The 144,179-nt window shown below is 38.7% G+C and overlaps 4 protein-coding genes across 6 annotated transcripts; 3 read left to right on the top strand and 1 right to left on the bottom strand.

The window, feature by feature from the left end:
• The first annotated feature begins 22,003 nt into the window (after positions 1–22,003).
• Positions 22,004–28,568, top strand: LOC311304115 (sialidase-3-like). Its single transcript, XM_084430975.1, has 3 exons — positions 22,004–22,084; positions 26,370–26,633; positions 26,804–28,568. The coding sequence occupies exons 2-3, from the start codon at positions 26,385–26,387 to the stop codon at positions 27,677–27,679; spliced, it is 1,125 nt and encodes a 374-aa protein (XP_084287101.1). The 5' UTR covers positions 22,004–22,084; positions 26,370–26,384; the 3' UTR covers positions 27,680–28,568.
• Positions 28,569–51,678: 23,110 nt separating this feature from the next.
• Positions 51,679–133,551, top strand: LOC311303516 (zinc-binding protein A33-like). 2 transcript variants are annotated; one of them, XM_084430038.1, is made up of 6 exons: positions 51,679–52,107; positions 52,687–52,782; positions 105,260–105,490; positions 105,608–105,630; positions 105,712–105,830; positions 132,832–133,551. In XM_084430038.1, the coding sequence occupies exons 1-6, from the start codon at positions 51,712–51,714 to the stop codon at positions 133,374–133,376; spliced, it is 1,410 nt and encodes a 469-aa protein (XP_084286164.1). In that variant the 5' UTR covers positions 51,679–51,711; the 3' UTR covers positions 133,377–133,551. The 2 variants fall into 2 exon arrangements, with proteins under 2 accessions (XP_084286164.1, XP_084286165.1); XM_084430039.1 differs by lacking the exons at positions 51,679–52,107; positions 52,687–52,782 and adding exons at positions 92,286–92,648; positions 105,052–105,147.
• Positions 116,572–119,528, top strand: LOC311303531 (uncharacterized protein). The gene is made up of 3 exons (XM_084430060.1): positions 116,572–116,609; positions 118,209–118,305; positions 118,458–119,528. Exons 1-3 carry the CDS (start codon positions 116,583–116,585, stop codon positions 118,637–118,639), a joined length of 306 nt encoding a protein of 101 aa, XP_084286186.1. The 5' UTR covers positions 116,572–116,582; the 3' UTR covers positions 118,640–119,528.
• On the bottom strand, positions 119,683–132,814 carry LOC311303502 (uncharacterized protein). Of its 2 annotated transcripts, XM_084430023.1 has the most exons (3): positions 123,251–132,814; positions 121,442–123,127; positions 119,683–120,705 (listed from the first exon to the last, which is right to left on the bottom strand). In XM_084430023.1, the coding sequence occupies exons 2-3, from the start codon at positions 121,857–121,859 to the stop codon at positions 119,705–119,707; spliced, it is 1,419 nt and encodes a 472-aa protein (XP_084286149.1). In that variant the 5' UTR covers positions 121,860–123,127; positions 123,251–132,814; the 3' UTR covers positions 119,683–119,704. The 2 variants fall into 2 exon arrangements, with proteins under 2 accessions (XP_084286149.1, XP_084286148.1); XM_084430022.1 differs by having other exon boundaries at positions 121,442–132,814.
• Positions 133,552–144,179: the final 10,628 nt, after the last annotated feature.

Raw genomic sequence — 144,179 nt, 5'->3', positions numbered from 1 at the left:
TTTTCTGTTAAAAGAGAAATAATTATGGTGGTAAATGTAAATGTATTTCCCCGAGGCGGGAACCTTGAGTAAGATAAGACTCAGTGTTGTAAAAGAATCAATAGAAAAGAACGAGGGAAAACAGAATGGTTGTTGTGTGTGTGTTAAACGTGTGTAAAGGATCTTTATGTGTGGCTGATGAAACTTTGAGCAAAGCTATGACTGATGATTTGAGCAGTGTTGTGAATGATGAGCATATGAGATTGTACAAAAGTAGCCTACAGGGTTTTCTGAAATGCTAACTTATCCGTTACTAGTCAGAAAGGGTTGTTGAAGTTTGTTCATGAGTGTAAAACTGTGAACGGACAGTGAATTGTTGGATGGGAAAGAAGCAGATAAAAGAGAACAGAGTCGATGCAGAAGGAACTGACATGTAGGGAACGATAGAGTTCATGGAACTATTTATGAACGCCTGATTAAGTCAAATTAAGTTGAAATGGTACGAAAAGTGAGTTTTAGATGGAAATGGGGCGTTGAGTATGATTAACAGAGATTGGCATGATATAAGGATAAGGAATGTTTCATTAAGTAAAACGATTGTCTTTTGAACCTAAAGGGTCCAGCTATGCTGGGAGTACAGCAACAGCGCTTGCTTGTTCAAACCAGCTTCTGAATGTTAAATGTATACTTGTTTTGTAATCAGTGTTGTTGATGATAATATCAAATTAGAAAATGTCCAGAGATTGGATATTTTGTTGATATTAAGCCATTTAAGGAAATATATTGTTTTATAAAGGAAATTATGGGTTGGAGATAATTTCCCCAGACACGTGTGACTAAAGTTAATCAGAAACTTTGTGAAACCCGTTTAGAATATTTAGATTTTCCGTGTCGCTTATGAAAATTAATGTTCTGCCAATAATGACGATGTGAATGCTTTATTGTATTAATGTTATGAAAACAAGGGTATTGAAGAATAGATTGCCATATTTTTGTAACAAGAGTTGAAGGTGCAAGTGGCTAGGATAGCTGTCTGTGTCATTTAGAGACTGAGAACAAGATTTAAGGAATCTTGTGATTTCTGTGGAACAGTAGAGATAAGTGGGACTGAATAATGATAATATTAAGTTGAATCTGCATACTAATCATTTGAATAAGCTATCAAACCAGTGTTAATGAAATTAATGACATGCTAAATTTCTTTATACTGTATGAAGAGTAACTGAATAGTCCTGATACAAAAGAGAGCAAATGCTGTAAGCAGCTCTGCTCTGAAGCTCTCAGTTTAAAGAGATTTGCAGATTATGTTTTTGTAAAAGTTTGATTCTGATTGGAAAGATAAATAGTAACTTAATTGGCTCCAAACAAAGAAAGTGCCAAACTAACACAAATTTAAAGAAAAGTCTGTGTTAATATGAGTTAGAAAGTAGATCAGTGTTAATATGATGAAGATTGTGATTCGGCTATTGTAATTGAATTTGCAGCTGGGACAGTGGGGGAAAATGCAGAGAACTTATCAGTGGCTCTGTTTGCATTTCCTGAATAGGAACGCTCTGCTTCAGGGGCGTAAAGTAGGGTGGAGATGTTAGAAAGATCACAGTGATTGTAGGTAGAATAACAGAGAGTGTTTTACTGCGGTCAGCGAGGTCATTCAGTGACTGTAAAATGACAACTGTATGACTGTAAAAGTAAATGAAGGAGAAAAGAAAGTTGATAGATGGAACTTTTGAAAGTTGTTAAGAAGATTGAAAGATATTAAGTGTAAGGAATTCCTTTTGAAAGGAAAAGAACTATAAAAAGTACCGGTGGACGTAAAATTACAGATGAGCTAAATGAGTTGCAAAATATTTTAAAAGTACCGATCACTAAAAGGATGATTGTGTTTTGAATGAAACGCTTTGATAAGGTTTTAGATGATATAGAGAGACAAATCTAACGAATGATTTATAGTGATAATCATAAAATGTATGACAAGCAGAGAGCGCAGCCTCAAAAGTTAGTATGAACCATAGAAGCAGATTGATAAACTCCTAGAGAAAACATTGAAGTTGGGTATTAAATTATGGTAATTGAAAATAAAATTGAAATGAAATTTGAAACGTTATTAAGAACTAGAATAATTATTATTCCTTTAAGATAAAATAAACAGAAGCAGTGTTACAGGATTAACAGTTGCTAAATGTAAAATGTGTAAAAGGCATTTGATTAAACAAAGGCTTGTTAATGTTGATTTTAAAAGATAAGATTGTGATTTGGCCAAAACAGGTTTGCTTATCTGAATCTGGCATGTGCTGTGACTGAAACTGCCACAGTTTCAGTGCAACAGAGACTCATTCTGAGTGGATATTTGTAATGTCTAAATTACAATACATGTAATTTATGGAAAAGATGCCTTAAGATGGGCTACAGTTAAAGAAAAGATGGCAGATAAAGTCTGAAGTTAAAGGTTTATGAGAATGCAGTGTACCAGTCCTGATGCCTCAAGAGTCTCTCTCTCATTCAATGCCAGCTGAAAGCTGTTGTCTGAGGCTGTGTAAAGCACAGTGTTTCAGTAGAACAGATTCATAGATGCGGAAGAGCTAAAACAAATCATGCTACAGGCAGTTCAGATTTGACAAATTTAGAGGACAATTTGTAAATGTTTTAAAAGTAAAACTGAATGATTTTAAAGAAGTCTTTAAAATAATAATGCAGACCTTAAATGATAGAAGTGACATTTTTGACTAGTTTATTTTAGGACCGCTTCTTTGTCTGATTTTAGCCTCCACCATAAAACAGGGCCGATGGCTCCGGCTACAGAAGTAACAGTACACTGAATGTACGATTGTGATCTAAATTCACTGACTATAATCTAAGCAGGTTGCTACCTTTAAGATGATTAATGAATTTAAGTGATTAAATACTGTTGTAATTAATCTGTCTCCCTATGTTTAACACTATTAGGCAGTCCGAATGGCTCTGATGACTCTTGAATGTGCCTTTTCCTAAGCTCCAGAAAACAACAGATTATGTTGAAGAAAACGGTCACAGATTTTGTAATGGGGAAAAGCGGTTACCAGTGTGTACGAGTGATTACTTCAACGACGGGTACGATCTTTTAGGCCAAAAGGACAACCTAAGACAGAAGGGTCACGCAAAAACACTGGGCATTTCCTGATGGAGGTGTTTTTATGTGAGATGGATATGAGAGTGGCGCTGATTGACTGAGTGGCGACCAGCATCAGCAGATCATTGAGAGGCGAGATGAGCTGTGAGAAGTTACGGCCGTCTGACCCAGAAAATGTGAGTTCCTCTATATACCACTCACCAGAAACCGCGTTGATTGAATGGCTTGTTTTTCTGACAAGTGTCTGCAACTATGCCAGGGGACAACACCCTGAAGAAAAGACAATTATAGGTTAAGAGCTGATCTGAATGGGCATTCAGGAGCCAGCAGAGACCATTGAACTAGTGGTTATCTGTTGTGGAGACAGCTTAAAAAAAAAAAAAAAAAAAAAAAGTTGTAATGTTAGTTGCCTGATGGGCAAGGAAACCACAGAGATTTTTGTCGATGCTGAACTAATGTGTCAGTTCTGACTCCTGTAGATCATTTAGACATGACAAAGGACCACTATAAGACATGGTGGTGGCTAAAGATGACTCAAGAGAATTTTCTGGAAAACAAAGGTTAGGTAAATTGAGTATTTAAACTAAAGATAACCTTAGAAAAGATCATAGAACGATTGAATATGACTATGATTATTTTAGTTACAGTCCTAGGAGGCTGTTGAAAAGATTATTTGCTTATAGTGAGAGAGAAAGAGACTGCTTGGGATGGTACTCTGTCTGTCTTTCTGTTATCAGTCAGCCAAAGAAAGCTGGAGCAAAATAAGATAATGAACCAAAACAATCCAGCTGACTTTTCTAAAATCAGATGAATAATGAACAGACATGCTTTGAAACTGGTTAAGAGGCCATAAAAACATTAGATAAAAGATACAGGAAAATGTAAGGTTAAAATGTCATTTAAAATTTAAATCTTTTTAGAGAAAAGATATGAATAAGAAATATGAGCAGTTCATAGTCAGGGATGAGTGTGAATGCTAATTCATGTTTGTACAGTATGTGTTAGTTTAGGACAACTATTCTGTCTGAATAGTGTGTATAAAGATGAGATCTCGTGCATCAAGAGGAGGATGATAACAGTTGCCAAATATGGTTTAAAGCCATCACACAGGTGGGAAGATAAATGTTGGAAGGACATTGGGTTTAATTGGGTAAAAACCCTGCAAGAAGCCATTCTTCCCCCTAACAAAATTGCTGTGTCCATTGTTTGTATTTTTAAGTGTGCTAATAAAAAGAATTGTTTCGACAGGAAACGCCAGGGCAAGATGCGACAACACAGCAGACAAAAGAAAACTATGTGACAATAACCTCAGCATTTGTTTTTCTTTACAGAAGATGCAGACTTTTGCGCACATGGCATGAGTAAAGTGAAGAAACCATGCCTAACCCTGTGCAATGCCTACCTTAAAAAATTTATTTTACAGGATGTCAGGATGGATTGAACCACACAGAACTGATTCTGTATTGTTTTGTTAACATGAGCAACGTGGGTTGAATGTTTTTTTCAGGGGACAAGGACCCTGAGTGCTATTCAATGAGCAAAAATTATCTGGTGATATGTTTCAGGTTGAAAATTTCACAGGTCACACCAAAGAGACGACAAGACACGCGCTCACTAACAAAATCACTTAAGGTCTGCCTTCACAGGTGACAGCAGACAGTAAACGACTCATTCCAGTGGGGGTGCGATCGTGATCTAAGGGAAAATCTTGGAAGGATCTGGGTCCAAGCATCTCACCTTAAACTATACCAACCAACATCAGCAACCCCATACGCCACAACGAAGAATAAAGTGGAAGATCAAGGATATGCGCTAGAACATACCTCTCCTGCCAACGTTGGAAAAAGACCATTTCAACAGCACACAAAGTGTCATATTGGTGAAGATGGAACGTCCATGAGGCAACGAGATGATCAACATATCTGGAGAAAATGTTGACCAATTAATGGTTGAAGAAAAGTTTTGCGATTTTATTTGATTGAATCAAATTAGGGCTTAGTATTGATATACATGAAGGGTATAACTGTTCTTGAATTAAGACTTGAATTAATTCTATTCTTAAAGATTTAATAGTATAATGGGTTTGATTAGAAAACAGAAATGAATTTTTATTATTTTATTGGTTATCAGAGAATGATAAACAGGGGGGAGATGTTAATGAAAAATTCATTGTTCTTGTGTCCATTCATTTAAAACTTGTTGATTTCATTTGAGTGTGTGTAAAAGCATTTCTAACAGCTGAATTGGGGGTAGGAAAGAGCAGATGTAATAAACCAGATAGCCCGGGGAGATAACAAACACCTAGGCACGAGAAAGAATCTTAGTCGAAGAATACAGGATGTCATATAGTAGGGTCCCAGGCCCCCTCCTGAGGAAAGCAGGAGGTCATTTAGATTGTAAATGAAGGCCTTTTGGCTTCTCAGGGACAAAGAACAGCATGACCTGCCCAGGGGGGGGGGTAGAACCAGTCCATACTAGATGTCTTTAAGGAAATTTACAGAGACTGGGAAAGGAGGAGTCAAGAATGTCAGAAACCTGTATAAAATGTCTCAGTTTTATTATGTCAGTAGGCTTTCTGTTTCACATCTGGGTGGCTGCGGTTGCGAAAAGATTCCTCAAAGAATAAAAAGCCTTTTCTTCTTTATTACAATTTTGCCTTTTGAGTGTTCCTTAACCCTGTGATGCTGTTTTTCCCAGTGAGATAAAAATTGCTATTACAATCACCATCACCTTTATAGCTGTAAAACAAACAAACAACTGTGAGCATGTTTATTACACAAAATAACAACTGCTTTTCAATCATTAAAAGTAACATTGGCCAGATGCAAAGCCATACAGACACATAATGTTTGTATAGACTATGTAAAACCAGAATATGTAAACAGAATTATACTAATATCTGAAAGAAAGGGAATAAGTGTACTTGCTTTTGAGTTGTTCTCAAAACTGAACGACACTGTCACATTCACCATCTGTCATCATTGTCTTCGTCTTCACTACAGTTCCCAGAATCCTCCTTGTTTCCACACCTGTACTCACTCCCTTCATTACCTACCTGTTCGTCATCATCATCATCATCATCATCATCAGCATCACCTGTCTTGTGTTCATCTGTCTGTGTATTTAAGTTCCTTCTGTTCACTCATCACTTGTCGGTCAATGTTAATGTTTATGTCAGTGTTTATCTTGCTCTGAGCACACGCTCCCTGTTGTGTGTATTCGTTGATAATTAAGAATTAAAACCAGTTTCTTCATCTTCGTGTTCGCCTCCTACTTCATCCTTCCAGAAGCCTGACAGATTGACCGACCTAAAAACAAAATGGATGAACACTTCAATTTCATCCTTGTGGCCCAGGAGAACCACGACATCCTGGATTTCTCCCGGAAGTTTTTTCAACTTGCCCTCACAAGTTCTTTGGAGGATGAAACCCTCAGCACACTATTCCTGATCGGGGCTACTTTCCATCGTCCCCTCAACCTCCCAGACACCACTGGACTTTCCTGGAAAGAGAAGGTAATCCGGTGTCTGGAGAGTGTTGCGCCCGGGTCAGGAATGTCACCCAACCCTGCACTTCACGCCAGTCCAGCCGAGTCCGCACTTCACGTCAAATCTGCTGAGACCAAAGCAGTATGCGTCGTACCCGCCGCCCCTGAGACTGTGAGTGTCATGCCCGCCGCGTCTGGGACAGCAAGCGTCATGCCTGCCAGGTCTGGGTCTCTTCACATCAGGCCTGACACCAGATCGGTTTTTCACAGACTGCTATCGAGCCTGGCAGATCCTCCGCTGATGTCCGTGCGATCTGCCAAGATGTCAGAGTTCGTCCAGCCGTCGCCTGCCCACCAGAGCCTTCACCGCTGGTCCCGTCCAGCACAGAGCCTTCACTGCTGGTCCCGTCCAGCACAGAGCCCTCTTCGCCGCTGGTCCCGTCCAGCACAGAGCTCTCTTCGCCGCTGGTCCCGTCCAGCACAGAGCTCTCTTCGCCGCTGGTCCCGTCCAGCACAGAGCCTTCTTCGCCGCTGGTCCCGTCCAGCTCAGAGCCTTCTTCGCCGCTGGTCCCGTCCAGCACAGAGCCTTCTTCGCCGCTGGTCCCGTCCAGCACAGAGCCTTCTTCGCCGCTGGTCCCGTCCAGCACCGAGCCCTCATCGCTGGATCTGCCCAGCACCGAGCCCTCATCGCTGGATCTGCCCAGCACCGAGCCCTCATCGCTGGATCTGCCCAGCACCGAGCCCTCATCGCTGGATCTGCCCAGCACCGAGCCCTCATCGCTGGATCTGCCCAGCACCGAGCCCTCATCGCTGGATCTGCCCAGCACCGAGCTCTCATCGCTGGATCTGCCAAAGGACTCCGTCCTGGCCACTCGAGGGGCCACGGCCACCCGAAGGGTCCTCTCCGCCGTGGCCACCTGAAGGGTCCTCACCGCCGTGGCCACCTGAAGGGTCCTCACCGCCGTGGCCACCTGAAGGGTCTTCTCCGCCGTGGCCACCCGAAGGGTCCTCACCGCCGTGGCCACCCGAAGGGTCCGTACCGCCATGGCCACCCGAAGGGTCCGCACCGCCATGGCCACCCGAAGGGTCCTCACCGCCATGGCCACCCGAAGGGTCCTCACCGCCATGGCCACCCGAAGGGTCCGCACCGCCATGGTCTCCTGATCAGCCTGTTCCACCATGGTCCCCTGTTCTGTCTGCACCGTTGTGATCACCTCCTCCTCTGTCTGTCTGTTATGTCTGCACCGTCGTGATCACCTCCTCCTCTGTCTGTCCTGCCACCATCCTGGAGTCCGTACTTTTGAACCTGTTTCACCTTCCCATCACGGACTCCAGGATGCCCACCCCCCCTCCCGTATGCTGCCTTCTTTGGCGCGGGACGCGCCTTGCGGGAGGGGGGAGTAATGTCACATTCACCATCTGTCATCGTCTGTCTTCATCTTCACTACAGTTCCCAGAATCCTCCTTGTTTCCACACCTGTACTCACTCCCTTCATTACCCACCTCATCATCAGCATCACCTGTCTTGTGTTCATCTGTCTGTGTATTTAAGTTCCTTCTGTTCACTCATCACTTGTTGGTCAATGTTAATGTTTATGTCAGTGTTTATCTTGCTCTGAGCACACGCTCCCTGTTGTGTGTATTTGTTGATAATTAAGAATTAAAACCAGTTTCTTCATCTTCGTGTTCGCCTTCTACTTCATCCTTCCAGAAGCCTGACAGACACCTGTCGCGTGCCCTCCCAGTGCGAGTTGCAGGTGAGGCTGAGAGTGATGCTACCACATTCCTATAAAAATAATAATATTAATATTAATAAAGGTTGAACAAAGTACTATGCCAGCACATGCATAACTGATGGACAGTCAGCATGTTGATAAAACACCATCAGGTCTAACATCTGTAAAATAGTGGATAAATATGTACTTACTCTTTCTGATTTCTGTCTATGTTGCTGCGTGCCCTCTTAGTGCGAGTTGCAGAACCTACATCATTCCTTTCAAAAAAAGTTGAAAACTATTATTATCATATTTTAGAGTACTATTCAAATGCACAACTGATGGGCATTAGCATGCTGATAAGATAACACAAAGAAAAAATATGTAACATTATCAACCAACCTCCAAAAATAAATAAAGTCATACAGGCTCATATTGTAATAAGTATATAAACAAAATTGAACGAACATGTAAATATGTACTTACTCTTTCTGATGTTCGACTGTGTTGCTGCGCGCCCTCCGAGTTGCAGATGAAGGTGATGCAGCTACATTCCTTTTTTTTTAAAAGTTGAAAACTATTATAACATAAATATTTCAAAGTATATTACCATTAGTCTATATCAGAGGTCTTCATTCCTGCTCCTGGAGAGCCACTGTCCTGCAGAGTTTAGTTCCAACCTGTTTCAGCACACCTGCCTTTGAATACTCAAGTGATTCTGAAGAGCTTGATGAGCTGATTCAGGTGTGTTTAATTAGGGTTGGAACTAAACTCTGCAGGACAGTGGCTCTCCAGGAGCAGGAATGAAGACCTCTGGTCTATATGAATAACTGATGCGAATAATTGTAGACACGTGCTGTAGGTATATATTGCGTGTCAATGGGCCATTACGGAGATAGCACAACGCAAACATTAGAAACATTAACACATTAACACATTTGCAATTCATCAGCTGGGCATATTTACACATTTCAGCACACATTTGCAATAGATATTTGCAAGCACTCTTCGTTGATGATAATGAGGCAGCATAAACACTAGTCAAAATAAATGCTATGCTGTATAAAGTCTTCTGAAGGCACGCGCCGAAACGCGTTTGTCCAAATAAGTTTATTTATGCATGAAGCCTCTCTCCTACTTTATACAGCAAAATCATTATTTCATTTTATTTCGTTTATGTTGATTATATGAAAAGAGAAAAGCATGAGTAAGATCATGCGCAATCGCGAGACAAATGGAGTGGGCAGACAAGATTTTGACCATTTCATTAAGTTTATTTTTTGTATAAAGCCTTTCTTTAAAGTGAATTTCGTTTTGTATTAATTGTATCTTAATTTTAATCGTTGTTTCATCAACCAATTGCCTGTATTTAATACATAAGAATTAAAAATAGCAGGCAATAAAGCTCCGTGTCGGCATGTGAACTGGAGCTCGCCTCATAAATGAACCCAAACTCATAAGCTTTGCCTAAAATACCAGAGAAATATATAGAAAGCTCGAAATGTGTTATTTTAAACAAAACTATTAAAAACGAAAGAAAACAGACTGCATGGAGCCTCTCTCCTACTTTATACAGCATAGCCTAGACCATTTAAATATAAATTACTCTGAATGACAAGTATGGAAATGGTCCAACCAGTAAAATATGTAGCCTACGTTTATATAAAATAGCTTGTCAACTGATGCAAGTAAATTTAAAAAGACTTACTCCTCCGAAATATTATCCACGGCTGGATCAAGTCGCTCTTCAAAATACAAACGTTCGTCGTCAGAATCCCGCTCTTCTTCTGAGGAAAAAGTGAACTCTTCATCACTATCCAGGACTAGCTGAAGGGCTTCCTCACCAGTAAATCGTGTCATCTTCCAACGGCGCAGGAAAGTGAATGAATGAAACTTGCTGGTTTGAAGGCATTTCAGGGGGCGTTTACCTTATTTTGCATAGATCACCTCAGCACATTAGCTTATGAATAGCACGCTCTGCGAGTGGGTGTGAACTCATTACAGATAATTAGATGAGACGGGAGAAACTGTACTTCTCTTTAGTTTCATACAGATTACATTGCAGGAGAATATTTGTTTTGAATGTGAATTGTTTTATTTAAAAGTAGAAATTTAAAGCTTTCTTTAGATGCATGTTTCATGGTTGTGTGATAAGTATTAGCTGAGTTTCAGTTCATTTTCCAGACTTGTTTCAGAAAGATTTTTGCGGAGACAGAGTGAGCAAGGTTTTGATGTTAATGTGAGTGTACACACAAAAAAGAAGACCCTCTATAGTTTATAATCATGTATTTATTTTATTTATATGACCATAAATGACGGATTTTTTTAAGTTTATGTTGCTGCTATGTGAAAAAAATCCAGCAAAACGCGCCGGCGCGTTTGCCGACCTCAGAGGGTTAATGAATAATTACACAGGAACAAACGAGTAACGCATTATTAACATTCTAGTAACTACTATTAACTAACAAGAAACTCTGATTAACAAATTAGTAAGTAATAGCGCTCAGATGAATGTAGTAGTTCACTATTAGCTAATCAAGAACTACTATTTTTTTCATACCTCCCAGAGAACTACTATCTACAGGTTCATAATTAACATGAATAATGCATAATTTATAATAAAAGGTAATGGTAACGCACTAGTAATGACTCAAGTATTACTACATCATTCTAAAGGAACTACTAATTATTTGGATCAGTATTCTAAAGTGAAAAACATAACAACTACCTAATATTGACTGAAGTCATTGTAAGCTTTTGAGATTTTTGTAAGCTTTTGAATAGTAATTCCTTCCAATGGATTTGTTAACACTTTAGTCATTACTAGTGTGTTCCCATGATGTTCACTTTAGAATACTGATCCAAATTATTATTAGTTCATTTAGAAGGATGTAGTAACACTTGATTAATTAGTTACCATTACATTATTATATATTATGCATTATTAATATTAATTATGAACCTGTATATAGTAGTTCTTAGTAGTCTTCAGTGAGGTATGAAAAATAGTAGTTACTGATTAGCTAATAGTGAACTACCACATTCGACTGAATGCTATTACTTACTAATTCGTTATTCAGAGTTTCTTGTTAGTTAATAGTAGTTACTGCAATGTTAATAGTGTGTTACTTATTTGTTCCTGTGTAGTTATTCATTAATGAAGGAACAGTATTCTAAAGTGTTACCGCATGTTATTATATCCATATTGGCATTTCCTGAATCGTCATAAGTGAATCACTTCTATGAATCTCACTTGTGGACTTTCTGTGTGAGGTATGAATCAGTGTGTACTGGGCTTCCAGTATGAATGAAACAGAATTGACATGAGAGTGTTTAGCGCTCCATATCGCTATCATCTCCCCATTTTGGGTAAAAATAGAAAAATAATACTAAAGTACTTTGTAACGTAGTTACTTGAGTAGTTTTTAAGCAAACTACTTATTTACTCTTACTTGAGTCATATTATTTTTCAGTACTTCTACTTGTACTCAAGTAAATTATTACTTAAGTAGCAATACTTTTACTTAAGTGCAATTATTTAGTACTCTTTCCACCACTGATTAATTCATCTGTCTCACCTGTGCCCTGTTAATCACCTCATTTAGTTAGCTCGTTTGTTTTGCCCCAGCTGTGTCATATTTCCTTGATCTGTTTCCTTGTGTATTTAAGCCCTGTGTGTTCCTTCAGTCTTTGTCGGTCGTTGAAGTGTCAAGGTCAGTGTTGAATGTAATTGTATTCCTGAGTTTCTGAAGTTCCTAAGTTCCTGAGTATTCCTGTAATCTGAGTTGGTGAATAAACCAGAGGTATTGAAATCCTGTCTCCTCGTCTTCAACCTGCATTACCCTGACAGAACGACCGACCTTCAAAAAACAGTAAAAGCTCCAACCCTGTCCCTTCGGCATTTCATTTCATTGTCATTTATTTATTTATTTCAAGCAAATAGTGTGACAACAGAAAGAATACACAATAATAATAATAATAATAATAACTTATACACTTATGCTTGAAATGGAGTGGGGAGAAGTAAAACTTATTGAACCCCACCCCAGTCTGTCAAAGAATTTATACAAACAAAATAGCTGCTTCCTTCTTCAATTATCTCAAAGAAAAAAATAATAAAAATAAAATAATAGTAATAATAATACCTCATTAAGAAACAGTATTATAGTTGCATATGTGCAAAACCACACATACATACTATACATATTCATAATATACATATTTTACCTCAGGTAACAATGATTATCAAATGCCAACAATGGTAGACGGAATACCACAAGGGTACATAACAATGACGAACAGCTACCAACAATGGTAGATGGAATACCACAAGGGTAAATAACAACTAATCCAACACTCCACACAACATTGATACAATCAAACCTCATTATCATTGTAATGGGACCAGACCTTTTGTTTGTAAAGCCGTTTGAAAAGGTGAATGCTTGGACATTGCTTTAATTCAAGCCCCAAATTATTCCACAAAGTAACCCCACATACAGACATAGAAAAACTCCTCCTGGTGGAACCCGCCATTGGGACCACAAAGTTCCCAAATCCTCTCAAACTGTACGACTGCTCTTTATGAGAAAACATATTTTGAATGTTCACAGGTAATAAATAGTGATACGCTTTAAACATGAACTGTGCATTATATAATTTTACAAGATCCTGCATTTTTAATAACTTTGATTTAAGAAAGAGAGGATTTGTGTGCTCAAAATAGGCGGCCTTGTGTATAATTCGTACAGCCCTTTTCTGTAGCAAAAAAAGTGACTGTATTACATTTTTGTAATTATTGCCCCATACCTCTACACAATAGGTTAGATATGGCTGTATTAAAGAACAATACAAGGTATGGAGTGCATCATGATCAAGTATATGTTTAACTCTACTAATTATAGCAAGGCTTTTGGAGACTTTAGTAGTTATATGTCTGATGTGGGCATTCAAACTTAACTTATGGTCTATCGTTACACCTAAAAAAAAATATTTCCTGAACATTTTCAATGTGTACTCCATCTATCTCAACCAGTTTCTGTGAATCGGCTTGATACTTTCCAAAAAACATCACTTTAGATTTATCTAGGTTTAAGGATAATTCGTTTTTTTAATTTACTTAATTCTTTATTTACAACGTTGATTGTCATGATTCTGCCATCTAGTCCTTGTCATTCTTTAATTCTTGAGGCAGGATCATGACAGACCCATGTTTTGTGTACAAGCACATGGCCATTTGTTTGGGCCATGTGCTTGTGTTGTCTCGTTCTCTTGCCCCGCCCCCTTGTTATCCTCGTTTTGTCATTATTGCTTTACCTGTGTCACCTGGGGCCTGTACCATGAAGCCGGATTAGGTGGCTAGCCGGCTATGTTTCAGTTTAGTTTCCGCCAACCCTGGGTTTTAGGTACTATGAAAGTAGCTCGGCTTTAATCGGTGTTCGTCGCCATGGTATCTTACGCTGCACGGCTAACCTGCTCCGGGATTCGAGATCTCAGACTGAAGTTTGACCAATCAGCTGAGAGCAAAGAAACATATAGGTGACGTAACTTATTCCAAGTGTTTGTTGCAATGACTTCACCTTTTCTTCCAAATCCGGTGGACATCTCAGCGCAAATTGTTAGACGAGCACTTTGTAAAGAAAGAGTTTTTAGCCTGACAAAATCCCCTTGCCTTTCCTGATAGTTACTTGTATGAAAGATACAGCTTTTCCGCGGAAGGAATGTCTTATCTTTGCGAACTTCTTGAGCCGCACATAAATAATTTAACACGTCGAATTCATTACTGTACCGCAAATGGTATTGCGTTTGTGTTTTTTTGCAAGTGGTACATACTTGCACGGTGGGTGATGCACAGAAGCTGGGGGAAAACACGGTTTGTCGAACCATTCGCAAGATGGTCCTTGCTCTGCAGGAGTACATGAATAGTTTCATTAATAGTGTTCCCCGGACATTTATCGACTATGTCCATAAAAGAGGGCTTTTATAAAATTGCCGGTAAGATATATTGATAGGGTGACATCACATGAACACTTTTTTTCTTCAAAATGCACATTTCACAAATGTACTATACAATATAATACATGTTAAGAATTATTTTAAATCTTTATTATTATTATTATTTTTATTATTATTATTTATTATATATATTTTATATATATATATATATATATATATTTTATATATATATAATATATATATTATTTTATATATTATTTATTATTATATTATTATTATTAATCTTATGATAGTCTATTGCTCCAGTCTCCACTGCTCTAAGAGAACATGAGGCAGATGTTAATAGGAAATCCTATCACTTCAGGTAGAGATGTGAATTTGTGAGATGATTATTTTCTGTGAGATGAATCTTTAAATTAGTAACATTAACAGATATAAAAATGATCTACTAAACATTTCATCTGCAGATGACTTGTGGTCATGAACGTATGATCACAAGTTTGGATGCTAAATGGCCTGGCTCCAGTGCTTGACTCACGAATTTTCCATGAGTCTGTGTTGTGTCAGCGCTTTGAGGAAAGCAAGTTAAATTTGGTACAGTACAAAACAGTTAATTTGAACTGAGATAGAAAAACCTACACAATAACCCTCTGACCTCAGACAGGGCCACAGCACCGCTTCAATGTGGCCCTCAGTAAAACCAGAGTGAAGATCGAGATGACCTTTGGCATCCTAAAGGCACGTTTCAACTGTGTTCAGTGCTTAAGAGTCACCAGAGCGGGCATCAGAGATAGTGGCTGCATGCATGTGGCATTCTGCACATTATAGCCACCAGTAGAACAGAGCGAGAACCACCACAAAACCAGCTTCTCCCCGATGAAACTGACCCGATCACACTTGACCACTCAGCTGGTGCAGATGTAGATGCAATCACCATACAATATTACACTTAATAAAAGCACATTGAAACTGCAGATAAGTCTCAAACTGTTTTATTGGTTTTGTGGGATGAGAGGGAGAAAGAGAGCAAGAGAAAGTTTCATTAATAAATATTCATACTAAAGTGTTACTTGGTTAAATAAGTTCACATACTGAGATCAGTTTTATTCAGCTGTTTGATCTCCATTTTTTTTTTCTCAGCTCACAGTCAGCTCCTAGTGAACAGTCTAGTTCAAGACTCCTTTAGTGTGCAGTCTAGTTCAAGACTCCTTTAGTGTGCAGTCTAGTTCAAGACTCCTTTAGTGTGCAGTCTAGTTCAAGTCTCCTTTAGTGTGCAGTCTAGTTCAAGTCTCCTTTAGTGTGCAGTCTAGTTCAAGTCTCCTTTAGTGTGCAGTCTAGTTCAAGTCTCCTTTAGTGTGCAGTCTAGTTCAAGTCTCCTTTAGTGAACAGTCTAGTCCAAGACTCCTTTAGTGTGCAGTCTAGTGCAAGACTCCTTTAGTGAACAGTCTAGTTCAAGTCTCCTTTAGTGTGCAGTCTAGTTCAAGTCTCCTATAGTGTGCAGTCTAGTTCAAGTCTCCTTTAGTGAACAGTCTAGTTCAAGTCTCCTTTAGTGTGCAGTCTAGTTCAAGTCTCCTTTAGTGTGCAGTCTAGTTCAAGTCTCCTTTAGTGTGCAGTCTAGTTCAAGTCTCCTTTAGTGAACAGTCTAGTTCAAGACTCCTTTAGTGAACAGTCTAGTTCAAGACTCCTTTAGTGTGCAGTCTAGTTCAAGACTCCTTTAGTGTGCAGTCTAGTTCAAGACTCCTTTAGTGTGCAGTCTAGTTCAAGTCTCCTTTAGTGTGCAGTCTAGTTCAAGTCTCCTATAGTGTGCAGTCTAGTTCAAGTCTCCTTTAGTGAACAGTCTAGTTCAAGACTCCTTTAGTGTGCAGTCTAGTTCAAGACTCCTTTAGTGTGCAGTCTAGTTCAAGTCTCCTTTAGTGAACAGTCTAGTTCAAGACTCCTTTAGTGTGCAGTCTAGTTCAAGACTCCTTTAGTGTGCAGTCTAGTTCAAGTCTCCTTTAGTGTGCAGTCTAGTTCAAGTCTCCTATAGTGTGCAGTCTAGTTCAAGTCTCCTTTAGTGAACAGTCTAGTTCAAGTCTCCTTTAGTGTGCAGTCTAGTTCAAGTCTCCTTTAGTGTGCAGTCTAGTTCAAGTCTCCTTTAGTGTGCAGTCTAGTTCAAGTCTCCTTTAGTGAACAGTCTAGTTCAAGACTCCTTTAGTGTGCAGTCTAGTTCAAGTCTCCTTTAGTGAACAGTCTAGTTCAAGACTCCTTTAGTGTGCAGTCTAGTTCAAGTCTCATTTTGTACAGGGCCCTGACTGAGTCTGTTTCCACCTGAAACATAATTCCACCACAAACATGATCATTACAAGTTTTCTGGAGGCTCATCAAATCACAAAAAGTTCCTTGCCTTCCTACAAACACAGGACTGACTGTAATTTATGTCAAGGGATTTAAATCCTTACACATTTCTTCTGAAGGCCATTGAGGTAGAGGCCTCAGTTTCTGGGGCAGGTTGTGTAAAATCCTACAATAAAAGAGATGTGTAAGGGCCAGTCCCTTTTTTAATGCCACACATTCAAATGTTTGCCATAATAAAAAGCCCAGTGCATTCACATCAGCAACTGTCTGAGAACACACAGACAGAGTGTCTTCATTTCCTCCACCCTAATAAATAAAAATAGGCCAATGTAAAGCATAACTGTTGTAAAGCAGGTTATGTTTCTGGTGTTCTGTCTGCTGCATACTGACCTCTGTGTGGGAGACTGTGTGTGTGTGTGTGTGTGCTGGCTTCAACAGGGACACATTTCTCTCTACTGCAGAACATACAGTCAGCCATATTTACAAATTAAAAGTAGTAATGTATTGCACACGTACCCAGTGTTACTTACTTAAAGGAGCCAGCACCGGGGTCAGATTGTACAGCACCTCTAATCCCATCCATAATCGGCCGCCCCTTATTGCCTACTCAGAGCCAACTCCTCCGCCAGTGTATTCTGGTTTTCTGAATTTAACTCTTTATTTCTGTTTGCTGCAAACAAGTGTTTGTGATCAAATGTTCACAGAAGTAATAAAAGGTTGTGGTAAATACTCACCACTTTGAATTATTATTTTTATATTTTGTCTTTATCTGCTGCCAAGAACATTTGGAGTTGGGGTTGCATTTAAAAATCAAGGAATATTAATCTTTCTTAGTACATACATGTACATTTTTTATATATTATACAAATAGGCTATAGGGTATAGTAAACATATAGGCTACACATACATATACATAATTTTACATAAATATAGAACGTATTTGTTTAACTTACACATTAACAATCAGCAATCTTTCTCCAACAGTCTTCTCTTGCTTTGGCACAGAGACCGTATTGTTTCGAGCTTGAAATACATATTTAAATTCATCGTAATTCTGAATAATTATCTCTTGCTCCTCCGCGGAAAAATATAACGCTCTCGCTCTACTACCCGCGATTGGTTGTTCAGTGTCGACGTCACTCTTTTATGTGCACGCGCGCGTGGAGTAATCATAGCTTGAGGATCAAAGCCCGAGTTGACAGAGAAAGTTGATGAGCTGCATCATGGTACCAATAAAGCCTGATCGCAACGGTTTGGATTTGTCAACTCAAAACCAATCCTGTAACCCCGAGTTTGTTCAGCTACCTTCATGGTACAGGCCCCTGTTGTTATCATTAGTCTCCCTATTTAATCCCCTTGTGTTTGCTGTCTTGTGCCGGTTCATTGTTTACCTGTTACTTGCTACATGCTATCATTCATTGTGAGACTTTGTTTGTCTCTGTGAGTACCCTGTCAAGAGTGTCGTCAAGAGAAAGTTCTGTTTCTGTATTAGCTATTTGTTTGTAGTCAAGTTATGTCAAGTCCTAGTTTAGTTTAGTCATTTGTTGTCCTGTCTTGTTTTGCCCCCTCGTGGGCTTTGTTTTCCCTATTATTTGCATATAATAAACCGTGTGCTGTGACTACTGTCTGCGATTGGGTTCATTCCCTTCGTCTACCTTCATCCTCATAACAGTTGATAAGTCGCTCCAAACTGTCGTCACTATAGAAAATGTTTGTATCATCAGCAAACAATACACATTTCACCAATTGAGAAACATTAAAAATATCATTAATATACAAATTAAATAATTTGGGGCCCAGTACTGACCCCTGGGGGACACCACAAGCAATGTCAAGACATTCAGAAGAGAGCTCACCCATTTGGACATACTGTACTCTGTCGCTCAAATAACTTTTCACCCATTTCCCAGCCACCCCCCGTATCCCATATCGTTCTAATTTCTTAAGTAGTATATCATGGTTGATGGTATCAAACGCTTTTTTGAGATCAATAAAAATTCCTATTGCATGTTTTGTAGTTGTTAATGCCTTCGATATTTCTTCTGTGGCACCAATTATGGCCATTGAAGTGGATTTATTGGGTCTGAACCCATATTGTCCTTCATTAATTAGCTTATGCTTATGTATGAAGTTTTCTAACCGTTTGTCAAAAACCTTTTCAAAAATTTTTGAAAATTGAGGAAGGAGTGAAATGGGTCTGTAATTAGTGAAGTAATTCCTATTTCCATTTTTGAACAAGGGTATGATCTTAGCAATTTTCATTTTTCCTGGCACACAGACGGTTTTAAGCGACAGGTTACAGATATGTGTTAGAGGCTTTATGATACTTTTAATTGTCTTTTTTATTAGTGCCATATTGATTGAATGACAGTCTGTAGATAACTTGTTATTTGATTTTTGAACAATATTCATTATTTCACACTCACTGACAGAAGAGAGGAAAATAGTATGGTCGTTTCTTTCAGAGTTAAGCTCCAATTCTTGGTTTGGAATATTGGCTGCTAAATCAGGGCCAACATTTACAAAAAAATTATTGAAATCATTGACTAGTTTATTCATGTCATAGTTTTCTCCATTAGAGTCAACAAAATATTCCGGATAATCAGATTTATTAAATCCTTGCTTAATGATACTATTTAATACTGCCCAGGTTCTTTTTATGTTAGATTTATTAGCAAGTAATAGGTTTTCATAATATTGTTTTTTCGCCATTCTCATTATAGCTGTCAATTTATTTTTGTACAGCTTGTATCTATCCTCAGCTTCTTTGGTTTTTGATTTAACACATTTTTTATAAAGGTTATTTTTCTTCTAACATGCATTCTGCAGGCCTTTGGAAATCCAAGGGCATTTTGTATTTTTTTTTTTTTTTCGGTTTACTAAATACTCTGATGGGACAGTGCTTGTTGTACAAGGAAGTAAATATTTCTATACATTTATTGTAAGCCACATCAGTCTGCATCTCTCCATAAATAGTGTTCCAATCTTGTGACCTTAATTCTTCATTAAACCCATTAATAGCTTCCTCAGTTCGTACTCGTCTATAATTCACATTGCAGGTTATATTACGTTTACAAACATTACAGTCATATATAGTAAAGACTGGTAAGTGGTCGGTGATGTCACAGATCAATAGACCATTAACAGTATTATTTAAAAGGTTGTTGGTAAAGATGTTATCAATTAAGGTTGTGCTGTGAGAGGTGATCCTACTGGGCTTTGTGATTGATGGAAATAAGGACATACTATACATTCTATCAACAAATTCAGGTTTGTGTTTGTTTGAGTTCAAAAGGTCAATATTGAAATCCCCACATACAAATAAGGGCTTATTTATAACTTAGGAAAACAATTTAACCATCCATTCATTGAATAAGTCTACACTTGATCCAGGTGACCTATAGACACAGCTTATGATAATATTCTTTTGCTTTTCATTTTTTAGTTCGATAGTTACACATTCCATTCCATTATCAAGTGCTATTGACAAACTATTTACTATTGACTAATGTATTGTTTTGTGGACGTACAGTGCTACGCCACCACCTGTTTTGTTTTGTCTATTGATATAGTTGAGGTCATAGTCATTTATTGCAAAGTTGATTCCTTTGTCATCATTAAACCAAGTTTCAGATATTGCTATGACACTTAAAAGGATGAACAAATGACTAAATAGTCACGTATTTCATTGTAATTGGAGTACATACTTCGACTGTTGAAATGGATAATAGACAGTTTACCCTTTGTAATCAAGTTAGTATTATACTGTGCATTAGTATAATACTTGCAATTAATATTAGCAGAAGAAAGAAAATTGTTATCCAGGTCAATGTCTGTCTCTGTGTCATGATTATTGTATTCTGTATATCTAAACATATTCAGGTCCAGCAGTTAGAGTTCATGGATTCTCTGCAATAGTTCAGTATTATTGTCCTTTGGATTGGACATACAGTATAGTTATCATAGTTCAACTGTAAGTCAGAAGTTACCTTGATGTATTCACGTCGGCATATGCGTTGACTCTTTACATTCACTGATACTTGTCCAGTTCCTCCAAATGTCTCACGGTGAGAATCTTGGCTTCCTCCGCTGAGCCATTCAACTTTATAAAGATTTTGCAGTTGTTTACCCATGTGTTTTGGATTTTATGTTGTTTCTTGAGGTCTCTTGCTTTCCAGGCTATTTCGGCGTTCTTCTTTGTCAAGTGTTCGTTCAAGTAGACATTTGTTCCTTTGAGTTTGCGTCCTTGCTTCAACAATGCTGTTTTATTCTTCCTATTGACAAATCGGATGATGACTACGGGCTTGGTGTTGCTCTTCCTGGGTAGAGGGTGGCATGCTTCGATGTGGTCCAAGTTTAGCTCCACTCCTTTACTTTGGAGAAAGCTTTCCACCTGTTGCTCCAACGAGCCGTGATCTGTTCGAATTCACGGACAAGTTCTGTTTGCTGGTGGCGGACAGTACCCTGGGAGACAACACCATCATAGGGAGTTACAAGATCGCGGTCCAGTACATCGACCCATGACCGTTACCTGACGTCACTGGGATGGACTGGAGGGATGCGATCCCCACATGTTGGGATAGCTTTATCCCCACTTGGGCTATCTCCAATCTCAAGTCTGCCTGTCTCTCCAGCCCAGCTAAACCCAGGCATCCAGTCAGCCCAACCAGGCCTGGAAAGGAAACGGTCCATCACAGCTCCGGACCCGTAGCTGAGATCACCTGGCCTAGGTCACGGAAGCTGGTGTCGAATAGCGCTGATCTGGCGTCGAAAATGTTTGATCCAGCCATTATGTCTGTCTGTGGGGCCCGCAAGTGTGCTGCTTTTGCCAAACCCGTGCATTGTGCCTACCCAGTCGAGCTAGAGCCAAAGCTCGAGCCCGAGCCTGAGCCAGATCCAGATCCAGAGCCAGTCGCCTGCCCAGCTGATCCAAAGCCCAACGCCTGCACAGCCGACCCAGAGCCATCATTCGCTGCAGCGCCCCCTCGCTCTCGTAAACGGAGGAGGAAGAGGACTTCCTGCATTCCCCAAATTCTGGAGGCCACCCCTGAGCAGTCTGCTCTTCATGTCTGTTCTGTTGAGGTTGAAGAGGCTACCCTTTCCCTGTATGTTGCTGCTATTATGTGTGTCTGGGCCGCACATGCCATGTCATCAGAAAAACTGCAATTGCTGTGAGATTGTTTGCTGTTGTGTGCAACTCCAGGAGATATTCAAGGATAGGCTGAATCACTTGTTGCGTGTGTGTGCGAACAACCAATATTTACTTTATTCTTATCATATTTCCCATAAACTCAGGGACCTGTTCCATGGCAAACATTCGGGGCTAGATTTAAATAATTAGTAACTAACTAATTAGTTACTAATTCGCCCCTGGTTGATATATGATAATAAATACAGGATGCTCAGCATGTTTTGGTCAGACCTGAGTAGAGGCTCTAGTGTTTGTGGTGACACAACCCTGCTGTGAGAATCATTTGCTGCTGCTGCTGCTGCAGGAAACATCATTTCTGTGAGTATTGCTTCTTATAGTCTAATGGAGAATTATCAACAAGGACCGAAACCATGGAAGTAACCCATATAGGTTATGGTAAACAACAATTTAAGTACAAATTAGATAATAACTAACAATATAAAAAGTTTGTTGACAACCTTTAAGTTGGCTTGAAAAAGCCTAGCCAGAAAGTTAAGTAGTTTTAAAGTTTGAAGGTTTTCAGTTTGAAATAGTTTAAGTTTTAGTTTGTAGTTTTAAAATATAGATAAATAGATTTATTTTAGAGTTTGAGTTTATGAGTTTAAGTTTGATTTTGAGTTTATGAATTTAAAGTTTATGAGTTTGGAGTTTGAGTTTACTATAGTTTAGAGTTTGAGCTTATGAGTTTAGAGTTTATGAGTTTATTAGTTTGAGTTTGAATAAGTCTTAATGGCTTATAAATAATATATAGAATGGAAGTTTAATTGAGCCTAAAGGTGATAATACACTTGGCAACTTTTTGAGCAATATTACTGGGCAATGTTGCCATTAACGGGGAATCAGATGAGACACAGGGCCCATGACCGATCTAAAATAGCCAGATAGAAATTTGTTGCCCATTCTCAACGGGAAAGTGCCGAAGCAATAATCGCTCGGCAACATTTTGCCCAGCAACATCGCTCTAAAAGTTGCCCTGTGTATCATCACCTTAATGGGCTTCAGGGAGTTTAGATTTGAATTTTTGACAGTGTGAGTTTGAAAAGTCTGAACATTCCGTCAATGTAAGTCTATTGGAGTTTTTCCGAGTTTTGGTTATTGTTTTTTAGGAAAACTGCAAGTTGGTTAGAACACAGTTCTACAGTTAGAAAAGATATAGCCCCTTAAGAATTTTTTTTTTCAAGTGTGCTATTATACTTCTTTTAAACTAAAAACAAGAAAGTACTTTCAGTCTACTTTTTATACTTCTCAGAAATATACTTAAAATTGCACTTATGTATACTTGTACTGACAGAAAGGTCTAAGTTTATTTAGCCTACATGTCCCTATATTTTGCTCGAAATATACTTAAAAGTATAAGTATTCTAAGAAGACTATACTTGGCATGTAGTTGTGTTTAATCTTTTGATTGAGATTAGCCTATTAAATAAAAACAATTCACATAGTTTTACATACAAACTTACATTGTTTGAAAATATTGATTTATAAAGTAAACAGATATGTTCCTAATTCTCTAAAAAGAGTATCTGAATTTTTGAGTAGGCTAGTCCACTGGTAGTGTACTTTGGAATTTACTTTGAAATTTCAGGCTATCAGTGTTTTCACTGTTATGCGGTTGGGGCCGCTATTACACATCTTCTGAAAGAGTAAAGAATCTCCGGATCAAAACACAGGAGAAGAAGAAGCTGAAACAAGTGATAGAAGATTGTTCACACAAATGTAAAATAATGTTATCATCAACATTAAACAGCATATAAATCAAAACTGCCTAATGTTACCGAATGAAATGTCAACCCAGGACGAGCTAAAGGACTGTGAAGCTTCGAGGGTGTTGATGGACTCGATCTACTGCATCTATTTTGATCATCGTTCTGAATCCCATCCGGACGAAGTCTTTGACTAAAATGCAATTTTCTCAGCTTTTATAACGGTCATCAGCCAGTGGCCATATCGACTGTCCACTAAAAATCAGTGGTAAAACGTGAGGAAATGCTAGATTTGCCATAGCTGGCAAAGTTAAAGTATAATAAAATACACTGACACCTTATTTTTGTTCTTTCAAAAGTAACTGAATGCCCTGCTACATATATTAGCCTACAGTAATCGTAATTGTATTCAAAACATATTAATGCATGTGTATAATTATGTTATTATAAAATATATATGTTTGTTACACTATAACTATAACTATATACATATACACTAAATGCATATATTTGAAAATAATACATTTTCCGCTTAAAAAAAAAAAGCGTTCCGTACATAACCTAGATCTATGCGCCCCCTGAGTTTATGGTTTCATGACCCTTTAAAGAAAACGTACAAGGATACTTGCAGTATAAAACTATTAAACTAGTTGTTTACTGAGAGTATACTACAAAGTGCGCTTTCATAAACTAAAAAAAGTAGGCCTACTACTAGTATAAAAATAGCAAACTACTAATATACTTATAAGTTAACTTGTAGTTCAGATGCTGTACAAATGAGAAATGTAGTTGTGAAATAGTAGTAAACACAAAGTTTACAGTACTTTTGAGTACACTTAAACGTATACTTTTTATACTAAAAGTGAGCCAATTTAGCCCCAAGCAGTATTAAAATAGAACACTTGCAAGTTTACTACTAGTACATTGACATTAGTATACTTACTACATGAAGTATACATTAAAATATACTTTAACATTACTTAAGTATACTTCATAAAATGAACTTGAAGTATACTTCTTTTTGGTAAGGGGCACACTACGTCACACAAACAGTCTGAAAAAAAATTAGGGAAATGTTCTTAATATTTTTTATACAACGATACATTTCTTAATAAAATATACACAATATTTTTAATGAAAAGGACAAGACCCATGATTCCTTTTTTTTTTTCTTTTTTCTTTTTTACAGTGTAAGCCAGTTGCTAGACTTTGCTAGTGAGAGATATTTGAGGAATAAAGCTACTAATTTTCCCAGTTCAACAGACAAGGCTTAAGCTAGTCCCAGACTAAAATGCATGTTTGAGCTGTTTAAACTGAAAGCAACTTGCACTGACATATCTTTATGTGTATAAAAGCTACTTAAATGTCATAATTGTCACCTTGGCCCAAGATGTGTTTGATCAATTTTGACAAATTCCAATGTTTCTCTATGGCGCTGAAACCTAAAGATGTCTGAGTTCTGGTCCCTGTACAATTGATACTCAACTGCCATTGGCTCATCTGCGTTTGAGGGGAGGGGCTTACCAATAGGTCAATTGAACTAAGGCCTAATACTGACTTAAAGGGATAGTTCACCCAAAAATGAAAATTCTGCCAGTAATTACTCACCCTCATGTTGTTCCAAGCCCATAAGATTTTCGTTCATCTTCGGAACACAAATTAAGATATGTATGATGAAATCTGAGAGCTGGATCACTCCTCCATAGACTTCTATGTAATCGATATCTTCCATCCCATTAAAGTTAGAAAAGACATCATTAAAATAGTCCAAGTGACTACAGTGGCTCAACCTAAGTTCACGTAGTGTAACTGCGCAGCGCTTCTGTATTGTACGTCACACGCATCACACACATGACCAGCGTCGGCCAATAGTGAGCCTACATGGTGACGTAGAACCCAGAAGCGCTGCGCTGTTACACTACTACCCCTTTTCCACCAAAAAAGAACTGGTTCGGAACTGGTGCTGGTTCAAAGTTGGTTCAACTTGCGAACCTTCTCAGAACCTGTTTGTTTTTCCACTGACTAGAGAGCCCAGCGAACGACGTCGTTACATCACTGTGCACGTTGCCATACGTCCTCGTCATACGAGAACCATACCGCAAACAAACAGTTTGTCTCCTCCACCGACCACTGTTTCGCTTTAGAATCTATCTTTCTTCAATCATTCTTTCCACTAGCTAGCGCTGTGTTTTTAGCAATGGCGGTCACAACCTTTCCCGTCGAGTTGTTGGTCACAATAACCCAGACGAAAGCATGACGTGGGAAAAGAACGGTTCTAGTCCAGCAAAGAGTTGGTGCCGCTTTGGAACCAATTTTCCTGGCCGAGAACCGGTTCTTTGGCTGTCGTAACACAAAGAACTGGTTCGCGAGTAGGCACCGGCTCCGAACCGGCACCAGCACTGCCTTGGTGGAAAAGGGGTATACGTGAACTCACTCAGGCCCAAGCAGAAGAAAATGAATAGTGGAATAAAGTCATTATTTTTGTTTGTTTTTTTGTGCACAAAAAGTATTCTTGTCACTTGATAAACTTTAGGTTGAGCCACTGTAGTCACTTGGACTATTTTAACGATGTCTTTTCTAACTTTAATGGGATGGGGTCGGAACAACATGAGGGTGAGTAATTACTGACAGAATTCTTTTTGGATGAACTAACCCTTTAATCTAGGCCCTGTCTGTGAAACCAAGCCTAAAAGGGTTATTGTATAAAAGTTTTGACCCCCTCAATGAAAGTCCATAGGACTTTTATCAAGCCAACATAATTCTGAGAAAAGGTCTAAAATCATTCTGATTTGATTTGAGTTGGTATCTCAAGCAATGTAATTCATACATTCATAAACGTTGCTGAAGTGCACAGTGATACTCTTACTAATACTTCTACTATTTATTATTTCTGTTTATAGGGCTAGAATTTTACAATGGGTAACAATACATCTTCAAACAGCGATTCAGTTCCACTCGACAACACAACAACAGCAACAACATTATTTGCACAGGAGGCAAAAGTTAATAAAAAGCAGGTGACGTACAGAATTCCAGCTCTCATCTATATCAGTAAAGAACAAACCTACCTTGCCTTCGCTGAAAAGCGGACAACTCCTGACGACGCTGATGCAGAAGTGCTTGTGATGAGAAGAGGGTTGTGGAAGAATGACAAGAATGTTGAGGTACTAGACATGTTTATTTAATATTATGATTATTATATTATATTAATTACTAATAAACATGTAATATTTTTCATAACTGACAATTTTCTTCACAACTGAACTATTTCATAGATTCTTTACACAGTTTATTAAAGGTATGAACAGTCATGATGTTTTGGTTTTTATTTCAGTGGGAAAGTGGTCATCTGGTGCTCAATTCAGGTCTTCTACTCAACCACCGCAGCATGAATCCATGTCCGGTCTATGAGAAAGATTCTGATACGCTCTTCCTGTTTTTTATTTGTGTTCCCTTTGGTGTCTCTGAATCTGATCAAATAAAAGCAAAAAAGAACCAGGCACAACTTTGTTACATAACCAGTAAGGACACTGGCAGAAACTGGAGTGATGTTACGAACTTGAAAGATGTGATCAGTGAAAAGGAGAAAAACTGGGCCACCTTTGCTGTTGGACCAGGACATGGTGTTCAAATGGAGAACGGAAGACTGATTATCCCAGCATATGCCTATTATTTTGATTCCAAAAGGTGTTGGTCCTCCCCCGTATCACATGCATTTGCATTCTACAGCGATGATAAAGGAAGCACTTGGAACGTAGGAAACCAAATGGAAGATCTGGTGTCTAATGAGTGTCAGATGGCTGAGATAGACGACACACTGTACTGCAATGCTCGAAGTACATCCGGCCTCAGAGTCGAGGCTCAAAGCAGGAGTGGTGGAAAAACTTTTAACAAGCCTACACCTGCACAGCTGATAGAGACTGGTAATGGTTGCCAAGGCAGTGTGCTGAAAATTCTTTCCTCTGATCAGAGTACATGGCTGCTCTATTCTCATCCATCTGATAAAAACAAGAGAAAGGATCTCACAATCTATGTGAATAAATCACCGTTGGATCCCATGCAATGGGAACCCATGCAGTGCATCAATAAAGGTCCAAGTGGATACTCAGATCTGGCAGAGTGTGAGGATCAAAAGTACATTGCCTGTCTCTTTGAATGTGGTCAGAACAGTGAAATTGAAAAGATAGCCTTCAACCTTTCCAATATCTAAGGTCATGTTGCAAAAATTGTTGTCTTTTAATGTGATTTGCTTTTTTTCATATATTTTTTTTTTCATTATTCACATTAACACGCTCTGTAATTTTTTTTTTTTACTTTAGACCAGGTTTCAGTTGGTCAATGGCTCAGTCTATTTCAGTTCCTCAAAATAGCAACGTGCCAACAATGCGCCAGAACACACCTCGTTTTCAGACCAGCCCATGGCGCACAGATGGGCACAAATGCATTTGCTATTTATACAACGTGGCGCAGGACGTGAAAATGATAACTGCATCGGGCTGAAACTAGCAAAACACACAGGTTGTGAGGTGGCAGAGCACTATAGTACTTTGATGACTCATCGGTGTCTCATAATTATTTATGAGACTGAGTATTCTTATCCTATGAGAATACACTATCTCTTAATTATTCATGACACCATGTGGATCTTTCCAATGACAGACATGTCAAACTGTGATATTGCGTAGTAGATGAGAGAGGCAATCATGGCAATCACCATGAAAACCAAAGTGTTTGTTTTCGTGGTGCAAAAGTTCCAGTGTGATGCATATGTTTTCCCCGCGATGCTGCCAGGGTTAGACTCTGCGGGCGGTTGGCTGGCCATCAACCACGGACACATCTAAACTATGTGTGTGTAGCAAGCATTTTTAGAGAGAGAGCTTTGAGAACTGGAGAATGGTGGACTTCGGCCTTGTTCACTAATGCAGTCTTGCGAGTCTTGCGAGTGATGCGGTACCAAGTCCAGAGGACTTTTCAATCCCTTCAGAGGTGTGTGTGTGTGTGTCTGGGGATTCAGGAGGAGAGAAGTCCTCCACTTCCACAGAGCCCTGCAGTACTGCTGCCACTGCAAATTTCAATGTCACTGTCCATCTTTATTATGGGGTTCAGATATTCAGAAAGTGAGATATTTCAAGCCTTTATTTGTTATAATTTTAATGATAATGGCTTACAGCTTATGAAAACCGCAAATTCAAAATTAGAATACTGTGAAAAGGTTTTCATAGCTGTAAGCCATAATCATTAAAATTATAACAAAGGCTTGAAATATCTCACTTTGCATGTAATGAGTCTATATATTAGTTTCACCTTTTAAGTTGAATTACTGAAATAAACTAACTTTTGCACGATATAATTTTTTATTTTTTAGTTTCATCTGTATGTAGCAAGGCATTCAGTTACTTTTGAAAGGACAAAAATAAGGTGTCAGTGTATTTCATTAGACTTTAACTTTGCCAGCTATAAAAAAAATCTAGCATTTCCTCACGTTTTACCACTGATTTTTAGTGACAGTCGATATGCATGGGCCACTGGCTGATGACAGTTTGTTTATTTAATTCATGTTTTTAAACATAGATTAATAAAACAATAAAAAGTACATTTATGAATCATTTTAAATGCACATGTTAAATCGCTTTTAAAAAAAAAGCTTTTGGCAAACCTTTTCTCTCTCTATTTGCCAGATCCTTTTCTTTGTCGTTTTGCCAAATGCTTTTATTTATCCATTTGTCAATCGAGTTAAAAAATGCCATTGGACAGTACACACGTGGGAGCAACCAATCAACTTTCGCCTCAATTTGAAGCGCCAAACCGTCTCCCACTTGTAAATGTAACTATAACGTCATTACATTGGGAGTTTAAAGACGGGTTCTAGCGACGCAAAAATGTGCGGTGAATCTGAACATGTTTGGAGAGGATGTTTGGATGATTTGTTGGGTTTAGCTGATTTCTGCGAAAGAAATTCTCCTCTCGATTATCATTTTGTATATAGAGTTTCACATTTGAGGGAAGATGTTGCAAACACAGCTGATAATTGTGGTTGTACAATAAATGGAAGGATTTGGGTTATGTTTGATGAGGCACAGAGTGTCATTCAACGACCGAGTCCCTCGGACTGTAGCAGCCGTAATGCTATTGTACTTCCAAGCATTCTTGAACAACACCAGTCGTTGGATGTTCCAGCAGAAGAGACGGCAAGATGCCTTGAACGGCCTCGGTAGATGTTTAACTACAGCGGTCAATCGCATGACTGAATTTATAGTATTATATACAGCATGTCGAAACATTAGGCTGGATATTTACTACAGTTAAGTTGGTTACATGAAGGGAGGGAACTCTCGAATGTATGTGAGTGCTTTAAAGGGCAGTGAAGTCAGAATTTGTTAAAATATTATAATATAATTGTATTATGTAATACCTTACTATGATTAAAACATGCTTTGTTTTTAGGAAACTTGACTTGTACACCTCCATTACGAATGAGGAGTTGGATAGAATATTGGCGGAAATACACCACAGATACCCCAATGCTGGCTACAAGATGATCTTAGGACACATAAGATCCAGGCAACTGCGTATACAAAGTAGGAAATGTAGCAAATATTAACACTTTAATCATCTAATGTCTCATCCAGGTTTCATATTAACAGATTTAAGGAACGTCAGGAGTCAATGGATAATGGATTACAGTCAGGAGTTAATGGATAATGTTGCTAATGTCTAGGGTCACACAGAATCTGCACTTACAGACCTAAATATAATCCTTTACACATGTCTACAAAATAAAATTCCCATCAGTCACAAAGTTTTATATATTAAATATTTTGTTTCGTTTTACGGTTTCAGCTACCAATTATGGTGTAATAGTCTTATATTCTGATAGATCTGAAAGAATACACCATTTTCTATACCTGTTTCTTTCCCAAATCTGCAAAAAAAAAAAAACATGCAAAAAGTCTGCATTTTTTATCTAATTGTTGACTGTGTAACTTGTTGACCACTACTTTTGTAGACATGTGCAAATGATTAAATTTAGGTATGTAATTGCAGATTCTGTGTGACCCTAAACATTAGCGACATTATCCATTTACTTTACCAAAGAAAAGCTTAACACCAACCAACTAAGTTTATGATTCCCATCAATGTGCCACCTGGATGAGACATTAGATGATTAAAATGTTAATATTTGCTACATTTCCTACTTTGTATATCTGTGGTGTATTTCCGCCAATATTCTATCCAACTCCTCGTTCGTAATGTAGGTGTACAAGTCACGTTACCTAAAAACAAAGCATGTTTTAATCATAGTAAGGTATTACATAATACAATTATATTATAATATTTTAACAAATTCTGACACTAAATTGGACGCTGAACTGAACCGACACTGGTCCCATGGTTCGGTTCGATTACGATTATCATGTCATCGATTCAGTTCAATTCGATATCACGATGCACCGCATCCTCAATTTAAAATTTTACCTCAAAAGTGATGTTTGCGCGTGTGTGCATGTGCTCGCCTGTTCGGGAAGTCGCAGTGACAGACACAGTGACATTCCAGTTCAAGTTTCAAGGGAGTAAAGCTTGTTTATGCCATTAAGAAAAGGAAAATCTGTCTAATAAATTTAGTTTTAAAGAAATGTTCATTTAAAAGCAGCGCTTATTAATCAGTGTATTATGTTACCATTAAAGATGCGCACATCAACCGTCGCCGAATCCGCTGTTGAAGGTGACGATCATCCATTTATAATCACACGTAACAACACAGAATAATTGTAATTTGACCATCGGGTGCGGATACTTAAATCAGAGAAAGTTATTGGGGCGGGTGGATGATTTATTTTTGGCTGCGGATTCGGGTGATGTTGGAGCTCATCCGCTTACTCTAAAGCAGCCAGACTCTGCCAGGCGTTAACAGCTCGGGGTGAAAACGGCTAACGTGGTTTATCAAGTTAGTGGTATTACCTCCTGCATATTATATTTGTGCTTGACATGAGCGCACACAGCGCGTGTCTTCTGCTGGTCGTTCTTACCAGGTTGTTCATAAAAGCCGAAATGTGCCCAGATGTCAGCTTTAAAAGTAGTTGGAGCATTTTTAATTTTCTCACACTCGCGTCTCGCCTCCCTCTGCCATTGTATGCTACCGCGACAAAGCACGTACGCGACAAATGACGTCAGAAAAGCGTCAGTACATTATAATCGGTTATGGTCTATTACTGAACCGATACCGAATCGTCCTCGTCTGCATCGCGATGCATCGTAGAAACGATTAATTTTGACACCCCTACCCGGCATGACACAGAGTATGGTTTAGAGTAGGATGATTATTTCAGCATTGTGTAGGCAATCAGCGCAATGACTGACCCAATGAAATCTTTAGAATCGGTTGCTGGGCGGGGTTTGATCTTACTCGTTGTAGTTTAAGACAAGAAGAATAAATCTGATTTATTAAATCAATCGACAACAACAATCAATCACACTCACGCGAAGAAGAATGCCTCCAAGGTCAACATCAGTAGTCTGGCGCTACTTTACATTAGATTCAGCAAAAAATGAAGTTAAATGCCAAATTTGCGATAAAAAATTTGCATATAATAAAACAACATCCCCAATGATAAAACATCTTAGGGCCGTTCACAAAAAGGAAGTGACAGAGGAGGATCAGGTAACAATTAACTGACGCACCATTTTACGTCAGATACATAAGCAGATCAATTTGAAGGTTTAAAAGACAGAGGAATGTAAATCAAACTACTCAATAAATTACTAACGATTGTGGTTCGTCAGATTCAGGTAGCCTAGCCTCATTAACTCAGGAAGGGTTTTTATTTTTCCTAATCGCAATTCCAAAAGGAGGATGGGGAGGGAGAAACTCCACCTGCCCCGAAAAAGCATTTGATCCAGCCATTAATTGAACAACAGTTTGGGGCCAAGCGATGCCATACCCTGGTAGGTGTTTACTCAAATTATTTATTGTAAGATTATTTGGTGTAGGGAAACTAAGCAAGTATACAGTATAATCATCCCATAAAAAAAAATCTGATGTATGTCAATAATAGTGCTGTAATTTAAGTCTTAGTTGGTTAGTTTAGGTTATTTTTTGCTCTTAAGATTTAAAATGTCTTGCTTTTATCTGACTCTTTATATGATTGTTCCTTCATTGTAGCTCATAGTCTTCCCAAACAAAAACTGTATCAAAAGCTAATTGAGTTCATAATCAAGGACATGCAACCACTATCTGTTGTGGTGGAAGATAAAGGTTTTCAAGCATTCATGAATACACTTGATCCAAAGTACAGGATTCCATGCAGACAAACAACAAAACAACAAATTTTGGAAAGATATTCAAAAGAAAAACAAGCTCTGAAGGACCAGCTCACTGTACGTCTGAGTAACTTTTTTTCCTGTTTGTCATTATTTACCCTCTATTTCAATATGCTGTTTTGTTTTATGCTTTCCTAAATGCAAAATGTTAAATGGCTATATTCATAATTTGATTAATCATTTAGTAATCACCATATACTGATAAATGTAAATGACAGAATTCTTATTCATTAACATGACAAATAACAGTGACAGTCAGTTGTGACTACAGTACATGTGACCTGCTCCATAATTTTGAGTCATTTTGGCCCAGAAACATTTTTATTTTCATTAAAATAAAATGAATGTCTTCTAATCATTCTAATGACTATTATGATTGATTCTAAAATACAATCATTTAAACATTTATTTTTAAATTAATTTCTTGAAAACCTAAATGCGTTCCTGTGTCAAAGTGGCTCAAAATGATGGAGCAGGTTAAAATTGTTTTTACATTCATTTCTTTTCAGGCTGTACAAAGTGTCTGTCTCACAACTGACCTGTGGACATCTGTTGCAATGGAATTATATATTTATGTGACAGCACATTACATTTCTGATGATTTCTCTCTGCAGTCCAAATTACTGGAGGTAGAAAGGTCAAATATATATTTTTAAACACTTTGAATATTGAGAGAGTACTTTGATTATGGTTGCACTTATTGTTTGCATTTAATAAGACTGAGAAAAAATGGAATAAAACTGAATTTTTATTTCCATGTTCAATTTGTGGAAAGGAGTTCATTTTAGGAGGTCAAACGTGCAGCCTCAATCAGAAGTTCTGGAAGCTCAGAATTCATGTACCTTACTGTCTGAAGCGACTCGTGTGAAATCATACAGGAGAGAAGCCAGTCAGTTGAGTTTGTGGCAAAACCTTTTACAGTGCTTGTATATTGTCTTTCAATGCATTTAATAATTCTTACTCCATACCTGTCAACATTTGGTTTTCAAAATCCGGGTTGGATGTCTATCGGCTCGCTTTCGGGTTAAACTTTCCGCGACTGCGCAACTGGGTTATAGGTTGCCAGGTTGAGGTGACAAATGGGTTGAACTTGTATATGGTGTGTGGATTGTGTGAATATAATGCATTTAATACAAGATCTGGCAACTGGTCAACATTAGACAAACATATTGGTCCGATTATTCATAAAGGAGTTTGGGCCAAATTACGGGAGTTTCCCGGGAGAACCGGGAGGGGTCCGGGAGATAGGGCTAAAAAATGGGAGAAACCCGGCAAAAACGGGAGTGTTGACAGGTATGTCATACTTGGAAAGTAGAACTGAAATGAAATTCATTACAAGATGATTAGTTATAACATTTCAAAATGTACCTGCAGAATATTTTTCCAGTCATTACTTTTATCATTGAGGATTTATTAAAAATACAGCAAAAAGCTTTTCTCGCTCTTGTGCACCCAATCTTGTGTCTCGTGAGCTAAGTGTCTCGTCACACACCCCTACTATTAATAAATGAGAAAATTAGAATGTGTTTTTCTTTTTCCCCTTCCTGAATTCAGGAATTAATAGGCAAGATTTTTCTTACACTGCTTTTTAAAAAACAACCACGTACAGTATGGAGACTGACGCTATCAGTGACTACATGGGCAGCAGTAATCTAATTATTGACCTTATTCTGAATAAGACAATATTCTGATTAAGGTGTTTACATGAGTTGCTTTTAGATTATTCTGTTCATGTTCCCGTTTTATATGTTACAGATCGATTAATGGCATGCGTCATTACGTTTCCATGCCATGCAGTCCAACGTTCCTTCCAGAATTATCAACATGCAGTTTGTCTTCGTTATGGTACTATAAAAAGTTTTGGCTGTTTCATTTTCAAATTTTACAAAAGCTTCAAGTGAAGTTAATTACCCCAAAGCAAAGTACGAGTCACTTCGTCGTCGTATTAACAACGTTAATAATTAGATTAAGGTGTGTACATGTCTGTAATGCAGTCCGATAATGCGACTAAAATAGGAATACTCCACGTCTTAAAGCAGAACTCCGGTAAATTTTAACATTGAGCTCATTTTTTTGTACATTTGGAGTGCTGTCAATACAGAGAACAACGACAAAAATCGGTGTTGCCTACACCGAGTTATTCTATTTTTAAAATTTGCACCCTGTTGACTTCAATGGGGCAAGTTTTAAACCTGCTTTTAGCCTCGTAACAGCCTTGATGTGTCATTACAAGTGCACAGAAAATGTGAGTGATTCCTTCAGAGTGAACACGGGTGAATCTGACTGCAGTAGATGTGAAAGATATGTATAAAAATGATGTTATTTAAGCCAGCGCAAATACCTGTGTTTACATCCTGTTTTCGGTTGAAGTCCAAAGTAGTCGATTGCCGAGTTCACACGCGTGATCATAGGTAACTAAACCTATGCGCGTGAACTCGGCAATCGACTACTTTGGACTTCAACCGAAAACAGGATGTATGTTTAACTACGAAATAAGTTAATATGTTGTAACAACTACGAGAATTAACCAAACACAATTGAAGCTTTTAGGTGATTTTGTTCATACATAATCCCACAAAGAGTCTTCACATTCCAAACTCAAATCAGCAACCCAGAGCCATAAAATCAGGCTCCAGCCAGTCTCCGCCAACCAACAAAAACCCCCAACTAAGAACTTTTTATGGCCAAACGAACAGGAAGAACGTTGTCAACGTGTGATAGTTTTGCAAGACGAATCGGTTCAGAGATGGTACTGCTGACCCCTGCGACTAACAGACCCCATCTTTCTTAACCAAGGTCCCATGAGAAATGAACAGAACCTCTTTTCCGCAGAAACTATCCATGACCTCAGATTAAAATGTCTAAACCCCACAACATTCCAAACACCCCTCCTCCTCAAGGACCACTGAATAAACCAGAGTTTCTAATCTCTTCAAACCAGAGAACTGAGATTTTACCCATAACAATACATAAAATCATTCAAGAACAATTTTCAATGGACTTATGATCAGACATCACGCAATTACGTGTGTTGTTTCACCTCTGTGTGTTTAATATGCCTTGATCCCATATAAGTCATTTAATGGTTATAACTGTTAGATGTTTGAATGAAAGTGTGTTGTGTTTCATATCAGTATGGTCGTATGCTCGTGTTTCAAAAGATGGCTGGAATGAAATCTGTTTTATATGTTTTGATCTTCTTTTAATTAGAAATCATGTCTAAACTGTGGCCTCTGTTCTCTCTGCTTTAGAGCTAGAAAACAGACATCCCCCCAGATAAGATCATTTACGATCAGAACTGAAAGGAATGCCACCTCCTAAATTCAGCCAGTGTCTAATTGGCCAGAACTCATCCTGGAGGTTGGACAAACTTTGAGTTAAAATCTTAGACACGAAACAAAGCTCTCTCTCAGCTCAGGCACAAGGAGACCAGCCAACGAATCTGGGGAAACCCCCTTTTACACAACAAAGGGAATTCCCAAAAAGGAATGCAAAAGACAAGCAAGTACCTCCAGACTAAAAGCTGAACTGGTGTATTGATATTTTAATAACCTGTCTAAGAAACGATAGAAGGGTTCATTAATGATTGATGGTTCGTTCCAGGTTATGTCTTATAAGTGCATAGGATCTTGAGATTTCAGCATCTCACTCTTAAACTCATCCTTTGTTTGTTTGTTTGTTTGTTTGTTTGTTTGTTTGTTTCTTTGTTTCTTTCTTTCTTTCTTTCTTTCTTTCTTTCTTTCTTTCTTTCTTTCTTTCTTTCTTTCTTTCGGCAACCTGTATGAATGCGTGTGTATGCGTGTGTTTGTGTTAGATATTAGCTTTATGTGTTAGTATGTAATCAATAAAGTATTGTTTGTATTTGAAAAGAGAAGTATTACTTGTTATGTGCTTACGAATTTATTGTCTTGAACTTCGATCTAAGTTACCTATGCTTTTACCCTTGATTTATTTCTTAATTTACTGTTAGCTGGGAATTCTTCTTTTCGGTCAGGAAGATATTATATTTCTTAGAGTCAATGATTGTTACGCTTTCTGTTCATTGGATGAACTGATAAAATGATCTTACTATTGATTCTGCCACAGTAAACTGCGAAAATAATTTAATTATTAATTATTATTCAAAATCCGTTATGAATGATAATTATATTTAATACGGGCGTATAAACGCTACAATGTGTAAAGGCCCTAAAAAAAGTAAATTTTTGTAAAGGCCTAAAAAAAGTTAATATGTGTAAAGGCCTAAAACAAGTTAATATGTGTAAAGGCCTAAAAAAAGATAATGGGCCCTATTTTAACGATCTGAAACGCAAGTGTCAAAGCGCAAGTAACTTTGTGGGCGGGTCTCGGCGCTGTTGCTATTTTCCCGGCGGGATAAATGACTCTTGCGCCGGGCGCAAATCTAAAAGGGGTTGGTCTGAAGTAGCTTCATTATTCATAGGTGTGGTTTGGGCGTAACGTGAAATAAACCAATCAGAGCATCATCTCACATTCCCTTTAAGAGCAGACGCACTTTTTTCCTTGGCGTATTGCTATTATAACGGCGGATTTGCCAGGCGCGCGTCAAGAGCGGTTCACAGCCGAGGAGACCAACGCTCTCGTCACGGCCGTAAAAGAGAGAGAAGTGACGTTGGGGATGGGAGAAACACACCCAAATTAGCTTCGGTTAAACAGGCATATAATAATGTGGGTAAATGTGTAAGCTAGATGTATGCTTTTATAATAAATTATTATATTTATAATAAATTGTCTATCTATCTATCTATCTATCTATCTATCTATCTATCTATCTATCTATCTATCTATCTATCTATCTATCTATCGTTTGTAATAATATGATTTGCAAAAATGAAAACTGCTGCTTCTGTGTAGATAAGAGAATCAAAGTGTATGCGCGTTGTGCACTCTATACATTATGGTCAAGCATGCGCCCTTAAAATAGCATAATGAACAACGCGCAACGCGCCACTGACTTTAGACTAGTTTTTTTCTGGCCAGTGGCGCAATTGTTTTATGGAACAGTAAAATAGCACCAGGGAACGTTTGCGCCGGAACACGCCTCCTTTTTTGCGCTGAACCGCCCAGGGAGCGCAAGTTCATTCCCTAGTTTAGCGACGTGCTTCTGTGGAGGGAAAAGCGCGCTTTGCGCGGGTGCAAAATAGGAATGAAACATGCGTCGGTGTACAAAGTCAATTGCGCTGGGTGCAAGATAGGGCCCAGTATGTGTAAAGGCCCTAAAAAAAAGAAAATTTTTGTAAAGGCCTAAAAAAGTTAATACGTGTAAAGGCTTAAAACAAGTTAATATGTGTAAAGGCCCTAAAAAAAAGTTTATATGTGTAAAGGCCTAAAAAAGTTTGTATGTGTAAAGTGTGCATGAGTCTGTTCATGAACAAAATGCTTTTAGAATTTAACAGGAATTTTAGCTATAGTTTTATGATACTGGATGAAATATATGTACCACAAATAAATAAAAATCTATCTATCCACATACATAAGTGTATGTTCACGTGTGTGTGTGTGTGTGTGTGTGTGTGTGTGTGTAGGTAGGTATGTATGTAAATAGAAATGATTAAAATGATAAATGATTCATAAATGTACTTTTTATTGTTTTATTAATCTACGATTAAAAACATGAATTAAATAAACAATTTAAAATGTGTCTATTTATTCATACATTTTAAATTCTTTTTTTTTAATTGATTGTTTTATAGTTTTATTAAAATACATTTAAAAACACATCAAATAAACAACTTTAAAAATGTCTATTAATTTGTACAATTAAAAGTGATTTATTTATATACATTTTTTATGTTTAAATTATTATATTGATAAATTGATTCTTCTTTTTATTTTTAAGTGGCACTCCTGGTACTCCATAGACTTGAGCTGAAAGAGGGGGTTTCATTACCCTTTAAAGGTACAATATGCAAGAATTTTGCATTAAAATATCCCATAATCTCAAGGCCAGTGTTATATATTTTGTTAAGTTGATTACTTACAATATCCCAAATGTTTCCAACTATTTTTAAATCGTGAGAAAATTGCGATTTTAACCAAGGAAACGGGGCGTTAGAGCAGGGGGGAGCTGGGAGTCGCCAGTCAATGGCGTCATATCCGCGTTACCCTCGGTTTCCGCTCGTACTGCGTGGAGTCCTGGACAAATGCGGAAGTTGTAGTTGTAGCGTCTATCAAGCAACAGACGTTAGCTTGTTTCGTGCTGTCGTTATGGAACACATTTATTCTTTACCGATTGCAGCTGGTTCTGTCGACAAAGCATGCTTAATTTTATATTTTTCAAATGTAGCATTCGGTAATAGTTATGTTTATGTAAGGGAAGTATTATTGCTTTAGATTTGTGTTTAGTTCATTGACATTGTTTATCACGTCTGGCGTTTATGGCCATGTAAATTAATATAGCATGTGTTATACACAGGGGCGGATCTAGAAAAATATTTACGGGGTGGCGAGAGGGGGGCAGGAATTTTTGAGGGGTGGCAAAATAGGGGTGGCAGACGTATATATACTGAATTTAATCACAGTTAAATTGGCCATAACTTTTAATTTGTTGCTGCCAATAGGGATAGGTATCATTCGTTATTACTACTCTTACCAATACTCCTTATCGATCCGGTACTTTAACGGTAGCCTATATCGGTTCTTTTTGTTATATAAAAAAAAGGGGGGAAAAAATTTAGAACACAATTAATATTGTTTTATATTTTGAAATGTAAAATAAATATCTATAGCAAAAGAAAAAGCAATGCTTTAACAAAACAAATAAAACATACGTTATGCAGAAGGGTGCAAGCTTTTGTGTTTTATATTCAGAAGACATAGGACACCAAAAACAAAGTACAAACACATGGTCAAACAAAAAAAAGTATACAATTAAACAAATATATATATCCAGTGCTTTAATTTCAGTAATGTCTACTGACATTACTGTTCAGGAGTAATATGGGCTAAAAAGACATCTAATAAAGTCAGATTTAAAATAACACTGCATAGTTTATCATAGATAGATTAAAGCTTATATCATTCAAGAGCTGCGACTGATTTTTTCTTTGCCTTTTGTTATTTGATTCACATTAATAGAGCAATCGTCAGCAGGATTATTAGACTGCTGCCTCTTTAAGACCAAATGCAGATCTAATCATTATTACGCATCATATTTTCTCCCAACTATTAACGCCCATACTTAATCCATTTGTATTTGTTATTTCCCCAGTTGTAACCTAGTTTCATTGCTGTGATATCTGAGAGGAATTGGATTTAATAGGACTGCTTAGCTAATCAAATGATCGATCTCCTTACTGCCACTGTATTGTGTGTTGTAACGTAACGTCGGCGTAACAGCGACCATCAGTAAACGTTATGGATACAAACAATATTTTATATTTTTTATTAAGCTGTTCTTGTCTTTACTAAAAAAAAAAATAGGCTAATCAAAGGGAATAGTGCTCTTACAAATCACGAGGGAGCGATTTGACCGCTGATTTTGGCTAACGTAATAGACTCGCTGTTTTTGCTGATGCTGAATCGTCTTTAGCATACAATACATTCATTACAAATGTAACTTTAAGTTAAACGTGTATTTAAACTACACCTGGGGAAACTCACTTCACCTTCAGAGGCTCTGGGGCAGCTCAGTCTCTCCAATCGGGTTGCAAGACACTGCGTACTGCAGACAGATGCACTGTGCTGCCTGCCCAGACTGCCCTGCTGCCACTGGTGAAATTTCATTTTCGCGGGGGTCGCTGCCGTGCTAGTGATGGGTGAAACCATTGTGAGGGGGAGGGGATTCTAAATCGGCGATTTCTGTTTGAGAGGAGTTTGTTGCGGGTCTCCTTGGCCTTCAACGTGTAGGCTATGAACATAAAATATACTTAAAAAATATTATCTGATTTATAAATGGGGTGGCAACAGGGGTGGCAAGACTGTATCCCAGGGGTGGCAGCTGCCACCCTTTGCCACCCCGTAGATCCGCCACTGGTTATACATAAAGATTAATCAGTATTTTGGCAAATGATGTGGGTATGTTCGAATGTACTTTTACAACAATTGTTTAGAACACGTAAAACTGCGCCGCGTTATCACAACAATGAATTCGACATACAGTAAATGACATACAGATCAAAAGACAACAGACGAGACAGGAAGATCAAAACACAGAGATAACGAGAGGGAGGGAGGGAGGGAAGCCAGGGAGACTCAGGCGGGTCAGGATTCATGTATAAATTATCCTATAACTCGAACTCTGGAAACATGAATGCACTGTGAGACAAGCAGCTGTTTATTCATGCATAATGATTAACAGAATAACAAGACAAACTAAACTTTCAAACCGTTATTTAGAACAGTTTTAAAATTATTTAAAATTAATACTTTTTCTATACTTAAATATATATATATATGCAGTATATAAAGCACCAGATGAAAAACAGATGCATTTCAATAGATTTTAAGAACAACTGAAGTGACAAATATAAGTCATAAAACCATAAATAAGACAGTGACCACTGTTGATGTAACAGGACCCGTTCCCAGCACCAGTGACTGCAGTGCATGCTGGGATTTGGTGACAGCAACAATAACATTGACATTCATAGTTGATGATCATTACACAGTTATTGAACTGAAACACTGAACTGACTTTAGCTGAACAATGACACTGTTGTCTTTTTAGAGCTGCTTTACAGCAGAATTTATTTCTGTTTGCATCATTGATCATTATTTTCCTGTTTATCACTGAAAGCTGCTTTGAAACAATCTGTATTGTATTGTACTGGGAGTGTCTTACGGTTAGCCAGTTAAAAAACAAAAAATTTGTTTAAAAAAATTTAGTTATGACTTGTGCAGTTGCTCCCTAGTTATGATGATACGCTTCTCATATCAAGAGTCAACTGTAGTATTTTCTCTCAAATATACTGTAGTCCTGAGTCAAAAGTACATTGATAAGGAACTTGATATAAGTTATTTATTAACAGTGTTGTTGTCAAACCCACGATTCAACACACAGTAATTATTGGTCACGGTTGTTCAACTCCTGAAGAACTAACTTTCTGCAGAGTTCAGCTCCAGCACACATTCCCCAGGGCGGAGCCGGCAGTTCGGCAAACTCACAGAATTTGGCTGAATAATCCCTGAGAGAGGTAGTCATCGGTGGTGGAGATCGATGAAGGCTGCTCAGTGTGCGAAATACCCGTCAATATTCGGGGGGTCCCCGTCTCGCAATTGTTGCGCAATACCGATCTAAATTTTCTCAATATGCAGTAGGCCTATAACATTACAATATTTCATGGATGCAAGCCAAGAAAATCAGTCTATAGCCTACATGACAACACACACGCACACACTTAACAATTTTTGACAATCCCATGGTGCCTGGAGAAGTGGGTATACTCTTAATTTATGCCCCCAATATTTTTTTAAGCTTCCCAGCAAAGGATGAACGCTCTGTGTTATAAACCGTGACGTAAGACTAGTCTTGCATATTAGTTCACCATAAAATGGGCCAGTAGTATTTGCACATTATCACTTAACTTTTGCTGCTTGACCAGGGAGAAAGGATCATTATGAAATTAATATTAGCCACAGAAGAGGAGCAGTTTTTGGAATTAATACTGGCCCATAGACTACAGGAAGAGACAACTAAATAATTATGAATTTTGAGTGGCTTTTCCCTTAGTCTATCCACACATGAAAATTGGACAACTATTCAAGGGATCACTGCATCACTGTCTTTACTGGGTGCAGGGCCAATGCAGCTAGAGTTGTATAAATACAGAGGTCCCAAAAATGATCTTTGTACATTTCAGTAGGTGTTTTTTTCAGTAAAATTTTTTCAGTAAAATTTGAGACCCCCTTCAAATTTTGCTTTTGAGGCTTTCAGGGGGTCTCATGGGCTAATCGGGGAGCAGTGCCGTCGCAGGTGGGGTGCGAGGCCCTGTGCGAACTTGAAATGCGAGGCCCTGCTCTTTGATGTGGATGTTCAATTGCACATGACAAACGGACGTAGCTGTTCTAGTTCTATTGCACGCATAACCTCGCTGCAATACGTTTTTATCAAGTAAAATAATACAGCATAATCATGCACATAGTCTCAGAGTCAGCTATGACTTTTTGCTATTTATTTCAGAGGGAAAAAAATCAAATGTGCAACGAGCGGCTTTACATCAAGTCAGCTCAAAAATTTTCATGTGAATATATACATAGATCCGCCTATGTTAAAACGTGTATCTTAATGGTCCAGTGGAAGAACTTTCGCCTATCATGTCAGAGGTTTTCGGTTCTAGTCCGCCCTCGGATAGTATTTTTTTTCGTATAGTTTTTTCCCTCATCAAAACCGATTATGTTCATCAGTGATTGTATATCAAGCAGGGACACATTTGTGTGCATTATGTTTGGTGATTTCACCAGAACGAAGACAGTATTCGCAACGGATTGAAGCGCGCGTCCGAGTGAAGTTAGTGCGGTGTGTGCGCGAGCCACACGAGAAAACACTGTATCCGCCCACTGATCGCAGCGGCAACGAGCACTTTGATCACTTGATTTAAAAAAACATTTCAGCGCTAGATCATCTCTTATTTAAAAAACGAACGAAATGAATGCTCTGTCAGTTAACTGGAGATGTTTTATTTGTAGAATTGTTATATTCGTGCCGCGAGATGTTTTAAAAAGTGGTGGGGACAACAACAAAAAAATATGTAAAAAAAAAAAAAAAAAAAAAAAACAGCAGGATTGCGAGGCCCCCTAGTGGCGCGAGGCCCTGTGCGGTTGCACAGTTCGCACAGTCTATGCGACGGCTCTGTCAGGGAGACCCCCCCATATTTCGCACCCTGTGGCTGCTGCTAAATCCATATTCAGTTGTGGTCTTTCGTTCTGTTAGGTTTTGGTTGCAGCAACGAGGAAACGGGATTTCTGTGTAGCAGACTTTATTAACGATAAACTTAAACGCTCGGGAGACTTAAGAAACAGGACAGAACAACCAGCTTAACATTAACGACGACAGACAACTGAACAGGACAATGCACAGGCCTTAAAATACACAGGAAACCAAGAGGAACTAATGAGACTAATTAACGATACACCTGAAACATGGAACCCAATTAATTTGTAACCAAGGAGACCAACAGGTAGGGAACAGAGGAGAACTGATTAACAGACTAGAAGATTAGCAAAGAAACTCAAACATAAACAATCTCTAAACATGACTTGACGTATCACAGTGCACTTGTGTATAACGGACACAATACTCTTAAATGGCAATACAAGAATACAACAGTTTCAAAATGCAAAAAATGGAAAATCAAAAATAAGAGTAATGCAACAATTCCAAAACGTTATAATACAATACAGCAGTGGAATACTGTACAAAGAGAACAAAACAACATAAGTACATTTTATATTACCCACTTACATATCATTTGAGAGAAATTAGAGAAAATAACACTCACATAACAATCAGCTCCTACACACCACCACATTCACTTCACGAGGGCTGAAATCCCCAATATGATGTTGCACACTGTAAATACACATAACATAACTTTTCAAACATGACAGTTCTACCAGAAATACTCTGGAGATAGAATGATGTAACCAAGCATTAATTTATTGACAGCCCAGCAAGCAGGCGTAGGTCTAATATGTCGTAGGTATAACACGTAGTGCATAATCTGAGGGTAGCGGATCTGCATTTCCTGCCTTAAGAATTAGGACATCATTGGATAGATGTGAAGGTAATAAGTGATGTAGTAATAAAGTCTTCCTGGCAGAACTCATGCTAAAGCTTTAATTTCTTCGAATTAACACAACTAAAAATATGCATCCACAAATGGTATTTATCAAAAATATATTCACAAACATTGTATTTACCCATGGATGACCTCAAACTCTCCACAATTTCCAGAGAGCGCACGCGCATTGTATCATACTCAACACACATAATGCCACCTGTTGATGACTCCAGGGAAATACAAGTAATCTCTGTTTTTTTTCCTGTCTTTATAATTGAATATTAAATGACAATGAAATAACAGTTTTTAAACTTACAAGGAGAGAAACAACTTTAAGTGTATTTACCACCCGGTAACACTCTCCCCTGCTATAAGTCAGCGTCTTCGATGACTCACTTAATCACCGATTTCGGCATTCATGGCACCCTGTAATGCCTTCTCAAACAATGCAGTGCCAATACTGGCCAATACTTGAGACACCATATCCGTGCTGACGCTCACTACATTACTAGCGGACCTGGGTGCATGAAAAGGATTAGTGTGAACACCCGCAGTTGCTCGCTTGCTTCTGCGCACAGCTGGAACTGGTAATTCTCTCCAGACTGGGTTACGCACGTCACCAGTCTCTAGCTCCTCTGAATGTACACGCTCATCTGGAGCCTCTGCATTCAGGACCACACCGTCAGACTCTGCAGAGTCTCTATCAGTATCCGCTGATACTTGTACCAGGCCACCTTGAGAGCTGTCACCTCCCAACCCTGAAGTACCCAGTGCCTCTGAGTTCAATTGAGTGTTATGCAGCCACCCTTCCAGAGGGTTGCACAACCTCCTCTATTACCACAAAATCTAGCTCAGAAGTCTCATTCCCGTCCAGAATGACAGGCAGTGTATCTGGCTCAGACTTCTCCCTACTCCTAGGCCTAGGAGTGGGCATGGCACCTGGACGCAGCTCCGACCTGTGAACCCTTTTTGAGGGCCCTCTCTCCAAAGGCTCAAAAGTGTAAGTTGTGCCAATTATTTCCACTACTCGGTAGATGATCAGGCTCCAGGCATCTTGAATCTTGTTCCTGCCTGGAGGCCGCTGGTGCAGATACACCAACTCGCCCACACTGACCTGGGGATTAAATGTCTTTTCATTCAGACGTGTTACTCTTTCTAGAGCTTTTCCTCTGAGCACTCCTTAGCTTTCTCATGGGCCTATCTCAGCCTCTCTTGATGGATAGACAACCAGTCTCATTTCCCCTCGGAGACCTCCTCGCTACCCAACAATGCATCAATGGGCAGATGTGGCTGTACCCCAAAAAGTAAATAATAAGGGGAAAACCCTGCATTCGGAGCCACATTATACGCATGGACTAACTAATGATATCTCCCAAGGGTAGCATGTACAGAGTGAACAGAAACAGTCCTAGTACCTTGTGGTACTCCACACTGAACTTGTAATCAATGTGACATCTCTTCGTTTACTACTACAAACTGATACCGGTCAGATAAGTATGATTTAAACCATGCAAATTTAATCCCACTAATGCCAACATAATTTTCGAGTCTATTCAAAAGAATGTTGTGGTCAATAGTGACAAATGCAGCACTAAGATCGAGTAACACTAATAGTGAGTGTGGCGAGCAGGACGAGGCCGAGGGCCGTGAGTGAGCGGCACGAGGCCGGTGGCGTGATTACTGATGAGCGACACCTGCGCGACGCACTGGTCTCGTATCTCTCACGGAGGATAAATATATAGGATAAAGGAGGAGCGACGACAATGAAGAGCGAGAGAGGACAGGCCTGAACTTGTGTTGTGTTTTGTTATATTGTGACAGCAGTCGTCCGTGAGGGACTGCTGTCTTTTACTTTGAGATCTAAGACTATGAGCCATATTACTAGAGAGAAGAGCAGCACCATCCCAGGAGGAATGAATACCACCTCTTTTCAACAGGTCAGGTCTGCCCCAAAAACTTTTCCAATTGTCTATGAATTCTATATTATTTTGCGGACACCACTTAGACAACCAGACATTGAGTGAGGACAGTCTACTAAGTATCTCATCACTTCTGCAAACAGGAAGGGTGCCAGAGCAAATTACAGTGTCTGACATTTAACGTTCATTTTAGTGATCTCCGACTGGCGAAACCGAACATCATTAGTGCCAACGTGAATAATAATCTTAGAGAATTTACGATTAGCATTAGCCAGCAGTTTCAAATTTGCTTTGATGTGAGGCGCTCTGGCTCCTGGCAAACATGTGACTATGGTGACTGGCGTCTCTATTTTCACGTTCCATGTAATCGCCAATAACTAGGGCACATTCAACAGGATTGTCAGTGGGTGTTTCACTGAGGGGGGAGAACCTGTTTAATGTTGTAATCGGAACGGAAGAGCAGTGTTTTGTCCCGCGACTACAGCGTCCCACGGTCACCCAATTGCCCTGCTGCACGGGCTCTACAGCCGGAACCAAACAATGTAAAGAGTTCACCAAGCTAGTCGCATCCAAAGCAGTATTTAAAGCCCTTGCACTCTTACTATCCTCGATTAAAGTTTGGATGCGTGTCTTCTCCATCAGCCTGACTATCTCCCTGCATTTATTGCATGTAAAGCCCTCGGTGCTGACAGAGAATGCTATACTATACATGTGACACGAAGTGCAAGTGACAATAACAGGAGAAGACATTACTCACGGTGTTGACTGATCCTACTTTTTGATAGACTAAAAAAAAAAAAAAAAAAAAGACGTCAAGGACGGATGGCAGGTTAACAGGCTAGCGAAATACTAGCGTATTGTGCTAGAGATAATGATTTAGAAAAAAGCAAGCGATATCAGATTAATCAGGTTAGACAATATCTAATATATGTTGATGAGTAATTTATATGTAGCAATATAAACAACAAGGAATGATAGTAAATAGAGATTAAAAACAGAAAGCTATACGGAGCTTACAGACACAAACCAGCAGCAAGGCAGACAGGAGCAATCGGTCAAGTCAGCAAGGCCTATCTAAACAGCAAATCTATTGCCAACATGTTAGCATACCTAATGAAACCATACCCCATTAAATAATCTTATTTGCTAACATGTAATCCCATGTGAATGCTTATTTAACTTTAACCTTCTCATCCATAGCGTAGACAGCGTATACTCATAGAGATATAAACAATAGACAATTTTCTGCTGCATAGACACAACTGCAAAGCGCTCCAACGTATGCTTAGTAAATTACTCCACAAGACTATAAACATGATACTTAGTTTAACTGTATTGATTGGCTTTTAACATGACTTGAACACACAGGCATCTGAATCAACCACACACATTTAGCATAGCTATTGAAAACATTGCTCTTGGAAATAAAATAATGTGCATTAAAGTTATACCGCTAAATATGGTAAACGCCATTTAAAATGCTGATATCACTTTAACTGTTTTCATATCCATGCTAACAGCGTATAAAACAGCAGTGACATACAATAGACCGCTGCCGCTGCATGTAGTAAACACTACTTCTTATAAGCTTCAGTGATTCACTCATGCACTATTGGCATGACGCTATTTAAAAACATTTCTAACATGAAGCTAGTTTAAATTTGTAAAGATTGCTCCATTTAGGAAGTAATAACTGGACCACAATATGTGCAGAGATGTGGAATAAAATGGCAATCACTTATCTTGGATGTTAATTTCAGATGTGTTCTGAAAGCGAGCTGCATTTTGCTACCAGCAACACCCTGGTATTTTTTTGAATGTTGAACCGCAGCTCATTGGACGCTGATGCAATAGCAACCAATCAGTCCATTGTGCTATGGGAGTGCTATGTAGATAATGATGTGATCGCTACCAAATGAGTCAATGACTTATCAGCCTGCGCCATCTAGAGTTTCAAGCCAGAACTAGGTATTAATAAGTCATTATTAATATTAATAACTATAAATTATGCATAATTACATGCAACTAACCCTAAACTAAACCCTAACCCTATAGTAAGTACATGTAGTTAATTGATAATTACTCTGTACTGAAGTGTATAATTACAGTGTAAAAGAGATACATTCAAATAAAGTGGTGGATATCTTTGGTGGATATCATGGGCACTCCAGGTGGTGGATGTGCCTGGAAGTGGTGGAAACCTCTTATAGCTGCATAAGTTTCACAGGTTTTAACCTTAACCTGTAGGAGGAATTTAAAACAGCATTGACGTCCTTACAAAACAAGCTCAAAAGACCACCACAGGAGAGCGGATAGGACTGAAGATCCCACAGTGGAGCCAAAAGACCACCACAGCAGTGAAGACGGGACTGATGATCCCCACAGAGGAGCATAAGACCACCACAGCAGTGCAGACGGGACTGAAGATCCCCACGGCAAAGAAAAAGACCACCACAGCAGAGCAGATGAGACTGAAAATCCCCACGGTTGAGCAGAAGACCACCACAGCAGAGCAGATGGGACTGACGATCCACACAGTGAAGCAAAAGACCACCACAGCAGAGTAGACTAGACTGAAGATCCCCACGGTAGAGCAGAGGACCACCACAGCAGTGCAGACGGGACTGAAGATTCCCACGGTAGGGTTGTAACGGTATACCGGTATGGCGATTTATCACGATATTGGCATGTACGATTATCATATCGTAAACATTTGCTAATCCACGGTTTAAAAAAAAAAAAAAAAAAAAATGAAACCAGATCTCATCTGCGCATATGCAACTTCTTTTCACTTGACTGCTTAGACTCCACCCAATACATGTGCAGCAGACAGAGGCTGCGAATTCTAATCTCGTTTTCCCCCGCCGAAAACAAGTAGCCTATACTTTTGTCATCTGAAAAACGAACGCGGGATTTTCCTCGAAGATGGATATCCAGTTTAGAGTGCTGATCGGGAATTTTTCTGTCCGAGCCCGGCCCGCGTCCGACAGAGCAGTAACCGAACCCGACCCGAGTCCGACAGGCATAAAGATATGTCCGAGCCCGGCCCGCGTCCGACAGAGCAGTAACCGAACCCGACCCGAGTCCGACAGGCATAAAGATATGTCCGAGCTCGACCCGAGACCGACAGTTAAAATCTGTTTTTTTTTTCTTTCTCATACTAATGAGACATGTACGTTTGTTTGTGTGGGAAGCCCGCTTTTATTAAGCAACTGTAGGAAGGCATTCGGAAACTTCAACAGGTCAGTTGTGTCTAGAAATATGGACGAAGAGTGGCTGCAAAAGGAGGAAATATGTCGAACATATTTAAATTTCTAAATGGTAAATTAATCCAAATCGCTATGAGTGTGTCTATTAATATACAGCGGAAAACAATGCTGTAAAACTATATTCTGCTTGTTCTGTGTGAATGAGCAGCGCCATTTCGCCTAGTTAGTACATACTCAAGTATGTGTGACGCTGACGCTCATGGTGTTTAAAGCGTCTGCTGTCTCACTCATATGAGGACGTGAACACATGAACATATCCAGAGCTGCTCTGCTTTTATTTAAAAGAATCATCATCAAATACACTCTGACTGAAACTCATAGGTGTTTAGTACAACCTGTCAAAATAAAAGTTCGATTTAGCTTAAAGAAATGTTACTATTGTACAATAGAATATAGCTTAGTTATAACAACAACAATAATAAAGTTTATTTAAACATTAAGAAATATAGTTTTTTGTCTGTTTTAATTTAGTAAACCTATCCAGACAAACAAAAGTTATTACATTTCATCTGATTGCATTTTCAATAATATATTTGTATTAAATCATAGAATCCAGACAAATTATATCAGACAAGTTACCCAGAATTTCTGAGGAAATACATTTTATAAGACTCTACTATCTTATAATTATCTGAAATAATAATTAATAAATTAAGAATAAAAATAAGTTAAGGTTTTATGAATTCAATTGATTAGACATGTTTGTTCAATTGGGAATTTATTTTTTCTTTCTTATTTTTTCAAAAGGTAGACTCATACAAAAAAGTTTGTTTTAATAAACCATATGTTCAACCAAAAAACCCTGTTTTCATTCATTTAAGAGCCATTGTAGCAGATGATTAAAATAATAATAATGATTGTTTAATACCGTATATCATGAAACCGTGATATTTTCTGAGACGATTATCATACCGTGAAAATCTCATACCGTTACAACCCTATCCCACGGTGGAGCAAAAGACCACCATAGCAGAGCATACGGGATTGAAGATCCCCACGTTGAAGCAGAAGACGGAAGCAGATCAGTCGGAACTGGAACAAAGAGACCAGAGAGGTTAGGGTTAGCCCCTGGAGGCCATGTCAAAATAGGCAGAGAACCTCTGAAACCCCCAGACACGATACCACCGGATTTGGGTGCACTGGACTGTTGGGACCACAGAGATGCCAGCTGCTCGAACTGACATCTGGGTCTGCCAAACTGGAAACCAGTCTCAAATACCTAGTATTTAGGTATAGTAGCTTAAGGTGCAGCGTCCATGACACCTGAAGACTCTGCTGTGGTGTTCATGACGGCTGGAGACTGGTGTGGCAGCCAAGTCATGAAGAGACCACCAGACTGGGAAGTTCTGAGAACACTTGACTAGCGATCACCAGACTTTGAAGCGCTGGAATCCGTGGTGGGCCAAGCTCCGTTGCCACCAGAACTTGATTCACACTGCCAAAAAAATTAAATAATTTAGGGGAAGCGTCCTCCTCTACCTCCCCCACTGTGGAGGAGGAACCACTCATCTGAAGGGCAAAATCTAAGAACTCAGCGATCCTTGAGGACCATCACAGACAGTGAAGATCATGGGCACTCCAGCTCGTGGATGTGACAGTCTTATATGACCCACTAGCAATTAATCAAGGGACAATCAGTCTTCTTCTTTAAAAAAAAATCTAATTAGGCCAGTGTACATTTTTATGTAACTGATTCGAAAAAGTTATGAACAGTCTTAAAGAAAAATAAAAGATTACTAACTCATGCAACCGGCCCCAGAAGATCCAAAAGGTCATCAGAAACTCCACCCTCTTACAAAACCTACCAGGAAGTGACTAGTCATTACCAGTCACCGTTGTGAAGAACAGAGGACAGAGGACACATTATATTCGATTTTTTGTGTATTTCTGAATGAACCAAGATTAGATTTTGATTATAATAGTTATTTACTCTTTAAACCAAAAGTTCAGAAAGTGAAAGTAAATTGTAGATCATTGGATCTTTTACAAGACGAGGAAATGGATTCAAAATCTGTGGAAGAGCTTTCTTGTCCTGTTTGCTATGAAATCTTCAAGACTCCTGTTTTTCTGTCCTGTAGTCACAGTATTTGTAAAGAGTGTCTACAACAGTTCTGGAAAACTAAGAACACTCAGGAGTGTCCTGTCTGCAGGAGAAGATCCTCAAGAGATGATCCTCCAGTTAATCTCACGTTAAAAAACTTGTGTGATTCAGTGATAAAGGAGAGAAATGAGAAACGTTCATCAGGATCTGAGGAGATCTGCAGTTTACACAGAGAGAAACTCAAACTCTTCTGTCTGGAGGACAAACAGCCGGTGTGTTTAGTGTGCAGAGACTCAGAGAAACACACTAATCACACATTCAAACCCATAAGTGAAGTGCTTTCATCTTACAAGGTAAGACTAATGTCTCTCATTTAATTTGCTGAATACAGTGCTAAACATAGAAACATTATTATTTGTGTACACAATAGACCAGTATTTATTTGTACTTAGACTAAATCACTATGATTTTCTACCGATATAAAGTTCTGCACTAATCTTCGACCTCTCTGATGTTCAAAAATGCTTGAATGTAACAGCATTGGTAAAAAACATGTTTAAAAGAAAAAAATTGAAATGTCATGGGTTATTAATATTTTTCGAATAATAATATGTGATTTAAGACACACCAAAAAGTGACTGATACTAACATACTTTGACTTTCTGTATTTGTATTTGCACAACCACAAATTTAAAACTGCATGGATATAATAATTACGAATTGGCCATTGCAAAAAACAAATTTCTTTGATGAAAACATGATATCTTGATGGTCATCCTTTCCAAATTATGTCCAGCAATTTTTAGGCACAAATGCTTCCTGAGAATTATCCATTCAACATAAATAATGTAACAATAAAAACAACCAAACATACAATGTTTAAAGCTCTTATAGCTGCATAAGTGTCATAGATTTTAATCTTTAACCTGTAGGAGGAATTTAATACAGCACTGACGTCCTTACAAAACAAGCTCAAACATGGAGAAGAAATGAAAGAAGAGTGTGATGAAACAATTCAACACATCAAGGTGAGGATATAAAGAGTTAAAAACTCAACATTCACACAGAGTTTATTAAGTTTATTATTGACATTAGTGGAGTGTGTGTTCATACAGCGCTGACTGAAGTGAATGTGATTTGGTTTCAGTCTCAAGCTGAGCACACAGAGCGTCAGATTAAAGAAGAGTTTGAGAAGCTTCATCAGTTTCTCAGAGACGAAGAAGAAGCTACAATCACTGCACTGAGAGAGGAAGAGGAGCAGAAGAAGCAGAGGATGAAGGAGAAGCTGGAGGAGATGAACACACACATCTCAGCTCTTTCACACACAATCAGAGACATGGAGGAGATGATGAAAGACAATGACGTCTCGTTTCTAAAGGTGACAAATCAATCTGGCTTCATTCTCTGTGCAGAAAACAACTTGTATAGAGAGACTCACTGACACTGAGAGTGTTTGATAAGATATTAAAATGTTTTCAAACTCTATATTTTCCAGAACTTTACGGCCTCAATGGAAAGGTGAGTGAGCTGCTCGTATCTCTTCTCTCAGTGGATCTGAACTCAAATTCACTGCAGTTCTGACTCTTGAATGTTCCTCAGAGTCCAGATCTCACAGCCGGATCCACGGATGAGTTCTGGAGCTTTGATTCATGTGTCGCGTTATCTGGGTAACCTGCCGTTCAGAGTCTGGAAGAAGATGCTGGAAACTGTCCAACACAGTGAGTCTCAGCAGATTTGACACCAGTGCAGAAGATAGTTCAGATATAAACACACACAACATCAACATTTGATAGAAATATATATGTGAATCTAAATTGTATTTCAGAAAATCAGCAGATCATTCAGCGAACTCATAATGTCTACAAATGTTTATTTCTTATGGTCTATGTTTATGTATTAGGATACAATAGTGTTTATTGAATACTGATATTAAACCTAAAGTCTCAATCCATTCTGACAGTTACTGAGAGACCATTGTAATGATAGCATGATTTATGATCTCTTTCAACAAAAGAAAAATGTTTTACATTTCTAATACCATAACATTTCATCCTCTAATCTGATGTTATTCTCTTTGCAGCTCCGTTGACTCTGGATCCAAACACAGCGCATCGTCGTCTCACACTCTCTGCTGATCCGACCAGTGTGTCGTACAGTCGTATAGATAAAATGCTTCCTGACAATCCAGAGAGGTTTGACTTTTATCCATGTGTCCTGGGATCTGAGGGCTTTAACTCAGGAACACACTGCTGGGATGTGGACGTTGGAGACAATACATACTGGAGTCTTGGAATAACCACAGCATCAAACCAAAGGAAGGGAAAGGTTTTCTTCAAGTTTAATGTCTGGCATGTGCAGTACAAGAACAGCAAATACAGCTCACAATCCCCAGAGCAACCTGACACTGTCTTCACTGTTAAACAGAAGCTTCAGCGTGTGAGAGTTCAGCTGGACTATGATAGAGGAAAGGTGACATTCTCTGATCCTGTAACTAAAGACTGTCTGCACACATTCAGGACATCCTTCAATGAAATAGTCTTTCTATTCTTATGTAATCTATGCACAACTTCCCCTCTAAAAATCTTACCAGTTAAATTGTTTATTACAGCAGAAAATCACAGTTAAATCTGCTTCTAGATAAATTCAGTTTGGCAAATTATGCTTCAATAACAATTTAATCAAAGGGTCTTACTGATCAAGCACACTAAATGTTTGTCTCTTTCAGATAAAAAAAAAAAAAAAAAAAAAAAAAAATGGTGTTAATTATGCAGTGTTAATGCCAACTGCAATTTTGGCACAAGTGTGTTTTTTTATTGGAATTTTCTTATTTTACCCTCATTTTCTTTCATAAATCGCTGGGATCAAAAAATACTTATACACTCAGGATAAAAATATCCCCATTGAAACCCATTAAAACTGCCAATTTTTTTTTTTTTTTTTCAGGGCCGTTTAACTATTAAAAAATGCAGTCTTTGTTAATAGACTTTTGGTTCAGGTTGTTTTTACAAGTTTGGCCTATATAGCAAGTACTCGCTTTTTCCTGTTTTCTGCTTCTGCATAATAGAATCAATTGGATAAATGATTGTGTAATATTTGTGTGTGTGTTACTGTGAGGTTTGTATGTATGTACTAGTGATGGGGACGAGACCGCCTATGCCGAGTCCGAGTCAAGACCGAGTCTTTGAAGGGTCGAGTCCGAGTCGAGACCGAGTCCGTTGGTTTTCAAATTCAGTCGAGTCCGAGTCCGTTGGTTAACATGGGAGGATTTGAACTTGAAACACGGAGTGTACTGACGCCTTTCCGTGGTTAAAACAACATTGCTTCTTATGTTTGTTCATGTTTATTTGAGGCTATAAATTAACTAGTAGGAAGAGATGATCGGTTCACGAGCAGCTTTAACTGATGCTCTACAGCGATCTGTCACTACACATTTAAGAGCCACAAAACGGTATTTATTGTTTATATTTCTTTTAAAAAATGACCAAGTTTGAAAGGCGAAACTTTGTTTAATATGTTTAATATCAAAAGTAACCGAAAAGTAACCTGGTCTGTCCTGTCTGTCAGCGTGTTGTCAGTCTCCTCTCTGCTCCGCGATGTATTTTTCACTGCGTGAGAACATGGTGTGGCGTGAGAACGGTGTAGCTTGTCGGACATAGCGACAGTAACTAAGGGGGGCGGGTCTTTGCGAACAGTCAATTAAAATTTTCTAGTGGTATGTATTCTAGTGGACTAGTGATGGGACGAGACCGTCTATGCCGAGTCCGAGTCAAGACCGAGTCTTTGAAGGGTCGAGTCCGAGTCAAGACCGAGTCTTTGTAAGAACAAGTCCGAGTCGAGTCCGAGAAAGCAGAAATCGGTCTCGAGACCGGACTCGAGTCCGAGACCGGACTCGAGTACTACATCACTAGTATGTACTAAAATAATTGTGTTTGTGCATGTAATATTTGATCAACTTCTGATTCTACTGGACTGTAAATCACACATCCCAAAGTAATTATTATTATTATAAATTCAATACTTAAGTAACCATTAAAGTCATACAACAATTAAAGTATATTTAAACATGGTAAAGTATTGACACATTTTAGTGTCTGCATCAACTGCAGTGACAAATATAAGTCATAATGCCATAAATAAGACAAAATGACCACTGATGATCTAACATGACCCATTCTCAGCACCAGTGACTGCAGTGCATGCTGGGATTTGGTGACAGTAACAATAACATCGACATTCATAGTTGAACTGAACTGAATCACCACTGAACTGACTTCAGTTAAACAATGACACTGTTGTCTTTTTAGAGCTGCTTTACAGCTGAATTGATTTCTGTTTGCATTATTGATCATTATTTTCCTGTTTATCACTGTAAAGCTTGTAAGGGGATTTACAGTCAAAGACCCAGAACCAGATATGAACCAGAATTATAATAGATTGAAGATTTTTTTTACTGAAGATAGTTTGCAGTTTCATCAGGCAGAAGTCGGCTTCAAGACTCAAAACGAGTTTGTAGGCCACCCCGCTTACAGTTATAAAGATCACAGCAATTATACCCTTCACCAAAGTCAAAGTTACGTCCTTGCTTCAGGTTGAATGAATCTGATTGGCTAAGAAATAGATAAACATAGAAATGTTCCACTCATATACAGATAGACTGAAGCATATCTCCATTGATTATGCAGCTGACACATGGACCCTGAAGTTAGGCACGTCGTGACCATCCAGGTCGCAGATTTGGGTTGCTGGGCACCAGTCTGTACCGAACAGCAACTCAGTCAATCTCCAATAATGCCAGTGGTTCCTTAACCTGTAACCAAAAAGACTAACACACACACTGACACACAGCTTTTCTAAGGTTGGATTTGTCTAGGCTCTAACTATAAACAGGAGAGTATTCTCAAAACATCAAGATAATACACAGGACACTTTAATCTAACGCAGTAAAGTAAGTCTTTAACTGAGAAATGGTCCCTTAACCCTCTGGGGACCAAGCTGTTTTTGGGGTCCTTGAGATGTTCTGACATGCTCTGACATTTGTGCTTTTTTCAGTTATTTATAAACATGTTAATGGCAAAGGTGTAAATTCACTCTATATAGCACAAACAGGGCTACCATAATATGCGAGCAACGTGTATGTAGATGTTTGTATTTTTAAGAGAATAATGTTTATGCGTGGTTATTGGAAAAAATGTAAATGAAAGTTGCTGAATTAAGACCACAAAACACATATTAAATATGTGTCCACAAGACGTTTGACTAATGGATGTTGTCCCTTTGAGTTCTAGCTTCAAAATTATGTGAAAATAGTCTTGCTTTATCGTTCAAAAAAAAAAATACATTGATTTAAATGGTGTAAAACAGGTTTTGCTTGGAAAGCCAATATGCGAGGGGGAGGAGTAGTTTACACCTTACAATGATTACAATGTCCCACCCACTCTGCATAATGACTCTGCATAATTAGCCATTCATTCAGGTGTGACACTGACTGAGCCACAATGCAAGGACAAAAGATGTATTTAGAAGAAGACTTATATTGACCATTTAAGATTTCGCTTACATCTATCTTGTAAATATGTTTTGCTATTTTATTAAAAATGTTACAATTACAACAATAATTACAATTTCAACAATATTTCAAGTGTACTCTTTCTTTGTAAAAAAGAAAAAGAAAAAAGATTATAGGCCTACATTTTATCATATGTATTCATTAGTTTGAATATAGCAAATATATATATATAAATATATATAATATATATAAATAATATAGTTATATATATATATAAACAAAACAAAAAGCTTATTTGATGTGGCAGTATATTCTACAGTAGCCTAAAAACTGTACCCAAATCTAGTCAACAAGTGACTGACTGTAACGTTGTTTTAATGAAATATTAGGGCATATAAATGCTAATTTGCAGTTTAATACGTTGCTTATACAAATACATTTTATTTCAACATATTCCAGTCGATTTTTACTCATCTCAGTAGGCTATAGCAAAGCAGTTTATTCTTTCACACACAGACGCGCGATTCATATTTAGGCTAAACAGTCTTTACAAATATGTACCCTTCATTCATCTCACAGAAAGGCGAGTCATATTATAGAAATGTGATTCATCTTTTTGCGGTTTGCATAGGCCTACACTAACGTTATTCCATAACGTTATTCCACATCAACACTTGAGAAAAGAAAACAGCCTACCTCACTCCTCAGCGGGATCTGCTCCTCATATCAGGAGATATTGCTCCTCATATCAGCACTGTTCTGAGGAAACTTTTTGAGCCGCTATATTATGCTTCACTCGATTGCGACGCGCTTTGTTTACAGCTGATGTGGGGGCGTTTCACAGACTGAAATGGTTCTCAGAATTTGCATTTGAATAGCACACGCTCTCCGGGGAGTGGTCAAATTACTTTTGAATGGCTTGTAATGAGCTCGACTGGAGTCGCTCTCTTTTTGTACAGATTACAGAAGCTGAGAATATTTGTTTTTTATATAAATTACTTCATTTAAAAGATGCGATCTCAAGCTTTATGCCCGTGGGTCTGTTTGCCTGTTTGACTGAATTTTCTGAGTTATAGATCATTTTCGAACGCGTTTCAAATGGGAGTTTACTGACAGAGAGAAGGCAGAAATCGCATCATGTTAATTTTTCTTTATTTGTCAAAAAGCAAAACACTTTATTTTTATTGTGAGTATACAGAAAAAAAATAGAAACTGAACAGGATCGATTGATGTATTACACGAAAATGAAAGATCAAAATTAACAGAGCATTTAGTGTTTATTTTCATTGCTAAAAAAAAAAAAACCAAGCAAAACGCGCGGGCCCTCCTCCGGTGCCCACGGGTTAGCTGCAGGGCCTAGATGTTTCTCTTGGCCTGAGGTTTCTTCTCCCCCCATCTTGTGGTTCTCTGCTGGGGGTACCCCTTTGCTGCCCTGTCGACGCCCCTCTATCACCTCGGCTAGCTTTCTCAGGACCTAGTTGTGGCGCCATCTGTAGCGTCCCTGGGAGAGCGCGATCTTACAGATGTGCTGGAGGCTTGCGTTAGGGGTATTGCAGAGTGTGCAGCCTTCCTCACTCCCGAACCACTGGTGAAGGTTCTGAGGACAGGGAAGCGTGTCGTAGGTTGACCGGATGAGGAAGCTGGAGAATCGGTCAAAGGAAGCTTTGATCGATCTTTGCCAGTCCTTCTGAGAGCTGTTTCATCATGTTCTCCCCATGTTTGTCCATAAGTTCTGCCGTGTACTGCCTCCTCAGGCTTTTAATGGGTTACTCAGAGAGGAGTGGTATTTTCTCTCCCCCTACGACAAAAATGGTGCTGTCGTTTCTGACTCCTCTTCTGAGAGACAGGCTCAGTGATTTTAATGGCTTGATCTTCATTCGTGCCCACGACATCAACTCATCCATCCTTTTCAGCAGTCTTGATGTGCATGCTGCTGTCTGAAGGAGTCTGGTGACGTCGTCCATGTACGTCCTCAGTGGGGGTAGTCTCTGCCCAGATGGTAGCTTGATCCCTCCAACCATCTGTCTTGCTCTGACAAGGATTACCTCAAAGGCTGACACGAACAGGATGGGAGAGATGGCACAACCCATGGCAATTCCAACTTCTAACTGTTGCCACCCGGTGGTAAAATCTTGGAGGGCAAAGCACATCTGCAGGTCAGTGAAGTAGGATGCAACCATGTTCTTTATGCAGGAGGGCATATGGAAGAACTCCATGGCATACATTATCTGCTGTTGTGGGACTGATCCATACACATTAGCAGGGTCGAGCCAGACGACGTGCAGGTCTGTCTTCTCCCGCTTTGCCTTCTGGATCTGGTCCCAGATCATTGTAGAGTGCTCTACACACCCCGGGAAGCCTGAGACTCCAGTTGGTGTGGATGTATCCATTCTCCAGCAGTTAGGTGGTCATCCTTCTGGCCAGCACTGAGAAGAAGATTTTTCCTTCTACGTTCAGCAGAATGAGGTTTCTGAACTGGCTGATGTCTTTGGAGTTCGCTTCCTTGGGGATGAAGACCGCCGCAGCTCTTTGCCACTTGGATGGGATGAGTTGCTTTTTCCAGGCAGTTCTTATGAGGTACCATATCAGCTGATGAAGACCTTGCCTTCTCCACGACTTGCCTGACTTCAATGAGCTTGGGGGGCTTGATGTTGAACACAGTAGTCGGAGGTGCAGGCTTAGGCACGTACCCTGGTGTTCCTAATGGGACTTTCCTTACTGGATCGCTGCACTGTTCTCTGACGTGCTGTTCCAGTTACTCCCTGGTGGTTTCGAGCTTCCCACTCTTCTTCTCTTCCAGCAGCTGATGCTTAAAGGGGTCTTTGAAGAAGCTGGCTTGTTCTTTCTGTTTCCGTTTGCTGTACTTGCGGATACGTTCAGCCCTGCGAAGCCTGGACAGTCTTTGCCTGACCTACTCCCACAAGGCTTTCAGACCCTCTTTTTCTGCCAGCGTTGCCTTCCTCCAGTTCTTCCATAGTTGTCGGCGCCTTCGCACTAGATGGTCAATCTCCTTTTCCCTCCTTCCCTTCTATCTTTGGACGGTCCTCTGGTGAGGTCACTTTGCCAAACCTGTTCCTGCAGGCCTGCAGTGGCGGAGCCAGAGGGGGATCTGGGGTGGCACTGGACACCCCTGACATGCGATTGGCCACCCCGGGTGCCACCTCAAAATTTTATTTGCTACTGGCAGTTGCTGATGCTGATTTAAAAAAATAAAAATTACGTTCGCCGGCAACGCGGCGCGCGCGCAGTTTTCAAACGGACGAGCAGAGGACGAGAGATAGTTGCAAGATACCGAACTTCACAGAATAAGAAAACATCATATTTGAAGTAAGTTTTTAAGGTTTAGCATCAGGGGGGTTTGCTCCGAATACATTCGGCCTAATACACGCATATACAGTAGGCTACCTTGTCGTGTGTACGTTACAGTATACAAATGTTCTAGCTAATGTGAGGATAGGAGATCAAAACGCAGGCAAAGAAGAGCAGAAACAAGCGATATCATAATGCGATCACTATAGGACTGTGAAGCTTTATGGGTGTAGGGTGATGATGGACTCTATCTACTGTGTTTTGATCATCATTAAATCTGATCTAGATGTAGTCTTTGATAAAAATGCGATTTTCTAAGCTTTTTGCTCATGTTGCTTTTTATGAAACTTGCCAACATTCAAGTGTTGATAAAAAGACGCACGAAGCTAGAATAAAACAGAGTTTTTTTTTGTTTTTTTTTGTTTAAAAGCACAGGGTCTGTTCTTTCTTTTGGTATGTTCAGATATTCATACAACAAAATATTCTGGGGTGCCATGAAATTGTGAAAATTACCAAAAACACAATTTTTTTTTATACTGGAAAGAGTTAAGATAAAAATGTTGGTAATTGGATGATGATTAGAACAGTGTTTCTCAACTCCAGTCCTCGTGACCCACTGCTCTGCACATTTTGTATGTCTCCCTTATTTAACACACCTGAACCAGATCATCAGCTCATTAGGAGAGACTCCATGAACTGAACTGAGTGTGTCAGATAAGAGAGACATACAAAATGTGCAGAGCAGTGGGTCACGAGGACTGGAGTTGAGAACCACTGGATTAGAATATGAATATGATTGGAATCATATTTTAAATTTGGCATATTTTTGAACAGGGTCAATTAAAAAGAAAGGGAGAGATAGGCTATAAGAGTTCTTTTTAATAAGCACAAACATAGTCCAGTCATTTTATGAAAAAAGGTTTAACAAGTTGCAACAGAAGCAAACTCAAATAATTGTGTATCCTCAATATGGTTTCACCTGGCTATACCCAATGTTTAGATCTGTTGTGGTATTTATGCAAATTAGCACATACATAATTAGATTATGCACCATTTGTCCATGTTAACAAACAATAAAAAAAAAAAAACTTGTAATACATTTTTTGTTTGTCTTGATGTAAGTAATCAACTCAGTAATTTTCATGGTGATATCTAAAGGTTACAATTTTTACCCTATTCATGTGAGAGAAAGAATGAATAGGCGTATGAATAGGCTATATTTGGGTCTTTTTCTAAACTTTCCCCTAATGGGATTCTTCGGGAGTTGTTTTTCCTTACTTAGGACATATTGAGGATACAAAATCAGTTGAGTTTGCTTCTGTTGCAATTTGTTCAAGGTTGACCCCCATTTTGGCTTAAAATGACTGGACTAACAGGCAGATCAGATGCAAACGGACCACAGCCCTTGCATCACCACTGGCTAGTCAGAGTCAGTGTGGTCAGACTTCAGGACCAGCAACAGCTCAGAGCATCTACCAGACACAGGCAGTCAATCACATACCAAATTCAGGAATTTAAGTTGAGAAGATTTTGTCAGATTAAAAGGATAGTTCACCAAAAAATGAACACAAAAAAATAATTATAAATTAAATAATTATAATTAGAAAGAATAATTATAAATTATTATAATGAAAGAATTATGTTGTATTAAATCTTCCTAGGATAAGATTTTATATTGATGGGCAATAAAATTGTTTAAATTTTTCAAGTACATGTCTGCTTGATGCCTGCTATATCTAATTAAAAAAAATGTTTTTTGTAAATGTGAGGTTTTTTTGTAAATAAATGCAGCAGTTCATACCAGACACATGCTACGGTATCTTATCTCCTTGGTGCTTCAGCTTTGTTTTCTGCAAATATTTTGGATGTTCAACACTTATAGACACAAACAGAGTGACCCAATTCCTTCCATAAGCTTTTCCACTGTGTGTGTGTGTGTGTGTGTGTACTATGTACCCCCGCAAGTAGCAGTGGCCACCCCATGTATAAAACTCTAGTTCCGCCACTGCAGGCCTGGTATAGGATGTCCACAATTTGGTTGAGCTTAGATTCCGTCCCTCCTCGCAAAGATCCCTCCAGTATCTTGGCCAGGTCGGTGTCCAGTGTTCGCCATGCCTCTGTCTCTCTTGATTTTGGCCATTTGAGCTTGCCTCTTCTAGTTGGGTTCTTTGTCTCTGCTTTTGACTGTCCTGTGTGAGTTGGTGGCGACTGGGTCTTGGGACTCACGTGGGGGCTCTCCTTCCACCAGTGGGCCTTCTTCCTCTGTGACATCTTTGCCTTTTGCAACATTGGGTCCATCGGCTCTTTGGTTTTCGACCTGGCTTTCGGTCCCTCTTGTCTCACCTGCTAAGGCAGTGCAAGGTTGCTTTTGGCCTTTCTGCCCACAAAGGAAAATCTCATAAGCTTAGAGAAGTCATTCAACTCATTTGATATTTAGAAGGAATAAATATTGATCAATACCTTGATTATATTCACTCATTAGATATACATCGAACCAGCAGTGGATCTCAAAATCCACCGCCTTCAAGCTGCTTTGAAACAATCTGTATTGTATTGTACTGGGATTACTTTGTACCTGCACTTGGTTAGCCAGTTAAAAAACTAAAAACAATAGTTAAAAAACTAGTTATGACTTGTGTAGTTGCTCCCTAGCTATGAAGATATATTTCTCATATCAAGAGTCAACTGTATATCAACAGCCATGAGTCAAAGGAAAATTGATAAGGAACTTGATATGAGGACATTTAAGTACTAACACTGATGCAACTCATCAGCTCTTTAGTAAGTGCTTCAAAGCTGTGTTCAGAATCATGTACTTCCAGAGTAGATATAGGAACATCATGCAACTAGTGTTTTTAGGGGCATCAGTAACAGTTCTGGCTCTTCTTCCTTTACTGTGAATCCTGATGCTCAATGTAATGTATGAATGGTTCATAAAGATAAGGCGGCACGTGAACTGATTAGTTTCTGCCCTTTCAACTCTCGAACGGCAAAACAACATGGACTCTCTGTTATATGTGACGGAGCTCTATCTGCAGTATTACCTGTATTAACTGTACATGTCACAAGGACAAGTCACTCTCTATTACTAATAAAACCTGAACAGATTCTTATATTACCATTACAGTTTAGTGGTGTTATTATAAAATATGCATAGGGGCTAGGATAAAATCCAGATATAATATACATTTTTTAAATTAACCTCCTGAGACCCGAGAGTTTGCCTGGTGTGCATTTTATAATTGTCCTTGCTATTTGGGATAAGTAGGACCTAATAAGTATAATAACTAAAATTTGTTTTTGTACAGGAAGTAGTTTTTGCAGAAAATGATGTCCTCATGTGAGGACAGTGGGTCTATGATTTACCATACGATGTCCTCATGAGAGGACAGTGGGTCTATGATTTACCATAGTACTAGCAATTATGTGAAGTGTCAGTACAAAGGAAGTGGTAAACTGACAAAATCTGATTGTGTTATAATAGTAATGGTAATGGTCAGCAGAGAGCAGTAGAAGACCACTTATTGGCTCACTTTCATTTTAAACTTCTTGATTTTTACCAGTTTTCTGCACTAAAGCAAACCAGTTTTTCCATGTTAACTCAATAATGCATGCTCACACACACACACACACACACACACATACACACACACACAGACAAATGTTGTTTTTTCAATGCTATTGCGATCCATCTAAATATTCCCAAGTTTAGCTAACCACATGGTAGAATAAATAACGTTATATAGTCCCAATGTCCTCAAACGAGTGCTTCACATTTACTGATGTCCTAGAGTGCTACTATTACTAAAATATGTCAAATTTTAATCCCAATATGATGATAGAGACAGTATTGTACATAAATACATTTGTTTCATTCATATAATTTGAATAGATTTTTTACCTGGGTCATTTTTCTTTCAGGAACTGGTGTAGAAGTGTTTTGCTGATATTCCAGCCATTTTCTTCTCACTGACATTGGTGTAATGTTGTGATATCACCACAAGATGGTGTGGGCAGTGTCCCGAAATGTGGCCAACAGGTCTAAGATTTACAAATTTGACTATCATTGTGTCAAGAGGCAAAAATGTAATGTCCTCATATGAGGACTCAGGGTCTCAGGAGGTTTTTAACCAAGCAAAAATGCAAGTGAACTTGACTGCCGGTGGTCAACCTGCATTTTCATGTGGAAAACAGTTGATTTTTTGACATTTTAACAATTACTGCCATGCCTTCAGACCCACTTATATCATTTTGAATTATGAACCGAAGCAAGAACATGCATAATTTCTATCATGACAACTCTCGAAGAGTTTAGCACGGTAATGGATATGACCATGTTAATGTGCCCCTATTATGGTTTTTCAAATATTCCCTTTCATGCAGTGTGTAATATAGATGATTGTGAATGTAAACTACACTGCTGCTGTTATTATTGCTGCTGTACAATATAGCATGGATGATATTACCTGTAACAGATCTATACAAGTGGAGCTGGGGAAGGTGGAGGGTTTCTGCAAACTACAGCAAACACTGATCAAGTATTTGAATATTGAACAACAAGCTCATTGGCTGCTGATGCAACAGGAACCATCAGCTGCGCCATGAAGAGAACAACGTGATGCAAGCAGATTGAGTTGAGGACCATCAGCCTGTGCATGTAGAGTTTCATGACAGAACTTTGTATTAATGTCTTTACTGTTGCTATCAGGGTTTGAAATTTACTTTTTCACTCACCGGCCAATTTTGCTACTAAATTTTTAAATTACTGGCCATTCAAAACAGCTTATATATATATATATATATATATATATATATATAAGCTAGCATGCATGATATGATATATAGCTTATGATATGCATGCTGAAATGAATGTATGAAAACCAAATTTTATAATAATATTATATATATTATTATATATATTATTATTATTATTATAAAATTTGGTTTTCATACATTCATTTCTTATTCACACAAAATCCTGTCATCCAGCCATCTCCTCTCTAACTCTTTCATCCTCATCCTTTCCACCAAAAATGTGTTTTAGGGGGACAGATCAGTACAGTACAAAGAACATTAAAAAAAATGTAGGAGGAAAACAATAATGTCTTTTCTGTTAACCAAATGCTTTTTAATCTTCACTATTGCTTCAATGCAAATGAACAAGCGTGCCGTTATTTGTTGTGTAGTGAAGTGAGTGTTCAAGTATGAGCAGATTCTGTGCAATACGTTGTATTTAATATCATGATGACTCACAAGTTGAGTATTTGTGCTAAATCTGCACCGATTTGGCTTACACTAACTTTCCCAGCAAAGTGAGTAAACATAATAGCAGAGGTGGGAGTAAGTCACTAAATGCAAGTCTCAAGTCAAGTCCAAGTCTTAACATTGCAAGTCAAAGTCAAGTCAAGTCATTCTGTTGTAAGGGTCAAGTCAAGTCAAGTCAAGTCGCAACTTAGTCATCAAGTCATACCAAGTCACACACAGGCTCGTTTTACACATTTTTTAACTCTTTTATTACTTATTTAGACACAGAGGGCTGATGGGTTACAAAAAGAAATAAATTAGCTTGTGTGTAATAAATAAAATATAGTTAAGAAGCACTTTAAATGCTCTAAAATAAAAATAAATTAAATGAACAAAAGTAAACAAGAATTAATAAAACTTTTCCCATCTTGTGCTAGACACCAAACAATGGGTTGCATACTCAAAGTAGAATATCAATATCAGAAAAAAAAAAAAAAAAATCTTACTGTACAAGTGAGGCAGTGGTTTTTAAAAGGTGATGAACCTAACATTGTTTGTTCTGTTAAGAGTTATCCACAAACTATTATGATCATGTTACTCTAGGGCTTTTCATTAGTTTTCTAATATCTTTAATAATGTAAAAAAAAAAATATATATATATATATATCAGGTCATGCCCCAGTATTTATGGAGATATTAACCGTACATCAGATCAAACCATATTTATGTATTTGGCCATAACAACTTTAACCCTTGACCACTTCAATGCTAAACTATGATGTTTGGACAGTTTAAAATAATGTCAATGTGAAGGCAAATTACAGTGAATTGCATTTGCAAAAAATCAAACTGGACAAAACTTTATCGGTCATTTGTGAGCGATTGGGTCGCATTATCACTCCCCCATGGCTGAATACACGTTCAGCTGGTGCACTAGATGCTGGAATTGCCATAAGCCTGGTAGTCACCTTAAATAAAGAGGGTAATGCATTCCTATTTATAGACCAAAACTGAAGAGCATTCTGTCCATCACAAAGGTCAAGGTAGTGGTTAAGCTGGATAAGCGGACTAGAGCACGAATTGGTTTTCTGTTTTTTGCGGTAACCTGTGAAAAGTCCAGATTGATGCCCTGCCTCTGGCTCTCCATCTTGGACTTCAGGGTTACTGGTGGAAGCTGGAGATGGCGTGGTCTTGTGTGCCTCTTCGTAATCAGGTCTGAAAAATACAGAACATTCATTGCAAAATGTTGAAGATATGTATGGATTATAAGTTATAGTTACTGAGTTACAGACATGACCTCTACACTAAAATAATTTATAGACCAATTCATGTTATATTTCAAATTGAACAATATTTAATTACAAACCTACCTTTAATCATTGTAGACACTACCTCCTTGGTCTGATCAGGAGCCAAGACATCATGCATTAACCACATGGTGCCAAAGGAGGGGTCAAGTAATGCAGCTTTTAGATAGAGAGGGTCTGAGAAGGGAAGGGTTGCCGCATCATGCTCACCATCTTCCATCTTTACATTTACAAAGATCCCCTTGAATCTTCTTTTAAGGGAGGCCTGCAGGCTATGAATAAAGCCACCCAAGTAGCACACTTTGTCTTTTTCATTCTCTAAATGGTGATTTAATGAGAGAACACATGGAGCCACTGCACTGATTGTCACTACTTTTTCTCCCTGGGTAAGATCGGTGGCCTCTGCAAAGGGCTGTAAGATGCGGACAAGTTCTTGTAACTGGCTCCACTCTCGTGATGTGAAGATCAGTTCTTTATGGCCAACATTTGAAAGAACTACGCCCAGTCTTTGGTTTTCACATGCAAGGATTGCTTTTAACTGTCTCAGGGTGGAATTCCAGCGAGTAGTCACTGAAGCTGGTATTCCATGTTGACCGAACTCCGACTCAAAGATTTCTTTGAAAGAAGAACTGGTGTGGAGCAATGAGCTCAATTTTGAGGACTTTGACAAACTGGCACTTGCAACTTTTGTGTCTTTAAGGTCATCCCCAATGACCAGCTGCAAGGTATGAGCAAAACACTGGAGTCTGGTTTGTGATTTCGAAGTTCTATCCATCATCTCTTGCTCCTCTACAGACACATCATTCCACATCTCTGCGTCATCAAGACTATCCTCCACCTCCTCCTCTGGTCCTGGAAAGCAGACAGTGAAGGCTTTCTTCATGTTGGGCGCATTATCGCATATCACATGTGAAATCTTCTTCTTGATGTGATACTCATCACATATTTGTTGAAATTTTTCACACATGTTTTCACCAGTGTGTGATCCTTTGAACCGGTCACATGCTAACTAGTTTGACTGTAGCTTCAGATTGTCGTTTTCAATGTTGACCCAGTGTGCTGTGACCCCTAAAAAGCCCCTCATTTTACGGTCTGACCAAATGTCAACGGTCACTGACACATTGTCTATTCTGGCAAGTTCCGCTTTTAATTTAAGCTTCCTTTGGCTCACCAGATCTTCAAGTTTTGAGGTCATTGTGCGTCTACAAACAGGAGTGTATTTACTGTCCACAATCGACAAAAAGTCATAAAAGTTTTTATTGTCAATTATTGACAATGGAAGATTGCAGTTTATGATCAGGTCTGATAGTATTGAGTGCGTTATTGCTTTTTGCTGAGGATGACTACTGCTGTAGAGTGGAACAGTGCGCTGGCCTAGAAATGCAAGATCTGAGACTGCGTTGAATCAATCTCAATTTTGGCCTTGAGGTACTCTTCATATCTAAAAGAAAAGAAAAGCACCTATTACTTTATGTATAAGACATATTTTAAACATTAGGCTAAAGTAATTATAAACATAATCTTAAAAAAAAAACTAAAAAGATATTGCATTCTAAATTAGTACTGTATGCCAAAGTTTGTATGTTCTTAAGTTGGAAGTAGGTAGATACCACAGAAAACCTCGTGCTTGAAAACTAGCAAAACCTTTGCCCAGTAACCAACCACTTACTTCTCGCTGTGCAACTTGAAGTGACGAATGAAATTTGAAGTTGTGGCCGATGAATCACTTATCTTTCTTGGCACTGCGGATATTACACCCAGCCGTTCTTTTCTTGGCCGTGTACGCGTAATCTCTAAACCCAAACTTTATTATCCTCGGGGCTGAGGCTGGTGTTGTTGTTGCGGTGTCCATGTTGTCCGCAGAGGGATCTGCTGTTTTGGCAGGCGGCAAGAGGCTTCCGGATAGCGTCTAGCGGTTTACGCATGCGTATAAAGAAGAGCAGCTTGGGTTCGCCGACTTATTGGAAAATATATAGGTCATTCTTAAATATATAAAAAAATCACAATAATTGAAAAAAAAATTTTTTCCACAAGTCATTTCAAGTAAATAGGCACAAGTCCGAGTCAAGTCTAAAGTCACAAGGAGCAAGTCTAAAGTCAAGTTGAGTCTTTTCAGAGATCTAGTCAAGTAAGTCTCAAGTCCAGAAAACTGCGACTCGAGTCTGACTCGAGTCAAGTCATATGACTCGAGTCTCCCACCTCTGCATAATAGTAATATGCCAAATTGGCTAGTGATTTGACAGCATTACCCGCCACAGTTGATTTTTACCCGCATTCTCTGTAGTCCTTTAAAGAAATGCACCGCATCTGTAACAGATTCCCTAGATCTCTCCGTCATTATCACAAAAGGCTGTTATTTAAATGGATATATAATAATAAAAAAAAAAAAGTCTTTTCAAGGTGCATTTTAAAATAAATTTGTCTCAAAAATCTGAACCCTCGGTTTGAATGGGCATGACGTGTCTGAGAGTAGGTTCAACACTGTTGAAGAACTTAGTGACAGTTGGAAAAGTGTTTTTTATATAGTGTGTATGTATGAGTGTGTGTGCAATGTACTGACTGTACTGACGCTGTGGAATGAGAACTGAACTGAGCTAAGCTGGAAGATGACAACTTTTTTTTGTTGCAGAACTTCTTTACAGATTAAATGAAGTAATTTAATAATTGATGATCTTTACAACGGAACTGAATCACCACTGAACTGACTTCAGCTGAACAACAGTGCATAATTCTCCTGTTGATCACTGTGAAGCTGCTTTAAAACAATCTGTATTGTATAAAGTGTTATATAAATAAAGATGACTTGACTTACAATCTGCACTGTCATGTGACCTACAACACTTCCTACCCAATCATGACTTCTCTCCCATGAAGTAGCTAGTGTCCATCAGATGCGCACTTAATGTGCATTATTTGCTCTTTATTTAGTTTTACTGAAGTCAGCCAGATCCCGGCCGTATCCAGATCAGATGGTGGACCTGCACCTGGACCCATCCATGACGCATCCTGAAGTACCAGCCTCATCAGCCCTGTGAAGGCCTCATCGACACGACCAATCTGACTTCTGACCTGTAATGCTGCCTGGATCATAATCATACACTGTTCGCTCGTTGGCCAGAGGAGAACTGAGCGACTGAGCCTGGGTTCTCCCAAGGTTTTTTTTCTCCAATCTGTCACTGATGGAGTTTTGGTTCCTTGCCACTGTTGCCTTGGCTTTTGGCTTGCTTAGTTGGGGACATTTAATATTCAACAATATTATTGATCTGCCTTACTTCGCGTGGACGATGACGCAAATTGTCTTCTAGAAATGTTCTTCTGTGCTTTAGGGTTAAAGGAAACGTCCATTAATTTAACGGATATTGTCCTGGCAGGATACCTTTTCTGTTTTTCTATGGATTTTTTTCTTACAGTGTGTGTTTGCTATGTCACCATCTCCAGTCACCAGCACAGTCACCTCAGCACTACATTTCCCAGAATCCCTCCTGGCTCTCACCTGCACACACTCAGTGATCACCCGCACCTGCAGCTCATTCCCTCATCAATCACTCAGTATAAAAGCACACACTTCAGTTGCACTAATTGTCTAGTCTCAACTTGGATGTCAGAGAGCTTACTATGGTCTTGTGTGGTGTATAGGCCTCCTCTGATTATCCTCTTACTGGATCACCTTGTGATTGTGAAGTGAAGCTTTCTGAACCAACAAAGCTTCCAACACGTTTGTATCAGAAAAAGGTTAATTATTTGAAGCTTTTCAAATCATTGCTCGATGAGGACCTCTGCAGGTGAAAGTGAGGGAAATGTTGTCGCAAAATGTTTCACGACCGACCAACGCATTAATCTTAGAAGCAAAAATGAATGAATGAAATAATGATCAATAAATGAATCAATATATTAAATACATGACTACAATCTGTTACATTGCATATACTAGTAACTCAAAACTATGAAGAAAACATTTTGTATTCTGGATGTGGAGATTATTCCTGTTTGTAAACAAATAAAACTCATGAATAGAGGAAGTAAATACACACACACTCTCCCTCTCGCTCTCTTTCATTATCGTAAATCTGTAGGCTACAACTACTACAGACCAACAATGTATTATAGCCCAGATGGCCAAGGCTTATAGTGGCTTTGTGCTTAATGATCATTGTAAGAAGTGTTCTTTAGTTTTACCGGTGCTTGGGGAGAGGGTAGTGCTTAAAGTGTTTTGAGATGGGACCAGTGCAGTCCTTTGAAACAGTGTGTAAATGACAGTGCTATAAGAAATGCAGACACAGTGGAATGGAAATATTTTATACTGCAACAAAATACTCTTGCTATACAACAAACAGTTCAATGCAACGCAATACACCTTAACAAACCACAAGGACACGCCCTGTGTCACGTATTTTTGAATCCGATTACGAAGCAGTCACATGGGTGTTTTGTGTGGATGAGCAGGCCGGAGCGCATTAAGGGTTTTCTGTTAGAACGGTGTCGTGTTGGCGGCCCAAGAGTCTGACAACAGAAAATCTAAATCAAAAACGCCTTTATTGGGGATTCGGTTGTATTAAAATATAGTATGTGACAATTTAGAGAGTAGAATGACTTCACAGATATTGTTGTTATCACATGACACCCTTCTAAATGTAATAAATAAAGGAGGGGATTTAAGAAAACTACATTTATGTATAAAATATTTTGTCAGTATTTAATGTCATTTAATTAAATAAAACAATACAATAAAACAATATCCTATATGTATTGTAAATTAAATGAACATCAGCAACCACCTCTTTCTTTGACAGCTAATCCTGTATTGTTTTTCAAAGGCAAAAAAGCTACATGAAAAACGTGTTCCGAATGTTCAAATTGGTTAATACAGAAGTGGTTCTCTTACGAGAGATTCTCTCGTATTGCGTAAGTTGCTTACGCTACGGGTAAAGTAATTTTTTCTCGAGATACTGAAGCCAAAAATTATCCTTAATTTTGTGTATATTGTCAACGCATTGCAGCAGCTGGCCGACCTAGAGCGGGCTTACTAGCGAGCTCATTGGCTGCTCTGCGGCAACTGCAGCAGCCTACTGTTGAGCCCCGCGTGACGTCACGCTTCGCGCCCTCACACGGCATTGCCCGCCAGAATGGGTGTGGCTTAGCGTATATAAGGGCGGCTCGGAGGCTGCTTATCTGATTTTCATCTCTTCAGTGAAGCTCTCCGCATCGCTGGATTTCGAGGAAGCCGCCGCCGTTGAAGCTAGCGAACAGCAAACCTAGGACAGCGCTTGAGGAAGCCAGACGATTCTTGCCGCCTTCAGCCATCCGTGCCTGCTACGCTATCCAGCGACATATCCTTTTTCTCTGCAGTGTGTGTTCGCCGCTGTGACACACACTTTTTCCTCTAGTATTTCTTGTGGCTCTTGCAAAGCCCCGCTCAGCGACGGAGACCGCCACATCATCTGCGCTCTTTGCCTGGGCCGAGACCACGCAGCCCTCGCCTTGTCTCTTTTAGGCAGCTGTGTCCATTGTGAGGACTTGACTCTGTCAACCCTGCGGGCTCGACTGGCCTCGTTCGACACTGAAGCTCCGGCCGCCTCTGCTGGACCGCACAGAAAGAAGTGCCGTTCTCAGAGGCTACCGGAGCCTGTGATGGCATGCGAGCGCTTGCCGGAACCCTCCCCTCGAGCCTCGCTATCTCCTTCACAGCTTCCCCTTCTGGACGTGCAGATGCTGGCCTCCGCCACTGCCGCCGCCTCGGGTGATGAAGCGGACGAAGGTGCCATTGACGACAGCTGTTCCCTCCTGGCTTCAGGAAGTGAAGACTGGTCCGGGTCCAACCCGGATCCTTCCCCTTCGCTCCAGGAGTCCTTCAGGGCCAGCGTGGATGCGGAACTGATTCGCCTCCTCACTAAGGCCGTCGACCAGCTCGGCCTCGAGTTGTCCCACCTGAGGAGCCCACGCCCAACAGGCTTGATGGGTGTTTTCTGCCTGGCCGCCGCCGCGTGCCCGCCTCCAGGTCAGCGCCCTTCCTGCCAGAGCTCCACACTGAGCTCTCGAATTCGTGGAACGCACCTTTCTCCGTGAGACTTCACACCTCCGTCTCCTCGATGCTCTCCCAAGTAAACGGCGCCGACGAGAAAGGTTACAAGGCTATCCTCCCCGGCCTAGGATTGCGCTGACACCTGAGCCCGCAAAGCCCTCCTAACGTCAAGGAGGAAAAGGTGGTTAAGTCCCGCCGCGGCCGAACCACCATCAAAGCGTTTCGCTCTGTCAGTTCCCTTAATAAAGGCGACTGCAGATGTGTACTTCGCAGCCACCGAGCGCGTTGCAGTACCCGCTCACCTGCACCCAAATGCCGTTTCACGGCAGCCCAGAGAAATCTCATAAAGAGTTCAATTTCTGGTTATCTGACTCATGCCGATGGTGTCTTGAGTGTAGAAAATGTGCCCGCTTCCCAGTGTTCACCCCTACACACAAGCACGGTTCCCCCTGTATCACTCACTCACGCAGAGCCCACTCTCATAAAGCCGGCGTACGCCGCTCGAGTGTTAGATGTAGGGAATGTGGCCACAATTCAGAGCCCACACCTACTCACCGCCCGCTCTACCACACTTGTATCTCAGGGGTTAGAACAGTGTGTTAAATGTAAGTCCTGTGCCTGCCCGCGAGCATTCATGCTTACTGATAAACACAGCATGCCCGTCCCGGGGTTTTCTCCATGAAATGTTCCCCGTTCAAGGCGACCAGGGCGTTACATGTAAACTGGCCAGCTGCCGCTTTCAGCGCGCCGCTGTGTTCAAGCATCGAGAGCGCGCTCGCCGTGCCGGTACCTCAGTTTCAGGTTCAAGAGCCCACGCCAGGTGGCGATCGGAACCTAGAGGCTATTCGACCCCTAGCTATGCACACGAAAGCGTGGGAAGCTATTCCAGGCGTGTCAGAATGGGTGCTGAACACAATAACACAGGGTTATTCGCTGCAATTCGCTCGCTGTCCCCCGCGCTTTCTTAGCGCGGACCGAGACGAAAGTGAATCAAGAGGTAGTACACCTGCTTTGTGCAGAAATAGCAAAGCTGTTGTGCAAGGGGGCCATAGAACCAGTACCACCTTCCCAGAACGAGTCAGGCTTTTACAGCCGTTATTTCCTCGTTCCAAAGAAGGATGGGGATCTCAGACCGATCCTAGATCTGAGACGTTTGAACAAAGCTCTCGTCAGACGACCGTTCAAAATGCTCACGACCAGACAAATCCTCGTGCAAATTCGCCCAAGGGACTGGTTTATCTCTCTCGATCTGAAAGACACTTACTTTCAGATTCAGATAATACCCCGTCACAGGCCATTCTTGAGATTCGTTCTTCGACGGTCAGGTATATCAATACACCGTCCTCCCTTTCGGCCTGTCCCTAGCACCCCGTACCTTCACGAAGTGCATGGACGCGGCTCTCGCTCCCCTCAGAAGTCAGGGCATGCGAATATTAAATTACTTGGACGATTGATTGATTTTAGCACAGTCGGAGATAGAGTTGATATCTCACAGAACGTTGCTTCTCAGCCACCTGGAAAGCTTGGGTCTCACGGTCAACTGGACCAAGAGCTCATTACTGCCCAGCCAGACGATCTCTTTTTTGAGAATAGATCTGGATTCCGTGTCTATGACGGCTCGCCTGTCGACGCAGCGCGCGCGCCGAGTTCGATTCTTGGCCGCTTCATTCCGGACAGGCAGCCTCGTTCCCCTGAAAACTTTTCAAAGAATGCTAAGCTGCATGGCATCAGTCGCAGCGGTGCTTCAGCTGGGTCTGCTACGTATGCGCCCGCTTCAGCGCTGGTTGAACGCACGAGTACCACACCGAGCGTGGGCTCTCGGCGGTCTGTGCATCAGAGTGACTCAGAGCTGCGTCTCAGCTCTGGAGCCCTGGACAGCGGCCGAGTGGTACCGATCGGGGGTGACGATGGGAGCTATCTCACGCCGAAAAGTTATCTCGACAGACGCATCCAACCTGGGTTGGGGCGCACTTTTCGAGGGCAGACTGGTCTTTGGCCAGTGGTCAGACCGGGAAAAGCGCCTTCACATAAACTGTCTAGAGATGCCCAGATGCCCGCTGTACGCTTTTCCCCCGATCTCGCTATTACCACAGGTAATCAGGAGAATCAGGGAGGTGGGCCATTCAGTGCTCCTTGTGGCCCCACGATGGGAGAATCAAGTCTGGTTCCCAGAGCTGATGCAGCTGACGGATCTAGTCCCGTGGCCGATTCCGGTGAGAAGAGATCTCCTCTCTCAAGCCGGCGGCTCGATTTGGCATCCTCATCCAGAGCGCTGGTCTCTGCATGCATGGATAATCAACGGATACCCGTTGGCCTGCCAGAAGGGGTGGTGAACACGATCACGCAGTCTAGAGCTCCTTCCACGAGAAGGCTCTACGCATCAAAATGGTCGGTGTTCGCGAGCTGGTGCACGGCAAAAGGCTCTGATCCACAAACCTGTGGAGTCGCTGAGGTACTTGTTTTCCTTCAAGAGCTGCTGGATAAGGGCAGGTCCCCTTCCACGCTCAAAGTTTATGTTGCGGCTATTGCGGCGTTCGCGGCGTCGACGCTCGGCCAGGCAATGGGAAGGAATAAACTAGTCATCCACTTCCTTAGAGGAGCTAGGAGGATGAATCCCCCGTGACCCCGTCTGTCCCTATGTGGGATCTTTCTGTGGTCCTGGAGGCCATGAAAGCACATCCCTTTGATCCACTGCAGACCGTGGATCTGAAATACCTTTCGCTCAAGACCGCATTTTTGATAGCCCTGTCAACAGTTAAGCGCGTAGGTGACCTACAGTACATGCGTTATCTGTTAACGCTGCGTGCCTCGAGTTTGGACCTAATGACTCTAAAGTCATCCTCAAACCGAGGCATGGTTATGTCCCCAAAGTGCTTGGCACTCCTTTCAGAGCGCAGGTTATTACGCTTTCAGCCCTGCCGGGCTCCAGTAGCGAAGCTGATGCTGACCTCCTCTGCCCTGTTAGAGCGCTGAGGGTTTACATCACGCGCTCTGCCGCCTTCAGGCACACGGAGCAGCTCTTCATTTCGTTCCGTGGACGCACTAAAGGCCTCGCCACCTCGAAACAGAGTCTGTCCAGGTGGATTGTTGACGCTATTGCTGCTGCATACGTGTCTAAAGAACTGCAGTGAGGGCTCATTCAGAGGCATGGTGTCTTCATGGGCCTGGTCCAGCGGGATTTCCATTCATGACATACAGTATGTACAGCGGCAGGCTGGGCCTCCCCCTCTACATTTATTAGGTTTTACAAGGTTTTACCTAGAGGTTCCCGCTCTGCAGGCTAGACTTTTGTCAGTCTAGTAGTAGAGTATGTTCGGCTCTAAACCGTTCATGGGCAGGCTACTCTCACTCTATATCAGTTACCCTGGCTGAAAATACACTGTGATATAGTTATCCAAGTGTCAGTATGTTAAAGTTATCCAAGTGTCAGTACGGACCGGCGTGCCGCTCTGTGTGTTGACCACAGGATACTGTGTGCTTATGTACATGAACTGGCCCACTCAGGTTGGCCGTCTTATTCCCACTGATCTATGTTCCCCGGCTGTGTCCTTGGGAATATATGTGGTTGATGCGGGCGCGCAAGGCGTTGACAAGGGGTTCCCATAGCGTAAGCAACTTACGCAATATGAGAGAACCTCTCGTAAGAGAACATAATCGGTTACTAACATAACCTCGGGTCTCTCTAAAGAGGGAACGAGTATTGCGTAACCGGCCGTGCTCGCTTCGAGCTGATATCGCTTCAGTCGATGAAAACCAGGTAAGCAGCCTCCGAGCCGTCCTTATATACGCTAAGCCACGCCCATTCTGGCGGGCAATGCCGCGTGAGGGCGCGACGTCACGCGGGGCTCGACGGTAGGCTGCTGCAGTTGCAGTAGAGCAGCCAATGAGCTCGCTAGTAAGCCCGCTCTAGGTCTGCCAGCTGCTGCAATGCGTTGACAATATACACAAAATTAAGGATGATTTTTGGCTTCAGTATCTCGAGAAAAGATTACTTTACCCATAGCGTAAGCAACTTACGCAATACTCGTTCCCTCTCTAGAGAGAACCGAGGTTACGTTAGTAACCGATTATGTTTCACAGACCAGGTCAAAAGATGTCAAACGCATAAAGCAATAATGCTCATCAATGAAAATCAGTTTTGCACACTGTACATTTGAAGTAGCTGTTACATGTTTTGCCCAACATGACCTCAGTCATCATCAAACTGAAGCACAATCGTCTCTGCAGGTGATATTTGCTTGCACAGTACCTGATAGAGCCGCCTATACTGAAACACTTATATAGGAGATAGGGAGTAGTTCCTGTGGGATATCTATAGGTCTATTAAGGTCTATACAGTACAAAAACTGTCATATGTTTTTTCAACTTTATTGTTCAATTTTTTTTTTTTAAATGTCATTGTTATGGGTTAAGTTTACATTGACATTGTTTTCAAATTTACAGTTGAAGTAAATAGACTTATCGCAAGCTATGGAGCAGAAGCCAGCAGGAGACCTTTAAGTCGTTGTAGTCGTTCTGCAAGACCTCGCAGTAGCTTCACAAGAGTTTTCTGCTGCTTAAGTAGCATGACACAAAGTGTTGCACCAACAACGTTTGAAAGGGAGGAACTGGAAGCTGCAGGACTTGGAGAGGACTTTTTTTTTGGTGGGTATCGTGTAAGTTTTTGTTTATAAACAAAAGTTTTTAAACAAATGTTTTGCTTCTAAAAAATTTGCTAAATTCTGTGCTTATTACATTTTAGGCAACACAATAGTTTTTTTTTTTTTTTTCATAATGTACTAAGTTTATTTTTTATTATTTTCATTTACAGTTATCTAAAATTCTGAGATTGCTTTTTTAATTTTTAAGGTTGTCTGTGAATCTCCCATGCTTGGGCCAATGGAGAGATGTCTTACCTGTGAAAAAGTAAAATTTCAATGAACTTAAAGGTCCCGTTCTATGTGATCCCATGTTTCAAACTTTAGTTAGTGTGTAATGTTGTTGTTAGAGTATAAATAATATCTGTAAAATTATAAAGCTCAAAGTTCAATGCCAAGCGAGATATTTTATTTAACAGAAGTTGACTACAAAAAACGGCTGGATTGGACTACACCCCTCTACATCCTGCTTTAATGATGTCACTAGAACCGTAACCTCCGCCCACAGGAACACAGGCGTATTGATGGCGAAATGTCAACAGACGTGGTTGATGTTTATCTATAATCGGATACCGCAAAAGTTTAATTCGAAGTTGTTAGTTTGCTCTGTCCATTTCACCACGGACTGTTTTTCTAACCTGGAATAATATCAAGCAGACTTCTCTCAGCGTTTCATACTGACGAAGGGGACTATTTCAACTATATTCCAGCAAGCGGTAAGTAGTGATTTAATATGGAAGTAGCGATCACTCTTCACATCGTTCGTTTCTCTTAGTAGGATGAAAATAATCTTACTTAAACTGTGATTAATATACAGAAAGCGATCAAAGAACAATCCCTTTCCAATCGCCCAAGCTATCAATCACACAGCGCGAGTTTATCTGGACACTTGCCAAAACTCGTTATGAAATCAATGACGCTGTTACACTGCACAACGAAGCTCTTACTGTATTTATATGCCTCATGTTTGCATTGGTGAAATCATTAGTGATAGTGCAGAAACTGCGTTGCAATGATAAGATCTTTCACGCGATCAACAGACTGTCATCTGCTCAGTGCTCATCACTGCAACCTTTTATGTGATGGTAATAGATCTAAATACTTAAAAAACTTCTCACGATTCGTTAATCCAGATAGCTGTAATAGTAAAAACGTATAATAGCTGTAATAGTAAAAGTTTTCCAGATAGTTCCACATGTAATGCCAGATATTTCATATGCAAGCATGTCAGCCAATCACAGCAGAGGGCGTTTACACTGAAGTCTCACAGCAGACACGCCCCTTCAAACAGAGTGTTCAAACCAGGGAATGAAATCAGGCTAGGAAATATGCCTTTTATTTCTAAATTATAACAATTTTTGATCTAAAAAACATACTAACATTATAAGGGCACCCCTGGAAACATTATAAAATAATAAAAATAATCCATGGAATGGGACCTTTAAGGTTCACATTGAGAGCTGCAGGTATGGAAAACATTGACTGGTCATAATCTTGATTTAATATTCAGTTTCTTATTAGGAAAACAAATTTTAATTTCATGTTTTTGAAGGCCTAGGACTGAATGTTCCAGTCACCTGCCACCAACATTAGAGAATGAACACCTAAATGCACGTACATCAGACAGTGATTCACTCATCAACCAGTCACACACTGAGGAAAATACTGACCAACTGTTCATCCATTTAACAGACGAAAATACATTACAGACATGGTAAACTTCACATTTGCATCGCCAAGAGCTTGTCTTGCCATTAAACATTTTCTTCTGCCATAATTTCAGTTTGTAGGTTCACAATATTAGCATTTCAAAACACTTCTTATTTTTCAATTTTTTTTATTTTTGCTACTTTTTGTATATAATGTTCATCAAACTGAAGAAGAGAGTGGTCTTGTGGATCATCCACATTTATTTGGTACAGGTTTTATGATAGATGCTCTTAGGAGTGTCTTTAATATTTCTAAATTTCCTATCTCAAAATATTGTCAGGAATCTTTAAGTGAATGGCGGAGGATGCGTGAGGAGCAGGATGAGGAATATAACCAGTCTTTGATAGCAGATCAAGCCAAAGTATGTAGGGTAAACTTTATAACAGACATCCTCTGATGACATTGTGTAATCTTTATGTCTGCATTACAATGCACTGTCTGAATTTGTAATTTGTTTCAGGAACTTCAGAAGATGAATAGTGAAGAATCAGAAGTAAAGGAAATCAGGATGTTGCTGCCTTTTTAAGACATATTATATATTTACTTGTAATGACTTATGTGTATTTACATAGCAGATGCTTAGATAACCTAAAGCAAATTACAAGCTGAAGAATTCTACAAAAGCATCATCATAGAGAAAATAGTACTCACATTTTTACTCTTAGATTTTCCATTGTATCAGACAATTTATCAGTGAAGAAATAATAAATGAAAAAAATGGGCCATGCTTCCATAAAAGCAGAGTAATTAGCTAAACCCACTGCATAATTACCTGATTTGAGCCTTCTAAGGATTCGTATTGTGGTTCCGACGTGTTGGCTCAAGGAATTGAATTATGGATAGTCAGAGTTCCTTTACATTGTGTAAACATTCAATCTGACCTTGTTTCTGATCTTGTTAAGATTGCTGTTCGTCTGCAACTACCTATTAAAGGTATTGATTTGTTTCTCGTTAATGATCTCGCAGGTGGAAAGGTACTGCCGTTTCCTGAAGTAATTGAAGATCCACTTTCTGACCTACGAAATATTGTAGAGTCAGTTGAAACATCAGTTGAATCATAGCACAATCGAGAAGGAAGCGCTGGCCTTACTACTTGCGTTACAGTATTTTGAGGTTTATGTGGGGTCAAGTTCACTACCTCTTGTAGTCTTTACAGATCATAACCCGTTGGTTTTTCTGTCTCGGATGCGTAATTCTAACCAACGTATTATGCGTTGGGCATTAATCATACAGGAGTTTAATGTAGATATTTGCTACAAGAAGGGAAAAGAGAATGTTTTGGCAGATACTTTGTCACGTGCGGTGGAACATGTTTAATCAACTCTGTGTTGTTGTTTAATGGTGAGGGTGTTACGTTACGTGGATTTTTTGTGTGTGTGTCCTTATAATATTTGTGTATGCTTTTTGAAGTTTTCTTTGAGTTTCAGATCATTGCTGATTTGAAAACAGTGCTGCCGCCTGCCAGCGGTAATTGGATGATCAGCTGGCGGTCCTCTTCCGCTTGACAGAAGAAGCCTGTTGTGGCTTCGTGTCGGTCGCAATGGCTCAGACTCCAGATCAAAAATATTTTTCTCGTGTTTCATTTAGAATGTGGTAATGTAGGAGAGACCTGCCTTTTTTTGTTTGGAACTTATTTATGCTGTGTTTTTGATAAGCGTAGTTAAGTAAGCTTTATTGTAGTTTCTTTTATTTTCTTTGTGTTAGGTTAATTACGTTGCTGTTTAATTTCGTTAGATTGGGTTTTGTTTGTTATTTTGGGCCTTGGGTCTCTCTGAGGAGAATACCACTCTATTGATTTATTTCTGATTTATTTCTCTATTCATTTTTTGTTAACGAATTCTACTTTATTGTCATTTACTTCTGTGATTCATAATACATTTATATTATAATTTATGGTTTTTGCCTTCTTTGGTATTCGTTATTCGGTTCTTTTGATCTGACGGCCTGCTGGAATCTGGTTGTATTTTTTTTTTTTCTTTAGTTTATTGCGTCTTACCCCTAGCGGACGTAATACTTCGTTCTCATGATTTGACCAAAGCTGCAGTGGAGTTCTGTTGCCTGCAGATCTTAGACTGTGACTATTCCAGGCACTCCGAAATTCTTGTAGATGCCTCTGAATTTGTGGCATGTAAGACCAGTGCAAGGCAAACAAGTCCACATCCTGGTCCAGATTATGCCATCCTTCATCTTCCAACTGACGAAAGGTGGTGTAGAAGAGGTCTGTTACTTGGTCAAAGACATCTCTCTCCACAACCGCTCAATTCTTACATAAAAAAACAAACTTCAATTTAAAGCAGTTCAGCAAAGGAAAACGCTATTCATGTGGCTACAAGTTAACAAGCCTACCTCTGGTTGTGCAGACTTCTTCCTGTGATGTGTGAATGTCTGTTTGTTCTCATCGTGAAGCGGGCAACCATGACCATTACAACCATTACCTGCGGTTTTGACTTGTGTAAAGGATTATATTTAGGTCTGTAAGTGCAGATTCTGTGTGACCCTAGACATTAGCAACATTATCCATTAAATTTGCCATGAAATCAAATTTTACAATTCGTAATTTTATATGTAATATTGTAGTGTTTATTATAAATGATTTATCTGTGCACTTCATTAATTTTTAAAAATTCATGTGATTGAATTGATTCCCATCAATGTGCCATTGGTTTTAATAATGTCTATGTCTAATGGTTTTATTGGTTATAACGGAAACTATAATGGTGCCTACTGGTATGTGATGGATACTATTGGAGGGATGTTATCTGGCAGATGGGGACCAATAAAACACCATTAAATCCTATTTATAGGATTATATAGGGATAATGCCCAAAACATACAAAAAGGAATTTTGTAATGGTTTAAATGGAAAAAGCCAATGGTAGGGATGCACCAAAATTTCAGCTGCCAAAATGTTTTGGCCTAAAATGGCATTATTGGTTTTTAGCCAAAAGAAAAAAAGGCAGAAAATATCTGTTAATTTCAAACCTGGATGAGACATTAGATGATTAAAATGTTAATATTTGCTACATTTCCTACTTTGTATATGCAGTTGCCTGGATCTTATGTGTCCCAAGATCATCTTGTAGCCAGCATTGGGGTATCTGTGGTGTATTTCCGCCAATATTCTATCCAACTCCTCATTCGTAATGGAGGTGTTCAAGTCACGTTTCCTAAAAACAAAGCATATTTTAATTATAGCAAGGTATTACATAAAAGTTTTACATAATACAATTATATTATAATATTTTAACAAATTCCGACTTCACTGCCCTTTAAAGCACTCACATACATTCGAGAGTTCCCCCCCTTCACGTAACCAACGTAACTGTAGTAAATATCCAGCCTAATGTTTCGACATGCTGTATATAATACTATAAAGTCAGTCATGCGATTCTTTCTGGAAACATTGACACAACATTTTCTTTTACATACCTTAAACCATCATGTGCAAGTTTTCGTCGGACTGTCCTTAGCGACACACCGATACATCTTGCCGTCTCTTCTGCTGGTACATCCAACGACTGGTGTTGTTCAAGAAGGCTTGGAAGTACAATAGCATTACGGCTGCTACAGTCCGAGGGACTCAGTCGTTGAATGACACTCTGTACCTCATCAAACATAACCCAAATCCTTCCATTTATTGTACAACCACAATTATCCGCTGTGTTTGCAACGTCTTCCCTCAACTGTGAAACTCTATATACAAAATGATAATCGAGAGGAGAATTTCTTTCGCAGAAATCAGCTAAAGCTAACACATCATCCACAACCCCTCTCCAAACATGTTTTTTTTTTAAAGCGATTTAACATGTGCATTTAAAATGATTTATTAATGTATCTTTTTTTTGTTTTATTAATCTATGTTTAAAAAACATAAATTAAATAAACTATTTTAAATTTGTCTATTTATTCATACATTTAAAATGTTTATTTATTTATTTATTGTTTTATGGTTTTATTAAAATACATTTAAAAACACGAATCAAATAAAAAACTTTAAAAATGTCTATTAATTTGTCCATTTAAAAGTGATTTATTTATATACATTTTCATGTTTGAATTATTAAATTGATAAATTGATTCTTCATTTTATTTTTAAGTGGCACTCCTGGTTCTCCATAGTTAAAATGCTCAACGCTGCAAAAGGAAATCTGACTGAATGCCGCTGTCGGATGGATCGAATGAACATTACGTATTTGTAGTTTGTTTTACCAATATCATCATGGCGCCTAAAGACAGTTCAGAGAAACAATAGTTATAAAGAATAAAGAGTTATAAAGAAGTTATAAAATGCCCTCTCGATCAAATGAGAATGCTTGTGGTCATAGAATGGAGGAAAATATCTGAATACAGATCAGCTAACAGGCGATCTCACTGCTGAAACAAAGCACTGATATCGAGATATCTTCTGGTAAAATAAACTTTTCCAGTACCGTCAGGAGATTGTAGATCGGTAAAGTGAAAATGTTCCTGACGTAAGATGTTTATATTATGTTATATTATAACACGTTCATGCATAAAAGGGATTCCGTTCATACACCGTTTATTTCATAGCACTATGATTGTTATTTGTTTGTACAAAATAACTGCTCTTCTATGATTTGCACGGTTTGACATGATATGATAAGTGATCGTTAGATTTAATCGGCACGATTTACTGCAATGCTTTTTTTCTCCTTAGTTGATCAGAGCAAAAGTGGATGTTACTTACTTGTTCAGACTTCATTTTCCGTTGAAAATTCTAATATTGGTCATACTTCCAAAAAGTATCATTTGTGATTCTGAATGCCCGTATCCACACCGGCGCGGTGATTGACAGCCGCACACTCTCCTCAAAACATTGGATTCATCCGCGCTGTTTCATGCCGATGTACAACCCACGTAAAGTTGATAATTCCGCAAATAACTGCAATTGCAGATTTCGAACAGAGATGGCGACAAAGAGGAGAAACTACAGACTGCAGCTTTAATCAAACAACAAAAGACAGTTCTTGACTGAATAACTTCTGTAACTATATTTATAATGTATATTTTATTCATAACGTGGTGTTATTTTACATTTGATTACAAAAATCTTAAAACACTGTTTATTTCAATCATATCTTTGTTCAGTTGTATTAATTCGTGTGATTGCTAATTTTATTTGTTCTTTTTTAATTACTGAGTATTCACTTATCTTTAATGCTTGAAATGTATATTAGTTAGGTTAGTTGTTTTTGCTAAGGTATTTTTAAAACGTAGGCTAAAGTTCCTTGTTTAAGTGTTCTTTAGCATGTTGAGTTTTGTTTATGTTATTCAGTTACAATGAAATAATTTGCAATTAAACTTAGAATAAATGTGAATGATATCCAAGTTTTTTTTAATTTTATAATAGGGATCTATAAGAATCGGAATCATTAAAATTCAAACGATACCCAACCCTAGTTGTGACTCAGCAGTGCCATATTATAAAACATTAAGCAGTGAGACATTTCTGTAATTGTAATATGAAGAAGCACAGCTGTTTTCAACATTGATAATAATCAGAAATGATCTTAGAATGATTTCTGAAGGATCATGTGACACTAAAGACTGAGTAATGATGCTGAAAATTCAGCTTTGATCACAGGAATAAAGGTTAAACAGTAAAAGTATTTCACAATATTACTATTTTTGATCAGATAAATGCAGCCTTAGTTTGTGAGCAAAATTATGATTATTTTTTAATCTTACAGACCCCACACTTTTTGAACAGCAGTGTATGTAAAGTTAGTTAAACTTAATAAAAAACTATATCCTTTGAATTACTACAGACACAAGGATAAAGAAAAACTTGAAGTCTAATATCCAGCAGATCTATTCAGAAACTGCACTATTACATTTTACTTGGAAATTTAACAATTCCAATTCTTATTGATTCCTAATTTTGATTCCATTGAGGTAAAAACTTGGATATCATTCACATTTATTCTAAGACATATCCAAATATCAAACAAAGTGCTATTTCATTTTCAAGAAATACAGCACAAGCAAAACATTTCACATTAGTTTTGAAATTATAAGACATATATGTTCAAAAAGCATTGGTGTTAGTGAATGATGTTCATAGTTAAAGTTATGATCTACACCTGTGTGAGGAACTGACTTCATACATCCACTAAAACACAAGCTGATCAAAATACGCTGAGCTAAAATTATGAATCAACGAAAAGTTAGTTTTGAGAAACTCTCCTGTGCAGGAATTTAGTCCTATCGATTGCAGTGACATTCAGACACTCTCAAATATGTATATATGTATATGTAGCTGCTGGATATGCAAGTATATCACCGTGTCTCTGAGTTTATCAAACTACAGATAACATTGTTCATTCAAATTTACAAAAAAATTACAAAATAGGGCGAAACGTCCCTTTTAAAGAGCAGAAATGCTGAGCTTACCCATGTCTGTCTGTCGGCAGCAGTGCTGTGCTTCAGTGTAAAGGCCTATTTATACTTCTGCGTCGAACTGCCGCCGTAGCTACGTCGTAGGCTGTGTGTAGCGCGCGTACCCTACGGCGTACCCTGACGTGCACCTCTCCAAAAATGTAACAACGCGTCAATTCTACGCGGACACAAGCGCTGTGATTGGTCTGCCAGAACCCCTCCCTCGGGGTTTCACATGCTCCCTAGGTGCGCGTCAATGCGGACAATGACACAGAAGTATAAATTAAAACCAACACGTTGCCTACGGCGTATAGGCTCCGGCGTAGGTCCGACGCAGAAGTATAATGAGGCCTTAATGCTGCTCTCAGTCTCTCCTACACAGACTCAGAGAACAGCCTTAAGAAACAATGTGTCTCTTCAATGGACTGGCTCAGAGTTCAGGGAGCAGACTGACAGGGTCATGATGATGCAGAAACATGTTAAAATAAGTGCCTCTGATTTGCACTGTATCAGCAGCTTCAAGATGCAAAGTGTTTGATAAAGAATTACAGGCTACTTTCAGCTCAGAGAATTAATGAGTGTTAAATCTTAATTTTATTAAAAGTTTAATGTGTTTGTAATTTTATTTACCCTTAATTTTAGTTCAACATAAGACTGTTTGTAAAGTATAGCTGTGCAAAAGAGGAACTGCTAATGAGCTAAAACTTTTGTGTGTGGATTTGTATGAGATCGGACTCTCTGCTGACCTCTAGTGTTCTCACGTCAAACTGCTTTAGCATCAAATTAGAAGCTGTTAATTGTAGTCCATTAAAGGAGAACTTGGTAACTTTTATAATGTAATAAAACTGTCTTGAAATCATTTGGATGGTTAAACAACCTGTTCTGGTGATATTGGTGACTTTCCCCGCTCCCCCCAGCGTTCCCAGGCGGAAAACCAACCTTGCAACTTGGGGACTACCGTCCCGGCAAGATAGAAATTGGAAGTCTCGTGAGAAGCGAGAACGAGAATGAGAACGAGCGCAAAACACAAATTGCTTTATGGCAATTCGACATATAAACAAACACGCATGTATGATGTATTACCAGATTACCCACCTCCGTAGACATAGCTCCACACGATACAGTTGGCTTGCTCCGATCATAACAAACGCACATGAGCAGCGGTAGAGAGGGGGAGGAGGCTGTCGCAAGTGAGTTTTTTACGACCGTGTTGTGAAATATACACCCTCCCACAGCTGTAGGGGGAGCTCGTGGGGAAAACATGCGACAACAAAAGGGAAAATCAGCGAAGAAGTGAGTAGAGTTAGCTAGAGTTACCGAGTTCTCCTTTAATACTGATAACGAATTACAGGACAAAAAATTGATGTTAGTAACGCAATGCATTACATTACACATATAAGGTAATTTGACTACTGTTTGATTACTTTTTACCTAACTCGTTTATCACATTGATTTGAATAGCATAATCTTGCACCATATTGATAAAAAAAGAAATTAAAAAATTAAAAAAAGAAAGAAAATATATTCCATTCTTTGTTATCAATAACATGATGTGCATTCAATATTACATTACATCAGGGGTTCCCATACTGGGGTTTGTAAGTTTAATAAAAAATATATTAAGTAATTAATATACATTTTAAAATGAAAACAAATAATTAAAAAATAAAAACAATATAAGTTAAACACTTTTGTTTTTAATTTTCAAATTTGTTGACCTGCATGTCATGTGACCATTAACCAACGTTAGTGAACTATGAACCTAATTTTATTATTCTTTATTATTAATATTGACTTAATTTTATTATTGACCTAATTTTATTAATGTAAAATCTCAGGAAGTATTTCAAGTAAATATCTTAGGTCAAAAAGGTTTAGCTGACAACAAGATAGTGAATCCCTGCATCGCATGTAAATACGAAATTATAAGAATTTGTCAATTTTAATGTGTTTGAAAGACAAAAGCCTTCCAAAGACAGTAATACATTTAATGACTGATATCACCCTGTAGCCCAAGACACCTGGATGGGAGACTCCTGGGAAAACTAACTGCTGGAAGAGGTGTTACTGAGGCCAGTAGGGGGTGCTCAATTTAAATAATAATTAAAGGGATACTTCAGGATTTAGCATTAAGCTTTGTATTAGTAGAAAACCTGTAGTATTTTCGAATTACCGTGCTTTCCTCCCTCATATCCCCCTGAGACGAGATATTTATGTATTTTTTGTCTGGAAAAAATCCTCCGATGACGCAAAAATCGTCATTTTGCGTCATCGGAGGATTTTTTGGCCAGAGGCTAAAGACTACAGCCAGTAGGAGGAGCTGTCCCGCATGTTTTCAACCCGCCCATAGAGGGATCTCACTCACAGAATGTACAAGCAGTGTCAGCCGTCTTTCTTTGGAAGCTAAGCTAGCAGGCTCTTGTTCTGTGGAGAAAGCTGAGTAGTAAGAGAAAGTAGTAGGGGTTACCATCCTCTTTTTCCCGGACATGTCCGGCCGTCGAGATCGTCCAAAATGTCCGGGATTCGGCTTTTGCTTTCTGCAGTCGCCATTCATTGTTTACATGCACACCTTTTGTTTCAGTCTAACTGAATTCATTCCGATTGGTGAATCTGAATGTAGTGTTTACATGAACGCTAAAAAAGTGATCGGTTGATGTGCGTTTTAACATTGCTAAGAAAATTTCCGCTCCTCCGTGAGAGATACGAGACCGGTGCGTCTCAGTAATCACGCCACCGGCCTCGCGTCGCTCTCCCGCGGCCCTCAGCCTCGTCCTGCTCGCCACAGTAAACATAATGAATGGCGACTGTAGAACGCAAAAGCCGAATCCCGGACATTTTGGGCGATCTCGAAATCCTGGGCAAACTCGTCACGGAGTCTCACTAGTAGCCTAGCCCTGTTGTTTTCAACTGCGCTTTCTTACCGGTAGGCGTGGCTTGGGAGTGGCCTCGTAGGGCAGCGAAGCAAGTGCATTCTGGGAGTTGTTGTCTTTCATCCACATAAGCCAAAAATACATTTTCTGGATTTTCTCAGTCTAGAAAGCTCAAAATTCAAAAATAATTTCACATTTCTTCTACATAAATGACCTATTTTAAATACACATCTATCTGGACAAAGTTCTCCACAACATCGCAGAAGAGGTTGGCCTGGGAAATGCGGGAGTACATGAACCGATCCTTATCGGCCTCCTTAATGTCCACCAGGTTCAGCCAGAGATGGCGCTTCTGGACCACAAGTGTGGACTGACCGATTGAACGTCCCGGAGGGCAAGGTCGGTTGCCGTACGGAGCTCAGCCATGAGCTCACGGTCAGGGCTACCCTTGTGCATGTCCATTATTGTGCTATAGCCTGATGGACCTGATGAGGTGGCCTGTCCAGAGAACGGACAAGAACTTACAGGCATTGTATGGGTGGCACAGATTACCCCTTCAGGAAGTAGCGGCCTTTCAGGAATTAGTTCTCTCTCAATGCTGAAGCACACAGGGGAAATAGCCGTGGCAACACTGGCAGGGAATGGTGCAGACTGCTACAGTGAGCACTTACTCAGTTATATAAACAGCCATCTCCTTGAAAACACCCTCATGCTGTGATAACAGCAGTTGAGAGAGCTGTGAGTTTGCGACCACCACTGCATGCCCTGTACAACAACACCAGCTGGAGAGGCTTCTTCCTAAAGAACTCCGACTCGTTGAACACTAAAATCAGAGACTGCATACAGATTGACCTGCTCGACTCCGAAGCGAAAGACAACTGGAGTTTGCATCCGCTTACTATTTATAACTGAGCTGCATATCTCGCACACCAATGTACAATGGCTCGTTCTGTTTACACTCAAAGATGATCGGGGCTCTCTGACTCGATCCCAATACATCGGTGGTGTCGACGTAATGTGACCGACTGAAAGGGAACTGATATATTCATTAAATATTTTGATTGTTACACATCCCTGGAACGTTTCAGCTCTAAATGGTATTATGTTCACTACCTCATGGTTTGTTTAAAAAATAATAATTCTTGTGTGTATTGTGCTGGTTTTTGCAATTTATGTTTTGCGCTTCAAAACTTCTGTTAAGGGAACAGAGTGAGCATCGATGCTCCCTGGTTTTCACAGTGTATTGTAAGAAGTATTGTATTGTAATTTGCTTTTGAAACAGACAACTTCCTGATCAGTAGTGAACTAGGGAGTGGAATCAGTCTCACTCCAAATAGGCCTAAATATATATTTTATTAAAGCAGAACTATGCAGCTTTGCCTATTTCTTCGCTGTTTTCTCACGGGTTTCTCTATAGAGCTCCCCCTACAGCTTCAGAATAGATATTTGACAACACTGTCGTCAAAACTCGTTGGCGACTCTCCCCCCTCCCATCTTCTCCCGCTCGTCATGTGCATTTGTTTTCAAAGAACCCGGCGAACGCACAGAGCCATGTCCACTGAGGTATGTATGATACACAGAAGGCTAGCATATAAATGTTTAGATAGTGTATGTGTGCAGTGCCGTAAAGCAATTCGTTACATCGCGAGACCTGATATCACGCAATACTTCCTGACGCTGAGGCCGGCGGCGTGACGGCCCAAAGTTGCAAGGGTGGTTTTTCGGCTCACATGCACTTGGGGGGTGCGAGACGACCACCATTAAACCCGAAAAAAGTCATATAACTATTCCAATGACTCCGAAGCTGTTCGGTTAAGGTAAAAAAATTACTTAGTTCACCTTCAAACTTATTTTGTTTTACAGGATTAAATTCTCTTATAATGTTTTTTTTTTTATTATTATTATCTTATGCTACAGATTGTTAAGTTTAAGACATTAAAAAATGTTCATGCACATTATACCTCTATGCTGAATATTGTTTAATATTTCACATGACCATTTACTGAAACTAAAAGGGGACTTTTATTATGAAGTCCCCGGAAGTATGGAAGGCATTTTCTGCCAAATTTAAATAAATAAATTAAATGATTAAAATTAAAATTAAAACCAGATTAACGATTTCATTACAGAAAACTGTACGCAAAATATGTGACAAAATTGAGAATGAAATTAAATTGTCTTTGAAAACGAAAACGAAAATGAAAACTGTGAAATAAAAGAGGAATTAAAATGAAAACTAAAATTTACATTTGAATTTGAATTGTCACTATTATTGCATGAGCGTTAATAAAGAGCTTTGTAAAAACTGTATTTGTAGTTTCTTTTTCACGTTTGGCTTTTCATTTTAATATTGGCAGTCTTGCCTCGAGACTGTAGTGAAAATGAAATGTGAAATCACCAATTGCATTTTACTTTTCAATCTGACAGGGATGTCACCGTGAAAATGAAATAATTTAATTTCATTCTCAATTTTGTCACATATTTTGCGTACAGTTTTCTGTAATGAAATCGTTAATCTGGTTTTCATTTTCATTTTAATCATTTAATTTATTTATTTAAATTTGGCAGAAAATGCCTTCCATACGGAAGAGCGGTTGTTTTGTTTTGAGCACGAGTTGTAATGGAGGGTGTCTGTGGATGAATAAAACGGATAACGTTAATCGATACTCGTGTATTTTTTGTATAACTATTATCACTTAAAGGTGCATTGCGCAAGTCTCTGAGTTTTTGCAGAACTATGCCCCCTTCTGGCGACACGCGAAACTGCAACCAGAGTTGTGCACGCGGTTACGTGGAGTTTGCGTTGGGGTTTGGGATGAACTTGAAGCCGGTCTCTTTGAATCCATCTTCTACTTTTGCAAAAGTCGCTTGAGTTGTCTTCGCTAATGCGGATAATGGCGGCGAATACACAAACCTGCCAGACATAGCCAGGTGAGCGTGAACGCGCATGACGTCACGCCCAGTCGATTCCGTCCCGAATCCCTCTTATTTATTTTACTGTACAGGATTATAGAGGCAATCGCAGTGATCATAGAAGGGCTCATTCAGCCCATCAGGCAATTGTTTAAGCATGTATGGGTTAGAAAAAGGGTATTTTTAACATGAAAAGTTGCTTAATGCACCTTTAATTCTTCCTTAATTTCATTAAATCCAGAATATGCTTGAAAGCACAAATAAAATAAAACTATACATCCAGTTTATCTTCAGGAACAAGCTGAATAAACATAGCTATTATGTTAAGACAGTTTCTTTGTTACGAACTGCTCCCTTTTACAGGGGCAATCCAGAATCATAATCTAAATTACAGGCAAAATGTCAATCACACGGGCAAACAATCCAAATTAGTATTTTTTTTTATAATCAAATTAGGCCAGTGTACATTTTTATGTACCTGACTTAGAAAAGTTATGAATAGTCTTAAAGAAAAAAATTGATGACTAACTTATAAGACAAACAGCCCTAGAAGTTTCAAAAGGCCATCAGAAACTCCACCCTCTTACTAAACCTTCCAGGAAGTGACTAGTCTTATTGTATCTACCTTTCAGTTTTACTGAAAGCCAAAACGAGTCGTGAAGACCAGAGGAGGACACATTGTATTAGTGTTTTTGTGTATTTCTGATTGAAACCAGATTAGATTTTGATTGTAATGGTTATTTACTCTTTAAACCAAATTTCAGAAAGTGAAAGGAAATTGTAGATTATTAAATATTTTACTAGACGAGGAAATGGATTCACAGTCATCAGGATCCGAGGAGATCTGCAGTTTACACAGTGAGAAACTCAAACTCTTCTGTCTGGAGGACAAACAGCCTGTGTGTTTAGTGTGTATTAATTCACAAAAACATGACAATCATAAATTTAGACCCATCAGTGAAGTGCTTTCATCTTACAAGGTAAGACAAATTTATCTCATTTCATATGTTAAATACAGTGTTATAGCCTACTTAGAAACAGTATTATTTGTGTATACAATAGACCAGTATTTATTTTTACTCGCCGGAGCTCGCCGCCAGCTCTCATTGAAAATTAATGACTTCCAGCCACTTTGACGCTCTCCCCGGCGGCGGTGTGCATTGTTGCCAACTTAGCAACTTTGTCACTTTTTTTAGCGACTTTTTAGACCCCTTTAGCAACATTTTTTTCAAAAAAGCAAAAAAGCTTTTTACTGCAAGCGTGAGGTCTTACTTCCCCGCTGCAGCCACATCTTTCTGCGTCTGCTCTGTTCAGTGAGCGGCTGAGAGGAGCAGAGTGATGGGTCGTTCGCGAATGAGCCGGATCTAAGAGCCGCTGTTAGTGATGTTACGTATGACACTGAAGCTTCGATGCGCGTATCACACAAGCGACACATTCTAGTGAAGCCCCGTATCGGGGCGTGTGTCGGTTTACTAGAGTCACGTGACCGATGACAAATGAAGCCTCACTTTCTGTCAAATCACGTACACGTTTCGCTTTGGGTGTCAGAAGGCTCGACCTCCAGATCTTATTTAATGAGTCATTGTTGCCTCAGTCTGGTTGGTGTGTTTGTTAGGAGAGTGCTGTACTTTGAAAGTTAATCAATATATTACATTTAAATAACCAACATTTATTTTTCACTACTTCGGCTATTATTTTTTGTTGTTTTTGTGTCTTTTTGTTTTTGTAAAATCTTTGCACTTTTTGGTGATTTTAGGTAATTTGGTGTTGGTATTTGGGTTTAGGGTGGGATTGGGGGGGAAGGGATAGGTTGTTGGTGTTTGGTGAAGGGTTTATATTTAGAGCAATGGCAACAGCCAAAAATAATAAATATAATTAAAAACTGTAGGCTATCACCTTTCTGTCATTCCTACAGTTAAGCACTATCAGTAACAAGTGTCATAAGCACATTTAATAACAGATGATCCTATCAGACAATGTCCTTATTCATTTTGTGTGTGTGTGTGTGTGTGTGTGTGTGTGGAGAGAGAGAGAGAGAGAGAGAGAGAGAGAGAGAGTAGGCCTACATTAAATTTTGTTGAATCATATAAGCTTATATTATATTTTATTGTCACACTTTAATGGGAAAATGAATTTATTTAGGCTAATGAACAAATCAGACACAAACATGTAAGGCTTTTATTTGTACACATAACATTGAAACTATGGAGTGTGTTGTGGTTGCTTCATCTGCCAGAGCTTCTTCTAACACAGGCTTCTGGCTGCTTTATGTTAAATAAGCACCAGATGGCGCTGTTCTCGACACTCTCGAAGCTTTGAATCTTTTCCCGGAACAGTCAGGGGAAAGCCTCAGTGATTCACGAGGCTTCATTTCCCCATCCCTAGCAGCTGTTACGGATCAACTGGGGATCATGTTAAATGGGGACGCGCGCGTGCACGCAGATAGTTTTACCTGGATTTCCAGCAGATGTTTATGGGATGATTATAGTCTCAAAAAGATTAACACGTGTAAGCACACTTATCAATGAACTTGATACATGTTGCAGAAATGTTTTATCCATGCCTTTCAACTTGCGTGTGCAAAATTCAAAATTGAATGAATGTGAAGCAATTTGTACAAATAGAGACATTTTTGTGAATACAAATGTTTTCCTTTGTATTAGTGTATCATAGTTTGCGCATGCAACACAGAAGATGTGCATGTGTGGATCAGGTGACACGCGTGCATTCATTGACGTCTTCTCTGAGTCGATCTCATTTGATTCATTTGGATTTTGAGACTTTCTTTTCGCGGTTTTTAAGCATTTCCCAACCCACACACAAACAACTACAAATGAATAGGCCTGGTGCTAATTATTAATGTGTGCACAACTATCCATCTATTTGACAAATTCACAAATGTGCGTCGCTACATTTAAACTAATACAATACAACTTGTGTGTGCAAAATCCAAAACCACATGAATGTGCAGCATTTTGTACAAATAGAGACATATTTGTTAATACAAAACCTCGATTTTGTATTAATGTGGGCCAGAATTTGTGCATGCAACAAGTAAGATGTGCATTTGTGGATCAGGTGACACGCGTGCATTCATTGACTCGTTTCTGAGTCGATCCTATTTGATTCATTTGGATTTTGAGACTTTCATTCCGCAGGTTTCGCCTTGCAAGATCCACACACAGCTGTCTGAGAAAACCTGCTACCACTAGATGGCAGTATTCTGCTAAAACAGACAACGGCAGCATAATAAAGCGTTCTTCACCATTTAAGACGCTTAATGAGAGTGATATTGAAGCACCAAATTTAGTACACAATATAGTCCTACCTTATTAATAAAGCATACTTTATAGAGGCAAACAGATTACATCAGATTATGAACAACACCCACAGAAAACCATTATAAAACGCTTAACGTGCAATCGCGCGTTGCATGTTCAATAAGGTGTAGGCCTATAGGCTACTGAGTTTAAATATCACCGTCTTACTGCATTGACATTAAGCTTTTTCTTTATAATATGCTCTATGGGAGGAAAACTATAGAGCCTACAGACAAGAGCCTATATGAACGCGACGCGCGGCGTTTCATGTTAATGGCATTTCCCTTCCTGAGCCTATTAAAAAGAAAAAGCTTAACATGAAATTATGCAGTTGCTTTTAACTTTGCATGTGTATGAGAGAAACCGTCCGAGAGCTCAGTGAAGTACGTTTTAGGTTTGATATTCGCCGCATTTTCTAAAGGGACCATCTGCAAATTCCACTCACAGTCAAAAAATATAAACGTCCAGTCATACATTCAAATGAATACTTCCAAGGTTGTGGTAAATACCTAGTGTGCAGACTGACTTAGCCTAGTGTATGTCCAGCCAATATCCCGATTGAACAGTACGATTTTTCAAATTAGCCTACTGTAAATTGTTTTTCTATTCATGTTCCAAAGGTTGTAGTATACGTTCCTAGTGATAGTCGGGTGAAATGTTGCATTATTCACCTGTAGTAAGTCACCAAAAACCTGTTTGGTTAATTACAGTAATTTTTGTTTAAAAAAATATTGTTTACTGTAAATAGGCAAGGGAGGTATTTGGACAATTTCACCTGTAAGCCAGTCTAGTCACTAGGAACATACTACAACCATTTTGAACATGAAAAAACCCTTTACCCAGGCTACATACAGTACATGAAGTAATTAAAGTAAGAAAGTAATTAAGTACATTTTATTTATAAAGCACATTTAAACATAGCAGGGCTGCCCAAAGTGCTGAAAGTGCTGAACAAAGTAAAAACAAATAGAATAAAACATAGAAACAACCAAACAGAACAGGCAGAAACAGCATCAGGAGATAATTAAAATGCCAGGGAATAAAAATAAGTTTTCAATTTAGATTTAAAAATAGCAATTAAGGGAAGTATTGTCCAAATATTACTTGTAAATCAGTCTTACAGGAACCTTCTACGAGCTTTGGAATTTGAAAATGTCTGTTTTTAAATATTAAAAGTAATTTGAATGAAAACAAATGATATGTTTTAACGCATGCAGTGGAATTGGCAGACGTTCCCTTGTGCATCATGAGCCGTGGTTAGCGCGTCAAAGCATTCTCATGTACAAATATGCAGCTATACACACGTAGGGCCAGTTGATTTTCAATTAATATTTCATGTCGATATACAATGGTTGCATATAGTTAAAACTAATCGTGCTATAGACTAGCCTATAACAATGGCTTAAGGGTCAAGGGAAAACAAATGTAGCCTACTACTGTGAAAATCGTCTTTAACATTTAAAAACAGACATTTTCAAATTCCAAAGCTTGTATAATATGTGTATTATGTGTAGTCAGATAAAAATAAGCATATAATATGAACGCAACTGCGAAACATTTTTTTTTTTAGTTTTTTTTACAGGAAGGGAAATGCCATTAACATGAAACGCCGCGCGTCGCGTTCATATAGGCTCTTGTCTGTAGGCTCTATAGTTTTCCTCCCATAGAGCATATTATAAAGAAAAAGCTTAACGTCAATGCAGTAAGACGGTGATATTTAAACTCAGTAGCCTATAGGCCTACACCTTATTGAACATGCAACGCGCGATTGCACGTTAAGCGTTTTATAATGGTTTTCTGTGGGTGTTGTTCATAATCTGATGTAATCTGTTTGCCTCTATAAAGTATGCTTTATTAATAAGGTAGGACTATATTGTGTACTAAATTTGGTGCTTCAATATCACTCTCATTAAGCGTCTTAAATGGTGAAGAACGCTTTATTATGCTGCCGTTGTCTGTTTTAGCAGAATACTGCCATCTAGTGGTAGCAGGTTTTCTCAGACAGCTGTGTGTGGATCTTGCAAGGCGAAACCTGCGGAATGAAAGTCTCAAAATCCAAATGAATCAAATAGGATCGACTCAGAAACGAGTCAATGAATGCACGCGTGTCACCTGATCCACAAATGCACATCTTACTTGTTGCATGCACAAATTCTGGCCCACATTAATACAAAATCGAGGTTTTGTATTAATAAATATGTCTCTATTTGTACAAAATGCTGCACATTCATGTGGTTTTGGATTTTGCACACACAAGTTGTATTGTATTAGTTTAAATGTAGCGACGCACATTTGTGAATTTGTCAAATAGATGGATAGTTGTGCACACATTAATAATTAGCACCAGGCCTATTCATTTGTAGTTGTTTGTGTGTGGGTTGGGAAATGCTTAAAAACCGCGAAAAGAAAGTCTCAAAATCCAAATGAATCAAATGAGATCGACTCAGAGAAGACGTCAATGAATGCACGCGTGTCACCTGATCCACACATGCACATCTTCTGTGTTGCATGCGCAAACTATGATACACTAATACAAAGGAAAACATTTGTATTCACAAAAATGTCTCTATTTGTACAAATTGCTTCACATTCATTCAATTTTGAATTTTGCACACGCAAGTTGAAAGGCATGGATAAAACATTTCTGCAACATGTATCAAGTTCATTGATAAGTGTGCTTACACGTGTTAATCTTTTTGAGACTATAATCATCCCATAGATGTTGAACGGTGACAGATTCGTCACAGCGAATCTTTCACTGAGCAGATTTAAAAGCTTTCAACGTTATTGGTAAATGTTTGTATCATATTAGGACACTGTTGTTTACTCTGTCGCTGCTCCGCTGAATGTTTCAGACGCATTTAAGGGAAGTTTTAATGTGTTTTAATTTCACGACACAGACCACGCCCACATTATTTTGTTACATTCGTTTCAATGAAATTGAATATCTGATGACAACTGTAAGTAGATTAAATAAATTATGCTATTGACATTGTGTCTTTGCAGTGCATGTGTATTCGCAGATTATTGTTATGATGCCAATTTGTGGCTAAAAGGGATGTCAAGCATTTATTTATTATTTATTTTAATGTTACTGAGGAATGAGTTAAAACAGAAAGCATACAGTAGGCTAGACTCCATAAATGTTCCTAAAAAGTGTTGAAAATTGAGAAGCCATAGTTTATGGATCCAGTGAATTACCCACAGCATGTATTCAGGGGAATGTTCAACAAACATATTCATTAGCTAACAGGTATGAAAGTAACAATAAAAAAAGGAAGAAAAAAAAAGAGGAAAAAATAATAGGCAAATGTGCATGCATGCAGGACAGCTGTATTTGCCAACAGTGGAAGATCTGACCACACAGTCCCACCTTCCACATTCTGAACATTCAATCTAAAGAAGGGAGAACAAACTATAGACTAAGTTACATGTTAATGAAGAACAGTTACTTGTTTTGCAATGTATACATTTTTCTTACCCATTGGCCAGTTTGGCCTTCATACCTATGCTGCTCTCCATCTAATGTAATCATGTTGTATTAGTAAATAAATGTCACAGTTGTATTATCTTTTTAAGAACAATTTAACCATCACCCTTCATTGTGAAATTTTCACATCTCCTCTTTATATAATCACGCTCCTTTCTTGAGCAGCGATCGGGATATTGGTTATCCTGCAAAGTTTTTGATTTGTCTAACTTTAATTGCATCCATTTGCTGTGGCAGTATATGGCCTAACAACAATGACACTTCATTTATAGACCTTTTAATCTGTTCCTAATGGTTAGCAGACAACAATAATGAAAGCACATAATGTGATGGATAACAAGTAAAGAGAATATGTTAATGAGATTCATGGTACCAGTCAAATGAAGACTGGCATAATTTAAATTTATATTACATAAAAATATTGTGTCATATTTCATATAGTGAATGTTGAGAAGAAGATTCTTACACGTCTTCTGAAGTGCACTGACAAGTCTGTTCATCCAATGAAACCGAAATGCCCCATGTTAACATAGGCGTGGTTTCTGAGCTTGACACTTAAGTACGTTAAACTTATTTGAAATTGCGTCAAATACGCAGGAATACACACTTCAAAAACAAATCGCTTTATTATGCATACCAGTGTGTATACAACTGGTGAAACATACGTTTTTAATCATGGATCCGTGAAAAATGGCTGCGACGAATCTGTAGCCGTCTAACATCTGCTGGAAATCCAGGTAAAACTATCTGCGTGCACGCGCGTTTCCCCAGTTAACATGATCCCCAGTTGATCCGTAACACCGGCACAAGAAAAGTTATAAGTGCCAGGAAAAACCAGAGAAAACCGTAACTCCACAAAATATCCATTCCACTATGATGAGTTACCTATATAGTTTTACAAACAAAACGCTACAAAGCACTAGAAAAACATAAAAAAACACACACGTAGCGGGAGCTGCGGCAACAGGCAGCCACTCGAGCGGCGCCGGAAGAGTGTACTCTACTGCAGCACATGTCTTTGTTCAATGTGGGGGAGACACTAAACCACAACAAGAGCCTGACAGACATGGTCAAATTTGCAAATCTTTTAGGATATTGCCCGGACACAATTGATACAATTATTAATCAGTGGAGGTCTATTCACCTTCAGAAATGGGAGGAAACAACAAACACATTGGCATTCTGGGCTGAAGTTATAAAGTACAGAGATTCAGCTGGCATAAACGCATATGAAGACTTGGCTTCTGCTGCAGTTTCTTTTTTTGTAAAAATACACAGTTGATTTGTAAATGTGCACAGGTTTTTTATTTTTTTTTGTAAATATAAACACAGTTTGCTTGTAAATGTGCCCAGGTTTGCTTTTGTTTTTGTACATCTGCACATAATTTGTAAATGTGCAGTTTCTTTTCTTTTTTCTTTTTTTTGTAAATATGCACCTAGTTCGTTTGTAAATATATGTAATTAATTCAACCTAAAGTTTACCTTCTAGGGGCAGATTATCCTTAACGTCTCTGACTGGAACTGAATATCATTGTTGTGGCTTATAGGCATACGATGTGAGAGAATAAGAAACACATTCTGTGGAATCTAATTGTCTCTATGAGTTATCAATGTACATGTAAATATAACTGATAATATCACAGCAGATATGCTGTCTTCAACTTACATGTATAGTGATTTTGTACAATGACGTCGAGGTTACAAATCTGGAAATTTGTCAGTGCTGTGGAAGTAACTGCTGGTTAACATGTAACATTAGCCTAAGTTCCGTTCCGTTGTCTAACAGAAAAGATGTAATTGAGAACAGCTTTACTGGACATTCGGCTATATACTTATATAAAAACAGTATGTTAGCACGGTTTAGGGGAGATAACCGTTATTATAAACTGAAGTACCGATAAATTAGGCAGAATGCAAATACGACGCGATGACGTCATTAATATGCTAATGACGCATGGCGTCACCTGGCAACATTTAGCTACTTTTCAAGCAGGCTTTAGCTTCTTTCCATTGAAAATAGTTGGCAACACTGGCGGTGTGAACGCACAGTTAGACTAAATCTGGGCGTAGATTACGCGGGGGAGATTACTTACATGTAGATTACGCGGGGAAGATTACTTACATGTAGTCTAGCGAGAGCAGAATAGAGAACTTCAAGTGCAAAAAAAAGGTCACTACCTAAGAGCATGATTAAGGACATAACTGTTGAATAAAACGGACAGACTTCTTTTTGGTATTCACACCAAAACGCAGTTTATTGTCAATAATAGTCCTAAATATTTATAACTTTCCACACACTCCACCTTCTCACCTTTAACCCTCTAGACGCCACGGTCGAGTTTACTCGACAAGATGCGGCACTGAATAAACCGGCCGATTCTGTCAAATAGGGTGTCAAATTTCATTCGACCTCCCCTCCACTAGATGGCAGACATGTCATACTTCATCCCCGACTCAAAAAAACGTCATGCTTCTATACAAAATCTTCGAGCTAGAGCGCATTGAAGTGCAAACAAAAACGGAGCTAGTGTGCGAGTGAGCCATTTTATCAGAGCAATATTGTCAACGTCAGCGAGTATTTGCATTAGATTATTATTATTATTATTAATATTATTATTATCTAATGGCATCAATAAAGCTTACCCGCAATGAAGTGTTGGGTCTTCTATTCGCGGACCCTGATTCTGAAGGGGAATATCTGCCTTCAGAAGATGACGGTGATTCTGAAAGTGAAAGTATAGCCCTACACCAAGCACAAACGGTGAATCCTTTGCCTAATATAGATGGTCCTTTGCCCAATGTCAGTGGTGGGAACAATGTTTCCCGGGGTCGGAGTGTTCATCGCGAACTTAGCAGGCGTGTTAGTGTTGTGGGGAACGAGGCGGGAGATTTTTACTGTGCTAGCCATGTGGCTTTGTCTTCTGACCGTGTGCCTCTCTGCAATCGCGGCGACAGTATTGTGGTGGAGACTTTGTCTAATGCCACTGGGTATGTTAGACGAGGTCGAAGTATTCATAGGACAGTTAGGGGGCAACGTGGAGGCAGGGTGGGGAGTCGCAATGACAATGACAGTAGTCCGAGATGTGCACACTCGGCGCGCGCGAGGCAGATCTGGCCGCGCCCGCGCTGCTCGTAGCAGGAGCAGAGGCGGTGTGACACGGGGCAGAGGGGCTATTACTGTATGCATAGTCTATCGCAAGCTGATGAGAATGCCGGCTTTGAGTACTTGGCCAATGAGGATGAGTACCAAAGTTGGATCACGCCCTTTGATCAGCCAATTGGATATCTGGGGGAAAGAGAACTCTCCAATGCCAATTCGCCCCTAGATTTTCTATCACTCTTTCTCTCTGATGATTTCTGGAATTTATTTGTAAATGAGACAAATCGCTACGCCCATCAGTTTTTAGCCTCCCATCAACTCCAGCCACACTCCAGATTTCATCAATGGTCTGACGTAACTGTCAGTGAAATGAAAGCCTTCTTTTCTCTGCATTTGAGTATGGGTCTGGTAGAGAAGTCAGAATTGGAGGATTATTGGGCCGAATATTGGCCAACAGCAACACCTGGATTTGGCAAGGTGATGTCCAGGAATAGATTTGAAATGATTTTGTCTTTCCTTCACTTCACCAATAATGAGGAGTGTGTTGACAGGGGTCAGCCAGGGTATGACAGGCTATTCAAAATCCGCCCAATCATCAATTTGGTCATCCCCCGGTTTTCAGCAATGCATGGTCCATCTAAGCAGCTGTCACTGGATGAAATGACCATTGCGTTCAAAGGGAAATCAACCCTAAAAATGTACAACCCAAACAAACCAGACAAATATGGCTACAAAGTATTTGTTCTGAGTGAAGCCAAGTCAGGCTATGTGCTACAGTGGTCCATGTACACTGGACAAAGTAGGCCTAATGCCAGTGATTTCGGTGCTACACACCTTATTGTCCGTGAGCTGATGGCCCTGTACACAGGGAAAGGGCATGAGGTGTACATGGACAGCTATTACACCTCGCCAGCCATAGCAGATGAGCTGGCAAGCAATGATTCCGGTTTGTGTGGGACTGTCAGCAGTAAGAGGAAGGGGATGCCAAAGAGCCTCACCCGTGAACAGTTACCGTTGAGCAAGGGAGATGACCCAGTCTTCATGAGGAAGGGGAAAATGCTAGCTTGTGCGTGGCATGATACAAAGCGCCTCACAATGCTCTCTACACTGCATTCCAACATATGTGTCAGAAAGCGCATCAGGACCAAACACACTGATAGTGGCTATAGGGAGATAAATAGGCCTGTTTGTGTTGATGACTACAATTTGTTCATAGGGGGTGTCGACACAGCAGACCAGAGAATGAAGACCTACCTCTTTCCCCATAGGTCAAGGAAATGGTACAACATGATTTTCAATGCCATTCTCAGTGTAAGCATGGTGAATGCCCACATCATTTACTGCCGCTGCACTGCTGCTCCTCACAAGCCCCTGAAAGTCTTCATGCAGGATGTCATCACTGCTTTACTGGAAGGCTTCTCCAGGAAAGAGAGCAACAAAGGCCGAAAGTCGTCCTCACTGGGAGACTTGACACAGAGACTCACTGAGCGCCACTTTATCTGCCAGGCTGATGGTTACCCAGATTGTGTAGTTTGTTCTGATCGGACCCGCCCTAAAGGCCGCCGTCAGACAAAATACATGTGCAGGCAGTGTGGGGTGGGTCTTTGTGTTGTGCCTTGCAATGAGAGGTACCACACCATGAAACACTACAAGAAATGTCACCTGGATGGATAGGGAGTCATTATCTCTACAGCAAAAGGCCTGCTACATAAAATCTTTTTTTTTTTTTTTTTGTCTGCCATTTATTAGTAATGATTTACACTGATGATTTACTATCTATTTCCCTGACCATTTAGTAGTGTACAATATGTGTTCTTTTTTGTGTGTTCATGTCCTTGTGATGTGTGCGTCTTTGTCAGCTAAAAAAAAACAACCAAAAAAAAATCAACAAAATCTCACTCATGATCTGTGCCTTGCCGTGGCGAGGGAGCTTTTGAACTAAACAGGTCTTGTCTACTTGTGTTTGTGTGTCATATGAACAATATATGTGCCCCATACATGGAATCAGAGTGCCTAATGTATGTAGTAAATGGAAAATCTCTACAGCAAAAGGCCAACCGCTACATGCATTCGGTTTGTTTCTACCATTTATTAGTAATGATTTACACAGTTTTTTTACTACTTACTATTTACCTGAGCATTCAGTATTGTGCAATATAGCAAACAGAAGGTGAGGGACATTTTGGGGGGAAATAAGTGCTGCATTTTATCATTTAAACATGTGACTTTTCATGAAAATTCTATAATCCAAGATGGCTGCCACCATATGATGTCATAATATGCAAATTAGATGGGAAAATGTAATCCCTACATAAACTTTGGGTCATCCTTAATATTTCTCTAATTTACAGAAAGTCTCTTTTAAGATACAGCCTTTTGAAATTAAGATGTCAAAATCAAACGTTTTAGGAAAAAACCTCTGGCGCCTAAAGGGTTAATGAATGTATACTGGGAAGAATGAGCTTCAGTTCTGAAATTAATAGTCATATCTTTGGTCTTAGATACATTCATCTGCAGACAAGCATCACCACATCATTTTACAAAGTCATCAACAACTGGACCATGACAAGTTAAATATTTTTCGAAGTTGTAAAGACTCTCTGATCCATTTTCTCTTGCCCGGGTATGTTTTTCTGATATGTTGACGCTTGACAGGAACTCCGCATCCACAACGATTACGTATTTCTGGTTATTGTGAGAAAGGTCTATTGTGTTGCACAATGATGAATGTAATCAAAGGCCTTCAAATTAGAATAAAGATGGTGATTGTTAATGCTGAATTTGGATTTTCATGCATTAACAGCCACTATATCTGCTTGAATCATGCAGCGTTGTAGCATGTAGCCTACATGATGTTTACCATATATAATTCGGTAACACTTTACAATTAGATAAAAAAAAAATTGTAGACAAACTTTAAGTCGTCTTGAAAAAGCCTAACCAGAAAGTTTGAAGTAGTTTTAAAAGCTTGAAGTTTGACGTAGCCTACACAAAAAACAGTTTGAAATATGTAAACAGTATAGTACAATATACAATACTAGGCTATGTGCAGTATAAAGTACAGAACATCTGCATTTCTTTTTTTATTTATTTTTTATTGCTTTAAACATAAATAGCATATTAAGTCAATTAAGCAAAAACCTGTCAACAAAGGTGTGCCAAAAAAAAAAAAAAAAACTGGTATAAGACTTGCCATTCTGACCCCTCACTTTTGAAATGATAGCTACACCCGTCTCTGACTTACTACTGTACTGATATAAAATTCTGCACTAACCTTCGACCGCTCTGATGTTCAAATCTTCTTAGAAGTAACAGCAAAAAAAATTTTTTCATGAATAATATATGTGATTTAAGACACTGATACTATGACCTATTCAACATCTAAATAATATAACAATAAAACCATTCAAACATACAATGTTTAAACCTCTTAGAGCTGCATAAATTTCACAGATTTTCATCTTAACCTGCAGGAGGAATTTAATACAGCACTGACGTCCTTACAAAACAAGCTCAAACATGGAGAAGAAATGAAGAAAAAGTGTAATGAAACAACTGAACACATCAAGGTGAGGATATAAAGAGTTAAATACTCAACAATCACACACAGAGTTTATTATTGACATTAGTGGAGTGTGTGTTCATACAGCGCTGACTGAAGTGAATGTGATTTGATTTCAGTCTCAAGCTGAGCACACAGAGCGTCAGATTAAAGAAGAGTTTGAGAAGCTTCATCAGTTTCTCAGAGACGAAGAAGAAGCTACAATCACTGCACTGAGAGAGGAAGAGGAGCAGAAGAAGCAGAGGATGAAGGAGAAGCTGGAGGAGATGAACACACACATCTCAGCTCTTTCACACACAATCAGAGACATGGAGGAGATGATGAAAGACAATGACGTCTCGTTTCTAAAGGTGACAAATCAATCTGGCTTCATTCTTTGTGTAGAAAACAACTTGTATAGAGAGACTCATTGACACTGGGAGTGTTTGATAAGATATTAAAATGTTTTCAAATTCTATATTTTCCAGAACTATAAAGTCACGATGGAAAGGTGAGTGAGCTGCTCGTATCTCTTCTCTCAGTGGATCTGAACTCAAATTCACTGCAGTTCTGACTCCTGAATGTTCCTCAGAGTCCAGATCTCACAGCCGGATCCACGGATGAGTTCTGGAGCTTTGATTCATGTGTCGCGTTATCTGGGTAACCTGCCGTTCAGAGTCTGGAAGAAGATGCTGGAAACTGTCCAACACAGTGAGTCTCAGCAGATTTGACACCAGTGCAGAAGATAGTTCACATATAAACACACACAATATCAACATCTGATAGAAATATATTAAATAATCACTTGAATTTCTAAGTGAATCTGACCTGTATTTCAGAAAATCATCAGATCATTGAGCGAACTCATAATGAAAAGTCTATTCCTCATGATCTATGTTTATGTATTAGGATACAATAGTGTTTATGTATTAGGATACAATAGTTATTGAAAACTGATATTAAACCTGGAGCCTCAGTCCATTCTGACAGTAACTGAGAGAGACCATTGTTATGATAGCATGATTTATGATCTCTTTCAACAAAAGAAAAATGTTTTACATTTCTAATACTTCATATTTCATCCTCTAATCTGATGGTGGAAAGTAACGAATTACTTATATTATGTAATTGAGTAGTTTTTTTGTGTACTTCGACTTTTTAAAGTAGTTTTTTTCTGTAATTTCACTTATACGTTTTGTTTGAAGTATTGTTCTTCGCTACATTTTAAATCATATCTGTTAATGAGTAAAAAAAAAAGAATTCTTATAAAGCGAACCATGGCCAGGCCGGAAATAATTTGGATGTAGAAAAAACGTGTGGTTGTCCTCGAGGATAGATATCCAATTAGCAAAAAATGTGGATGCAAAGTGGCTGCAAAAAGAGGAAACAAAGAACACCATCTCTCCGCGCAGATAAAGGTATGTCAAGGTGGGTCATTCCTGGGATTCGGTAATATTTCAGTCCCCCAGACTTTTTAAAGTGGTGGTTCACCAAAATGAAATACTAACCCTCTGGATTCTGAAGTGTTTTCTGGGCCCTGGAGGTGTTCTGACATGCTCTGACATTTGTGCTTATTTCTGTTACTTGTGACATTTTCATGGCTAAAGTCTGATTACACTGTATTCAGCACAAACTCTGCTACAATAATATATCAGCAGCATGTATGTAAAAGTTTGTAGTTTTGAGATAATGGCGTTTATGCGTGGTTTGTGAAAAAAAATAAAAATAATTGTCACTGAAATAAGGTCATGAAACCCCTACTGATTATTTATTCACAAGACTTTTGAAAATTGTATCACGTAGCCTAGAATATTTGCTCCAAAACTATAAACCAAATATACACAACAAATGACCAAAAAAGCACATTATTTAACACACTGAACTAAAGACAGAGACTTAATCAGTCACACACCTTTGTTTTATTATTATAACACCAAGGTGTTTGATTTTTCACTTTACCATGTTAATGTACTCATGTGAATGTTGAAGTCAGCAGGACTCATCAGTGGGGCATCTGGTCTCTGTAAAAAAAAAAAAAAAAAAACGCTGTGACCATGCTGATATCAAGAGAAGCTATAGGGCTGCACGATTTTGGTAATACATTTTAGATTTTTCTGGTTAAAATTGCTTTTTAAAATTTACAAAACACACACACACACACATATATATATATATATATATATATATATATATATATATATATATATATACATACATGCAGTGCTGCATAAAATAATAATAACAATAGCAGGCGGCCTATCAATCGTTAAAAAGGAACACTTCAGTAACACTACACAAGAGAAAAATATATTGATTATCATATGTTACTTCTAATGTTTACAATCGTTATGACGTTATGAAATGAGATTGGAGTAAAGACATGAAGCCTAATGTTTGGTGCGTTTTGCTTTTCAAATGCACAGCGCAACTGACTGCAGAGTGCAGAGAACATTTACTGAAGCGATCGAGCCACTCCAAACTATGAAACATTATTGTTACCATATTATACAAATCTACGTTTGAGCAGATATCCACAAACACCGTAGTTAACAGTAAACCCGGGTCTAAACATTATAATATTCACCATATTAGAGTAAACACTCACACTAGCCTACTTTTATATCATGCTGTGTTTTATTATCAAACTTAAAAACATCCTCGTGTCGTACATGAATATAAATTTCGCATTGAAAGATAGCCTGCCTGTCTATAGTTCATATTTCAACATTTCTGTCAATTTCATACATTTTAGTCTAGCAACAGTTCAACTGCAATATGAAGTTTATACAACAATAACATATAATTCAGAATCCATTTCTTACCTTAAAATCTTTCTTGTCTTCAAATCGTGTTCTTCTTCTTCTGAGGTAAATCCAATGTTTGCTCACAGCGTGTCTTCCAAACTGGACGAAAAGCAGAGACTGATGAAGTTTGGTGCTTTGTTTTTGAGGTAATGAGCGCGTTCGCATTCCTTAACGTGGAGATTTGCATGTCAGTCTCTTTTGCGCGCGTGGGCGTGGTCACATTAAAACTAATGAGCAAGGGTTTGAGAAACTGAACATCTTGTTGGTTTTTGCAGATTACTTAAACAGAGAATATTTGTTTTCATTTTGAATCCGATCATTTAAAAGTACACACATAAATGTTTATAAAGATATATGGCTCATAAATGTGTGACAAGTATTCGCTGAGTTTTGTTTCAGTTTATAGACATGCTCAAGAAAAAAAAGTTCACTGAGACGGAGAGGCAGAAAGCACACCCTGTTTTTTTTCTTTATTTTACAAATGCACAATGTTTTGTTTTGATTGACACATACAAAAGTAGACATCTCACAGATTGTTTTTTCATATTTCTTTTTTCTGTATGACAATAAATGACGGAGTAATTTAAGTTTATTGTGCTAATATGTGAAGAAAATCCAGCAAACGAGCCGGCGCGTTTTCCGACCCCAGAGGGTTAAAAGATAAAGAAAAATATTGCATTAATTTTTATTGGTGATGGTAACTCACAGTAAACTAAGCATTTTGTCAGGTCCCTTCCCTGGTACTTCACTGAATTTGTACTTGGAAAACATTTAACAAATTGTACACAGCATCACATTTGGTTGGCAATGTTGTAAGTATTTATTTGTGTTACTTTCTTGTGAAAAAAAAAGAAAAGAAAAACGCAAGATATTTGATAAAAAAACAAGACTATAAAGTGATGTCCCTCAGTCTGAACTCAACCCCATCACGCCAACTATTCTCCACTATAATAATTTAGACTCCACCCATATGTGACATAATTTACCAGAAATTACATCATTCAGGTCTTTTTAACAGTGTTGCATAAGATGGTAAGTAGTATCATACTTTTTATTAATATTTTTGAGGCCTATTATAGTCAGGGGAGGGCACTGTCTATGGAGCTAGAATTTTGTCTTTATTACATGCGAGAAAATAAATGATCTGAGAGAAAAAAAAAAAGTTTGAGAGAAAAAGTTATCACACTGATAGCAAAAAAAGCATTTCATGAGAGAAAAAAGAATATTTGAGAGAAAAAGTTTTCATACCAATAGCAAAAAATAATAATATTTGAGACTAAAAAGGTTTTGAGAGACAGTATTTTCTCATAGAACATAAAAAAATATACATTTTAAATTTTAAAATTATTTCTGAGAAAAAAAAATCTCTCTCAAAATACTTTGAAAAAAAACTCCCAAATATATATTTTTTGCTATCAGTGTGAAAACATTTTCTCTAAAAAAAAAGTGTTTCTCTCAAAACGCTTTTCTTTGCTCTCGATGCAATTTCTTGCTCTCGTGTCAGGATTTTGCTTTCACTGTGAAAATTGTGTCATGAGCGGGGCCACGTTCCTATTGGCCAGTCGGGTGAGCATCGTCTTGTCTTGGGAGTCGAACTGAATCATTACACCATTGTTCGGTTCACCGGCATAGATGCCGCCTGAGCACGGACACTCCAATTTTTGGGTAAGATGATGACACACACAACTCGATGGGTAGCTGGCTGAGCAAGTTCAGCATCACTGAAGATTAAACATTAAAAAATATCACTCATATTCATGAATGAATGTGTATTATATTATTAGCTTGCTAATCGTTAGTAAAGCTAATCGCTAATTAGCCATCATGCTAGGTAAACTTGCAAACTCACCTGGTTTATACTATTTTTAAATCAAATGCCAAATGAATGTTTTGATTTAGATAGTTTAACTGTAAGTGAAGTTTTCACTAGTTTCGTAGTTCACTGACAACCGGGGCTATGGATAGGCAGAGGTGAAGAGATGGGTCTTGAGGCGGGACTGAAAGATGGTAAGGGACTCAGAGGTGCGGATCTCAAGGGGAAGGGAGTTCCAGAGCCTTGGAGCTGCCCTCGAGAAAGCTCTGTCCCCAAAACTGCAGAGTTTGGACTTGGGGATGGATAGGACACCGGCTGAGGTGGATCTGAGGGACCGTGAGGGTTGGTAGGGGGAGAGGAGGTCAGTGAGGTATGATGGGGCCAGGTGGTGGATGGCTTTGTAGGTAAGAACCAGAATTTTGTATTTGATCCGGTGGGAAATGGGAAGCCAGTGCAGTTGTTTTAAAACTGGAGTGATGTGGTGCCAGGATTTGGAGCGGGTGATGAGTCGGGCGGCTGCGTTTTGGACCAGTTGTAGTCTTTTTATGTAAGTTGAGCTTATACCAAGGAGTAGAGAGTTGCAGTAGTCCAGTCGTGAGGAGATGAAGGCGTGAATGAGTCTTTCAGCAGCAGGGGGTGTGAGTGAGGGTCTGATTTTAGCAACATTGCGGAGGTGAAAGAAGGATGTTTTAATGACCTGACGGATGTGGGGCTCAAGGGAGAGCGTTGAATCAAAAATCACGCCAAGGTTGCGTGCCTGGGGAGTTGGGGAGACAATGGTGCCGTCGATGGTGAGAGTGGGGTTATTGGTTTTGCCGAGTGTGGATTTGGAGCCAATGATGAGGAATTCTGTTTTATTGCTGTTGAGTTTGAGGAAGTTCTGTTGCATCCAGATTTTAGTAGCTGACAGACAGGAGTTGATGTGGGAGAGGGGAGGATTGTGGGGGGACTTTGTGCTGAGGTAGATCTGGGTGTCATCGGCATAGCAGTGGTAATTTAGGTTGAAATGGCGAAATATCTGACCAAGGGGAAGGATGTAGATGATGAAGAGGAGGGGGCCGAGCACGGAGCCTTGGGGAACGCCTTGGGTGACTGTGGCTGTGGCAGAGGTGTGGTTATGGAGAGAGATGAAGTGGGATCTGTTGCAGAGGTAGGAACGTAGCCAGCTGAGTGCAGTGCCTTCGATACCAAGGTTTTTAAGTCTGGTGAGCAGAGTGTTATGGCACACGGTATCAAAAGCTGCACTCAGGTCGAGAAGGATAAGAATGTTGAGGGAACCAGTGTCAGCAGAGGTGAGGAGGTCATTGTGGACTTTGAGGAGAGCGGTTTCTGTACTGTGGAGGGGGCGAAAAACAGATTGGAGGGGTTCATATTGATTATTGGCATGAAGATGGGTTTGTAGTTGTGAGGCGACTATTCGTTCCAGGGTTTTAGACAGAAAGGGGAGGTTGGATATTGGGCGGTAGTTGTTGAGTGAAGAGGGATCCAGACCAGGTTTCTTGAGGATTGGGGTGACAGCAGCAGTTTTGAAAGCAGAGGGGACAGATCCAAGGGACAGTGAGGAGTTGAAGAGGTTAGTGAGGTAAGGGCAAAGGACAGGGAGGCAGAACTTTAGGAGTGGAGTTGGGAGGTAGTCAAGTGAACATGTAGTAGGTTTGGAGGAGCTGATGAGTTTGTAGATTTCAGGAGTGGTGACCAAGTTAAACTGGGAGAGGAGGCAGTGTGGAGGAGGGTGAGTAAAGTCAGGAGGGAGGTGGGGAAGGGCGGCCATGTCCGATGCTGGAGTAGTTACTGGGAGGTCGTTTGCAGAGGATAGAGACTGATAAATTATGTTGATTTTTTCAGCGAAAAAGTGAAGGAATGAGTTGCACAGATCAGGAGTAGAGGTAGGGAGGGTGATGGTCCGAGGCTTGATGAGGTTATTCAATATGGAGAAGAGGGTTCTAGGGTTTTGACGGGTTGGTGAGGATGCTGGAGAGGTAGGCAGATTTGGCAAGAATGAGGGCGTCTTTGTAGGAAGTGAGGTGGAGTTTATAGGCTTCATGGTGTACTGTAAGAGCTGATTTTTTTGTCAAAGTTCGAGTTGGCGACCAGTTTGTTTCATTTTTTGGAGTGCCGGTGTGTACCAGGGTGACGAAGTGTTAAAAGTGACAGTTTTTGTTTTGAGGGGGGCCAGAGTGTTAAGGGAGGTACACAAAGCAGAGTTGAGGTGGTTTGTGAGATCATCAGGTGAGGTGAGGGTTGGGTCCAGGTGGAGAGTGGTGGAGATCAAGTCAGAGAGATGATGGGAATCAATAGATTTAAGGTTATGGAAGGTGATTTCTCTGAGGAGGCGGGGGCGTGGAGTTGGAGAAGGAATGGTGAACTGTATCAGTTTATGATCAGAGAGGGGAAAGAGGCAAGGATGGAGGTCGAGCACTGGTTGGTTAGTGGAGCAGACCAGATCGAGGATGTGTCCTTTTTCATGGGTGGGGAATGTGACATGTTGAGTGAGAGTGAAGTTGTCCAGTAAAATGTTGAATTCCGATGACAGCTTGCAGATGGGAGAGTCTATGTGGATGTTTAAGTCACCGAGTAGCAGCAGATGTGGAGAGAGAGATGAGGCTAGTGTGAGGAGTTCAGTAAAATCAGAGAGGAAGGAGGGATTTGGTTTCGGTGGCCGGTAAATGAGGATAACTGTCATGGATGAAAGAGCTTTGAAGGCGAGATATTCAAATGATGAAACTGAGGGGAGAGTGAGTTCAGTGATCCGGAAGATCTGATTGAAAATAACAGCAAGACCACCTCCAAGGCGGGTGGGGCGCGGTTTGCAGATGTAATTGTAGCTAGTGGGGGATGCTTGGTTGAGGGAGAAGTAGTCATTGGGTTGTTGCCAGGTTTCAGTGAGCAGAAGGAAATCCAATGTGTTGTCAAGGATTAATTCATGTAGAGCAGGGGCTTTATTGTTAAGCGATCGGGTGTTGAGTAGGGCAAAGTTGGCATGGTGAGAGGGTGGAGAGATGGGTGCAGGCTGAAAAGATCTGAGGTTGTCCCAGTTAACAGTGCGTGTGTGATGGTAATGCAGTTGAGGAGGGACAGTGAGTTTATTTGCGTATGATTGGAGAATATCTGTGCGAAAAGCTCTGTAGTCCAGTCCGGGATTTCTGTGCAGCCTGTCGGTGCGCTCAGCACTATGTGATCCAGCGGGGGAAGCGTTCCGATGACGAATATCTGTGCGAGAAGCACTGTATTCCAGTCCGGGTTTTCTATGCAGCCTGTCGGTGCGCTCAGCACTATGTAATCCAGCGGGGGAAGCGTTCCGATGACGTGGGAGAGGTGTGACGGAGCGTGCAGGTGACCAGATGGATGAAATGGATAGTCCGTGGTGGAAGTGAATAAACAGCGCCAGCGTCCTCTCACGTCCGCCCTTTTCGAATGAAAATGTATTTCAAGTCAAGTTTTTCTTTTATTTTCTCGCATGTAATAAAGACACAATTCTAGATCCATAACTGTCAAGCTTAACAACTCAACCCCATCACATAAAAATGAAGATGGAAAATTATATATTTTTTTTATTTTATTTTAATCCATAAGTATATACAATGTACTTGTTTCATTGCTGCCATGTATGGTCTACTCTCCTACACTACAAGACGAGCCATCGGCGTAGATTACGTGGGGGACTAAATGTAATTTCGCCACCCGCACTTTTTCGTAGGGCAAGTGTGTTCACGACAAGTTGAGGTTTTCGGGGGCCAATGTGTATACACAGGCACGGATTAACGCACGGGCCTACTGGGCACTTGCCCAGGGCACTGGGCCAGCAGGGGGCCCTGTCAAATTTACTGTGTCTATTCTTTTCAAATAAATATTTAATTTTTATTTTTATTTTCAGTAAAATTGTGTTAAATATTGAGGAATAATGTGATTTTTTTTTTTTTTTTTTTTTTTTTTTTGCAGTTGCAAAGTATTAACTAGTAAATAAATAAAATAAATCATTTTAATGTATTGCTGCGCTGTTGAGGGACATCTAGAGGCGAGTGAAAAGCATTGCGTAATATAAAAGTCACGCGTAGAAGACGGTTACTCAAAAAACAAAAACAAAAATGAGTTTAAAACCACAACCAAGTGGATCAATGAAAAGAAAGCACAAAAAGGACAAAGAAGCAAGAGAAGCTCAATTACTACAAAAGCAACCAACAATCTCCAGCTTTTTTAAAAATGCAAACACTGTTGATGCTAACAACAACAACGTTTCTGCTGCTTCAAGTGAAGATGGCGCTAGCACAACTAACCGTGATAGCAGTGATACTGAGCCGGCCTGTGAATACTACAACCCGCCGGCGCCGCGGCCGCCACAACCACCGTCACCATCACAATGTCCGGATGATCACACTAAGAGTAAGACAGATGATGATGACCACCTGTTTTGGGAGACAAACAACGACCCCGCATTGTGGGGAGATATAAAAAGGGATTCGGTGAGAAGTATTCTTATTAACAGAGGGGCTGCCGCTTTCCATAACCGAAGCTCAAAATATACTTCTTCCGTAAGGGATAGTGGTCTGGGTGGCAAGACTCGCTCCCTTCCAAATGATTTATTAAACACTCACTTACCAAACGGCCAGATTGTGTCACGAGAGTGGCTTTTATACTCTCCATCAACGGGACAGGTGTTCTGCTATTCTTGCAAACTTTTCTCGTCCAAAAGACACGCCTTTACAGATGGATTCAGTGACTGGAAGCACCCAGAACGGATTTCTGAACATGAGAGGAGCCCAGGCCATATGTCCTGTATGCTAGCCTTATTACATAGATCTAAAAACACTCAGGCGATTGACTCAGCTCTGGTCAAACAAATTGCTGGAGAGAGGGAATACTGGAAAGAGGTACTGAAACGTGTGGTGGCAGTAATACAAATTTTAGCCGAAAGAGGACTGGCTTTCAGGGGGGAGGATGAACTCCTAGGTTCGCCTCACAATGGAAACTATCTAGGAATTTTAGAGCTGATATCTCAGTTTGACCCATTTCTATCAGAGCATATTAAAACACGCGGGCAAAAAGGAAGGGGAACTGTATCTTATTTGTCATCAAGTATATGTGAGGAGTTTATTGATGTATTGGGAGAAAAAACTAAACAAGTAATCGCGAATGAATTAAAGGATGCCAAATATTTTTCAGTAATCGTTGACTCAACACCAGATTTGTCCCACATAGACCAGTTAACATTCATCTTCAGATTCGTCAATGAGAAAGGGAATGTGCTAGAACGATTCATAGCTTTTGAGCCCATTTCATGTCACACAGGTGAGAGTTTGTGTGATTACGTCATTAAAATGGTTAACAACCTTGGCTTGGACATATTAAACTGTAGAGGCCAATCGTACGATAATGCGAGTAATATGTCGGGCAGATACAATGGACTGCAGGCTCACTTAAAATGGATAAATCCATTGATCCATTACATACCTTGTGCTGCAAACTCATTGAATTTAGTAGGTGTAAGCAGTATACACAGCAGTCCAGATGTCGAACAGTACTTTAGTCTGCTACAGTCGTTGTATTCATTTTGTTCTGCATCTACTCGCCGATGGGCAAAAGTGTTCAAAAAGACAAACTTAACACTTAAGCATTTGTCTAATACTTGGTGGAGCTGTAGGGCTGATTCGGCCAAAGCTCTCTGGCAAAATTATAGTAATATAAGAGAGGCCTTGAACAGTATAGCTGCAGATGAGAACGAAAAAAGGGAAACACGCAACGAAGCATCGGGACTGCGCGCAAAGATGGACAATCTGGAAACTGCATTCATGGCGCACTTCTGGAATACTATACTCGAACGATTCAACGTGACCAGTTTATGTCTACAAAAAAGTGATATGGACCTTCGAACAGCGATGCGACTGCTTGAATCATTGCGTGAGTTTGTATCAGCTCAGCGAGAACTATTTGAACACTTTGAGAGGAGTGCTTTAAGTGTGACAGGTGTATGTCAGTCTTATAAGCATGACGTACAACGCATCAAGAAAAGAAAAACTTTTGCTGACGAGACCACAGATGGTGATGCAGGCCTTAGTGGAAGCCGTAAATTTCAAGTGGACACATTTAATGCTACCATTGACAATCTTGTCAACTGTCTTGATCACAGAATGGATGCCTATAAACACATGACTAGTCTCTTTGGTGTTCTATTCGTGCCAGACTCAGAATCTGACAGCAACATTATAACAGGAGCCCATAACCTTTCTGCTGCTTACCCTGATGACTTGAACAGCTGTCTTGCTGATGAGTTGATTCAGTTCAGATCTTTCATTTCATTGGAGCCGGACAGATCACCCTCAAAAATGCTGAAAACAATTATTGATTATGGACTGCCTTCGGTTTTCCCCAATGTTTATGTTGCCCTAAAGCTTTTCCTCACCCTGCCAGTCAGCAACTGTGAAGGAGAACGTTAATTTTCTCTAATGGCAAGAGTAAAAAACGAACTAAGAAGCAAAATGTGTCAAGGACGTCTAAATTCACTGTCTTTAATGGCCATTGAATGCGATCTTGTGAGGGAACTGGATTTTGATGATGTTGTGGAAGCGTTTTCTCTGAGGAAATTGAGAAAGATACCCCTCAGCTAAGGTAAATTTAAACCAACTTTTTTGTTCTAAGCTAAATAGACCATTTACGCAAAAAACGGAAATACGTCAACGAAGCGTAAACCCAGTTCCGGTATGAGTTTTTTTGGTGGAGAAATGGCAGCTAGAGTGTTTTCGACGAGCCTGAGTTGTCTTCCGAAGTTCACCAGCGCCGATGTGGTGAAGAGTGTGGAGATGCATTCGTCCACTAAAGGGAACAAACTGGACAAGGGATATAAATTCTTCCATGAAGAGTTTATCCACAATTACCAAGGTAAGCTTTAGCTAGCTTTAGCCAAAGCCGTATCACCGGTTATAACTCTGTTTACGTTAACTGTAAATCTTAGGTGTTGTGAATTTGTAATATAAGGAATAACACATCGCAGTGAATATGTCATGTGTATGTTTAAGTGAGATGGCATGAGATTAACATAACAACCAGTAGTTTGGTAAAGTTGTGTATTTCTATGTGAGTTAACATGTAATGTTTTCTTGTTGCATGTAGTTATAGTATCAAATATACTCCAGGGTCAGGTAGTAGTGAGAGGTAGATGCTTCAGGTCAATGAGAAAGAGCGAGGAGCCTCACAAACGGGAGGTTTGACTATAGACAGAGTGCCGGTTGGCAAAAGTTCAAAAAGTTGCCCGTTCTTGCATGTTCACTCTTCTTGCTGCGGTTGCGGCACTTTCTTCACTTGCTATTATTTTACTGAAAGTAGGGTGACCAGACGTCCTCTTTTTCCCAGACATGTCCTCTTTTTTGATACCTATATAATAAAATAACATTGAACATACATGATGTAATCATATTTGCATTATGTACGCAGCTCCCCATACACAAAAGAAATGTATTTAAAATATATTTTCAGGATATATTTTGGAATATATGCAAATATTTTAAATTGGCCCAATAAATATATTTCATACTTATATTTAATATATTTTTGTTATATTTCAGAATATATTTCAATGTATTTTTTTCTGTATGGGTCCCCAAAAGTGTCAAAAATATGTGTGGCATATATTCCAAATACATTGAAATATATTCTGAAATATAACAAAAATATATGAAATATAAGTATGAAATATATTTATTGGGCCAATTTAAAATATTTGCATATATTCTAAAATATATCCTGAAAATATATTTTACATATTTCTTTTGTGTATGGGTCTGCACACCCATTACTCTCGATGAAATATCTCACAAACTCACTTCACTCCTCTTTTTTACCAACTCAAATCTGGTCACCCTACTGAAAGTTATAGTTTCATGTTATTATGAACATTGATGTAGCAACATAAGTATGACTTCAGTGTAACCTATTTAATTTATTGTGTCTAGATATCACTGGAGGCAGAAAGTGCCAACCTGAAGGCTTTCTGCTGCAGTTGTGCTGCACCCCCAGTAGTGACTACAGACTGTAATTGCGACAAAATAAAATAAAATTCTTTATCAAAATATATAAGGAAAGACCAGTACTTTGTTTAGGCTTGGCTTGTAGGGAATTCCAAACCTGCACACATATATTCAAATGCACATAACTATAGAACCCATTCTAAATGCGCATGTGAGCGCCATCAGCGTTTCTCACAGGTTCGCGTTTAAAGTCTGTGTAGAGAGAATGGTGTCGTCTTAGCGGCCCCTAATTTAATAACAAATGATCGTTGCGACAGAAGCGAATCAATCAAAACTACCTTTAGCTGGAAAATAACTTTATTAAAGAACCGCTATAAAGCCAAAACAATCTCTGTTACCTTAAATTATACGTTTATCTCTGTAAAGCTGCTTTGAAACAATCTACATTGTTAAAAGCACTATATAAATGAAGATGACTTGACTTGACTTAATTGGTTTTTGTCTTTTACTTAAGGGAATCCATCCTGAACCGGTTAGTGAGCTGGTGGTGCAAAAACCCAAAACAGTTGGCAAGGACGGTCTGAGGTCCACACTCTACAAGGCATATACAGGTGATTAATTTAACTGTTTTGTTGCTTTGTTAGAGTAAGTTAAGTTTTTTTTTTATGTTATGACTAACCAAATTATGGTATCCGCAGATAAAATGAATACAATTTAAATGTGTGACCAATAATCTTGTGTTTCTCTTTGCTCTCTTGTCTAGGACCACTGCCAGATCCATATATGATGGCATCTGGAAGCAAACTAAGCCAGGTGCAGCCCCAACCTCTCATTGCTGTTGTATTGGATGGGGTTTCTGAGATGGAGCTGACACCATCTAAATTTGGGTCTGTCCCTCGTGGATCCCCCATGTCCTATCACTGTCCACCCCAAGAAGTCCAGTGACCTCCTCCTACTCCTACACTACTCCTGATGCAGCACACTCTTCCCAGGTTGCATTTCGTCCCGACCTTGCATCAGTTAATACATCTCCAGTCTCTTGAAGTGTCACCGCAGCTGTCCAGCGAGATAGCAAAAGAAACTCAGCAGCAGTCCAAATGTCCTGTGTGGACACAGCTACGGCGACCAAGGCTGACTGCTAGTCGTTTTTGGGAAGCTTGTTGTAGTAGGGCATGTCGTGCAGAGCTGGAATCTGCAGCTATCCAGATGATCAGAGGCTCCACAAAGCAAACAGCAGCAATGAAGCGTGGTCTACTAGTGGAGCCTGAAGTGCTGGCAAACTATGCTGAACTGTTGCGAGTTAATGTGTTACCAGCAGGATTCATCATTCACCCTGACGCACCACATCTCGGGGCCAGTCCAGACGGTCGGGTGTATGACCCTTCAGAGTCGCCTCCTTTTGGCCTGGTTGAGGTGAAGAGCAGCACAAAAACTAATCCATCTCAGGTTGCTCACCTCAAGGTGCAGGAAGGCCAGATCAGTCTGAGGCGTTCACATAAGTACTACTGGCAGGTTCAGGGCCAACTGGCAATCACAGGACTGACATGGTGTGACTTTGTTACTGATACCCAATCAACTTTAGCTGTGGAAAGAATCTGGCGTGATGACTCATTCATTGCGGAAATGAAAGAGAAATTAGATATATATTATTATGGCACATACATGAATGCATACCTTGAATTAAACTAATCTTGCCTTTACCAATCAGTTTAGCCTTCTGTCTTACTGTTGATGATCTGTAATGTTATTTTTTATTGTAAATGTTTGATGTTATTTGAGTTGTTATTAATCAGTTGATGTTACACATACCAAAAAATTAAATGATGCACAATTTTGACCAAAATTGTTTTATTTGTTCATCTAATGTTTTAGTGAAATCAAAGTCACATTTCAACAGAAAAATATTAAGAATATAACATTTATATTTAATTTGATTTTTAAGAATATGTGGGAACACTAAATTATTTACATACTATTTACACATACATTATTTACATACAAAACATTAATTCACTCTTCAAAACAAAAAGGTCCTTGATAATTTGCCAAAACACAGCAGTTAAGCCAGATCTGATTCACACTGCCAATCAGTGTGAGCGGCACGGGAGAGTCCCAGATGTGAAAGGACTTTATCCTACCGATCACTCTTTCCACTATAATTCTAAGGCGGGCAATGGCTTGGGTTTGTTCCGTTTCCTCCTTGCTGAATTGAGCTGAACGCTTAAAAGGTGGAATGATGAGCTTAGCTCCAACGTCAGCAAGGAGGTCTTGAATGAGGAACCCTTTGTCCGCCATGACATCGTCTCCTGGCTCCAGCAAGGGAAGGACTCCACTGATCCTGGCGATCTCCTTATCTGAGATGCACCCAGTGTACAGGGGTGAGATGAATGTCACCAAACCATTGGGAGCAACTCCAATTAGCCCTTTCAATGTCGTCCTGTTCTTGTAATTTGAAAATGTTTCTGACTGTAAGGTCAGGGATGAGGCTGTCTCCAGGGCAATTTCTGTGCAGTCTAGTACCACTCTGACATTGGGACAGTACCTCTGGAATTTAAGGGGCATAGTGGACTTAACCTTTTCCCTGCTTATCCAGATGGAAAGTGAGCTCAGCATCATGAAAAGATAATTGGCCCAGGTGATGGTAACCCTGCTGACCCTGGCAATGCTCACATTGAACATGTCAGCAATGAGCTGCTCCTTCATGCCAACAGCAACACGCATGGAGTACATCAAGAACTCATCTATTAATGGCATGATGCGTGGTGGGCTGGGATCTTGGCAGCCTTCCTCACCTGCCCTCTGTGCTTTGGTCCAGTACACCAGTCTAAGTGCAGATGGTGCAATCGACTCCAAAAAAATAGTAAAAACACTCTCAGATGGAAATTTGGTGTAGAAACGTATTTGGTCGTCCGACGAACAGTATCGGCTGAAGAGAGTAGGGGGTGGTAGACCAGTGTTTTGCAACTTGGCTTCTAAGTCATGGATGTAATCCAAAGCCTCATCCAGAGCACCTGTAAAGATAAAGAAATTAAAAACCAGTCTTAACATATTTATGCTACCTTTCAACACAACACAGTAATCATGTTTTAAAAAGTATTTTAAGTATTTAATTACAAATTACATTTCATTTATTTTTGTTAAGGAAAATACAAATGACAAAACTCAAAAGTAATTAAATACATGTAATTAAAATAGGGGAGAGCGGGGCACAACCTAACACAGGGCCAGTTGTAACATACTTGTTTTAAATACTTCCACACATGCTAGTATGATGAAACTTAGTGTATTTACTAGCTGCCACATCAATAAATTGTTTCATTATTTAAAAAAAAAAAAATAATTTTTATATGAACACTTAATAATTGTATTTTATTGAGAAAATATTTTAAGATTTCTTGTATTTTCTTTTGTATTAGATCAGATTCCATTTGTAAACCGTTATATGGTCGTGTTATCAAATTAATTTGGGGAAAAATAAATACTCTGAACCCAAAGTAGGTTTACAAAAATGGAGAAAGTCAAAAAGCCCTACTGCCCATCTCTGGCCCCTTACAGCTAGACAGCATGAGACTATAGCTACGTTTACATGGACACAATCGGAATGAAATAAATCCGACTGATGAACGTTAGTTGAATTTCGTGAACAGCTTATATTATAAACATTAATTTGTTCAGGTAGAAATATTTATCCAATAACGGTACACATAGTTGACTAGCGTTAACTAAACACATTATGAACAATCTTACCTGCAGGTGGGTGTGTCACGTAGTCGTGATCTATCCTTACTGCCTTAGCCACCATGTCGCTATCTTCACAGCATAGCTGTTTAGACTGGCGTTTGAAGGTTCTGTCATATACTGACTCCCTTCTCAAAGGAGCTGTAAAGTTGTTCCAAGGGAATAGGCTCGGGACGACACCACTCTTCAGGCGACGAACGACGCAGCCACCACTGTAATCATCCGGAGCGAAGTGCCGGCTGCAGACATAGGAGCTACCCGTTTTAGCATTAAAACTATGCCCTTCCTCTCTTCGGATCGCTTGTATCCATTTGGGTTTCAGGTTTGGATCCACAGGAAAAGAATGAAAGGAAAGGTAGGGCTGTTTTTGGTTGGAAGACGAACAGCCTGGAACACAACAGAAACTGCGACTCTTCGACTCTGCCATTTTTCGTATCTGCCGCTATGATAACAGGAAGTTCTAATACACTTCATTGACGTATTTCCGTTCGAAAAATGCGGAAGTGCGTAAAAGGTCTATGCCTGTGGTGAACGACAGTTACACATGAAATGTAATGAAATGTCTGCTAAATGTAGAAATGTAAATTATTTATGGAATTTTCTCCTGTGATATGATTTGGAGAGGTCAGAATCTTTTTGATTGAGTATGTTGTACAGTATGTTGTATGTTGACATACTGGTGAGATATAAATAAACCAATTTGTGGTGTGAAAGTACAGAATATTGTGTGCATTCTCTCCCCGCGTATTAGTGCCATTGTTAATCCTGTATGATGGGGCATACATGTAGGCAGAGGCGAACCAACACTGAGTAGGGCCCCAGGCAAAATTAATCAATGAGGCCCATTTTATATATACTGTAATATAGGCTACTTTTTATTTTATTTTTTTTTTATATATCTTCATTACCTAGATGTAGGCCTATAATTATACAAAATTCAAAAAGTAGCCTAGTCAAAACGCAGAACATCGAACAGAACATAGGCTAAGTTGTTTATGTTTTACAATAGTATTTCGTATCTGCCGCTATGATAACAGGAGCAGATGTTTTCATTTCATTAATGCACCTGAAATGGCACCATAACAACTACCATTTGTTGAGTGAGTGTTGAGAGAACCTTCACTGGGACAAATATGAGCCTGAGCAGACTGATAGATATAGTACGTTTAAAACAATAGCTCATTCAACTACAATAGCTCATTTGACAGTTTGCTAAAAGCGAAACATTGGAAGACGCAAGGGCTGTTAAGTGCTGATATTTTGAAAACAAAACCAAAGGAAAACAAAACCAAAGGCTGGAAAAACTGAGCCGTTTGAGTGGAAAACATGCCTCCAAAAAAAGAGGCAAAACAGGAAGACGAATATGTGACTATCAGCAGTGTAAATGAACTGCTGCAGCAACAAAAGGCAATGTATACCGCATTACTGGAACAACAACACGACAATTTCAAAGGCTTTGTTAAGCTAATAATGGATTCCACTAACTCTAGATTAGAGTCAATAACCAGGGAACTACAAGAAATAAAAACCAGCCTGCAATATACACAAAAAGAAGTGGATGATATTAAAACTGAGACAACAGATCTGAAGGAACGCAATACCTCGACGCAAAATGATATTTTTAAAGTCTGTGACAGCTTGCTGGCGGTCTCGGACAAAGTGGAGTATCTGGAGAGCCAAACCAGGCGAAATAACCTGGTATTTGACGGGATACAGGAGTCACAAGGAGAGACCTGGTCAGAGACGGAGGAGAAGATAAAAAAAGTTGTGAAGGAAAAATTACAGCTGCAACGCGAGGTGGAGGTAGAGAGGGCTCACCGTACAGGGAAACCCGGAGGAGACCGACCAAGGCCAATTGTGGTAAAACTTCTAAGGCACAAGGACAGAACGGAAATACTACAAAGATCCAAAAATCTAAAAGGTTCCAGAATATACATCAACGAAGATTTTACAGAGGCAGTAAGAAGGAAAAGAAAAGAACTCATGCCGGATTTAAGAGCGGCGAGAGAAAAGGGGGACATTGCCTATTTACGGCAGGATAAACTGATTATTCATCCCCGGTCCAGTACACCAAAACAACCAAGACCAGCTAATATCAACACATAAACAGGTAGGCCTATGATATGTTGAAATTTTAAAGCCCACTATGTCACAAAATAAAATTCACACACATAACGGAGATAGTCACTTAATACAAAGATTGGTTGAATATGAGCACCTGGAACTGAACACCTTAGAGTACACGGAACACCATGAACAGGACATGGAAAATGACATTGATCCGGTGAACAATTTTTTTGCTAGCATCAACAATAACTGTCACTATTACACTGATGAACAATTTAATAGTTCAATCAAGACCGAGCAGCAGTTATCTATTATCCACTTTAATAGTAGAAGTCTGTATGCCAACTTTCACAGTATCAAATACTATCTAAAACAATTGAAACAGCACTTTAACATAATTGCAATAACTGAAACGTGGATAAACAGTGAAAAAGGATCAGATTTTGAAATTGAAGGATATGAAATGTCTTCTATTAACAGAGTAAATAAGAGTGGGGGTGGTGTGATACTGTATGTGGACAAGGATTTAAATTATAAGGTGGTGGAAAAAATGTCAATGGTGGTGGATAATTTGCTGGAATGTGTCACAATAGAAATATGTATGGAAAAAAAGAAAAATATTAGTGTAAGTTGTATATATAGGTCACCAGGTTCGAATATTGACACATTTAAGGACTGGATGGAGGAAACATTTATAAAAACTAGGCAAAAAGTCATGTTCATCTGTGGGGACTTCAATATTGATTTGTTAAACCCAAATAATCATAAAATGACAGAAGATTTTATTAACACCGTGTTTAGTTTAGGCCTGTATCCCCAAATTACCAGACCCAGCCGAATTACTTCTCATTCCGCAACACTAATAGACAATATATTTACAAATATCATACAAAATAATACAGTGAGTGGATTACTGATTAATGATATCAGTGACCACTTACCAATTTTTACAGTGTATGACAATAATTATAGTTTAAATAGACAGGATAAAAAAACATTTTCCAAAAGGGTCAGAACAGAAGAAACAATGGAGGCATTAAAAGTTGATCTGCTAGCACAAGATTGGGAGTTTATGGATAATGAAAAAGATGTAGATAAGGCATATGAAGAATTTCTAAGAATATTTAAATTATTATATGATAAAAATTGCCCAATTAAAATATTTAGTAAGAAACAAAAACAAAATGATAAACCATGGATTTCCAAGGGATTACAAAATGCCTGTAAAAAGAAAAATACACTTTATAGAGAATTTATAAAACATAGAACTATAGAGACTGAACATAGATATAAGAAATATAAGAATAAGTTAACCAGTATTATGAGAACTTGTAAGAAAGAATACTACGCAAAACTAATAGATAATAATAAAAATAATATTAAGGGTATGTGGAACATCTTAAATAATATTATTAAAAATAATACTAGACAGGCTACTTATCCACATTACTTTATTGATAATGATAAAAATATCAATAATATGGAGGAAGTGGTGAATGAGTTCAATACATTTTTTGTAAATGTGGGACCTAACTTAGCAGAGCAAATTCCAATTCCACAAATATTAGAAAGGAATTATAATAATTTAGTAGAAAGAAATCCCAGCTCAATATTTTTGACAGCAGTTGATGAAAAAGAAATAAAAGATATTGTTAAAGGATGCAAAAACAAACCATCCACTGATCATGATGGAATAGACATAAAAATTATACAAAAAGTAATAGAGGGGATTGCCAAACCACTAACGAACATCTGCAATTTATCATTTTTAACCGGCAAATTTCCAACAAAAATGAAAATAGCAAAAGTCACCCCTCTATACAAAACTGGAAATATACACCATTTCACAAATTACAGGCCTGTCTCTCTATTATCACAATTTTCAAAAATTTTAGAAAAACTATTTAACAACAGATTAGAAAAATTCATAGATAAAAATAACCTACTCTCTGACAGTCAATATGGATTTAGGAAAAAAAACTCAACATCATTAGCACTAACAGAACTCATTGAAGAAATCACAAATGCCACAGACAAAAATAACTATGCAGTTGGAGTATTCATTGATCTAAAAAAAGCATTTGATACAATAAATCATGAAATATTAATCAGTAAATTGGAACGAATTGGGATTAGGGGGGTAGTTTTAAACTGGGTAAGTAGTTATCTGAGAGACAGACAACAATTTGTGAAGATAGGAGAGTATTCATCTGAATGTTTGAGCATGGTTTGTGGCGTTCCACAGGGGTCAGTGTTGGGACCAAAGTTATTTTTATTATACATTAATGATATTTGTAAAGTATCTGAAGTATTGAATTTTGTATTATTTGCAGATGATACAAACATATTTGGTTCAGGGGACAGCTTACAGCAACTCTTGGAACTAATCACTTCAGAATTTAAGAAAATAAAACAATGGTTGGACATTAATAGGTTATCACTAAATTTGAGTAAAACTACATTTATGGTATTTGGAAATTGTAAGTCAAATCATCAAGCACAGATACAGATAGAGGGTGTTAACTTAGAAAGAGTACATGAAAATAAATTTCTTGGAGTGATCATAGATGAAAAGATCTGCTGGAAGCCTCACATAAAATACATCAAAAACAAACTGTCCCGAAGCATTGCAATTCTAGCAAGAGCTAAGCATATATTGGATCTTAAATCTCTTCGTATCTTGTACTGCTCATTATTGTTACCTTATTTGAATTACTGTGTAGAGGTTTGGGGAAGCACTTACCAACATTCACTACAGCCGCTAGTTATAATGCAAAAAAGAGCAATGAGAATTATTCATAATGTCGGATTTCGGGAACACACAAATTCATTATTTCTGCAGTCTAGATTAATAAAATACCATGATCAAATTGAATATCAAATTGCAGTATTCATGTTTAAAGTAAGAAATAGGTTATTGCCAGGGAATATACAAAAGATGTTCTCAGAGAGGGAGGGAGGGTACAACTTAAGGGGAAGGGGACATTTTAAGATTAATAGATTTAGAACAACAAGGAAAAGATTATGTTTATCAATTTGCGGAGTTAAATTGTGGAATCAACTAGACGAAAACTTAAAGCAATGCCCTAACATATTCCTCTTCAAAAAAATGTATAAAGAACAGATTTTCAAGAAGTATCAAGAAGCACTGTAGTGAAAGTAGGAGTGCTCCTTTGTTATGATTTAAATACTTGTTAGTGGTCACTTTGATGCATGTATGTAGGTATGTAAATATGTAGGTATGTGTATAGGTATATGTATATACATGAATGTATATGTATGCGTACAGGTATGTATATGTATGTATATATGTATGTGTGTATAAGGGTGTATGTGATATCAGATAACAAAAAATAATAATAACATAAAAAAATTGTTATTTAAAGGAATGTAAGAATTAAAGGGGTAGGAGTACATAAGTTTAGCTTCTTCCTACTCCTTTTCGCACATGAGATAGAAGTATGTTCACACAGGAAAAAAAAAAAAAAAAATTGTAATTTGTTACGGCTTATCTGGAGTTATTTTTTCTCTTTTTTTTCTTTTATTTTAAAAAAAAAATGCTTTAAACATTTTTGTATTTTATTTTACATATTCTTCTCTCATGTTCGAAATAAAGACTTCAATCAATAGTAGCCTATGGGCTTATTTTTTTAACGAAATGCCAATCTTCATCTTTATAACAGAAAGATAAAATACAATACAACAATCTTCAAGATACAGTAAATATTCAAATGTGTAACGGATTATCACCTTAAAAAGTGTCTTTTGTGGTGGAACAAGCAATGCTATATAGCATCTTAATTTAATCTTTGTTTTATTATTTTAGTTCATTAACTAATTGTGAACTCAACTAATTTAACGTAAAAACCTGGATACTAATTACTAATTAAATAAATGTCAACTAGCCTAAATGCATTGATTAGAATTGCCATTGACTAAAAAAAATTCTAGTCGACTAGTAGTCATTCATTTAAGCAATTAGTCGACTAATCTCAGGTTAATATTAATTTCTGCTTAAATACTGAGTGCATGGAGGCATAGCCTATTCCGCGCTCAAGCGCATGCATAAATCTTGCCGCAAAGCACCGGCAAAAGCAGGCTAATGATAATATGTCTGAAAAAAAAAAAAAAAACTAGTCATTTTTATTGTTTAATAATAAAAAAAATATATTTCTAAATCAGCGTCGGCTGCAAACATATCTATATCTCCGCTGTAAAGTGGATGCGCCTTTAGGGAGAAATGCACCTTTCATATCATATCAGCCTAATCAGCCGGTATTTGCTTTCGATTCAAATTTTTTCGTTTAAAAGTGGACATTTCAAGCTTTATATAAAAATATTAATCATGTATGTGAGGCTATACACTGTGTTTCAGTTCATTTTTGAGACGCGCTCCAGTTCACGCCACGGAGACCATGAAAGCGCGCCCTGTTTGTTTTATTTTATTTTACAAAAGCACAACGTTTTCTTGTTATTGTGACAAAAATTTGCGAAAATAAAAGTAGCTACTTGCGACTGATGTATTATTCTTTTCTGTATATGACCACCAGAAAAGATTGAGTATTTCAAGTTGTTTCCACTGTTGATAGGAAAATGCAAGTGTTCGCTCCGACGCCTGCCATGCAGTGCGCGCTGCACACTCCGCACAAACACTTTGGATATGCATTTATCTAGGTTAAAGTTAGAGCGAGCTGCCATGCCAGACGGATAAGTCCTTTTCATGTTTAACAAATCAAATCATGCATTTTCTACCTACCCGCGAGCAAGCGCTGCACCAGTTTGAAAAAGGTAAAAGCATAACGAGCGTAACGAGAGAGGGGCCCCACTAAGGGGGATGCAGAGATGTTGCTGCGTCTTTATATGAACATTTCTGATCAGCCCTCGGGGGCCCCCTTAAAATGCCTGGCTTGCCTGCCCTATTGCGGCGCCTGTGCATACAGGTGCAACACTGCTGGCCAAAAAAATGGTGAAGGGGGCCTTTGAGACATCCGTGCCCAGGGCACATCATCGCCATAATCCGTCCCTGCGTATACATACAGGTTTAAAATTCAAAGAGTTTCCATGGTAATCATTCACTTGTGCATCACAACACGCCCATGCTCGCACCCGCGCTGTATCCATTTTTTTTCATAGAGGTCGCAATGAGTTCAAAACGGCAAAAAACTCTTCACTCCTATATACCGAAAAAGTCAAGCACTGTAAGTTGTCATGTGGTATCTGAATTGTGTTACACAATGATGAATAATTCTGCCTATTTCTCGAGTTGAATAATTAACAAGTTTTGTTGGAAATTGAAAATGTTCACTACCCGCACAAACGTGCGCTTATTTTCAGTCTTTGTTTATTCGTAATGTCTTTTATTTTCACAGATATGTAATCAAAGGCCTTCAAATTAGAATAAAGATGGTGCTTGTTAATGCTGAATTTGGATTTTCATGCATTAACAGCCACTATATCTGCTTGAATCATGCAGCATTGTAAAATTTGTAGACAAATTTAAGTCGTCTTGAAAAAGGCTAACCAGAAAGTTTGAAGTAGTTAAAGGGTCATGAAACCCTAAACCAATTTTTTTGAGATTTTAGGTTGAGGTATGTGTGTTGAACACCATTGAAGACAATGTTAGCATCTGTATGGGGATTTAATAGTAGGGGGAAAATGGTTAAATTTTCATTTTTTTCCGCTATTTTCATCTTCCGGGTTTAAAATCTTCCATCGTGTCGAGCACTATAGTACTTTGATGACTCATCGGTGTCTCACAATTATTCATGACTGAGTTTTCTTATCCAATGAGAAGACACTTTCTCTTAATTATTCATGACACCACGTGGATCTTTCCAATGACAGACATGTCAAACTGTGATATCGCGTAGTAGATGAGAGAGGCAATGATGGGACGCAGACACGTTTGTTTTCGTGGTGCAAAAGTTGCAGTGCATCTTTCCCGCGAAGCTGCCAGCGCTACACTCTGACTGCGGGCGGTTGGTTGGCCATCAACCACGGACACATCTAAACTATGTGTGTGCAGCAACCTTTCAACTGGAGAATGGTGGACTTCGGCCTTGTACACCAATGCAGGTTGCGTCTTGCGAGTGATGCGGTCCCGAGGACTTTTCTATCGCCTCAGAGGTGTGTGTGTGTGTGTGTTTGTCTAAAATGTAACCCTGACCGTTTTACTTGCCTTTTGTTAAATAATCACTCGTTTTTTTATTTCTATGTCACTGTCCATCTTTATTATGTGGGTTCAGGGGGCGCATAGATCTAGGCTATGTACTGAACTTTTTTTTTTTTTTAAGCGGAAAATTAATTATTTTCAAATATATGCATTTATAGTGTGTATATAAACAAATATATATTTTACAATGACATAATTATACATATGCATGTACATTTATATGTTTTAAATAGAATTAATATTATTGTATGCTAATATATGTAGCAGGGCATTCAGTTACTTTTGAAAGGACAAAAATAAGGTGTCAGTGTATTTCATTAGACTTTAACTTTGTCAGCTATAAAAAAAATCTAGCATTTCCTCATGTTTTACCACTGATTTTTAGTGACAGTCGATATGCATGGGCCACTGGCGATTACTTACTTTACTGGCGATTAGCCCTGCCCCAAATAATATTGTTGAATATTAAATGTCCCCAACTAAGCAAGCCAAAAGCCAAGGCAACAGTGGCAAGGAACCAAAACTCCATCAGTGACAGAATGGAGAAAAAAACCTTGGGAGAACCCAGGCTCAGTCGCTCAGCTCTCCTCTGGCCAACGAGCGAACAGTGTATGATTATGATCCAGGCAGCATTTCAGGTCAGAAGTCAGATTGGTCGTGTCGATGAGGCCTTCACAGGGCTGATGAGGCTGGCACTTCAGGATGCGTCATGGTTAGGTCCAGGTGCAGATCCACCATCTGATCTGGATACGGCCGGGGTCCACCTCACTTCAGGAAACGGAGAGACTGGTTGACACTTCAGTACTGCGTTGTCGTCGCATCCAGGCGCAGGTCCTTCATCGGATCTGGATACGGCCTGGATCCGGCGGAAGAGAAGAGACTAGTTGACACTTCAGGACTGCGCTGTCATCGTGTCCAGGCGCTGGTCCTTCATCAGATCTGGATGCGGCCTGGATCCGACGGACTGCGGTAAACCTCGGTATAAACAGAGAGACTAATATTAGCGTAGACGCCATTCTTCTTATGATGTAACGAGTACATCAGGAATTATGGGAAGTGTTCCCGGTTCCAGCTGGCCTAATCTATGCAGCCTAATATGGAATTATAGAAGTCTATAATGTGTTATACATGCTAGGTCAAAGAGATGTGTCTTTAGTCTAGCTTTGAACTGACAGAGTGTGTCTGCTTCCCAGACAGTGTTAGGAAGACTGTTCCAAAGTTTTGGTGCTAAATAGGAGAAGGATCTACCAGCAGCAGTCGATTTTGATATTCTAGTTATTATCAACTGGCCGGAATTTTGAGATCGCAATAGACGTGAAGGACTATAATGTGTTAAGAGCTCGCTCAAGTACTGCGGAGCTAAACCATTTAGTGCTTTGTAAGTAATCAGCAATATTTTTTAATTTATGCGATGTTTAATAGGGAGCCAGTGCAGTTTTGACAGAACCGGGCTAATATGGTCATACTTCCTGGTTCTGGTAAGAACTCGAGCTGCTGCGTTTTGGACCAGCTGTAGTTTGTTTATTAAGCGTGCAGGGCAACCACCCATTAGACCATTGCAATAATCTAGCCTTGATGTCATGAACGCATGAACTAATTGTTCCGCATTTGTCAATGAGAGCATATGACGTAATTTAGATATATTTTTAAGATGGAAAAATGTGGTTTTACAGATACTAGACACGTGACTTTCAAATGAAAGATTGGTATCAAAGAGCACACCCAGGTTCCTAACCGACGACGAAGACTTAACAGAGCAGCCATCAAGTGTTAGACAGTATTCTAGGTTATTACGTGAGGAAGTTTTTTGTCCAATAATTAGAATCTCTGTTTTTCAGAATTAAGTAGTAGGAAATTACTAGTCATCCAATTTTTTATATCAGCTATGCATTCTGTTAATTTTGTGAATTGGTAAGTTCCGTCTGGGCGTGAAGAAATATAGAGCTGAGTATCATCAGCATAACAGTGAAAACTAATGCCATGCTTCCTAATGATATCTCCTAATGGTAGCATGTACAGAGTGAACAGCAACGGTCCTAGTTCTGAGCCTTGTGGTACACCATACTGAACTTGTGATCGATAAGACATCTCTTCATTTACTGCTACAAACTGATAACGGTCAGATAAGTATGATTTAAACCATGCTAATGCAATTCCACTAATGCCAACATAATTTTCGAGTCTATTTAAAAGAATGTTGTGGTCGATAGTGTCAAATGCAGCACTAAGATCGAGTAACACTAATAGCGAGATACAACCACGATCGGATGATAAGAGCAAATCATTTGTGACTCTAACGAGAGCTGTCTCAGTACTATGGTACGGTCTAAATCCTGACTGGAAATCCTCGCAGATATCATTTCTTTCTAAAAAGGAACACAGTTGTGAAGACACTGCTTTTTCTAATATCTTTGACAGAAAAGGTAGATTCGAGATCAGCCTGTAATTGACTAATTCTGTAGGATCAAGTTTCGTTTTTTTAACAAGCGGTTTAATCATAGCCAGCTTAAAGGTTTTCGGTACATATCCTAGTATCCTAGAGACAAAGATGAATTAATGATATTAAGAAGAGGATCTGTGACCTCTGGAAGCATCTCTTTCAGTAGCTTAGTCGGTATAGGGTCTAACATACATGTTGTCGATTTAGAAGTTTGTTATAATAAAAGCATTTGTTCAACCAAAAAAACTGTTTTCATTCATTTAACTGTCATTTTAACTGATGATAATAATAATAATAAAAAACAATGTAATAATACTATTTCTATATTTAATAATTGATTAATACCAGAAACTCTGACATTTTCTGAGACGTTGTCATACTGTGAAAATCTTATCCCGTTACAACCCTACACATCCCCACCACACCCCCGATGTGAAAAAGTAACTCAGTAACTTTTACTCTGAGTACATTTTAAATGAGCTACTTTTTACTAGAACTTGAGTAGATTTTTAGACCGGTAATTTTACTTGTACTTGAGTAAAATTTCATTGAAGTAGTAGTACTTTTACTTGAGTAGAAAATTGTATTACTCTTTCTGAGAGACCACTGTTATGATAGCATGATTTATGATCTCTTTCAACAAAGTCTTTATATGTGTTTTACATTTAAATTTAAATACATCATATTTCATCCTGTAATCTGATGTTATTCTCTTTGCAGCTCCGTTGACTCTGGATCCAAACACAGCAGCTCCTCGTCTCACACTCTCTGCTGATCTGACCAGTGTGTCGGTCAGTCGTGTAGATAAAACACTTCCTGATAATCCAGAGAGGTTTGATGAGTATCAATGTGTCCTGGGATCTGAGGGCTTTAACTCAGGAACACACTGCTGGGATGTGGAGGTTGGAGACAATACACGCTGGATTCTTGGAATAACCACAGCATCAAACCAAAGGAAAGGAGAGGTTTTCTTTAACTCTAATGTCTGGTGTGTGTGGTACATGAACAGCAAATACAGCTCAAAATCCCCAGAGCAACGCCGCACTGTCTTAACTGTTAAACAGAAGCTTCAGCGTGTGAGAGTTCAGCTGGACTATGACAGAGGAACAGTGTCATTCTCTGATCCTGTAACTAAAGACTGTCTGTGCAGATTCAGGACATCCTTCACAGAGACTGTCTTTCCATTCTTATATAATCTCTGCACAACTTCCCCTCTGAGAATCTTACCAGTTAAACTGTTTATTACAGCAGAAAATCACAGTTAAATTTGATTCTGCTTCTAGATTAATACAGTTCTGCAAATTATGCTTCAATAATAACAATAATAAAATGTCAATTTATTTTTATCCAAGGGCCATTTAACTATAAAATGATGCAGTCTTTGTTAATAGACTTTTGTTCTGTTGCCAAGGCTTCAAAATTAAAAAATTTTTTTTACAAGATGGTGCCGGTTTCTCAGGTTTGGTCTATAAAGCAATTTTTTTAAGAGCAATTTTTTTTCCTGTTTTCTGATTCTGCATATTAGAGTCAATGGGATAAATTATTGTGTAATAATTGTGTGTGTTGTTGGAAATTATTTGAATTTTGAAATATATTATGAACCTACAAATACACTTCCAGATACATACACACGCTCACAATACACAGAGGCCCGAAGCGCAGAGGACGGAAAGGACGGAAGAATGCCCATATATGGGAAACAATGTAGACACCGGAAGCCTCCTTGACTGAGGCAATAGAAGGTTGATGTCACATGATTTAGTTCCTCTGGAAAAAACCCACGAAATTGTATAGGAACAATGTAACCCAGTTCCGTATAAATATGACTGCTTTTTGACTGTTAGTTGTTGCATTTTTTAATTTATTTTGATGTTGTGTGCATCCCTGGGGAGAAATGAGCTCTCTTCCAGTTCAGTTTATTAACTGAAATTATTTTTTGCTCAAACTGCTCTGCTGTATTATCTTAACTTGAATAGCTTGACTCAGATACTAATCTGGGGTGCGTTTCCCGAACAATGACGTAACTCGCTGCTTAACTACCATAGTACGATGCATCGTTGAAGAAATCAATTAGCTAGTCACGACTGTTTCCCGAAACCGTACTGTCGCAAGTGGTCGTTCAACCACGTTGGTTTATGACGCCGCGTACGTGGTGGAGTAATAACTTCTTTTAATGAATCTGTTTGAGATCGAGTTAATGCTAGATGTTTTGCTATAAATTACAGACATGGCATCTGAGGACTATTTCTCATTTTTCTCAGTTATTTTGCTTTATTTCCTGATTCCAATCATAGGCTCGTTCTTACGCACTAGAGCACGTTCACACATGCGCACTCTTCAGAAACAGTGCTTTAAATCTCTTGACAAACTAAAAGACGTAAATTACATTTGTATGCATTCTAAATAAAAGACACAGGTTGTACTGAATGTCAGCTTGCTTATTTTGCTCAAGATAAGGATTTATTAAGTCCACATGTCATGCAATCTAGAAACTCTGCTTCTAACCACAGGTCGAGATCTGTCCTTCCAACTACACAACTTTGCGATGCTGTTTGCGAAGGTTCTTTAGAACGATGGTTTCGGGAAACACCGACTCGTTGAACTGTGCTGATAACAACGGAACTTGCGAACATAGTTGGCTAACGATGCTTTTGGGAAACGCACCCCTGCATGAGTACATGTGTCTCTGTGATTTAAGGTGTAATACCAGAATTTTCCATCACGTGTTATCTAGCAATATGATAAAAAGATGTTTTTTTTTTCTGTCCTTTTGCCCCAAAGGTGTTGAAACCACCACAGTCTGCTATCTAGTTTTGCAGCTGTGGTCCAAGAGGTCACAGTGCTCTTGTGGATAACAATGAGGAACTTCCCCTTGCTTTCCTGATCAACCAAGTGAATAAACAGTGTGACATGTTTCCTGGTTAGTCAGTCTCTGTTTCAGACTCAAACCACTTTCTTTCTCACACTCTAGCTCACTGCAAGAGAGCTCTCCTACACGTTATTCTAGAATATTTACTCAGAGATAATAGAAGTGATTATTAACTGTTATGTTCATTTTTCTTTATTATAATTTGAATTCTGATTATTTGTCCACCCAATCCGGTAAACATGATGGACCCGTATGAGAGTTCAAATCCCCATTGATGGGCGGTAACTTGGAAATCACCAGATTTTTTCTGGACAATAGCCATGTGACATGTGCAAGATGATTGAATGTAATAAATAACAGTTATATAAAAAAAAAAATATAAAAAAAAAAAACTCCCCATGAAAACAGATAATTTTTTCCAACACAGCTCTTTAAGATTGTGTCAAACAGGAGAACTAATGCAATCTATCTCTCTTACGTACTGCAGTCTTTTCCCTACCATTTCCAGAAATCAGGCATGTTTTTCATCACATTCCAACAGATATTTCTCAAAAGACTAATGTCTAGATGTCAAAAAGCAAGAACACCACACCCTTCAGAGATAAAATCATGTTTTAAGTGTATTTTGCAAGACCCTAAACATCTTTCCTGAGTTTCAAAGAAACTTCTCACCTTTCTCAGCACTGAAAGATCAGACATTTGTTTGAAAATACTGAGTGGAAGTTATAAAGATTAAGCAAAAGTAAAAGAATGTTCTTTAAGCTAAGTCACTGTAAATCATATACATTTACTTTCTATTAATGTATCCAGTAAGAAGAGTGTGTTTCGTCTCCCAGTGTTGTCCATCAAACCCACGATCGCAGTGGTTTCCTCAGGGCCAAAGGAATTCCAGGCACTCCCGTGAACCAGAGATGGGGGACTCGAGTCGCAAATTTAAGGACTTGAGACTTGCTTGACTAAATTAAGAAAATTACTTGACGACTTTAACTTGAGATCCAATGACTTGAGACTTGACTTGACTTGAACTGTATGACTCGAGAATGACTTTATATACATTTTTATAAAAATCATTGCAACATCAACTGATGAACAAAATGAAAGCAACGTAACCATTGACGCCAGTCATCAGATTCTGCGCGATTGCGTGTCGCTGCACAAGCACAGGAAAAAAAGAAAAACATACAGTGCGGGGAGTGCACTAAATACAAAAAATCTCCCAGCATCATTTCGTTTTGGATATAAACACTTCGAAATTGACCATATTCATAAAAGAAGATTTGCTGTATGCATAATAACTGGCAAGGGATATCGGACATGACCATCACAACCTGGACCTTCATTCACCCCCTCTAAAAGTAAGCTATGGCTTGTTTAACCTGTTAGTTATAGTTAATTTGACTAACGTTAAATCTAGAGAGAATAGTGGTCAAAACAGCATGCATCTTTGTACAAAATTATGTTTTCAAAAGTAGCTTAAGGGCGGCTGTCAAAAGATTCAAATGACAACTAGGAAAAAAAAGTTTGTTGAAACAAACTTTAAGTTGGCTTGAAAAAGCCGGACCAGAGAGTTTGAAGAAGTTAAAAGTAGTTAGAAGTTTGAAGTAGTTTGAAGTTTAAAGTAGTTTAAATTTTGATTGATAAATTAGTTAGAAAGAAAGAAATATTAGACAGAAAGAAAGATTAGTTAGAAAGAAAAAGAAAGAAAGATTAGTTAGAAAGAAAAAGAAAGAAAGATTAGTTAAAAAAGAAAGAAAGAAAGAAAAAGATTAGGTAGAAAGAAAGAATGAAAGAAAAAAGAAAGAAAGATTAGGTAGAAAGAAAGAAAGAAAGATTAGTTAAAAAAAGAAAGAAAGAAAGATTAGTTAAAAAAAGAAAGAAAGAAAGATTAGGTAGAAAGAAAGAATGAAAGAAAAAAGAAAGAAAGAAAGAAAGATTAGGTAGAAAGAAAGAAAGAAAGAAAGAAAGAAAGAAAGAAAGAAAGAAAGATGGATTAGTTAAAAAGAAAGAAAAATAGATTAGTTAGAAAGAAAGAACAATTGATTATTTAGAAAGAAAGAAAGAAAGAAAGAAAGAAAGATGGATTAGTTAGAAAGAAAGAAAGATGGATTAGTTAGAAAGAAATATGGATTAGTTAGAAAGAAAGATAGATTAGCTAGAATGATAGAAATAATGAACGGTGGATTAGATGGTTAGAAAGAAAGAAAGATGGATTAGTAAGAAAGAAAGATGGATTAGTTAGAAAGAAAGAAAGAAAGAAAGAAAGAAAGAAAGATGGATTAGTTTGTTAGAAAGAAAGAATGAAAGAAAGAAAGAAAGATATATTAGTTTCGAAAGAAAGAAATATGGATTAGTTAGTTAAAAAGAAAGAAAGATGGATTAGTTAGAAAGAAAGATAGATTAGATAGAAATATAGAATAGTTAGAAAGAAAGAAAGATTAGTTAGAATGAAAGAAAGAAAGATATATTAGTTTCGAAAGAAAGAAAGATGGATTAGTTAGTTAAAAAGAAAGAAAGATGGATTAGTTAGAAAGAAAGATAGATTAGAAAGAAATATAGATTAGTTATAAAGAAAGAAAGATAGATTAGTTAGAATGAAAGAATAAAATATATATTAGTTAGAAAGAAAGATAGATTAGATAGAAAGATAGATTAGTTATAAAGAAAGAAAGATGGATTGGTTAGTTATAAAGAAAGAAAGATGGATTAGTTAGAAAGAAAGAAAGATGGATTAGTTAAAAAGAAAGAAAGAAAGAAAGAAAGAAAGAAAGAAAGATATATTAGTTTCGAAAGAAAGAAAGATGGATTAGTTAGTTAAAAAGAAAGAAAGATGGATTAGTTAGAAAGAAAGATAGATTAGAAAGAAATATAGATTAGTTAGAAAGAAAGAAAGATAGATTAGTTAGAATGAAAGAATAAAATATATATTAGTTAGAAAGAAAGAGATTACATAGAAAGATAGATTAGTTAGAAAGAAAGAAAGAAAAATAGATTAGTTAGAATGAAAGAAAGAAAAATATATTAGTTAGAAAGAAAGAAAGAAAGAAAGATATATTAGAAAGAAAGAAAGATGGATTAGTTAGTTAAAAAGAAAGAAAGATGGATTAGTTAGAAAGAAAGATAGATTAGATAGAAAGATAGATTAGTTAGAAAGAAAGAAAGATAGATTAGTTAGAATGAAAGAAAGAAAGAAAGATAGATTAGTTAGTAAGGAAGAAAGAAAGATTAGAAAGATAGATTAGATAGAAAGATAGATTAGATAGAAAAATAGATTAGTTAGAATGAAAGAAAGATATATTAGTTAGTTAAAAAGAAAGAAAGATGGATTAGTTAGAAAGAAAGATAGATTAGATAGAAATATAGATTAGTTAGAAAGAAAGAAAGATAAATTAGAATGAAAGAAAGAATGATATATTAGTTAGAAAGAAAGAAAGATAGATTAGATAGAAAGATAGATTAGTTAGAAAGAAAGAAAGATTAGTTAGAATGAAAGAAAGAAAGATATATTAGTTAGAAAGAAAGAAAGATTAGTTAGTTAAAAAGAAAGATAGATTAGTTAGAACGAAAGATAGATTAGATAGAAGGATAAATAGATAGATTAGTTAGAAAGACAGATAGATAGATAGATAGATAGATAGATAGATAGATAGATAGATAGAAAGAAGGAAAGATAGATTTGTTAGAAAGAAAGAGATTACATAGAAAGATAGATTAGTTAGAAAGAAAAAAAAGAAAAATAGATTAGTTGGAATGAAAGAAAGAAAGATATATTAGTTAGAAAGAAAGAAAGAAAGATATATTAGAAAGAAAGAAAGATGGATTAGTTAGTTAAAAAGAAAGAAAGATGGATTAGTTAGAAAGAAAGATAGATTAGATAGAAAGATAGATTAGTTAGAAAGAAAGAAAGATTAGTTAGAATGAAAGAAATATATATTAGTTAGAAAGAAAGAAAGATTAGTTAGTTAAAAAGAAAGATAGATTAGTTAGAACGAAAGATAGATTAGATAGAAGGATAAATAGATAGATTAGTTAGAAAGATAGATAGATAAGGTTTGAAGATAGATAGATAGATAGATAGATAGATAGATAGATAAGGTTTGAAGATAGATAGATAGATAGATAGATAGATAGATAGATAGATAGATAAGGTTTGAAGATAGATAGATAGATAGATAGATAGATAGATAGATAGATAGATAGATAGATAGATAGATAAGGTTTGAAGATATATATATATATAGATAGATAGATAGATAGATAGATAGATAGATAGATAGATAGATAGATAGATAGATAGATAGATAGATAAAAACAGTTCGAAGATAGATAGATAGATAGATAGATAGATAGATAGATAAAAGTTTATTAGTACACAGAATAGTAGTTTAATTGAGTCTAGGGCTTCAGGGAGTTTAGATTTGAGTTTTTGGGTTATTCACTAATGGGCCACCATAGTCTTGGCTCAATTTGAGCAGTGCGCAATGAAAGTCTATGGGATTTTTATGATTTTTAACATTCATTTTTAAGAAAACTGAAAGTCAAATCAGTCTGAAAAGATATAGCATACCAAGTCAGAACAGTCTGAAGGTCTGACCCGAGTTTGGAGTTTGTAGAGTTAAAGCTCTAGGAGGAGTTAGAATTGTAAATTTAGTCTCAGAAGAATAATAATAAGTTTAAATAGGATTTCAGTAAGTTGGCTTTCTCAAGCCAACTTAATTAATGATGGCATATGTTTTGTATAACGTGCATAAATTCAGACATTTGCCACAGTTTCTTTCAAATCATAGTGCTTTAATGCCAAATATGTCGCTTTTTCCAATGACGAAAAACAACATATAAAACTGTTAATGATGTTTTGTCGTGTTTTATGTTTCTCTAGAAGCAGGGTCAGACGTTATCAGGGGATTGGGGGGCAAAATGCTAGCAGAATAATGCCCCCACTATTCAAGATGTGCTGGAAAAAATGGCCCTAGTATGAGTTATTTTTTATATGATATTTAACAATATTTCCAGAATATTGGCGCGATTGCAAATGTGACAATGACTTTATACAACAGTTCAGTAAACAAAGAGTGAATATTGTAATGTGACATTTTAGACATAATATTGTAAATATTCTCTGTTTTTGCTCTATTTCTCCAATGACAATTGCGTTTCTGATCGATTCCGGGGTTTTTGTGATTCAGTGACCTAGTTGCTTAGTTTCAGAATGAATCTGCCATTTAGAACAATTCAGTTGAACGAATGCTTCTACGACTCGTTCATTAAGACGGTGCTTTGGCGCCACCTACTGGCGGTTTTAATTTCATAATTAAAAATATTATTATCATTTTTTTTATCATTATTAATATTAAAATTATTATATTTAAATCATTAATCTCATAACATTATTTATGCTGTTGCAGTGTACATGCATGGTTAGAAAAAATTTGTTAGAACATAGTTAGAAAAAAAAATGCCCCTGGAAATCAATTTAAGGGGTCAAATATTGGCCATTAATGGGAAAGTTCATTTCTGCCGGTGATATTCCATAAAAAATAAGCAAAGTTAAACATATGACATTTACTATAAAACCAACATAATTAATAGCCTGGTCCTACCAGAATTTTGTACATTTCATTACAGAGAGTCTGGCCACCCTCCATTGACAAGCATTAACTTCCTTGAAGGCGGGTACTCTGTTGAAGATTAAAACTATTGGATCAGCCCAGAGCCACTCTGGATCTGCCATAACCAATCGCTAACATTTGGTCGTGACGCACGACTAGCGCACAACCTTAACATCATCGTTCTCAGCCATTGATTGGACCGGTCGCTGATTGGACCGGTAAAAAATTGGTCGGAGAAAACACGCGAATATTACGCAAACCCAGACGACGTACTGAAGGAAAATAAAAATTGAGCGGAAGTACGTATAAGGGCGGAGCCAGGCTATATAATTAATGCATCACACTTGTGAATTTACCTTTAAATGTTTTATCTTCAACATTTATATTCGTATAATTGTTATTATAATAATAATAATAATTCCAAATTTTGATAATCATAAATACATGCTATAATAAATAATATTATTAATATTACGATATAAATGTATTAGAAGGTAATAATTTCTGTGGGAAAAATGAATAATGTTGAGGCCAATATAATCTCTACTTTTGTTCTGTTTGGTATTGTAACTTGAATTGACCCTTAGCAGGACTTGACTTGACTTGCTTGAAGTGAACCACTGACTTGGTTGGTTTGTGTGTACTGCGACTTCGACTTGCTTGAGACTTGATGGTAGGGACTTGAGAGACTTACTTGTGACTTGAACATGTGTGACTTGCTCCTACCTCTGCCGTTAACTCAGAAGTTTATCTGGAATCATCATCATCGGAAACTACCACGAATCCTCGCGCTGACGACTCGCCAACCGAACACACAATCCATCCGAGCAAGATAGACACTGTTCAGTCTCTGTAAACTGTATTAGTAAATGGAGGCTGGAATAAACAACCAGGAATATTTAATGGAGAAATAGTTATTGGCCGTCTCTGTAGTATAAGTTTACATTCTCGTTTTGACAACCCACAAACTACAGAAACTATTGTAACACATTACAGCATTATTTACACTATATTTTTGTGAAACGATATGACACCAGATGATCGCACGCTCTTCTCACACGTGCTATACTCCTCCTTCCTAGTTCACCGTTGCTCTTTCTTCTTCCCGCCCCCTTCACTTTAATCTAGAGCACTGATTGGACACTCGACATGGACAAGTGAGCACGATTGGCTGAACATTAGAATAATAAAAACCCCATCAATTTAACAAACATAGTACTTATTCACTAGCCTGGAAATCCAGACCTAAATCTAAAAGATTAAGGGTCTGGCATCAACTAATGAAAATCGGCCAGCTCGAGGGGCGGCACCAAGCATGCATTTGAAAATCTCACTGCACGCAATTGGATAACACTACGACCAATCACAACAACAAGCCCCATACGCTTAGCAACCAGCGGAGCTAACTGGTAGATTACACTCTTACCGTATCCGGTCGGCAAAACAGCAAAAACGTCCTTCTTGCAAAGGAAGTATTCGAGCCGTGTCTTCTGTTCCAGTTTTAGATAAAAAGCCAAGTCTAACTCGTTCATTGTAGCGGCCAAAGCCGTTTCAAACAACTGGTGTTCATCCATAGCCATCTTGCAATGTTTACTAATGACTTCGACCTCACAGCGCTGTCGTCATCTGTTTAGCTCGCCTCTGGCCCGCCTATATCAGATAACCCGATATGATTGGAGCAGCTCAGATCGAGGGGCATATTTAATGAGCATCATTACTCGACACCAGAGTAACTCGCTGAGCAAATTCAACTTGTGCTCTCGCGAGAACTCTGGATTACCAGAGTACTTATTCACAACCATATACATTATAACGTGCACATGAAATAAATATATATAAAATGAAACCTTTTCAATTATTACCCTGGGTTACAGAAGCAAAGAGGAGAGCGCAGACGTGCAGCAGAGGAAATACCAGACACAGCAAGATCACTGATCGTGATGCTCGAAATATAGGAAGAAAAATATAAATATTAAATTGATTGGGGATTTATATGAATGTATCTCTGAAGGAAACTGACACTGGCATTTTCTTTTCCTCTGTATAAAGTCGTGTTTATAAGCGCAGCTGCTTTTTTACAGCAGTACACAAAGAAACGCTTCTATTCCATGAGCGCCACCTGCTGTCAGAGAGTGAATATGCATTTTCATTCAGTCCGTCTGTTTTTGTTTTGTTGCTGGTGTCTTATGTAACAATTTGACAAAACTAAAGTCAGACCATTCTGTATTTGCTCTAAGTCTTGAAATTACGCAATCTAATTTAAATAAAAAACAACGGCTCATACTTTTTTCAAGGCCAGTTATTTTTTAACAGTTAGGACTGTTATAGAGCAAATTAACAACAAATACATTTACTTAAAGAAGAAGAAGAAAAAAAAAAGGCAGCTGGTATCGGAATTGCCATGAAAAATCTATAGGTAGATCTAGCCTTTCATCAAGGCCGAGTTCAGGGATCTTGGGCTTGAAAGGGTTGGTGACCACTGCGTGAAGCAACACTTAGGCTACTGTATTTGCACCAGTGGTGGGCCGTCAGGGCCAACAAGGCCTTCTCTGCTGGCCTAAACACTATCAGAATCACTGACTTGCACTTTAATATATTTTTTCCATGAATGAGTATTAAATTATTCCCAATAGTCCATTCTCTAAATTTCATAGCTTTTCTCTTGGTTGCGCTGCTTCCAGTAGTGTATGTTTATGTTAGAGTTTTTATCCAATCATATTTCAGCCATCATGTGTTGCCAGGGTCAAATAAATCTGCCTTGAGGCCTTCAGAATCGTTGTTGGAGACACCTCTCGCTGCAGACTGTAGCGCGGTGACGTCACGTATGTACATCACGTATGTGTTACCACGCATGTGCAAAGTCTGTTTATAATACACACGTGCGCACGCACAGTTCATTTCAATCACTTCCGGCGATGGATTCGATGGCAGTAAGTCAATAAGCATTAGGCTTGTTTGAGATGAGCAAAATCTGCGCAGAACCGATCACCGGTGATCAGCGCGAGATGCATGCCGGTTAGAAATGTGTCCGAGTGCAGGGCCGCCTTGCTCTGATGTCATGCTGACGTATGTCAAAAATCTCTCGCGATTGCAAGGCGCACCTGTCGGATTCTGCAGTCGAGCGCAGTTGCTCTCCACCGACTGCGCTGATCAAAAGCATGATGGGAAACGACTTGCTGACCACACAGCTTAATGCTCATTGGTTTTAAACAACTGTGATGTATTGTTCTCTTTTAAAATGTTTGATTCTAATATCATGTTTTATGTGTATATGTTATGTGTGAATATTCCCAAACTATCAGACAGTGCGATCTCTTTTATGCAATTTAATTTTTATAAAAAATAAAATAAAAAATAAAAACATGTGTCTGTATTAAAGAAATTTTTTTTTTATAAACATGTATTTGGAATGGAATTAAATAACAAGTACTTTGGGTGTCTTGTTCATTTTATTTATTTTCATATAAAAGCAACAGAACTTGAATTACATCCAGTTTATTAGCAACACTGTGCACGAGCGTGAATCCCGCGATATCCATCTTTGATCTCGCAGGTGTCTGATCCACTGCGTGAAGAGAGATCTATCCGTCTTG

The sequence above is a fragment of the Rutilus rutilus genome, assembly GCF_951802725.1.
Source record: "Rutilus rutilus genome assembly, chromosome: 14".
NCBI classification, from domain to species: domain Eukaryota; kingdom Metazoa; phylum Chordata; class Actinopteri; order Cypriniformes; family Leuciscidae; genus Rutilus; species Rutilus rutilus.
This window is presented reverse-complemented; position numbering and strand designations above follow the sequence as displayed.

Excerpts from the sequence above, each read along its gene's own strand:
- LOC311304115 (XM_084430975.1), top strand. The coding sequence starts at position 26,385 with ATGGGTAACAATACATCTTCAAACAGCGATTCAGTTCCACTCGACAAC. Across the intron at positions 26,634-26,803 it reads AGAATGACAAGAATGTTGAG|TGGGAAAGTGGTCATCTGGT; the intron begins GTACTAGACATG and ends TTTTTATTTCAG.
- LOC311303531 (XM_084430060.1), top strand. The coding sequence starts at position 116,583 with ATGAAGAGTTTATCCACAATTACCAAG. Across the intron at positions 116,610-118,208 it reads GTTTATCCACAATTACCAAG|GGAATCCATCCTGAACCGGT; the intron begins GTAAGCTTTAGC and ends CTTTTACTTAAG. Across the intron at positions 118,306-118,457 it reads ACTCTACAAGGCATATACAG|GACCACTGCCAGATCCATAT; the intron begins GTGATTAATTTA and ends TCTCTTGTCTAG.
- LOC311303502 (XM_084430022.1), bottom strand. The coding sequence starts at position 121,859 with ATGGCAGAGTCGAAGAGTCGCAGTTTCTGTTGTGTTCCAGGCTGTTCG. Across the intron at positions 120,706-121,441 it reads CGTGACACACCCACCTGCAG|GTGCTCTGGATGAGGCTTTG; the intron begins GTAAGATTGTTC and ends TTATCTTTACAG.
- LOC311303516 (XM_084430038.1), top strand. The coding sequence starts at position 51,712 with ATGGATTCAAAATCTGTGGAAGAGCTTTCTTGTCCTGTTTGCTATGAA. Across the intron at positions 105,631-105,711 it reads TATAAAGTCACGATGGAAAG|AGTCCAGATCTCACAGCCGG; the intron begins GTGAGTGAGCTG and ends AATGTTCCTCAG. Across the intron at positions 105,831-132,831 it reads GCTGGAAACTGTCCAACACA|CTCCGTTGACTCTGGATCCA; the intron begins GTGAGTCTCAGC and ends TTCTCTTTGCAG.